Below are 129,555 nucleotides of genomic sequence, written 5' to 3' on the forward strand. Positions count from 1 at the left end.
TGCAGCGGATTGGTGTTGCCAAATATCAATAATTTGCTTATTCTTGGTAATGTTTGTAATTAAGGTCGTAGTGTAGCTTTAGCGTCAAAATACATTATTATTGTACACGTTATTATCGCATGAGGGGGGGGGGGCGATGAAAATTATGTGAAATTTGGGTCGCAAATACTAAAAGGTTGAGAAACGTTGTTATAATTTATCAAGTCGGTCCAAAGGTAATAATATAAAATTTATTAAACCGAATAAAATATATAAATATAAATTTTGTAATCACGTGTAACACCCCAAAGTGGTGGGAAAGCTATTCTGTAATAATTGAAATAAATATGTGTGCCGTAAAACCGCTAATACACGAGGTAAGTAAATTATATTAACTTAGCGTATGTAGAACACAATAGAAATTTATTAAAACCATATCAAACTCGTTTGCGCCACCTGCAGGTTTAAAAAAAAATTATTTACTTTAAAATTAGTAAAAATATGTAACTTTTTAATCGTAACATGTAGTGAAAATGAACCAACATCACAGACGACTATAAGTAATGATTAACATAATATGCGAGTACTGATTGAATCGGCCACCAAGTAACGTTCACGTGACTTAAGGGAACTTTAGAATATAAAAACATATGCATATAAAATCTATAAATAACAATCGTGTTAAACCAAATAATAATACTCATATAAATTAAACAAACATGAAATATACGTAAGTTGAAAAGAAGTTAGAGATAATGTAACTTGGTTAGAAATTAATTAATAATTGAGAAAACAGTAATAATAATAACAATAATGTTCGTTCGGGAAAATCTTGCTAGACCTTTCATTAATAACTGGTGAATAGTTGTAATCTACACTACAAGTGTTACAACTAAAACCGTGACTTTTTTTTATTCTATAAAATAAGATAAATTAAATTAAAGCAAGAGATTAATATTAAAAGTTAAAAAACACGACTGCCAAAAAAAAGAAATTGCTCTTTAATTTAAGATAAATACTGATATAGGAATTTAAGAGCGTGCGGGCGACAATTTTGTAGATTGTATTTATAATTCTGTGAGGGAGATTATGCTTCTTTCTGTTTAGCCTCCGGAACCAACGTGAGGTAATTCTTCAGAGGATGAATGAGGATGATATATATGATTGTAAATGATGTGTAGTTTTATACAGTCTCAGGTCGACCGTTCGTGAGAAGTGTGGTTAAAAATTTTTTTCAGATTTTTAAAATTTATTTAAACATATATATATATATATATATATATATATATATTATACACACACATACATACCCAGTGATTCAAAAACTATTTAACAAGGATAAAAGTTTATTAAAATTTATTGAGATAACTTACAGATTCGGCTGAGGTCTCATTTCAGAGAAAAATAAATCAAGTTGTCACATAACATAAACTTTGATTCGACATAGCTTCCATTTGTAATGCCATATACATCCTACCTGAAGTCAATTTCATTCCGCACTGTAGCCAGGAAGTCGGTTACCTCTGCAGCTGCGGCGTTAATTAGAAGTCTTGATCAACAGTTAAATGGGGTGCATAAACCCGATCTTTAATGAAACCCCACGAGAAAAAAAAATCGAGCGTGTTGTCAGATCTGTGAGGCGAGGTAGCCGTGCAACTGCACCTGTACGACCGACCCACGGACCTGGGAATCACGTATCAAGAAATCATGTATCGTCTAATTGAGAAATTAGAAAATTTAAAGCACGTCCAGATAAACGATACCATTTACGGTTTTCTCCTGGAAGGATGGGCCAAATAGTCTTAGTTTGCTTAGGGCACAAAAACCATTGACCTTAGGGTTATCACGAATGTGCTACAAACTTTTAAGAGGGTTTTCGCTACCCCATATTCGGCAGTTAAAGATGCCGTGAAACGTTGATTCATCACTAAAAATTACATCGTCTAAAACCGTATCGTTGTCTACAATTCCAGTAACGATTTCCAAACAAAACTGCAGCTGAGGAAATTTTCCGTCAATCGTGTTTTGTTTGATGGCTTCAAAGCGCAATCGGTTAAGTAATACGCGCCAAACTGTGGTTTGTGGAATGCCAGTCTCACGTAACCCAAGTCGAATTGATTTCTTCGGACTATGTGCAAAGCTTTTTCTATGTTGTTCCATAACAGCTTCAGGGACCCGTGGGCGTCCTGATAGTTTTGTAACGGAACAAACTTGTCTCAAAGAAGATTTGGTGCCAAGAGTAATAAATTGTAAGCCGACTAGGAGGCTCTCTACCGTACTCACCGGAAATTACGTTGAGCTGTAGTTGCGACTGGAAATCGTGAAACCAAATCGTACAGCGAGCCGCAGTAAATGTATCAGTTTTGAAAAACATTGGTGACAGCGCTGGTAGCCGAATTCGGTACTAATAACCTACGTGAATCAAAACTTGATATGTTTTGCTATGAAATGAGATCTCAACCGAATCTCTAAGTTATATAAATAAAGGTCTACGTTCTTTAAAGTTGCGAAGTCCTTTTTGAATCACCCGGTACATTTTGTCGATTGATTAATCGAATCTTTTTTATTCATTTATTTTCATCGCATAAGACAATTTAGTCAGCGACTGAACGCTAAATATTATTAAAATAAATTAAGAAATTAGTAAAATAAAAAAAAAGCATTTAAATATTTTATTTTATCTTTTCATCATAGTATGTGCAAGAGCAAAAAAAAATGTATATATATTTATATATAAATATAAAAACACACCCAGAATTCCGAGGAATTGTTAGTCAATTTAAAGAGACTGATTAAGGAGATCAAAATAAACAAGAAAATTCGTATAAAAGTTTAAATAAATTACAAATATTATACACTTTTGTGCCGGTTTTTTCTGTACCTTAGAGCCGAACTTGTTTTAATATAAATAAGGTGATTTATAAGGAATTATTCACTCCTATTCTTCCACCGTATTTTTTGTTCAGATGATCTTAACGATGCCCTCGTGCCGCATTCTTCTGATGTTCAGTATAGTCCAAATGATATTCTATGGAGGTATACGTGCCGAATTCTCTCCGGCACGCTTCAATACCATTCAGAAAACGATCGCCACAAATACAGAGTGTTCTGCGGAACCCTCCTCCTTCCTGTAATAATTACATTCCACGGAGGTTTCAACCCGACAATGCTCACAGATATGCCTTAAAAACACCCGTGACCGGTAAAGAATCGGGGTCAGTTAGTACCCCGATTCACTTTGTTTACAAATTTTCTTATTTCGTTGCGTTAAAGTTGGTACTTTCTTTAACAATTTCAACTACAAATCCGCTATTTATTAATAGATTACAAATAAGGTATCCTTTTATTCAAAATAAAAGACTTAAACGTTTTATTTTATTATTCGTTACAATTAATATTTACAGAGTTATTAACGATTAAAAATATTGAAACGGCTACCATCATTGAAAGTCTGTCCCTGGTTAATTAATTAATTTTCTTACCTGGCTGTTGGCTTTACTGGAGCGAATTTAGTTCTCTGCTTCTTTTCCAAGGGCTCATTACTTTGGTGGTTTTTGTCCCACCGGCCCTAGCAGGAAGACCACAAATTACATAATAAAATCATAATGCAACTACAGTATATCCAACAGATTACATTATTTTTCAATAAAACAGTGAAAAGCCAGAAATAAAACTAGAACATTACTAATTTTCTTAATTGTTATCTGAATGCGTTAACTTAACTGAGGCCCAATGTTCTTTTAAAAGGATATGATTTTATAAGCACTTATATAACTGGAACCTATTGGACTTTTAAAGGAACATACGTTTTTAACCTCAAATAACACATGATATGAAGACACGATTAGTCGGATGCATTCGCATATTAATGAAAATGTTAGGTTGAAAATAATTTAACCGTCGTTGAAGAACACAGTCTTTCTAAGTAGCAGGACGCCATCTTAATTGTTTTTTATTAGCAACACTGTGATTGCATAAAAGACTATCTAGTAGCCACTCCACTCATCAAAACCATTGTGAAGAACACCGTTGCCATCTACACATCAAAGTATTTACTACTTCAAAAGGAAAGAATGTTTAAAATATTAGTTCTTTTAAAAGTACAGTAGGTCTTAATGACTACAATAACATATCGATTTTTAGGACTCGATACAGTAAATATATCAGTACTTTTAAAAGGACTATAGGTCTCAGGAGGATAATGTACATTACATTTGTACAGTGCTGAATTATGAAATTTTTGCTGAAGTTACACGAATGATGTAACTCGAGTGAAAGTATTGTCTGACAAATAATTTCGGTTGTAATGAATAACTTAGGTCTTAAATAAGGTGTATTCCAAATTTCATCGAATGCAGAGGTGAGTTCATAGCTCTGTATAGCTACCGTAAGTATCGATCCTTTGTTCTAGTTAGGTAAATGATCAATGTTGACGCAGTTGTACCGTGGTAGTGCTACATCCAGTTCCAGCACTGAAATTGTACTAACAACGGTTAGTATATAAAGACTATTTTGTTTCTTCTGGATGTGAGTGGCCATCTTACTGGAGTTTTCTGGATGTTAAGTTTAAATTATGATTCTATCTCAGACGTTTTCGGTCCTACATCTGGCAAGGCCTATGTAATAGCAATTGTGTGATTACTGATGTTGATTCACGAGTACGTAGTTTTTGTCTACATTTTTACGTTAGCCTACTCAGTGTCATCTCTTATGATGTTATATCTTAAACTTATCTATCTTGAATTCCTGAGTGAAGTTTCATGTTGTTTGCCGCATATTAGTTACATATATTTTTAACTGTCTTAATTTCATCATTAAGGTTGAAAATTTCGTAATTCAATAGTGCACAAGAACTATTTACATTATTTTCGGAACAAATATTTCGATTAAGTTTGTTAAGACTAAATTTGGTTATGTAAGTTTAACCTAACAAAAGTTATGAAATGTTTGGTGAGAGTACTGTGTAACAAACGAGTGACGTAATTCGTGTGAAAGCCATTTCCGACCGAAAAATTTCAATTGTAACAAATAACCTAAGTCGTAAATAAGGTGTAGTCTAAATTTCATCAAAACGGGAAGTGTGTCCCTAATTGTAAACAATTATCTTTTAGAGTTAATTACCAACTGCATTTTAACGGGTTTACATACCAGTGTGTACCAATATCATCATTTCAGTAGAAAAGGCAACTGGTAATCACCTTACTTGCCGCTTTTCTTAATAACCATTGTATAGGATGGATTTTATTCATAATCATGGCTGTGTTATTTTTAGTAGGAATTGCCATGTCACTTACAACCATTATGGTTATGGTATTTAATAAACATAATACAAAATATATAATCTGCTATTTTATATTGAAATTTAATGTGTATTTTTAATTTGTAGAATGGTTAAATTGTATCTATGAAATCCCACCAAAAATTGTTTAAAAAAAAAATCACTTCTTTGTTGTTCAGTTTGTGATATATATATATAAAATACGTGTGTATGTGTGACTGTATGTATTTTTAAAAAATCTGATTATCAATTGTTGTATGTCATATTTATTTTTAATAACTTGCAGAGTGCACAGATTATTGGTAGCAGTGACATTAGTTTTGGCGATGAGGAATCTGAAAACAACCGGTTTCCAAAAGCAAACAAAATAAAACACCTAAAAAAGTTAGGAGGATTTCATACAGTTGGTCTTAGTTTACCTATAATTAAAAGTATTCAGAAGAAAGGCTACACAAAACACCTACACCTATTCAAAGAAAGGTATATATTTAAATGTTGAATGGTGAATCTGAATTTGTATGCATGCGAGTTGAGCAAAGGATCTTTTCCATTCTGTTTCCACATCTTTATTTATAACATTACAACAGGGTATCACTTTACTCCTTGAGGATGTGAGTACATACGATCAAGAAAGATGATTGTTATTATGCAAAGTGAATTTGTTTGAGATATGTGTACAATATTTTGCATGTTGAAAATTTCATTAAAATTTGAAGAAAAATATAAAATTTACCTAAGAAACTTAAAGAAAACAGGCTTACCATTTTTTTAAAATTCTAAATTAATTTGTAAAGATATCAAATCATTTTGATATATAACAATATTTTTGCCAACAACAGGTGTATCACCGACAGTTTTATTCATCTTATGCGACATTAGATGTCAGCTTTTAATGCGATGGTTTGCAGAGGAAATTGGCTGCCACTAGTTGTCTGTTGTCTGGAGGCTTATCGCAGAGACTTTTTATTAAAGATATAGTTGAATTTGACGGTTTTACTGGAAAGACATTGACAGGGGTTTTTATATTTTTGGACTTAGTTGTTAAAAATTGCTTTCTTCTCGCATTCTCAAACGGTTAAGCAAATTTTTACAGCGAAAGATAACTGAAAAGTTTCTTCTTTTATTTCTTTATTGAGTAAACCAAGCTGACAATACACTAAGAGTGTAGCACCAGCTACTTTTTTCTTATGTATTTTGTACACATACTGAACAGAGCTAAAGAGAATTAAGAAATTTTTTTTTTTTTATTTACAAAAAATAAAAAAATTATAATTTACCAATTCCTCGACAGAGTAATATTTTTACTGTAAAAGGAAACTGTTTAATTGTATTTTAAATAAGTCGGTGGGATGATGTGCTAAACGGTTTAGAAATTTATCGAAAGTAGCAATAAAAAGATTATAAGGCTCTTTCTTACAAATAAAAATTTTTGTGTTGAATTAACATGAAAGTAGTTTTGATATCTGGTTTGACAGAGACGATACTTATTTGATTGATTATTAGATATTAATAAAAATATTTAAATAAATAATTCACAACTCTGACTGTTTATAATTTTACGAATAATCTTTTTATTTTGATGAGTATTTAAAAATACATTACATTTGAGAAATATATTGTAACCTCCGATAACTGTACCCTTTGACAGTTAACTGATACACAAAGGAGTCAGACATCAACGCTAACCGTATTTCGGTTGTTGGCGATCGCGTCGGTAACTTTGACGAATGCTTTTTCGAGCGCCGTATCTGATTCTTTCTCGTCGTTTAACGCTACAAAATATTACATCTACCTAGTTGTTTTGACGTATTATATTCCTTTTACATATTAAATCTGTAGGTTCCAGTGAAACATAGAAATTAGTTCTTAAGTGTTCAGGAGACAAAACATTTTAAATAAAGTGAAATTAGGAATTCAAAAAAAATTCCGACTTCCAGTCCGATCCGGTAGACAGAACGACTACAGCACAGTACATTGAAGTAAGATAAATAACCCGTAATGAGAGCTGAGCTTTATCGGTTAACCTGAATAACAAAAATATTAACGATACGACTGGAAATCTGGTATAGAAATTGTTGAAATGACGTTCTCGTCTGAACGGTTTTTTGACTTGAGAAAAATATTCGTTTACGTCGTAACGTAGAAATATTATTTTTTCAGTAACATTTTGACGGTCAGTACGAAACTCGTGTGCATCGGCAAATACATTAAACAAGCAAATAATAATCTTAAAATTGACATCTCGATGTTCCAATACGTGTACTGCAAATAAAAAGATAACAGAATTGGAACGGCGATTATTAGCAAAACGATATTAAAATATTTGTCGGGTTTTTTTCAATTTTCAAAAAAATGTTATTAATATTTTTTAAATGACGGAACAGCGTTATCTGTCGTAAAATTATATTCAAAGATAAAAAATACACGACGGTATTTGTAAGTTTAGAATCAAGCTTATAAATGATAAATTTATTTACGCTCCGAAAGTAAAGCGGATAGTACGAGTAGAAAAAGGTTACGCCTAAAATTATATACGAATACCCAAGTTCATCACTTTTCCGGTCGTATATTAAGCGTCCAAATTCAGCACATTTTTCTTTTAACGGAAACAAACCGGTAGTTCTAAAAGCATTTAATACTATTCGAATTGTAAAGAGATGAATACGAATCCATCGTTTCCTATTTTATTGGAGAAACAGTTCAGAATTCGTCGTATGGACTGTATTCTGCAAATTTAATCGATAAGAACTGAACTAACACTTGCCAAATAATAATATTAAGTAAAAAAATATGAAAATTTAACTGCATACATGTACAATAAAAAATATATCAGGATTCTAACGGCAACAATAACTTCATTAAATACATTAAATTGTAACGTAAAACCTTTTGTTAATAAAAGTAAATATGTACCGCTATGTAGTCGAATACATTTATACGTTTTTAGCAGCAATTTTATCTAGTATCGAACATTTTATATAATAAAAAATGATTACAAATATAAGAATAAAGAAACCATCTTAGATTACCGCAGAAATGAAATCTAGAAAAATCAATTTAAAACGATTAAACAAATTGTTTTTAAAAAACAATTTAAAAAGTAGAAAGAAGATTATATGTTTATCGTATTAAAGTGGTGTAATACACCTCAATTTGTGACCGATTATTTTACGAAACAAATAAAAACATATATCTAAATATATGAAAAAATAAAATGAAATGGTTTAATAATAAATATCTATTTATGTGTTTGAAGCAAAAATATACACCGAATAAAGCGTTTGGCCAAAAGACAAAGGCAGTGGGTTTATTTCTAGACGATTTCCATTCCCAATATATAGTTCATATTATGTTTAGCCTTTTTATCGTTTAACACAGATAAAAATTCATAATTATTTCCGGTTAAAATCGATCAAACATGTGAAAGTCTCCTCATATAACTTTACTATTAATAAAAACTACGATGATTTTTCTTTTATCACCGCAACGTGCAGTTCTGGTACGGATAATTCCACAAAATTAAGCAGAGAATTTAATTCAGTTGTGTTATTTTTTTCAAAACATAAACGTTAATTTTATTTACACTTTCAACAACGTTGCAGATATTTGCAACGTTGTTGAAAATCCTTTAAAATTTAAAATCCTCTTTGTCTCTTAAATGTTTTAATCCTATTTTTATAAATAGTGCGTTCCACTGTACGATATAATTTAATAATTTCAGATATTCGTTTGTTACTTCTATCAAATCCTTTAATAGTTGTCCAGATTTCTTTCCTGGCTTTTGTATCGCATAATAATTTAGTTTTATACATGTGTACGTAGATATTCAAATACGCCTTAATTTTAATCATCTCCCTTTCAATGTGTTCCTTTATAAATATCAATGTGCTACCGCTATAAATAATGTTTAATTTTATAATATTGTCCCGTGTTTGCGTATAACTACAATTTATTTACTCTAACCTTTTACTTATAAAATAATTAAATTACTCGTATAAATCGCCAAAAAATTTCGATTCTACTATGAATTCTACAATAGCTTTTATAAAATTAAATATATATTACAGAACAGATTAATGTTATTAATATTATTAACAGATTAACAAAATCAATAAGTAACGCAAGTTTGATTTATTTTTAATATTTACAAAAGAAAGTCGCTTACAATTTTATCTCCTGTTCACACCATCCCCACTGAAACATCCTCTATTACATATTTCCTAGAAGAACACTGTCCCAAAACGCAATATTCTTGGGACGCATTCTTTGCTCGTACTTTTTATTATTATCAGAAACACCCTTCAAATAATACCGCACATTGTTTCCAAGTTCGCCAATCCTAGGTAGTATTTAATCCTCAGGACTTAGGGGTTGATCTGTAGTAATTCAGCAGCCGATCTACCCGATTATTCGTGTGTTTCGATGGTTTCTTTTGTCCGAATCTTTACATTGTTTCCTCCAGTAACTCCAGTAAGTAAAAATCCAAGTAAAGATAAGTGTTGTGTTGTGTAATAAAGTAAAAGAAAAGGAATGCGATTTAACGTAATGTAATGTAAATGTAAATAGATGAAGAAAGAAGCATTTGGAAGAATGTAGTTAAAAGAAGAGACAGACTTATAGGCCACATACTAAGGCATCCTGGAATAGTCGCTTTAATATTGGAAGGAAAACATTGTGTAGGCAGGCCACGTTTGGAATATGTAAAACAAATTGTTAAGGATGTAGGATGTAGAGGGTATACTGAAATGAAACGACTAGCACTAGATAGCGAATCTTGGAGAGCTGCATCAAAGTAGTCAAATGACTGAAGACAAAAAAAAAATGTAAATGTAAAGAAATAAAGAATAAACGCCGGATAGGTAACCTCCTACTCATCACATTCTATTGTTTCAGTCCTGATTGAGGTACTACATACAGAACAGCAGAAACTATACAGACAAGGAAAACTTTTCGGCCTCACGGTCCTCCGCAAACCCTTCCTAGATACAGTGTATCTATGAGAAAATTTCACTGGTATTTTCTTTTCTGTTGAAGTTCAAACATTTGCGATCGCTTCCACCTTCTGATACGCGAACAGATTTAATATTAGTGTTCAGTCCTACCCGCAATTCTATATCCTTTCAGCGGAGAAGAAAATGAAGACTCCCGGAAGACAGAAGTGAGAAACGGAGAAGAATCCAGCCACCATCCGACGGAGAAAACGAAGAGGCCTGCACTCTCAATCGTGATATTCTTCAAAGGGCTCACATGTCTTTATAAGTTACGGTCGTAAATATTTACAACCGACAAACAAGGAGACACGGCAAAAAAGTAAAAATGATATCCCGTGATTTCCAACTCGGCCAATTCCCGACTCGGCTGATGTAACAATATAAAGAAGACAATGATAAAGAAAAAAAAAGAAGAAATCCAAAACCTAGATACATTATCCTTCCTTCATCCTACAATTATTAGTCAGGCAACCACATAGTCACCACATGCGACTCCCTCTGCGAAGGGAGTGGATTACACCCTCCAAAAATTACTACCAAAACTAAACTTATTCATTTTAAATGGAAGTCATTAGTTAACATGTATAATGTTTCTTTAAGAGAATTTGGATTCCTAGTTCTCATTAACGAACCTATCGTTTCTTGTAAACCTCTTAATACTACTCTTAAAGGTAATTTTTTTTTTTACATATTTACGTAAAACATTCGCAATTACTGATTCTCTCTTCGTAAAATAAGCCTTTGAAAATTTATTAATTTTTTAAACTTTTCATAGAAACTGAATTGCGTTTCATTTGACTCTTGTTTTAATTCTGCCGTTTCCGAATTTAAAGTAAAACAAGTCTCGCTTATCTAAATAAACCTTTAACAGTACCTACCGCTGACCAATTTATAATTATCTGAACCGATTACTAATTCTAACGCCGGTGACTTTAACTTAGATAATATAGTCGGAAATAAATATCCATTTTGGAAATCGTCCGGTAATGAATCTATTCAGTGATGTAGGATCACCTGAAAAGTCAGGGTTCATGTTTAATTATAATTAAGAGTTTATTTTGAAAAAATAGTTAAAAATTCTCTCAAAATTAAAAATAAATACAAAAAATAAACAAAATTAAAAACTCTGCTTATAATTATAATTTCACTATTTTATTCATCATGCGTTGACTTAAATGTGGGTCGTTGCCTTTGATAAGTGGACCGTTGACTTCGTTGTTTGGATCGGGTCGACCGGATTCGTATACCCTAACTGCTATGGACCGGTTACAACTTGTAGAGCGATGTCCTTTCACTTCCGTTGCTGGATGGCTTGTTTCGATGATTTTTTTTGTATTCAATCATTTGACTGGTTTGATGCAGCTCTCTAACTTTAGCTCTCTAAACTCTAGTCCAGGATGCTTTTCTATTGCCAGTCGTTTCATTTCGGTATACCCCCTACATCCTGAATCCCTAACAATTTCTTTTATATAATTCAAAGGTCGCCTACCTGCACAATTTTTCCCATTTACTTGTACTTCCAATATCAAATCGACAATTCCAGGATGCCTTAAGATGTGGCCTATAAGTCTTCTTTTTTCTATATTTTTTCAAACGCGCCTTTCTTTACCAATTTTCCGCAATATCTCTTCATTTGTCACTAGATTCACCCATCTGATTTTTTAAATTCCCCTATAGAACCTAATTTCACTAGCTTCTAATCTTTTCGTCACAGGTACTCCGATCGCCAAATTTCACTTCTACAAAGCAATAAAGCTACGCTCCAAACATATACATTTAAAAATGCTTTCCTGATGATTAAATTAAATATTGATGTAAGGAAAATATATTTTTACTGAAAGCTTGTTTCGCCTATGCTATTCGGCATTTTATATCGCTTCTGTTTTATCCATTTTTAGTCATTCTACTTCCCAAATAACAAAATTCTTCTACCTCCATAGTCTTTTCTCGTCCTATTTTTATATTCAGCGGTCTATCTTCTTTACTTCTATTACATTTCATTACTTTCGATTTATTCTTCTTTATTTACACGCGTTAGTTCTTGCATAGGACTTCATCCCTGCCATTCTTTGTTTCCTCTAAAACCTTTTTACTCTCGCCTAGAATTACTACATCATCAGAAAATCGTAGCATCTTTACCTTTTCACCTTGCATTATTACTCCGGGCCTAAACTTTTCATTAACGACATTAAGTGCTAGTTTTATGTAAAGATTAACAAGTAACGGGGATAGGAAACATCCTTGTCTGACGCCCTTTGTTATTACTGCTACTAATAAATAAATATATTAAAAAAAAAAGAGGGGAAGTCAGATTCAAACCGATGTGCCTTCCCCTTGTAAAATGCAAATATTTCATTAATTAAAATTCTATTTGGCTATAACTCTGGAACCGATGCGATTAAATACCGCATATGATATATCGTTGAAAAGCTTTCAATGGGGGGGTTTATTACTACAATTAAGGAAAAGTCCAAAATCCAATTTTTTTTTTGTATTTTGGGCTCTTTTGATCTAGTAGATTGCAATCAAAAGGGGAGTTGCACAACCAGATGAACAGTCTTGAATCCAAAATTTGAATATTTTACGGCTAATCGTTTTTCAGCTATGCGAGATACATACATGTACGTACGTACGTACGTTACAACGAAACTAGTCAAAATGGATTCAAGGATGGTCAAAATGGATATTTCCGTTGAAATCTGAAAAACGGAATTTTTCGCGATTAAAATATTTCCTTTACTTCGTACAAGGAAGTAAAAATAGGTAAATAATTTATAAAATAAAATAGTTAAATTAATAATACGAGGTGTGTGAGAAAATTAATGATTATCTGGAGCTCTTTCTAACTAGAATAAAATATTTACGATCGTAAAACAAATATAAGTTTAAATTATTAATGTATATCAAAAGATGTAATATTTAAAAAAAATTATTACAAGGCAAAGCACATGTGCTTTACTGATATTCAATACGGCAAGAAGGATATCCATAGTACATCAGGCTTTGAGAATAAATGAATGAATTTACAAACAAAAACAATAGCTTCTGGAAAAATGAGTGCTAATATACTTTAACGAATTAGAATTTCAATTTCAAAAAATGAAGGCGATTTTCAGTTTTACAAGTGACATGTCTAGTCTGTACATACGTATATATTTATATCAAATATAAATATCGATAATACTCGATAAAATATTCGATGTACTATGTATATCGAATATTTATAATAAGTATAAATATTCGTATATTTTCAGAAATACACAAATTAACATTTATTGTGTCTCCTGAGCGAAATTTGGGAATAAAAATATGAATAATAAGAATGTATCAAAAATATCGAATAAAAATAACAGAATTTATTCACAGAGACAATTAAAAATGGGAAAATTAAATGGGAATATTACACTGGAAATGTGTTTTGAATATACTTGCTTTTAGCTAATACGGATCGTTCAAGACTCCGTCTGCTGTTTTTAGGCATTATTTCAATTATACTAATATATTTGAAGCTATCTAGTATTTTCTTTTTTTCTATTCTTAAAACTACCTACAGCGGTATCGAATTTTAAGGAGGTGTTAGAAGGCCAGCTACTGAATTCAGATTCATTACAAGACTATTAATTTTTCAGTATCTTTTAACAAGTGGATTACATTTGCCGGTAGGGTACGTTTAATGGCGGTAAGTGGAATTGTTGGTTTAGTTACGGTACACGCAAATTTAACATACCTTACACCTGTTTATACGCTCATCTTAATTTATTCGTTAGCTACATTCAACAAAACATACATTATTTGGAACTTTTATTATCGTTATCCCTATTAAATAATAAAATTTTCTCTTAATTTTATGAAATATTTCAAAGTTTCCTGGGTAAGAAACATTTATATAAATTTTAATCCTTACATACGGTTAATAAATATAAAAATACTTATTTCGTGATATTTCTATACCTAGAACTATTGTTAGTATTCGCCAATATTTTAACACACAAAATTAATTATAAATGTCAACGTTCTTATCCTTATCAACGTTCTAGAACAATAATTTGGAAAAATTTAGGTATAAATATTAGCTTGCACTTACTTTACTTACTTTTTCGTGTCCGAGTGATGAGACATTAAAACGTTTGCGACCAGTATTGTGCCACTGAAACACCAGAAGCATTTCCTTGCCACAGATCTCCTAGTGTGCATTTGGTTGGGCAGAGGGTGCATTTTAGGAGATGTTCAGAGTCCTGAATCTCACCGCACTCGCAGTTCAGGTCGTTAGGCTCTATTTGACGCCATCTAGCACGGTTAACTCTGGTTGGTGCAACCCCAGTTCGAAGCCGGTTTAAAGTCACCCACGTTTTCTATTAAAACAGTTGCTTGCTTATTAAAATATGAAATATTAATTTATCGTTTACGTCTGAGTTAGTAAGGTTTCTTTAAGATCAATCGTTTTTTATGTATTTTATTACGTGCGTATTTGTGTCTGCAAGCGCACACGTGCGAGTCTATTATGAATTTCTTATTGTTAATTAAAGTTGCTTTTAATAAAGTACTTTCAAAAATAGAATACAGTTTTGTTTTTTTGTTTTTTACATATAATTAAGTTTTGTTTTAATTTCAATGTGCAAAACGTTATTAATTTATTGCTTTTTGACAGGGAGAAGAGAAGCTAGTACTCCCTCTCGTAATAATGGGAGGGCTGTTAGTAGCAGGAGGCGTAGTCAGTCTTTTATTACCAGAAACATTACATCATTTCCGCAAACATTAGAGGATGGTGAAAACATCGGGCAAGAATTGATGTCATGTTGCCTTTCTAGGTAACCGACTATTTAAACTATTCCTATTAAAGGTTTCATAATTTTATAATTTTAAATTAAAGTTATTAAACTTTAATATTAAAATTGTAAAAACTTATCGCACTTAATGAATTTTATTTTTTTGAATTTACATATATTACTTGTTTTTATAAAAGTAGGTGAAAATGAACGAAAGTCTTTCTATATGTTTTTATCTTAAGTAATAAATTTATTTTAATACCCATTGACCAATTTTCTGTGATAACTGATTATCTATGTTAAGTATTTGAAGTCTATCGATGAAGATATTTTTAAAAACATTCATCGCTACTGGAAAACAAATATAAATTAATTTAACAAGTACACTTCTAATTTACGATTCTTTTCGAAACTCGTTATCGTGGGCATTTTTGTACGAACGATGTTTCATATAAATCATAACTGTTTAAAGACGGTTAGGTTATGATATAGATTAAATACCGTTTATTCTAGAGTATATACTGCACGATCTTAAAAATATTTAATTAAACCGTTTAAAAAATGTTCTGTTATATACTCTTCAAATAAAAAAAATTGAATAAACTTTTTACTTTTATTAAGCTTTTATATCTAAATTTTTCAAAAACAACAGTTCGTTTTTACGACAGAAGCTTATTATTGTTAGCATTCCTAATTATGTGAGACTAGGTGATCAGAGAAATACTAGAGCATCCTTATTTTTAAGGACCACTTTGTTGATATTGTTACTGCATTGGAGACCTTAACTGAAGAGGGAAATTCAGCAATAAGAAAATACGGTTATCAAATGCATGTACCTGTGGCAGATCTTCATTTATTGCGTCAGAAGCATTAATTGTTAAGTATTCCACTAGACTGGAAGTCATAGCAGATGCACTTCACTTAAAGACATTTGACACAGTCAAAGCCAACCAAACTATTCTTGAAATGTTGCAAGTTCATCGGAAAGATGCGGAAAATGTCACGATTGCCATTTTAAAAGAAGCAGCCAACATTGCAATGCATTTAAATGTTGGTTTAACCACCACTCGTATTGCCGTTCAGATTCAGGCAGTCAGATTTTCAGCATTTTCTTTGATAAATTTCTATCAGAGTAACATGAGATGTGTTTCATTGGAGGAATGGAGTGAACGTACTTCATCTTGTGCCCCTTTCTACAATTTAGAAGGAAGGCATTGAAGTAGAAAGGGAATTGTGGTTCAAAATGTGGATTGACGTATAGGAAGCAACAGACATAACTGGGGTTTTAAAAAGGAAAAAATCGTTCTTCCTGACTGTTAGAAAGTCTCTGCTGATATTGCTTTCACAGCCCTGCACAAGTACAATCGAGTGTTCATTTAGTACTTTTTGCCAATTAAAATACAGCTAAGAAGCACCATGGTGCTTCTTACACAGGTGAAATGGGTTAGCTATGTTATGCATTCAGTGATAATGGGCTTTCACTAACAAGGACCAATTAATTAAAGGTAGTTAGAAAATTTGCATCTAATCCTTGCAAACGAAAAGAAAATTAATTTTTTTAATAATAAATAAATATTTTATTCTTCCTTTTGTTATTGTGTATTATTACATAGCATTCCACCCTCAAGAACTACCCTTCTACCATGAAAGAGATAAGTTAAATTCAGAAAGTTGTTCCCCTTCTGTTTTGAGCTCGATACGCTCCTGATAAAATTCATATCATACCAATCCTGTATAAACTTATCATTCAAAATGACTATTTTCCACTCAGATACATTCTTATTCACACCAATTAAAAACTCTATTACTCCTGTCTTAATCCCATTTTCTAATAGAGAACACAGCTTTTCCTGTTTACCTATCTTACTTTGAGAATGTCAATTAAATTTCAGAAATATAGGTGTATTTTGTTCCTTAGTTGGTAAGGCACTGCAGCATTTAAGCCTAATCAATAGATAATCAGAAAAAATTTTTGTTCGGACATGCAAATAATATATTCCAATAACTGCAATGATATAAATATATATAACTTAGCAAAAACAATTCAACTGTTATTTTATTTGTCCATATTCCCCTCTGTACTAATATCTCAAAGACAAAAGTACAAAAACCGTTTACCACCAAGAGTGTAGAATTTGATAATGCTTCTTACCTTATGCTTATTATTTTTTTTCTAATACTGCTTTCAAGGTTTTCCCTCATCATTTGCTAAACTTTTTCTTCCATTTCACACCTTAATTCAAACCATTAAAATTATAATACATAAAAATATGTAGTCATAGATATTAAAAAAATATAAAATTAACAATTAGTTTATTATGTGGCTAGCCGCACATACAGTACTGCACTGAAGTTATTTGAATTTATTTAAATTATTTAAATGTGCTGCTATCTAAGGCGGTTTTTTTAAGAAAGTCATTATCAAATTCTGTCTCGACATTAATCAAATTAAATTTTTGTCTAAACTTGTATATTAAATATTTTTCCAAAATATTTAATGTTTATTGGTTGTGGTTATGGTGATTGAATGTTTATTCATTAGTAAATGGTTTGCAAGATTGGAGAACCCTAACTTGTTGTTTTTATAAGATCTAAAATGTTTTGCAAACCTTGCCCTAAATGATCTACTAGTATCCCAATACAAATTTTGTTACAATCTTTTTTTTTGTCTTCAGTCATTTGACTGGTTTGATGCAGCTCTCCAAGATTCCCTTTCTAGTGCTAGTCGTTTCATTTCAGTATACCCTCTACATCCTTCATCCCTAACAATTTGTTTTACATATTCCAAACGTGGCCTGCCTACACAATTTTTTCCTTCTACCTGTCCTTCCAATATTAAAGCGACTATTCCAGGATGCCTTAGTATGTGGCCTATAAGTCTGTCTCTTCTTTTAACTATATTTTTCCAAATGCTTCTTTCTTCATCTATTTGCCGCAATACCTCTTCATTTGTCACTTTATCCACCCATCTGATTTTTAACGTTCTCCTATAGCACCACATTTCAAAAGCTTCTAATCTTTTCTTCTCAGATATTCCGATCGTCCAAGTTTAACTTCCATATAAAGCAACACTCCAAACATATACTTTCAAAAATCTTTTCCTGACATTTAAATTAATTTTTAATGTAAACAAATTATATTTCTTACTGAAGGCTCGTTTCACTTGTGCTATTCGGCATTTTATATCGCTCCTGCTTCGTCCATCTTTAGTAATTCTACTTCCCAAATAACAAAATTCTTCTACCTCCATAATCTTTTCTTCTCCTATTTTCACATTCAGTGGTCCATCTTTGTTATTTCTACTACATTTAATTACTTTTGTTTTGTTCTTGTTTATTTTCATGCGATAATTCTTGCGTACGACTTCATCTATGCCGTTCATTGTTTCTTCTAAATCCTTTTTACTCTCGGCTAGAACTACTATATCATCAGCAAATCGTAGCATCTTTATCTTTTCACCTTGTACTGTTACTTCGAATCTAAATTGTTCTTTAACATCATTAACTGCTAGTTCCATGTAAAGATTAAAAAGGGCGCTTGTAAAGATTAAAAAGATCATAATGGGCGCTTGTAGGCATATAGACGTTAACAATCGTTGTCGGTTTAGGTTTTGATTTTATCCTTATTACAATGATTCTATCGCTATGCGTTTTGAAATACTCTACTCTCTTCCCTATCTTCTTGTTCATTATGAAACCTACTCCTGCCTGCCCATTATTTGAAGCTGAGTTAATTATTCTATAATCATCTGACCAAAAGTCGCCTTCCTCTTCCTACCGAACCTCACTAATTCCTACTACATCCACATTTATCCTATCCATTTCCCTTTTTAAATTTTCTAGCCTACCAACCTTTTTTAAACTTCTAACATTCCACGCTCCGACTCGTAGAATGTTATTTTTTAATTTTCTGGTGACCCCTTTCTTAGTAGTCCCCACCCAGAGATCCGAACGGGGGACTAGTTTACCTCCGGAATATTTTACCAAGAAAGGTGCCTCCATCATTGCTATTTGAAATTGCAGAGAGCTACATTTTCTTGGAAAAAAAGCAGCTGTAGTTTTCCATTGCTTTCAGCTGCGCAGTACTCAGAGGACTGAGTGATGTTGATATGGCTGTTTAAGTCATTCTGACTCACGCCCCTAACAACTACTGAAAGAGCTGCTGCCCTCTTTCAGGAATCATTCCTTAGTCTGGCTCTCAACAGATACCTCTCCGATATGGTTGCACCTTCGGTCCAGCTACTCTGTATCCCTGAGCACTCAAGCCCCCTCACCAACGGCAAGGTCTCATGATTCATAGAGGAGGTGTTACAATCATTGCATGTTATTTTATAGATACCACACAAATTATTAGGATCATTATCATCATTATGTATTTAAAAAATTTTTATTATATGATTGTATGGTCTATAAGCTATTTTATATTTTTTATCATTGTAGACATTAGCCAAGTTTTCAATAATGTTGTTAATATAGGAATATTTTATACAAATATTTTCAACACTTTCATTATTATGGGTATCAATGTTGTTTCATTATTAGATTTTAATTTCTGCTTTTTTATAAATACTATCAATTAATGTCATGTTACATCCATTTTTACTGCAATTTGTTTTATAATATCTATTTCTAAATCTAGATTTTCTTTAATATTCTGTATAATGTATTGCTCTACTTAACATGTTTGTAAATGTATTAATTTTGTGTGTCCAAGGATGATTCGAACTTCTGTTAATAATTTTGTTAGTTGTTGATTTCCTATATACAGATATTATAATTATATTACATTTACTAATTTCTATATCAACACCAAAAAATTTATTTTTCTGTATTTGTATTTGTGTATTAATAATTTTAATTATTAATCAAGTTTTTTTTTAAAATTGCTAACTGTTCATTATTTATATAACAGGTTCATTGACTACTAAAATATCATCAACATAACAAACCCATTATTGATTTCTATGAATATGAGTAATCCCACATACTATTCTATTCTCAAAGTCCTGTAAATATATTTCTGCCATAACAGCCGATAATGGAAACCCCATGGGTAAAGTTTTTTTATCTTGCATGTAAAATTTGTTTTTAAACTCAAAATAATTTTGTTGACATATATTGCTGATGATAATTTTAATATCGTCTATAAACTTCGGGCCTTCATTATTAATTTTAATCTTCTATTAATTTTTTTGATCTATAGGGATGCTAGGGCACACGTCATAACTTATCATTTTCGTATGTTCATTTACTGTTAACATTTACTAGTTAATTTGTTAACTAAATTGTACCAATTTTTTATAATATACTTATTAGGTATAATGATTTTAGGTCTGAGTATTTCATCTATTATTTTAGTAATAAAGTAACAAGGAGTGAATTTGAAATTAATTAATGGTCATACTGAGTTATCTTTTTTATGTAAGACCAGTAAGTTTGGGGGCAAATGGTCTAAATGTATACAATTTAGTGTGATACCTCATAGTATAGAAAGTAATCTCCATTTATTCATGATTTATTACAATGCAAAACCTTAATTTATTAATGTATATTTTACCTACTCTAAACACCCTGTAAAAAGTATCCATCATTTGCTCTACCAATGTACAAAGGGTAGACAATCCTTATTGCTGGTATAAATTTACACTATATGTTAAAAAAAATCTCTTATCTTCTGGAAGTAGATTTCTTAAAAATCATGAATTTCAAATAACATAAAAATGTCATACTTCTTCAAAAAAACTGAACTTTATTTAAACAATTCTTTATACCAGATATATTATAAGCTAAATTAGAAAAATAAGTAAGTGACGTGTTACAGGTGTATTTGTGTTCAACTGACTTAATTGAAGACCTGAAACTATTTCTTGGAAAAATAATTCAGATCTGGATCCAGCTTTGGTAAATCAGTTTTTATCCTATTTTCTCTTATAATCATTTTCATCTTCTCCGATTTATTTTCAGTAGCTTCTTCCTTTTAAATTTTATCATAACACTCAAAAATGCCATCTACTACATTCAAAGCGTGTAAACTTTTGTCTAACTTTTGAGCTCTTTACTTTTTCTGATTTGTCATTATGTTTTATGATGGGCAAAATCCTACTATAACACTGGAGAACAAAAAATAATTTTTGTTTGTCTCAGGAAGAAAAATATGTGATTCTGATAGTATTTTTTCTTCTGAATTCAAATATGATATCGGATTTCCCCATCAGGCAAGGTTTCTGAGAGACAGGCATTTATAATTTCAAACATTTTAATATATTCTGCATTCTTAAGTACACAGTATTCAAATATCTGTCTCACCTAGAAAGTAAGAAATTATGATTTTCTGCTACATTTCGCCTGAGGAGCATCCCTCTTGATGGTCCAACAATAATCGGCCAGCATATTAGGATTCCATTTGCCTTGATACCTCTTTTCCATAGCTGAAATCTGCTGATCAAAGTGTTCCCCTTGCTCACTGTTCACTGCGCAAAAATTTTCTGAGAAGAAATCTAGGTGTGGGTGCAGGAAGTGTACTTTTAAGGACATATTGCAACTCAAATTATTTTTTTAAGATGTTATAAGATCGTTGAGAATATCACAGTAATTTTCTACCTTTCGATTTCCAAAAAAAACTCGAGTAACATTTTTGAATGTTACCAAGCTGCTTTCTCCAGTGAATTCAATAGTTCCTCAAACTTTTCATCATGTATTAGAGGTTGTATTTGTGGACCCACAAATATTCCTTCTTTAATTTTTGCATCATCATTTTAGGAGACTTCTGTTTTAAGTACATGAAACCAGGAGTATTGTCCATCGCCTTGACAATATTTTTCATTAATCCTTTGATATGTAATGGAGGTAAATACACATTTTTACGATTACTGTTGAAAAAATGAAAAATGTTTTACATTTTTCTGTTTAGGAATGAGTGATTTGCGTTTAAGCCATTCTTTTCTAATGAAATGGTATGCAGAACCACAGCTTTTACACTAACTTTAGAGGAATCAATGAACAAGCGTTATTCTATTGGGTTATGATCATTACAAAGTGTCTTCATAAGAGAAGAAACGTCATAACAAAACACTAAGACATTTTCTTCAGAAAAATAGTCTTTAAATTCAGAATGATGATTATGATAAATAAATATCTTTGTATTCTTTAGAAGAAGATTCCATTCTATTAGCTGGTAAGAAAGCATTTCAGACTGTTTTTTTGGATAACTTTAAATCTCATATGAGATCGTTAAGATTTTCTTGAGTCAGTAAATGAGGCTCAGATGAAGTGCTTTGTTCAAACTTTATATCACCAGAATCTGCTTCTTTTTCTTCTCACTTCCATCAGACTCTGAGATCTGTTCATCTAATGTCACATGTTCTGGAGGCTTTGGTATGGGCAATTCTTTGCAGTGTGGAACTGGTCTCATTGCAGATTACAAGTTAGGGTACACCACTGTATGTTTTGATTTTGACATAATCCCTTTAATGTTACACAGAAATAACAGTCAGAAGAGTGATCTTGGGTTCCCTCCAAATCATAAGCATAGCAAATGACATGTGGTGTGTGCCATTGTTCCATGCAGTGAGAAGCCTAGAACACGATAAACAACAGTTATGTGGGGCCTAGGCTCTTGTTTGGTCTTCGACTTTACTCCATTAGTAAAAAAATGTTATGAACTTTATTTTGGGTGTAGTGAGGTTTCAGCTTTGGGACCTAAGCATCACTTCACCACATACATAACAAAAATTGTAGGATGATTTAAACAAACTCAAGGCATTTTGTAACTAATGACTAATTAAAAGAAATAAAGTTGTAAATATGTAATACACAATAATTCAGTCACACAAAGCAGTCACAATCGCATGTTTATTGGTTCACTATTATCTCACAACTGGGACTGTTCTAATGAATGTGTGCTACACTAGATCATGTTTGTACATGTCTATACATATCTGAACCTGCACAAAAGTAGCAATGCTACCCTTTGAGTTAGCTCATTTGATTCCATCATATTTACAATGCTCTAGGAAATTTTACTTGACAATGGACAAATGGAAAAAACATTTCAAATTTGTTATTTAAAATAACAACAAAACTGTGGGTGATGGAGAAATTCTGAATACATATTTGAAAACAGGATAAAAAATTGCATTAAGTACACCTATTGGTACTTGTGAGACAAAAAATCATGTTGATCAGTGTAATCAGCCATACTCTACCAGATCGGGGAACCATAATCGCCTTACAAAGTTCATACCTGCATTTCCAACATCAGTAGGCATACTATCACAACAGAATTCAATAATTTTACTCATTAATTTATCACAGCTTTCTTCTTTCTTTTTGCTAACATAGAATAACACATTATTTTGTAGTTGTGGATTGTCACAAGTTGTTTACAGTCTTCCTTAAGTTATTATTTTCTTTCAATAAAACCTCTATTTTTCAATTCTGATCATCAGTAAGTGCTTACAAATTCAAATTATTAATTTTCCTCATAACATCTTCTGAATCAGTTCTATTCATTCTTTAGCTATTCGAGAAAAGGTAACAAAAAGTAATGTTAAGTCATGGTAATAATATAATAATTAAAATAGTAGAATATATACTGAATTTATAAAATAATTTTAAAGTGACAAGAATTATTGTATGCATAGAATGAGTAAATGATTGAATATGAAATAATACTTTCACTTATTAGTGCAATTGTGGAACCCAATATTACAAATATGTTGATAAATTAGAACTGGAATAAAATGATGCAGAAACAAAAGGAAAAGTAGGAAAAATATTTCAGATCTGGATCTGGCTTGTGTAAATCAGTTTTTTATTCTGCTTTCTCTTAAAATAATTTCATCTTCTCAGATTTGTTCTGAATTTATAAAAAGGATAAAACAACGTGGACAAGGGTTACATGGGTTATAGAGATATGGTCAAACAATCAATTTGACACTATGAAAGTTCAAATTGCCAGTTTAAACATTTTCATAAGCTTTAATTTTTTAAATCTAGTCTTTTGAAAGTAATCTAACAAATAAAAAACTACTTACAATTTCCAAACATTGTGTATATTGACTGCAAAATATATGGAATCATATAAACAAAAGTAATTAAACCAAAACAGATTTAGTCTACTTTATGTAAGTTCACAATTTATCTTAAAAGTAGCTCCTCACCTAAAGTCTTTCACTGCCTTTCCATATGACGACAGTTCTACCACAACTAACTCTTAATTTATAAATAGACATCAGATGTTGAGGCATGGTATGCTTCTAAAGATTATGTAATGAGATTCAAGCTTTGTTGAATCACAGTGTATTAATTGATTGAAGTTTTCCTTAAATGTAATAATTAGGCTAAACCATGAAGTTCTTTTAGTTTGGTCTAATACTTTAAAGGATTTGCTGATGAATCTCATACCTATGCAGGTATGGCCTTATTGTGCTAGAATTTGATGTTTGTTCATACTGTGCTGTAGAGTATTTGCTTCATTTGAAGAAATGTAGCAAATACTTCCATGATGTATACATCATCATGGAAGGAAACAGGCTTCATCATCTGTTAATGATAAGGCTTGGTTTGCTTGACATTTCTTCCATCACCACCCCATTTGGTTGCCCTAAAGCATAAGACCAAATGTCTGTGACACAAATGGCTACTAAGCCACCAAACAGTTTAGCAACCAGTGCCCTAAATAGCTCCTAGAGCTTACCTAACAGCGTGAGTGAACTAAGTGTGGTTCCAAACACCACCGGCTAACGTGTCCCAGTCGCTCTTGTGGTAAGGCTTGGTGGCAATAGCTGTATATCTGACAGATTTTGTGCAAGTTCTACAATTAAACAACTAGATTGTTACATTAAGTCATTTTCAGTAGCATATTTGTGGGAGTACTATATTGCACAATGAAAAAAAAATTCTATTCTGATTGGTACATAACAGAACATTTTGTAGAACTTATCATGAATGGGTAGGGGTGTATTATTCTAAAAATTAAAAAAATACGAAAACTGCCCAAGTTTTTGCTTGGATGGATCAAGAAAGTAGCCATGACAAAATTTTATCAGACAAGTGTCATAAAATGTACAATTAATCATAAAATAAAAAGTACATGGGATTAAAGCCGATATATTAGTAATTAAAGATATTATAAAAACATGAAGTAACAAAAAAGTAAATGTGTAAAGAAACGAAATAAATAACTTCTACAGCATTAAATGAAAATTATTTAAATATATAATTAGGCACGATTAAAGAGAATATTCTTCTTTTTATTTTTATTTTTTTTACAATATTACTTAAAAACTTAACAGAATAATAATATTGCTTCTCTGTTAAAGAAAATCTTTTTAATTTTATTTTAGGTAAATTGGTGGGCAGATCTTTTAAATGGTTCAGATATTTATTTAAACGGTAACAGAAATGAGGTCCTTTCTTATAAGTCAAAGTATTGTGTTGGCTTATACAAAAGCAGGTGTTTAGTTTGAAAAAAGGGATTATTATTAATTTTTAATTACAAGAGATTATTAATTTTAGCTTATGCTTGTGCATTTATAAATATGAACACATGGTAACAAAAATAAGGAAATAATTCAAATTTTACTTTTTTAATCAATGCAGAAAGCTATTAAAGTGGTATATGAACATTTGTCATTGTAATCATGATCATACTTTCTAATTTAAAAAACTTTGCTTTACTTAATTACTAATATTTCTGTTAGTTTTATTTTTATTTACAACTTTTTTTTTTCATTTTCTATTACTAACGTGGACAATGCAATCTGTTTTAACTTACGAACAATAAGCAACATAGCCCATTGAGATGAGAAGGATGCATACATGTGAAATGAGGTGTTGTGTTGTACAGAATCAAGACAACCATTCCTTAGATGGGGTAATCTGAATCTCAATCAACTAAGTACATGATACTGTCTAGTATTCAAATCTGTATAAAATTCTTTATTTACTATGATTAATAATTTAAAAGTATTTTTAATCTTTAACCAATTAAATTTAACTTCAGTTCAAATTTATTAATTTATATTTTACACAAGGTTAATTATTATTTGATTACTATCATTCTTTGGAATAGAATTTATATCAATATATATAAATTGTTGATCCAGATGAACAAAAAAAAACACAGTGAAGTTTCACTCATGTTACTCTCTTAGTGATAGTATTGACTGTAATTACAGCCCCAAAAACTGATTTTTAAAACTCCATGAGATGAGATTCATCTTCAAACCATTACTAGACTGAAGTGTAAATTTCAATTTGATAGTTTTAGTAGTATAATTTGTTAGCTTACATTTTGTTAGCTTTGTTGCTCTTTATTTTTTTTTTATTTTTTTAGCAACTTGAACTTACCCAAGCATAAAAGGTACATGATATTGATGAAGTGATAAGAAGAAATGGCAAATCTTTGCAAGGAATCAGACCATAGATTAGCTAATCTAAAGTCTTCCTTGATATGATGTAGTCAACTGAAGGCTTGTGTAGTCAGTAAATTTAAATTTTGGTGGAAAAGATACATAGATTAGGTTTGGTTTAAACAAATTAATACAAAATTCTGCTAAAAATTAAATTTTCATTGAATACCAAAATTGTAATAATTAATTAACTACTGATGTAGCAGTTTGGATTTGATTACATAATTAAAATATTATTTATTTTTATACATCTAGTTAACTTTAAATATATTAAATATGTTAAAAATATTTGAGATTTGATTATTGTTATTAGACTCATTGGAGGGATTTGTATTTTTACAGTGATACATTCTTCTTACTTTCTCCAAATCACCTTCAGTAACACCTTCTCTCTGTCCCATGTCTGTATTTTTTGGATCTTTCTGAAAAAAAATTGGTACAATTAAACAAGTGATTATCAGAATAACAGTATGTGATTGCTTGGTGTAGTGGTTAGCATATATTTGATGCAATGGTGTAATGGCATGCCACGTAGTGGTATATGGTGAGACCTTTGCCAAGAATCAAATCCAAGATGATCTTATATTTGATTTGCGGCAAGCGTTTAAATTATTTTCACCTCAGTTGAACCATTTCATCTTTCTCATTAAAATGTACATGACATGTCCAAGATTGTAATATTAATTGTTAATATGATTGGAAAAATGCACTCAACAAGGTTTTGTTTATTTTGTGAAGTTGTGTGATATTAAATATTCATATCCTCGGTAATTAAACTACAACTTATCAAGTTAATAAACTTTATTTATTGCTATACAATTTCCTTTTATTAATTGCATTTTATAGATGGAAGTCATTTTTATTACCTGCATGTAGCATCTTCTAACTTTTTCAGCATTAAGTGGCAGTATTAAAAGTGCAAATACATAAACTGTTCTCATATGTAAAATAAATAAATCACATGTTGTAAATATCTTAATTGTTTAAGAAATTTATATCTTGTCTGAGATAATCAAAAACACATTTATTTTTATGACCTCCTGGAACATTAAAATCTTAAAACTTTAACAAGTAGCCCACCGCTTTTCTTCCGAACTGGGGGAAAGTTACATTGACGTCACCTTGGTGGCAGGCGATCTGTTTAGGTGTAGAAGTAGTTGGACTGTCTGGCCCAAGACCAGTGTGAGTGATCATGAGACGCTTACGAAGCCGGTCTAAGAGCTCCAGATTCGGGTCGCTATAACGTAAGGGGCCAGGCCCCTTACGTATAAGGGGCCCGTTATAACGTATAAGGACAGGCTCTGGCGCGAGTGTGCGGCTGCCTTACAGGAGTTGCAATGGCACATGGAGCATAGGGAGGAGGTGGAATTGATGGCTGAACATCTCGGCCGGGCCATTAAGACTATTTGCGATATGGTCCTACGGTGGCTTAGGCCAATGAATGGATCCTTAGGTAGTAGCCAGTTCGCTGATCTGCGAGTGCCTGGAGCCGTCATTACCTCCACTTCCGGGGAGCCGTCTGTTAGACGTAGGCGGAAATCCGGGAAAAGTGGTAGTCCTTTGACCTTAGCGTGCTGCGCGCAAGAGTTAGGTCTGCTAGGAGAAGATACCAGCGTCGCCCCCTATCGGAGATTATCGTTGACGACGTGCGCACTGAGGGTCTACGGATCTACCAGCGCACCTGTAAAGAGTATGTTCATGCTATCAAGTAAGCAAAACTTAAATTTTGGCAAGACTCTATGCGTGAGTTGCAACGCAGCCCCTGGCAGCTCACTAAGTTGTTACCGGCCATGTTACCGCTCCTACCTTCAAATAACGAAAATGGAAACAGATAAAAAACCATACGGCGTTGAACTACACCGTATCATGGTGGAGCGCTTCCCCTGGTGGAGTTGCAGGGTAAGGCGGTCCAAAACATTCTTGACCAACGCAGGTCCCTCTTTGTATCGCACAGGTGCCTGCGGATATTGTCACGACGATCAGGTTGGAGGTTTTGAGAGAGCTCGGTTTGCTGTCTCCAGCCCATCTTCTGATGTGGCACGGTGGATGAAGCACCCATTCCTCACAATCCTATGGCTGATCTGTTTGCTGAGAATTCGCTGTACTACGGTGGAATGGATCCGACATTGAGAACGTTGATTCCTAGGTTATGGGAGAGAAGTGGCACGAAAATATTAATCGATCACGTCAATCAGCTTTTAGGTAAAAAAGTTTCACACGTGACAACAATCCAGGACCTTCATAAGTTGGTTTACGTCGGTGCTTTAACGGTGGCAGTCGCTAATAGCCAACGAGTTAGAGGGGCTATGAGGCGAGAACAAGCTACGAAGGGAGATTGGTCGTCTGACCACATTTATAACAGCCCAGGATCCCAGCCGCAAGGTGCGAGCTGCTGCGGAGACCACTGTCAGCAGCCACAGTGGCCCGGAAAACAACTCGGTTATCGAAGTACTGGACTTACTGAAACAACGCCTCGCGGTGCTATCCTGTAGGATGCGCCGTTACAAGATAATCAATATGCGGTGTGAACAGAACCATTTGTTCACAACCAACCAACGTGAGTTCTATAAGAGGCTGCAAACACCAGCTGTGCAGTGGCTCCAGGTCTCGGCAACGCTGAAGTTTTAGATTACTGGACTACAATCTGATCGAGCTCGTTACAGCATTGTGATGGAGCTGAGTGGATCCATGATGAGAAGAGGGAGTGGATAGGGTGCCATCTATGGCACCCCAAAGTTACTACCATGTAGTAACTTTGGATGATATGATTGGGTCTGTTACTTGAACGCACAAGTGGAAGGCACCCGGATCGACAGAATGCAGAATTTTTGGTTCAAGCGCTTCTCAGCTGTACATAAGCAACTTCCTGAGTTTTACTCAGCGTTGTTGCGGGATGCGAGTCTTATGTGGTGATTTTTCACCTAGGGAGTGACCTACCTAATTTGCAAGACTGTTCCAGCTGCGGCCTATCCTGCAAATTACCGACCTATTACTTGCCTCCCAACAATTTATAACATTTTTACATCTATCTTGTATGAAAAAATAATTGACCATCTAGAGAGCGGTGCCAAATTATTGCAGAAGAGCAGAAGGGTTGTCGAAAGATAAGCAGAAGTTGCAAGGAGCCCTTGATCGTCCGGTTCCTGTGATTGTGTTGACCGCCCCTAATAAGGAACACGCGACCATTGGTGAGGTTGTGATTCAGCAAGGCATATTTCAGGATGATGCTCTTTGTGCGCTCTAGTTTTGTATGGCGCTGAACCCTCTGTCCAATATCCTAAAATCGACCAATGAGGGGTTTGGAATTGGCCAATACTCTTATAGCCAACTTGTGTACATGAATGATATAAAACTTCTTTCTGACACCAAGAAGGGTGTCCAGTGGCTTGTTAGGTTGGTTGAGAAATTCAGTGTCGACATACGTATGAAGTTTGGTTTAGAAAAGTGTAGAGTTAATGCCATGAGAAAAGGAGTTTGGTCGCGAATGGATGATTGTAGTGTGCAACGTAGGGAAATCTACCGGTATCTTGGCTTCATTCAGGATGTGTGAATCTGCCACAAAGCTAGCCTCATCTAGCCACATCTAGCCTCATCTGCCACATCTAGCCTCAAAGCTCGTGTGGGTGCTGTCATGACCGGAGACAATAAAGTGAAGAGCATTAATACCTACGCTGTACCGCTGGTTGCCTACAGTTTTGGAGTTCTGAGATGGACAAGAACGGAGCATGATGGGCCTAATCGACTTCTTAGAAGTGAGTTCATTGGGCTCCGAGCGCATCACCCGCGCAGTCTTACAGCTCGCTTCCATCTGTCCAAAAGCATAGGTGGAAAGGGGTGTCTGCAGAACTGCAGAACCTCAGAAACTACTTTCAAGAGCTAAGCGAATCCAGCGTGTTTCATTGGGAGGTGGTGAAAAGAGATGAAGGTCTAAGCCCCACACCACCTTAGCGACAATGGCTATGCCCTCCTGAACGAGGTTCCTGATGAAAGACAGAAGATGGATGCATGGCGCGCGGGTGAGTTTCATAGGAGATTTGCAGCCTCCGTGCTGGATGAGGGGATTGACTTTGCTGCCTCCTTTGCGTGGCTGAAGAAAGCTAGATTGTTTGCTGAGACAGAGGGATTTAGTTTGCAATCCAGGATTTAGTCACCACGCTCAATTATCAGAAACACATAGTCAAGGACCCTGCGATGGTCGTGGATAATTTCCGTGTGTGTCGGACTACACGATTCTGTGGAGCACATGATTATTGGCTGCAAGATTCTGGCCCCAAAAGAATACACGTCCCGACACAATAACGTGGCTCGCATTCTCCATCAGAGCCTAGCCCTGGACCTGGGACTTCTTGATATGTCTGTCGCTTACTACAGGTATGTTCCTCAGTCCGTGTTAGAAAATTACTGTTATAGGATTTATTACGATCGCGCGGTCCTCACAGATAAGCCAGTAGCCCGCAATCGTCCAGATATTGTTGTGATTAAAAAACAGGAAAACATCACCTGGATCATCGATGTGACGATACCACTGGCCGCTAACATCCAGAAGAAATATGCAGAGAAGCTGTCGAAGTACAGGGAATTGGCGGATCAGGTCAGGGAGATCTGGACCCAGCGAGAGGTTATAATAGTGCCCATCGTCATCGGCGCCCATGGAGAAATTCTGCACTCGCTTCACAAGTCACTCAGAGCCACTGGCGTTCAACCTCACCTCTTCCTGCCGATGCAGAATTTATGAACATACTAGACACGTGCGCATTGATGGGGAAGTATATATCCTCTGGACTTGGTGGATAATGAACCTGAAGCACTGGCATATGCCAAGATGCGGTTGCCACAGAACAACATGTATGATATGATTTTACAATAGTTTAACCCCTTGCCTTGCCTCCTTGTGGCCGGCGGGTCGATTAACCGGTAACTATTATCGTGATTATTATTTTTATTAAAGTACAAAGACCATTAACGGAGAGGGCAAGACAATCGACCGCTCCACAAACTCTAGCTGTAAGTGCATCCAGCATGACTGACTATTTTTTTACTTTTTACTTCTATCCACATAATTTTCAGGATATTTTCAAGCACAAGAATGAAATTGAAGAATATTTAAAATGATTTCTGTAAGAAAAATTTTAAAAATATCAGACAAATTGGAAATTTAACCTCTCACATGTTGAAGGAACTTTTTTTTTTTAATTTGGGATTACCATATTGAATATAGCAGAAAATAAGTGTTAATGTGTTGCAAATACAGTGTGTACAAAGAAGAATATCGGGATTTTAAAACTATTTAATTTCTCTTAACTTGAACATACAGTAATGAAATACAAATAAAATGAAAGAATAATTCTTATGAGTATTCAACTTGAGCATTTTTTGTCATTCAACTCATATTGAATTGATAGAAAATCCCAAACTTTAACTCGCATGGAATAATGGAAGTGACAGCTGTTTCAACTCTGTCTCAAATTCAGAGTTCAGTAGGTAGTGCAAGCACACACACACACACACACACACACACACACACACACACACACACACACAAGATCCTCTATAAAACCTCAGAGGGAAAAACCACATGGGAGTCAAATTGGGTGACCTTGAAGATCACCACAAACAAACTCTGTCATCAGGTCCATTGCCAAATGATCCAGCAGTAGGGGAAATGTCCACTCAACTGATCCTGTACAAAGTTATGCCAGTAAGAAGGTACAAAACAAAATTCTCTGGTCCATCTTGAAGTCTAAGAAAGAGCCATGTATGCAGCATATTCAAATAAGTAGTAATTCCTGTCGTGCTCGCTTCAGCGAAAAAGAACTACTCGTAAACTTGCCATCAGAATATCACACAAAAAATTCTATTTTGGACAGTTCCTTTCATATTGTATGAGTTCATAAGGATTTTCTGACTCTCAGATAAAAACAATATGTGCATTAACCTTTTTTATAAGATGAAATGTTGAAGATGATGTTGTCACCTTCATATTGCAATGTTTCGATTGCTAGGTTGGCAGGCTCCAAAGCCTGTAACAGCTGTAAACAATATGAACGCTTATGTAATTATTTTCTTAAAGCATTCCACACTGGCATTACTGCAATTGCTAATTCATGGCTGGCCTTTCCAACAGACTTTTTAGGATTATGAAGAAAGACTGCTTGACATATTCAACATTTTCTTTAAACACTCTTGGTTATACTGTACTCTTCCTCCTACACACATGGCAAGTTGTTTCAAAATGATTATGCTATCAATGAATATTATTACCAGTTGGAGGATCACCGTTAAAATTTGTACATTATGCATGTTGAACTGTAACTACAGAATTACATTTAGCTAACTGAAGACTTTCTGTTCAGGAGTTGCTGTCTTTTGTAGTGGCGCTGTCAAGCTGAAAGGTAGGGAATCAAACTACAGCTATGTATGCAACTTAAACTAAAAAACTAAAAATAACCCTCTTTTTGGGCCGTATATCCAGTTTTACAAAGTGGATTTTAAGAAATTTGTTAGACTTGATGAAGGTAATTTCAATGCTTATGGTAGTTATTATTTTTAAAATGATTAGTAGATAGCTCTTCATTGTTTTCTAAGAAACCTATGTACCATGATATATGTACCAATAACAGAGATTTCTGATAGGAATTGAATGTATCAATCAGTAATTTGGAGTTCAAAGTGCTTGAAAGTAGATTCAGGAATAACACTGTTGTAGGCACAAGAGGGAGGATGATTGTTTATTTTTTAGTGGTACAAAATCACTCTTAATTTTATCAGCAAGAAAGATTATTTGTCATTTTTCTCATGCACGTATTATTAATAATATCCTGAAATAAATGTAATTTTTTTAACTTCACTGATCAGTATGATATGTGAAAACACTCCTTTTTTTAAATTAAGACAACTCACTTTTAAAATGTGTGGAATTGGTTTTCCAGAAGAGCTATTCTGATCTATTTACATATTTGCTTTATCAATGGAGTTGAAGATGAGTAATATTACAGTATAATAAAGTTATATTATTCTTACTTTTGATATAATTGTTGGTTGACCATTTTTTGAGAATGCTATGTTTGGGTAGTGCATAATGCTATAAAGGTTGTATGGAACATTATAAGTTGTTGTATAACCAGGCGGTGCTTTTGAAAAATCAAAATAGTGGTCTGTAACAAAAAAAAACAAATTAGTAAACAATCATCACTAATCAATTTTAAAACAGATTAAAATAGATTTACTGTAATAAATAAAATGCTTGTTATAAATTAAAAAAATAATTTTATCATAATATAATGCCATAAGTTTGATAAACGTTTTGCTAATATCAAGAATCAGTAGTAAGGGTAATCTTTGAGAAAAAGAAACCAGTTTAAAACATAAAGAAACAATAGAATGTGAAAAACCAACATTACTTTTTCTTGAATTATTTCAATTTGCATCTTATCTGAAGTGACTATTTCTTTTCAGTTGAAGAGGAAAATGGCCATAGAGAGAAAGTAACAAATTTGTAGTTAACATTAATGATATTGATTTGGTTTTTAGTGGATGGATGTAAGACAGTCAGATTAATTAAAAAATACAGGATAATGTGGATATAACATTAGTTACAGAAAATAAATTAATTATCAGAATTTTATTGTAAAATTAATTTTTATGTTATCATAAAGATGCACAAAAAGATGCAATTAGCTGAAAAATAGCAAAATTGTTTAAAATTCACTTTATCACATTTTTATTATGATATATTCAGTGCAATTTTACAATATCAAACTCATACAGAAGCTGTTATTCAGCTTCTTGATTACCTATTACAATTCTTTTCAGAGAGCCAGTTATTCTTCAGAAATTCCAAAATCTGCTCAGAATATAACTAAAGGATGTATATGAACTGAATATTGTTTGCTCACTGAGAAGGTTGTTTATGTTATTTATCATTTGATAAAATTATTAAAGAATAAATTATTATTATTATTATTATTAATTATTTAATAATAATATTATTATTAAATAATAATTTAATTATTATTTTGTATATTATATTTAATGTGCTGTTAGTTCTAACGGAACATTAAATATAGCATACAAAAAATATAGTATACAAATTACGCACTATTCAGTTTTCACTGAATCATTTTCTTAATTTAGAATGTAAACCATGAGGTAGAACTCAATTCATAAATATTCAATTATCTAAAGAGATGAAAGCTATTCAATTGGAACACTTTTGAAAGCAAAATAGATAAATTATGTTTATTTATAAATGAATCCCATGAACAACTAATTGGTATAGCCAATTTTTGGATTCTGAAGATTAATACAGTCTAACATACTGATAAACAAAAACTATATTTACCAATGGTTCTTATAGCAACAAATGATTAAATAATCATTTAATCTAATAATCTATTAAATATCTATTCAATCTAATAATCTGGGCATAAATTTCAATCTAATAGGCCAGGTTCAGTGTCTTGCAAAGAACATAGAACTAAGCTAAAAAATCAGAAGTATAGGCATGTAGAGTTGATTTGAATAGGATAAGACCTACACATCTGAAAATGGAATGTAGTCCAATATAATAATTTTTTTTTATTCATTATAATTTTCTATACATATGATTTTTCTTAAAAATTTACATAAAATTATCAGTAACTTAAAATAAAAGTTACATTTAAAAAGAAAGTGATATCATTTCTGATTTTAAATTCAACATTACATACTATAAAGCTTAATCTTTTAACCCAAAAATTAAACTAATTTGATATATATATGTTACACACAAAATTTATTACTAAAACAGACTCTGAATAAATAAAATTACCTTCTTCTACATTATCCCACACAATTTCAACATATTCATCACGATCAGCTCTTGCCTGTTCATGGAATAAACCAATGACATGTAACAATTCATGCTGTATAGTACCAGAATATAGTAAACACTCTGGTGCCTGCAAATTTACCAGCATAGGTGAATATTGTGGCCTATGACCTATAAGTGCAAAACATCCTCTACCAGCCATTTTGTTGATTAATATGTACACTTCTTCATCACATTGACGTTTTCGAAATTTTATACAAGTTTTTGACTCAATTAAATCCATACTTCTGATAACTTTTTCTTTTTCTGTTTCAGCTGTAACATTACATTAATAATATATAAACAAAGTTATATTTTCAAGAGTATTGATTTCAGTTTTCAGTTCCTAGCAAGCACCACAGATGCACATTCACCTACTGTTTAATTCCCTTTATTATTTCATCATTAAAATTTAACTAGAAGTAAAGTAAACAATAAACACATTATAAAAGTATTTGATCTTCGTGGCACGAGTGGTAGCATCTTGGCCTTTCATCTGGAGGTCACGCCACAAATCATTCATCTCATCCTCTGAAGCATTAAAATTAATACCACCATATAATATTTATACAAAATAGACATAAAAAATATGTTGGTTGCCTTACTGTGCTCTTGGAAATTTTACTGTGTTGTCACATCAGAAGTTTTCAAAATTTAATTAGAAAAACTGAAATTGGTTTGCTTGGTATTTCTCCTGCACCACCCTATTCGGTCACCCTAAAGCATAAGATATTTGTGTGCCACAAACGGCTACTGAGCCTCGAAATAGTTTAGCGACCAGTTCCTAACTAGCTCCTAGAGCTAACCTAAAAGTGTAATATCACACACAACTTGCTTGCATGTCCCACTGCCCACTTGCCATATATCACTAAAATGGGTAAACTACTAAAACATAAGACTATCAATAATAAATTTATCTCATCAATGACAGCAATTTGCTGCCACGTCTAGGCCACTGAATACCAGCAAATACCTGTCCACCATTAAAGCGCTTGGAGCCTTAATCTGGCGGGTAGCCAGCCATATCTTGGTTAGCTTCCTACAACAGCGCAGTAGGAGTCTTTTCCCTTAGGCAAACTACTGATGTCAGTTGAAAAAAGCAACAGCATCAAGGAACTCCCACATGGCCCGACAATGCAGCTCTCGCCACATTGACTTGCCGCTTGTGAGTGGCCAATTTTCCCATTCACCACTAAGTTCCAGGGTGGCCTGAGTTCTGGCCCCCACAAGAGCTGGGCAGTCAAACATCATGTGTTTGTTCAACTGCACCTCCTCTCAGACACACAGCTCATCAGCTGCTAGGCGAAACCAAAACAAATATTGGTTTAAATTTACATGGTTGGGAAGGACTCAGGCTCCCGTTGCCCTTAAAAACAAGAGGCATACCATCACACCAGATCCTGTTTAAATCTATATAAGTACTTTCCCTTAGTTGTGGCATGCCATTCTGGCTGCCATGCTTCCATCACGAGGCTGTAAAGCCTCCTCTGCAGGTGGGAGATAGGCAACTGTTCGAAATGTAGAACCAGTGCATTGAGAACACCGTACTGCTCTGGTACAGGTCCGGCTCGAAACCGCATCCCAAATACCTCGGCCCCCTGCCTCTTTGCAATTTCCACATGGCCGCCTGAACTTTCACCACTAAATCGATTGGAAGATCCTTTCCCCAATAGAGTGGTAGCCTCGTGGGAGGTTGTTTTAAAAACACCAGTGCATACAATTAAGGTTCTGCGCTGGGCACTCCTTAAATTTTGAATTAGTGTTCGATATCTTTCCGACCTATGCGCCCTAACGGATCGCCGCGTAAGAGGTCATACTTTCGAAGACACCTCGGTACACCATGTACAAATGACGGCCTGACAGTCCGTAATCCTTTCGAGCAATACTTTTGTGCATCACAGAGACGGCATCTGCCGCTACTTGCCTAATGTGGTTACTAAACAGCAACTTCTCATCAAACAAAACACCTAGGTACTTATGAACTCGAACTCAGCTGATTACACAGCCTTTATACTTAATACGGGGGTTACGACTGTATGATAATTTGTCTGCAACCTTGAGAAGCATAAACAACTTCGTCTTGGGCACAGAAATCCTTAAATTTTGAACGTCCATCCAGCCCTCTGCGGATCACAAAGCCGCCTGCGCTCGGTCTTCTAGCTGTGATCGTGAGATATCACGAACTAACAAGAGTCAGTCCTCGGCGAAAGCCGTGGCCGTGACCCCTTCCGGCAATGTCAGTTGCAAAAATCCATGTAATACCAGGTACCACAGCCAGGGGCCGAGAACGGAGCCCTGCAGGCTTCCCCTGATGACGGACTTTTCCACAACTAGCATCCTTAAACAGAGCGTGCGATCAAACAAGTAATTACGTACTACGGCCTGAAGGGCTACGGGAACATTGCGGCGTTCCAACTCATAGAGAACAGAACTCCAATATAAGGAAGAAAAAGCTGCCAATATGTTAATAAAAATTGCGAAAACATATTCAGTCGTCGCTTTCCACCTCGGCAAGAACATTTAAGATGCAATCCTGGGTGCCACCCCTTTTATGAAACCATACTGGCCTCGATTTAGAAAATCGTTCATATCGATGTTTTCCCAGAGCCGTACCACAACCAGCCTCTCAAGCAACTTTCCGGTTACCGGCAAGAAGGTGATGGGTCGATAAGTGCTGACCTCACTCGTATCCTTTCCTGATTTTATGAGCACCCTCACCAATGCCACCTTCCAACAAGTCGGAAAGGAACCCCAGTTTAGGAACCCCAAGAACAGCCTGCCAAACGGTTTTCTTATGACAGGCAGCAGTCAATCCCCGGTGCCTTTCTCAGTGCCATTCCAGGAACCAATCGGTCTATATCTTCGGGTTCCACAGCCCGTACACCAGGGAATGTGTCTCGCCCACCCTGACGCCGACTTCTACTTCACCGTCCGGAGCAACTGGAAACAGAGTATCCAGGAAAGCCTGATGTCGCCACAGATGTTAATGTGTGGTCCCGACCACCAAATCCGCATCGAATACTGGACAGCAAGTGCAACGGTTTTGGCCGATAACATGACTTCGCGAGCTGTCAGGGATTGCACTTCAACTCACGCATGGAGTCTTGCCAAACTCAAGGTTTGGCAAGACTCCTTACGGACGTAAGGAGGACGTAACGTACTCATTACGGGTGCGCCGGACCCTCAGCGCGCACGTCATCAAAGGTAATCCCCGGGGGGCGACGCTGGTATCTGCTCCTAAGAGACCTAACTCTTGCGCGTAGCACGCTAAGGTCAGAGGACTACCACATTTTCCCTGATTTCCGCCTGCGTTTAACAGACGGCTTCCCGGAAGCAGCGGTCATGACGGCTTAAGGCACTCTCTGGTCAGCGGACTGGCCACTACCTAATGGTCCATCCATTGGCCGATGCCGCCGTAGGACCCTATCGCAGCGAGTCTTGATGGCACGGCCGAGATGTTCAGCCATCAATTCCACCTCTTCCCTGTGCTCAATGTGCCATTCCAACCCCTGTAATGCAGTCGCACACTCGCGCCGTAGCCTGTGGTGATCCTGGCCCCTTAGGTTATAGAGACCCGAATCTGGAGCTCTAGACCGCCACCGTAGGTTATAAGTCATCATAAGTCTCATAGGTTATAAGTCTATGATATATGTACTATGTCTATGATAGTATGTACTCGTACTGGCCTTGGGTCAGACAGTCCAACTACTTGTACACCTATTCAGATCGTCCGTCACCAAGGTGTCGTCGATGTAACTGTCCCCCAGTTCGGAAGAGAAAATCAGCGTTTGTTCTGGACTCATTAAGCATGTAGAAGTTCCTGGCTTCAACGAACTGTGCGAGACTCGCGCCTCTGGGTTCAGTGAGTGGTGAACTCCAGGCGGAAGACTTGGTGTTAGCGTCCAGAGCAACCAGCACTCTGATACCCGGGAGATCATCCAGAATCCGCCTCAACTTTGGCAACAAGTCATCGATACTCCATCCAAGCTAGAAGTATTCCGACACCAGTACGACATCAAACGTAAACCTCGTGACTCGTACAAAGGTGAACCGCTCGTCAACTACTAAGGTGAACTGGGGCATCCAGAAGATACCCAACGAAACCGAGCCGACCACGATCGCAGAGAGCGGCCGTCCCCCACGTGATTGAATAACATCAACCACGTTGAAGCCGATCATCCTATCCCCGACCGTGTACGGCTCCTGGACCAAGAGGACCTCGAGGTCGTACTCTTTATGGCTTCATTGGTGGCTGCCCAGGAATGATGCAGGTTTAACTGCCCCATACGAAAGCGTTCAACAAGGTGACCATCCTCGAAAGCTTCCCCCAATTCAGGCGTCGCCGTACGCCGTATTGTTCACGATCTTTGCCTGGGCTATATCATGCGATCTGGACTGTTTGCCGCCGACCCGGTGTCCGGCATCAAAGCCTTTCACAAAGGCACAAGAAGCTCACTTTGCAGGCGCGGTCTTATTAGAGCAGTTAACTGCACTGTACCCATCAAGGGGACAATGACCACATATCTCCGACTGTGCTCTGCAGCAGAGAGAGAAGTGTGCTCAATGCCTTGACATTTGAAGCACCGGGGTACTTCTGTATGGTCGACAACCCTGCAAGAGGCCCACGCAAGGAACAGCCGACCACCGGCCACCAAGACCTACCGGATATCTTAGGCAAGCTCTCAATTATCCAGTAGATCTTTGGGGTCTCTTTCCGCCCCAACTGCCGGACCACCCTGGTCCCCTTGAGGAAGTCCTCGACAGCTATATCCAACACAGGAGTTTGGCTGTGTATAACCCTGAGGATTTCGGGCTCCTCTATCCTCGTTGCTCTTGACTAATCGTAGACCAATATTAACGGCTTCCTCTCGCCCTGCAACTGAGCCTTCAGCCCGTTCTTCCTAAGAACGTCGGTCTCCAGCAGTTGCTTCGTCTGCTGCTCATTAACAACCTCCAAGATGACTACATGGTCCCTTGTTTTGTGACCGGGAAATCTGGGACCTTTCCTTCCGCGGATTCAAAACCTTCTTCAGGGTCAGCTCCGTCATCGCAGACGAAGCCGCCGGACTAGGTGTCATAGGGAGGGACCACCTTGAGAGTGGCCCGCTTAAGTTTGATAACCGACGCCTTAACTGACGGTGGGGAACTAACCCACTTATGCCCCAGCACGGCTGTTACCGCAGCGAAGGAGACGGGGTTTTTTACTCCATTCCACCCGTTTCAGAGAAGTGTAGATATCGCTAAGGAACCTCCCCGTTTCCGGTTTGAAGTTCTTAACTCCTTCCACCACCTGATCCACCTTGCCCTACAGTTGAGAAACGACTGAATCAAGGCTCGGTTTGTGCCCTGGAGGTTTTCGTTTTTCAACGCCAGTTCAGCAACCATCAAGTAATATTTAGAAAGGTACGAGTCGAACAGCTGTCTAAACTCGACCGAAATTTTTGACTCCTTTTAGAAAAACTGAAAATAAAACACTGAATGATGAATTGTTTTAATGATCATTTTTTTTAAAAGATCACTCAAAATATTGAACTGTATTTAATATATAAAATTCATCTCATTGTTTGCAGAGTTAAGTGAGTTGCACAAAAATCTTTTACTAACAGAAATAACTTAAAGATTTTTACTGTAATAGTATTTAGTTGGTAGCTTCACTGCTGTTCAGTTTTCTGTGGCTCTGCATGATGTAGGTTCAAATTCTCAAAGGCCTAATTACTTTTAACTGTATTTTAATGAAACTGTTAGTAATATATAAATATATATATATATCTCAGGAATGGTCAGTCTGAAACTGGAAAAACACAATAGCTGCATACATTATAATTAGACAGACGGTTTATTGTTAGACATTATAATCTTGAGATAAACTAATTGATGAAAACATTTATAGGTAAGAGAAATTAGTATTAATTTTGGGCTTACTCCTTTTTGTTAATTCAATTTATTTAATTTAAATTACACTCATAGGCAAAAAATAATTGTTTAATGTTTCTCTAAGTGCGATAACATTTCTTAAATTGCTTTTCTGCGTACATTACAGATCTGTAAATACAATTTTTCAATCACCCTTAGTTTAAATAAATTACGCTTCAAAAAAAAATTAAGGAAAAATATAATTAAAATCTGTAAAATTTATAATTTTGCATATCTGTGTTAGAATGATTTCGCTGTGTTTTTCTTTTATAAATAGCTTCAGGCACATCCCGAATTAATGACCAACAGTAATCGGCAAGCATGTTTCGACAAGCATCGAAATTTCTCGATGGAAACGTTCACCGTGTTCGTCACTTACGTTTCCGAGGTTGTCCGGGAAAAAATCCAGATGTGAGTGGAGGAAATGTATTTTCAAAGACATATTACATCTCATAGTTCTGTATGAAGTAAGAAGTTTATTAACAATATCGTGGTAATTGTCGGATTTTTGTTTGCCGAGAAAAGTTTTGCAAACGTCTTTAAATGAAGCCCAAGCTGGACTTCTACATTTTTTAACATCGAGTTAAATACATCATTTTTGACCAACGCTCTTATTTGATGACCAACAAATATTCCTTCTTTAATTTTTCCTTCACTTACATTCGGAAATTTCTGTCTGATGTACAAAAATCCGGGACTATCATTCTTCATTGCTTTTTCATTCTTAGTCCTAGCTTGATATGGAGAGGGGAGTAAAAATAGTTTTTTGGGCTCAACTATAAGGGCTATTTTTCCCATTTGAAGTTAAGTTGTCTCGTTTCTCAAACTCCTTGGCAATGTAATATTTATCCTTACCTCGGCTGTCCCATTCGCAAAGAAAACACATGTACTTAGTATAGCTAAACTGCATGCCTAACAAAATAGCTATCAAATCCCCACATATATTCTGGCTATGTTGTTTTATAATTTATTTTTTCAAAAACATCTTTCATCGCATCGTATGTCTCTTTAAAATTAATACCATAAGAGATTGGTATCGAAGGATATTTGTTACCGTTATGTATTAAACGGACGAATCTATGAAAAGGCGCCAGTCCTCAGGTTTATGAACTTTTCCTAAGTGCAACATAAGCTCATCAATATTTGTGCAACAAACTAAATTATTTTCATCAATAAAATACTGAGAAAGTTCTTTTTGTTGGCTTCGAAAGCCCGAATTTTTGTATTTCTTTGAAGTAAATTCCAACATTGCAGTCTTGATCCTAACAGTTTAGCTTGATTTTTTGATAAATTTAAATCCCTAACCAAGTCATTTAATTCACCTTATAAGGTGTGGCTTATTGGAAGATAATTTAAAATCAAAATCATTGTCTTCTGTAGTACTATTGCCTGATTCTTCATCGCTGCTTTCGAAACACACTTTCACAGGTGGTTCAGGAACTGGAATAATTTCACTGTGAGGTACAGGCCTGATTACAGATTGCAATGAAATATTTTACAGTATGTTTAGATTTTTTAGAAATTCTAGACACACTATTTAAACAAAAGTAAAAATCTGTTACATGATCCTTTGGTTCACGCCAAACCATAGGTACACTAAATCGCAAAGCCTTCTGTGTACCTTTCAGCCATACTCTTAAATATACAGAACAATTAGTGCATACCCGTCCTATCCTGATCACAAATTTTACAGTGCAAGTACAAATGATATGCTTTTTTAATTAAAGGTATAATGTTTTTTCTATTTGATTTTACAGTAAACTCTCCACACACATAACAAAATCATCCAACAACAAAATACATCTACATCATTTACACAATTTCGAGGGATTATGTCACTGCACTGTTAACAAACTTAAAACAGCAATAAGACTGAACGAAAAAAATTTTTCCTAATCTAGTGCTCAATACAAACAACACAGCTGTGTTTTAAGCTAAATGTTTTGGCCTGCACAGACATGATTACTCTTGTTCATGAAGGCTCACTCTTCAGTGTTAGATATGATGGCATAACATGTGACTACAAAATGATTTCTTTGTCTTGTATTTCTTATTTATAGCTTAAAAATTATGTTAACAAAGTTAAACAATAAAAAATGATCTAACAAAATACAATATAGGATACAAATACAATATAAAATGCTAACTATAGGTTGAAAAATGAAAAAAATCCTTTAACATTTAAACATTTTTTAAAAAGTGGTGGGTGATAGATTCTGTATTCATATTCGTTTTCAGCATCAAAAACAGATTAAAATCATGTATCTCATGTTAGGAAACAAAAATTATATTATCATTGTTATTAAAACAAGATTTTTATTTAAGACAAATATCTCATGAAAGAAAAAAGTATGAAAAAAAGAATGCTTTGTATGCGGACTCATGATTTCTACATGTAATGTAATCTCAATGATTTTTAGCACCTATCTATCTACACCTTAAGCTTTTAACGAAACTTATATAAAACTAGAGTCCCCGTTGCAGTTTCACCCATGTTATATTATATACACCAAAAATCAGATTGATTTCTTTATTTGTTTCAGAGAAATTAAAAAAATAGCACAATTTAAAAAAAAATCAAATTCCATTTTATCCCTTAAAGTCGGAATTTCAAAAATCTAGTAATTTTTTAGATATTACTTATTAAGGTTTTTAGAAATTCTCATGAAGATTATACATACAAAAAAATGATGCTGGTATCTTCATTTGTGATTATTAAAGAAATAGCAAATTTCATTGTTACTCCATTCTACACTTTTAAATTTGGAATTTCAAAAAATCCTTTCAAAATGTGCAGTTACACCTGTAAGAACATGTATACAAATTTTCATCAATTTATCTTCAGTAGTTTTTGCTTGGCGTTTAATTAATCACTCACAGATATGTTGTCTTCAATTTCAATAAGACTTCTACTGAAAAATATCTCTACTTAAATATATCTTGGGAGCTGCTCGCTGTAAAAAAGGAGCATGAGAACTTAGCGGCTCGCCACCGAGTGGCCCGAATGAGAAGTGCAGCACCGTAACTGATTCATTATTTACTCGTTTTTAATAAATAATGTTTCATTTTCAGACATCATTTCTGAATAACCGTGATCTGCTAGATTGAAAATGTACATGATGCATGCAAAACTTAGCCCTCAACCTACTAACACCCTGTTTGAATTTTGAAACCGGAAGATTATTTACAGATATATTATATGAGAACCCCATTGCACCTTTGCACCTCTCAGAACAGCATCCCTGGGGCAACCCGTTTTTTACCAGTAGATGGTGGTAATTGAGTTGTCAATTCAGTAATATTTACTTTACATGTAGACTGTTGGGTTTTAAAAAACATTTTTGATTTTTTTTCCATTTATCGTTATAAATTTGAAATTTTAAAAAGTGTTTTTAAAGTGTAATTGTGTTTTTATTGTATATATTCAAGAATATCAATGAGTAATTTAATTTTAAGGTTAACTTATCGGGTAGATATTAATTTTAATTAGTTTTTTTTTTTTACAATATTTCTGTATAATTTTTGTCACATTTATTACTTTATAAAATTTTTAGGATACCACACACATACAAGGAGCTAGTACCACTAGCATCAGAAAATACTACTTCAATATCTCGACAAGCAGTTAGAGTGAAATAGATATTAGGTGACTAAGTGGCAAACAACTAAAGCATCTTCTTGACAGTGATGATATCTCTTACTTTATCAGATGAATCTTGAATTCTTAGAAATGATGATGAGGAAGCAGTCAATGACCCACAATAACACCTAACTCCCTCAGCTCCTATTCCTTCCACTTCTACACAACAAAGGATTACGTTATCGAAACACAATTCACTAAAAGTGGCACAAAAACTAAACTCAATTTAATATACGACAAAAAAACAGTAACTTTTGAAAAATGCAACAAAAACATTTATTAATAGAAACTTAACCAGTGCCGCAACAAGGTTATGAAGTGCCTGTGGCAAGTGTCTAACTTGCATCTCCCCATAACCCAATAATGACAAAAAAAATAAATATTTTAATGTAACAAGTTAAATTTTATTAAATGCAATATATTTAATATTATTAATCCCATCAAAATGAGTTGCCTGTATGTAAAATAATGTATTTATCAAGGTATTTGTATGAATAAATAATCTATAACATAAATAAGAACAAATTTTTATTTATAGTCTATGACTGGAAAACAAAAGTAATACACAAAACATAGGTATATGTTAAAATAATATAATAAAAACATAAAACAGTTCAGCAAATTGTTAAAGTAATTTTTCTCGCTTTTTCATTTGCAAATGCATCGATTATATAGCAATTCAATTTTTTGGCAACATCTTTTTCAATTGTAGACATGTTTGTTAATTGCTCTTGTCCAATAGAAGAACGAAGGTATGATTTTACAATTCTTAATTTGCTAAACGAACGTTCGCAGTTACAGGCAATATTATGAAAATCCTTAATATGTCTAGATTTATATACGTGCTTTGTAATGAGAGTTCATAATTTTTTAACAAGATTTGAAAAGCGTTCATATCCCCTAAATTTTCAAAAACTTCCACGGCTTGATATTTGAAACTCAATTTCACATACAAATTCTGTTGCATCTAAGTCGCTATTTCAATGCTAGGTTTGCTAGCTTTGTTGCACATCGTTTAAGATCATCTAGCAACATGATTTTTAAAGAGTGTCCATTTAAAAAAATTGTTGGTGACCTCATGCAAAACAGTAAATCTATCATTGAGTTGTATCAGTATTATATCTAAAACTTCATATTTCTTTTTCTAGTAATGCACTTTCATTCATGTTAAACAAATTATTAGTAGCTTTCTCACCATACATTTTCTATTTAGTGCCGTGTCTTTTTTGAACTGTAAGTTTCAATATTTGTTGTTTCGGCTAAACGTTTTGCTGAATTGTGTGTGAAGCGAATCGAAAAAGAATTTCGGTACTGTTTAATTTCCTTTTTTAGAGCATTTATTATTTTGGCAGCATTTTCGTCTGTGGTTTTTCTTTCTTGTAAACGAAAATTTAGTTATTTATATAATTATTTATGTATATACACAAATTTATATTTTTTTCCAGTATGTTCTATTCCACAAAAGAGAGAAAGTATATAAAAAAATTATGACAAAGCAATAGCACAGTTGATCTAATGAACGAGTAACGAGTAAGAAAGAGAGGGAGTGTGATGTGTGCACCACATTACGTCTCTGTCTAATTGGTCAGGAGATAAAAAAACGGCCACAACTGCCATTGGTTGCCTTGAAGTGTGTGACATTGCAGTATCCTGCTGAAACCAGTCGTTGCGCTGGTGTGGGAAATTGTTCAAAATTTGTGTGGGAATGCATGTGTAACAAAAGACTGCTCCATGTGAACATACTGATCCGCAGTGACAGTCATTGTGATCCACTTCTCATTTTTGAAAAAGTTGGTCTGACGATTCCACGAGACAAAACTACACACGATACTGTTATGCGATTGCGTAAAGGGCTTCATGAATTTCATTGGGGTTGCTGTCTGCACAGTAACAATAGTTTTGCTTCATGTAACCTGTGAGATGGAAATGTGCCTCCTCTAACATCCACAGCTTGTCGTGAAATTCGTTGTCCTCATTAATAGTTACCAAAATTTTTTGACAAATCAATACGGAACTGGTGATTGTTCTCCATTTCTTGCACGATACATTTTTATGGTGAAAGCATGCTGTTGACCGTTCCAGTGCTCCATGATGACTGAGTGGCAAGATTGTCTCTGCATAAAGCAGTGCTGCCAACTGTACATGGTTGCCAATACACATTTCAAAGTTCCTGTCTTTTTTTTTGTCCCTTGTGTACAACCAAATACTAATGTACCTGGGTTAAAAATTTTACCTAGTGGAAGAGACCCTAATCAATACATTGTCTTGCACTTGCATATGAAATAACTGATTAATGTTGATGTTGACAAACAAGTGCTCTTTTAATATATATTACTTCATCTCTTTTATTCCTTTATTATTTATATATATGAATATTATTTTTATTTTATAACATTTATTATATTTGTTTAGACACATCATTTATTCAACATTTCTTTTATTACTTCAACATCACGTATAAGCCAAAATTAAAAAACGGAAACCCTTAATAAATGAGGAATTTTTAATATTTGTAGGAATGTACTTCCATCAGTTCAAATGCCAGATCTTTCTGATTATTGACATACTGGCACTTTCATTTTTTTGAAAATGTAAGAAGTGAGACAGGTTTGCTGCAATATTACAATCAATACATTATGCTAAAACTCCTAGACCAGATGAACCAATACCAACATACAGACAATACAGTGTAATAACAATTACTAGACCTTTTCCATAAAACAATAGACAAAACAATTATTCCTACACAGAATTTATGCATTGACAAGTCAATTGATGATTTTAACTCGCCACAGATGCTTACAAAGAAGCTACATGAGAATATGAAAATGGAAATTTGTAGTATATGAAAAACCCCATGCCTGACGGATTCAAATTCAAGACCTCCAGATGAAGGACTAAGATGCTACCATTCTATCATGGAGATTAGAAAATTTTCCTCTTATTAAAGGTGAGCGACATCAATATAAAATGAAAATGAATATGCTTGCAGAACCTTCTGTTTAAGTTTTAAGGTATGCTTTATATATTAGAGCTATTCTAACCAAACAGAAAGTGTGTGCAGTACATCAAGCTCACGGAGGAATAACTGAACAATGGTCATTGCATTTTTACTTTATTAAATATTTCTAACCCTTGATTCATATATATATTATGTAAATAGTTACATTTAAAATTTACATTTAAATATTGAGATTAATGAATTTATTATGAATATTCTAATTTTTATTATATTACATACAATATATTTACAGATTTATTTACATAGAAATATTATTTCAGACTTTTTTTTTATTGAAATAATTATGACATTTAGAAACTAGTTTTTATAACATACATATAAATATGTTACATTTAATATGGATTACCGCCAGTCATTAGCTAAGATTATGAACACTCTTGACTACAAATCATCACAAAAGTCCATTATTAAAACATACAAAAACATTTTTTTATAAAAAAGGTTTTTATTTTAATTATTTCAAGTATCTGTTAACTGAATAATATATAACATAAAAAAGATGACATGGTAAATGTATTTTTTTATTTTTTTTTGGCAGATTTTGAATGCGTTAAGCATTTTCTTGATTTATTAAACAATTAATTTACAATATATAAATTTTTATAAAATAAACTGTATCTATACTTGAGTTAATGAATTCTTTAAAAAAATATTTTTATTACTCTAAGTAACAATTTTAAATAAGAAGAATTTCAGATCAATAATCTTTTGTGGACGAGTTATGGCTTCTGATGTCATCATGCAGAGTTTTCAATTTTTTCAAATGAAAGTTTTTTCATTTTTTTCAGATGTAAAGCAAATACATGAAGGTGCAAGAAAAAAATATTTAAAAGACCATCTACTTTTAAGAAATCCCATTTTTAGGAAATCCCATTACTTTTAAGAGTTGCTTTTTAAATTTTGGAGGTCAGACCCCTTTCATTATGCCCCCTTAGCTATGCCACTATTTTAAGGTCTCATTCATTCACTGGTTAGGCTCAAGTAGTGTTGCCAACATGCCATTAAACTCAATAGAACTATTTAAAGTAATAAATTACTCAGTTTCACATTAATGGAACTTTATATAAAATGATATAAATTCTGCCAGTTTTATGATTTTTTGTCATAAAATCTTAGCAAAAATAGAAATCATTTAAAATAAATAAGTCATATCAGATCTCATTTCTCTACAATTTTAATGCATTTATATGAGTTTCTCCTTTCATGCCAATAAAACACTACTATCAGTGGAAAAATTTCTGACCTTGACATATCCTTAACATCATTCTCTCTCCCTCTTTCTCTGTTTAATTTACAATAATTTTTTTTCTAATACAGATATCAATTACTATATTACATCTCAATCCGTTACAATAACTATCTACCATTTCAGTAATTATAATTTGATTAGACTGATAAACTTCTATAATTATTATAACTTCTTATACAGAGTGTCAAAACTATGGAATTCTTCAACCACTTTAAAACCATTCTAGATAGAATACTGTAACTTTCAGGATAAGGTTCAGGATCCTTTCAGGATCAACTATTTACCTTTTGACAAAAAATAGAATTTCAATATTTCTTGTGAGGGGTGGGCCTAGAGATAGTAACTCAAATATTTTAAGTGATAACACCATTTGCATGATGCATCATTTTAAAGGTCAAAGACAAGAAGAATGATATAAATAAAAAACTGGTTGATGTCTAACCAAAATAGCAGTGGAATAAATTTGAATTTTGAAAAATTACATTGAACATTTAAGTAAATGTTACCCCAAATAAATAAATTTATAAAAATTTGATTAAATGAATGTTATTGAATAAATTTATTTAAAAACAAATATTTATTAAGCAAGGTGTTTGCTTATTTAATCACATTTCTTTTTAATAAATGTTCGAAATGCCCTCCTTCTGTTGTTTGACAGTGTGCCAGTCGGTAATGATACTGCATTTCTAAATGATTCCCTCTAGTGATATTTTGTGTTAATTATAAAATTTTATTTTGTAAATCATCGATATATTGGGCTTATTGTGATAAACGATACTTTATAAGTGGTCTTGTAGAAAGTAATCCAATGGTGACTAGTCAGGTGATCTTGCTGGCCATTCTATTTGACTCCTCGGCAAATCAATCTTCCAGGAAAAATTCATTTAAACTTCACGTATCTGAACAATGAAATGAGGTGAGGCATCCCAACCCCCATAGAGGATGAAACCTGCCTTGTGACAATTCTGGTTGCCACACCACCCCCTCATTCCTAACTCTGATAATGAGACGAGGTAGCACCATTTTGTTGGAACCAAATGTTTTAGAAGTTGGGGCCAACAACATTTTGAATGTTTGGAATGATATGGTTGAGAAGTAGACTCATATTTCATTGCGTTAATTTTCCATCAATATATATAGGCCCTATTAATCATTCAACAACAATAACTACCTATATGTTTACTTTGACTGGATTCTATTATGTGCCTCATAATATCAGTGTCGATTAAAATCAGTCCAATATCAACAATTATAGCGACTTACATTGCCATTTAAACAAATTTAAATTTATGGCTTCTACTAAAAACTAAGTTGTTTAATAAATTAGGATCTGCACAAATATTGTTCATCATAATTTTTGTAGAACTCAAGTCTTAGATGTTATGTTCTTGTGCTGTCGTTTGAGTTGAGCAATGATGATTCTGAATAAATTCTTGCATAATCTCTAACAACTTGTTATTATTTGTTGCAGATTTAAGCCTCTCTGGTCTTCCCTGTTATTAATGTTCCCTGTTTCCTCAAATCATTTGATGGTTTTTGACACTGTACCTTTTGAAGTAGGGTTACGATTATTAAATATTGCATTGAACAATTCACAAAGTTCATCATACGACGTAACTATCACCAAAGCTCCCATCACTAAAAGTGTGACCCTCTCCTGTTCACTAAGTGACACTAGAAAAGAAAGGTGGGGCTATGCAACCTGCCGCGAAAATGTTACATGGTTAGTGTTACATGGTTTATGTTTCATTACACATGATTTTGTTAAATGTTTTTGCCAACTGTAACTAAATGTTCATGAATTTAGCGTATTAACAACAACAAACTTTTACAACAAACAGCTTCAAAACCTTTAACATTTTTAGCTGTTTCTTGAGTTGTGATTTTTTAAACAGCTAAATGTTTTAAAACCCCATTGTTTCTGTTTTTATTCCCAAAACACAAATATAATTTTCCTCTTATTAAAGGTGAGCGACATCAATATAAAATGAAAATGAATATGCTTGCAGAACCTTCTGTTTAAGTTTTAAGGTATGCTTTATATATTAGAGCTATTCTAACCAAACAGAAAGTGTGTGCAGTACATCACGCTCACGGAGGGATAACTGAACAATGGTCATTGCATTTTTACTTTATTAAATATTTCTAACCCTTGATTCATATATATATATTATGTAAATAGTTACATTTAAAATTTACATTTAAATATTGAGATTAATGAATTTATTATGAATATTCTAATTTTTATTATATTACATACAATATATTTACAGATTTATTTACATAGAAATATTATTTCAGACTTTTTTTTTATTGAAATAATTATGACATTTAGAAACTAGTTTTTATAACATACATATAAATATGTTACATTTAATATGGATTACAATAGTTTTCCGCCAGTCATTAGCTAAGATTATGAACACTCTTGACTACAAATCATCACAAAAGTCCATTATTAAAACATACAAAAACATTTTTTTATAAAGTAATTATAAATTATTGGTTTAATGAAACTATCACATTATAAAATTAACATTTAAAAAACCTGTCATGACAGTCTTTAAATAATTTTTAGCTTATTTTCATAAATTTCATTAAATGTTTCACTTTGCATTCATATTTTTTATTAATTTAAGTTTAACTGCAATGCAGTAAATGCATTACACAATTTTTTTTTATTAATATTTAATAATTTAATTTTTTTTAAAGAATATTCTGCTACAATAGTCATTTTTTTATTAATAGAGTGGTGGTTAAGCAACTGGCTTAATTGCATCTTGGATTACTTTAGTAATATTTTATAATTATAATTGAAGTTATTTTACTTAAATAAATTTTATTAGTAAAAGAAAAAAGCAAATACTATAACTTTTTTTCAGTTTTAAGTAATCAATACTGAAATAGTGCAATTTATTCATAATAATGAAAGTTTACATTAATCATTCACCATAAAAGAAACATGTTCATTCAGATCTAATATAAGTGAAGAGTAGCTGACTCTGAACTCAATCGAACAAAATAACCTGAACTTAGTGCTCAGTGGGGAACAAAGTAGTGTTGAACAGCTAAGTAGCCTGCAGATGGAGCCACAAGTACTTCTTTAAGAACTAAGCTAAAGTTACTTGAATATCTTTTAAATGGATATGTAAAATCCAACCACAAAATTATTTATTTGGGAGTAATTTTTTTACTGTGATAGGTATTGATTTTTATTCGAATATGAAGAGACCTGATAATGGTATTTTTTTAAAATAAAATTAATGGTGTCACTAATGTATATTTCATGGCAGGAAATTCATTTGTATTATTTAATTACAATATAAAAACTAATAAAATGAAAAGGAAATTAAAATTAGCTTTAAAAACAAATTCACTTAGATAATGTCATTAAAAAAAAGATTATTTTTAAAGTTTGAAATGGATTGTATAAACTTGACAGTTTTTGAGATAAAATAGTATGTAGCTAATTATAGGTTGTAAATTAAGTTATGCATTACAAAAGGTTGAGTTATTTACACTCTTTTTGTTTGTTAATTTTTAATATTACACTAAAAATGTATTCATTAATTCTTTTTTTATATATTTTTCCCAAGTAGAGTAAGTGATCAATTTTAGTAGTAAATTAAAATGTTTACTATTTTACTGGTAATTCAGTATTAAAAACTTTTCTAGAAATTCTAATCGATGATATCTATCTATATGAATGAAAATATATTTTTTAATACATAAATTAATTTTATTTTAACCTAGAGTGGCACTACAACCTACTCAGTTAATGAATGAATCTTGCAAATTTCAAGGTGGTTAAATGTGATTGAAACTAAATTAGAAACATATTCTGGTGAAGCTCTATTTGTCCTTCCCTGTATTTCTCATTAACCCAAACAATATATACCAAAACAAGTGTATATATCACTGATTTATATATTATTTTGATGTTAGGAGTACTATAATATTACAAATTACTAATAGTTTTACTGTATCTCTCTAAGAGATGCTGTTTTTATTCATTGTAATTGTAGTGACTAGTAAGATAGTATTACTTTACTATATTCGTCTTTGACTGATAACATAATTCCAGCACAAAAATGGAATGTAGATGAAAAATAATTTAATAAATATACATGTAATTCTGCCGTAAGTTACTGAAAATGTTTAGGTCTTAACTTATTTGGGTATGAAAATATAAAAAATAAAGTAATTGAAGCCATGTAATAATTTTTTTTATGCAGAAAAGTTACTTTCTTAGAAATGGTTTTGACTTGAGAAATACGGGGGAAGAGAAACAGAGCTTCACCAAAGATGTGTTTTAATTGTTTCCATCACACTTAACCACCTTGAAAGCTGTAAGATCCAGTCATTAACTAGGTAGGTTGCAACAATAAAGTAAATTGTTCCACACAGAAAAATATTCAGCATATTTTATCTCCATTGTATTTTTATTTCACGTACGTCTTATTTTTTCTTGTGGCATATTTACTGTTGATTTTTACGTAAATTAGATCAAAATTAAATATTTTATTTTTTCCGCAATAAGATAATTTTTTAATTTTTCTGTAATTTTTGTTAACTTTTTACAAATATTTGAAAAAGTGTTGCCTGTTACGACAATTATTTTAATTGTATTTCACATGGATTTTTCACTTTTTATAAAATTATAAATTTAGCCAAGCAATTCTGTTTGTGTTATTGTAGTTATGCATTGTTTTACTTTTGAGGCTAAAAAAGAGCCATTTTTTACTGGCTGTAAATTAAAAAAAAATAACCTTTCTAATGATTAGATATAAATTTTTTTCAATGTTTTTATCAGAATAAAACTTAAAAAAGTTTACAGAAAAACCTGCTGCAATGTTTTGTACATACATTAGCTAAAACAAAATCAACTGAAAGAATAAAAGAAAAAGTTATCCATATTGTGAAGTGTAAACTCATACATTGAAATCTTTTATAAATAGTATAAATGCAAAACACTTCTTTATTTCTGCAGTGACTGAATTTTAACTTTGTCATACAACTAGTATATGAATGAATGGTAGTTTTACAAAAATGTTTTAGTAAAGTTGATTTTAACCAATGTCTTATCTCTAGCCAATTTATTTATCTGATCAAATTTTATGAAAATGAAAACAGTAACAATAGCTGCAAAGAAAGGAAGGATTGGTTTTAATAATGTGATTATACAATTTCAAATTAGATGAGATATAAAAATATTAATCATAATGGCTTATGAAAAAAGCTATTACTGGATGATGAGTTTTGACTGTAGTAAAGTATTCTTTTAATACTATGCATATCAGTATATATTATACAATATAGCAATTGTTACACTGGTGAAATGTTTTTAGTATAATATCAGGATATAATAATTCTAGAAGTTGAATTGTTGATTCTAGTTACGTTTATTTAATATCAGTTTACTTCCTGTTTGATTAGCATGAATAAATATCCATAACAATGTTATGCATGGTTTAATACATTTTGTAAAACTGAAGTGTTCATTTAATGTATGATTACGTAATAATACACAATGATTTAATTACCAATTTATTAGTTATTTTTATTAATTTTCATTAAATCAAGATGGTTCACTTTTTTCAATTTATCTAATTGCGTTATTAATCAATTCTTATCATGCAAGACGAAGAATAATTCAATAACTGCAGATTTACACATGACGAAAACTTCCTGTATACTAGGATAAATTTTTGGAAAACTGTCAAAAATTCTGTTTTGAATATACATATTTGCTGATGGGGTACATGCAAGTTGAATAATTACAAAAAAATGACTGAATAAGTATAACTGATAAATATGAGGGATGAACAAGTTAGATTTCAATTCCAGCTGTGAAATTTCTAACTAATGGAGATAAATATAAACACAAGATAGACATAAATATAGATATAAAATAGAAATAATGGCAGAAAACTGTACTGTAAGCATAGGTACCATTAAATTATTGAAGAAAAATTTAAGCAATTTAAAAGAAGTAAGATGGATTCAAAGACAGTTTAATGATGTAGGAAATTCAAACAACTTTTTCACAAAGAAGATGAAATTTTGGAAAGAATATTGACTTGTGATGGACTATAACTGTGATGGCAAAGCATAGCATCCCAGTTCTCCAACCTGGAAAAAATTCAAGACCCTGTAAACTAGTATTAGTGATGCTTTTAAGGTAGCATACTATCAGAAAGGCAGCCAAAAACACAGAAATAAAAGTAAAACATGTGATTCTGAAAAAAGGAGTGCTTCTACAAAATAATGCTCATATGCATGCATACTGCACAATTAACATTTGCCGAACCTTTCAGCTTATATTGTGAATTAATCATAAAAAAAATTAACTATTAAAAATGGAGGTACAATCAGCCTCATAAAGACTTATCCACATCAGACTTCTTTAGGTTTAAAGAGTTAAGTTTTACAAGCATTATAAATATGCAAAATTAGCTTAGAATTCAAGGCAAGAAGTTCCTGAAAGCATAAAAAATTGAATCAATGAAAGAAGCATGTAACTGAATCTGAGATTAATAAAGATTATTTAAGTTTATTTATTGAGTAAACAATAAAGAGCAGTTTTTGTATCAACCTATTTAATTAAAAAATGAATAAAAATTTTTAAAAAATACAAATAAATTTAATTTTATACTTCAATGATTTTCATGTAAATCATATATTTTATAAGTTTTTGAATTTTGAATATTAGTACTGCAAATCATGGAGACTAATTAGAAAATTGATGAACAAAGACTGTTCAGAAAGTAACCAGAATTTTTTAATTGCATGCACTGAATTTTGACAATTGAGAGATGATCTCTTCTATTGTTGGCAATAACTGTCAGTGATGGTGTTAATTTTCAATCAGCTACATGCTTAGTTTGTGTTTGGTAAACGAAAAAGCAAGACAACTTTACTGTGTTTGGGGACTTCGTGCTAAAATTCAGATCAGAGAATTTGTCTGAAATTTTGTGTTAAAGAATTAAGTGCAGCAAAGCATTTAAAATGTTTAAAAAGTGTTTGACGATGATGCTATGTATTTCACAACCGGTGGTATAAATGCTTTTAGGAAGGCTGAGAAGACAGACATCTCAGGTGACTATAAGGTCTGAGCATCCTAGCACATCAATTATTGAAATTTTGAAAAGTTAAAAGATTGTGCTTGGTAGTCACAGAATCACCATTAGTTAAGTTGCTGAAAGTAGGAATTTCATAAAGTTCATGCAAAGCAATTATTATTAACGTTTTGAACATAACATAGGTGGCAGCCAAATTTGTTCTTTAACTACTAAATTTTCAATGAAAAAAGCATCGCATAAGCATCGTTTAACAAATGCTTACTGAGTCACTCTGACCCAGACTTGCTCGACTTGATTCATCATAACTAGTGACGAAACATGGTGTAAGGAATCAAGACCAAAAAAAGCACATCAACTCTGGTCAAATGTGAAGGTCCTTTTGATCAGACTTTTTGATAATGGAATTCACAAATTCCTACCACAGGACATACAGACAAGGAGTACTAGCTAGACATTTTATGAAAATGTCTAGGGTATTCTCTAGACATAATTCATCCTATTCTCTAGACATGACTCCCTGTGTCTTTAAAAAATACTTTAAAATTAAACTCTTTACGGCAACTAAACAAATATGGCACTGAAAGGAGATCAGTTTTGTTATTCATTCAGTTTATACATAAGTATATACATATTGATTTTAGTTATCTCTTCAATAAAAACTACTTACATCCAGAAACAGGATAGGGATTTATTTGTTCATCAATGAAAAAGATGAATTTTCTGTATCATCATTAATGTCAGAATCTTCACTAGAAAAAAATGTAGCAAGATTTTTATAAAGTTTTTTTAACTGAACTTTTGTTTCATCATTTAATGAAGGCATATGTTCTCGTTGGAAACCAGGAGTTGGTAAAATAGTAGCTATTCTTCCATCTTGCAGAGGCACTGATACAGTAGCAACGTCTTCTCTTGGTACTGAAGATAACATAAGTGGACTTCCAGACATAGATACTGCTTGCTCCCCAATTCTTGCATGCCTTATCACTGTTAAAGGTTTATTCATATTAACTTTGGGAGTAATAGTAGTGATTGGAGTTGAAGATATTAAACTGACTGGTGTCTGCAAGAAACAGAAAAAAAAATCACAAAAAATAAACATAGATAATTCATTGTCTGTAAAATCAAAACACAACAAAAATCAGTAATAAATAAATTTAAAAAATGCTCACAATTGTTTACAAAAATTATCAATGAAGAATTAATGTGCATTTTGATTGTTAAAAATTCACCAGCAGAGATGCATTAATGTATTTAATAATACACAGGAAAAAACTACCTCACTGTTTATTCCAAATCAAACAAAGCAAATGAAAAGTCACTGCCTACACATAGTACATAATTCAATAGCTATTATATTTTACTTTATTTTCTTACTGAAAGTAAATTGTTGGTTATTGCCTATATAAAAACAGCAACTATTACGTATTTACTTAGCACAACTTCCATGAATTATTACCTCATTGTTTTTTTTCTAACAATTCCACATAAAATCAGGAAATTGTTTGTAATAAGAAAAGCTGGGTATTGGGCATTACAGTAATTAACATTGTTCATTACCTGAACCTTCTCATTGGATGATATCCAGTCCATCACATGATCTAAATCCATTAAGTCATTTTGTTGAATTCTCATAAAAATTATCAAAATCTAAGACTCGAGAAGGATTGTCTTTCTTTTAAACATTTTTTATTTCCAGAAGTTTATCACAGTTATAGTGATCCTTTCTTTTCAATGAATGTATTAAAAAACATATTGAACCACAAAAATATAGGGTAATTAACATAATTTTTTTCAAATCAGCTGGCAATTTTGATAAACAGTAGTTCTCAAAGAAGCCACTCAACCATTGCATTAACCTAGGCTAGCTGAACTCCCTTGAACTACTGATCTTCAGAAATGTCAGAGTAGAATATGAAACTGTCTTTTCTTAATTGTATCCCGCAACTATAAACCTCTTCAGTTTAATGAGGAAACTTTCCAGTTTTACTCTTTCCCTAAGCAATAAGTTTTAATTTTATATTAACTATTTATAATTTATACAAACTATTCATTCTCTGAAAATTCTCATTTTACTACTTAATCACTGGTTTTTGGCAAAAGTGATCAGTTGTAACTAAAACCAGCATTTTAACAAATGCTTCCCCACTTTCAAGGAATAAGCAGAAATAAAACTGCTTCACAGAAACACACACACAATATACATATATATTTGTTGAAATTTGTGAACCACCCATGCTAAACCCAGTGAGGATAAGGACACATACAAGGTGTGTACAACTTAGTTGTACAAGTGTATAACTTAGTTCTCCAGAGACTTTCATAACCTACTCTACTTATGAAAATAATGCAAAAAGTTGTAAAGCTGTATGTCCTAAAATGCTTCGTTTGCTAGTTATGTAGTGAAAAACTTTGCTTGAATTTCAGTTATCCCAGTGAAATGCGGTAGTACTTAAATTTTTAGTACTTTAATTAAAAAGCAATATTACTGATTTCTAAAATAGGAAACCCGTACCTGTAGTATGAAAAAATCTGGGGTGAAAACCAATAAATTGGGGTAAAAAAAACCTGTTTTTTTATGTTTGATGTGCAATTGTAATGAATTTAATTCTGAACAAAAGATAAAATTAATAAAACAAGTAAAAGTTTAAAAAATCGAATTTTATCTAGTAACAGTAGACTAGAACAAAGTGCTCTATACGAGGTCTCTTCAAAAATAACCAAACTTTTTTAATTACGTGCTAACGGAGATATGTAGTGGCGTGCGGTTGACAGCATTGTGTTGCGCATAACCTCCTCTGTAACAAATGTTCTTGGATTGTAGATATCTCGTTCAGTTTTCGTGTTATTGTTATTTGAGTGCAACGTGTTTAAGTATTACTAACGATTTTTGTAATGTGCGTTTTTCGAGAGCAACGATACAACATAAAATTTTGTGTGAAACTGGGGAAAACATTCACAGAAACTTTTCAAGCTTTGAAACAAGCTTATGTGTCATGAATAATTAAGGTTATGGCCAATGATGCTCTGGGTCGTATGCAGTGCTGCGAATGGTTTCCACTATTCAAGAGTGGTCATCAATCAATTGAAGATGATCCTCGACCAAGAAGGCCTTTGACTTCAACTGATGACACCCGCGTTCAAAAAATCAACGATCTGGGGCGTGCAAATCGCCGACTAACTGTCAGAGAACTTGCAGAAAGGGCTTAGCATCTCAATTAGATCATGCCATGACATTTTGACAAACTTTTAGCATGCATGGAGTTGCAGCAAAGTTTTGATGACTCTGTCATCCTAGTTTGATGACCGAACAGCTGAAATTGCCGGCAACTTCTTGATCAAGCCGATGACGATTAAACATTCATGCAAAGGATCCGTATCAGGAGACGAAAGCTGGGTTTACGTCTACATCAAAGACAAAAGTTCAATCATCAAAAAATCGCTATTAACACTTTAAACATGTTGGCACTCAGATAACAGTAAGACGAAAATGTGGTTACAGAGGAGGTTATGCGGAACACAACCGCACGTTACTGAATATCTCCGTTGGCGCAAACGTAATTAAAAACGTTTGGTTATTTTTTGAACAGACCTCCAAGTACCACTTTATATAAATGTTCAAAAATGAGTTTGCTATTTTCAACACATTTTTTGGCACGCTTCTGTTGCTCTTTTTAGTTCTTCAGGGCTGTCTTTAAATTGCTCAGCCGCATCCATTATGCGGACAATTCCTCACGAGAATGTATTTTTGTTTTGTATTCAGTATTTTTCATTCCCCAGACGCAAAAATCTAAAGATCAGGCGATCTTGGTGGCCAGGAATGAGATACTCCACGACCGATTCATTTCTCAGTGAAACTATTAATTAAGTGACTGGAAACGGCACAAGAGAAGTGGGGAGACACGGAATGTGCTAGAAGTATACATTGCGTCTCAATGCTTGAGTAGCATCTTTTAACAGATGCGGCAATTCTTCTTGAGTAAAGTACATGTAGACTACAGCATTTAAGCGGCCAGGTAACAGTTCAAACAGTTGCTTGTAAAGAAGACCGCACCATAAATTGACGCTAAATCGGTGTTGAAAACTGCCTTCCACAGTTTCATGAGGATTTATTTCTGCTCATGCCCATTGAGTGAAATTTGCCTCGTCTGTAAACAAAACAAAATTGTAGAGTTGTCAATTTGTGTTCCACCAGATACAAAACTGGTGGAACACAGTAGAAGTTGAATTAGCTATTTATGATAAGGATAAATCTTGTTTTAAGTGTCCTCCAAACTATAGAATGCGAAACTCCGATTCGCTTAGAAAGACATGTACTAACGCCTTGAGTGAGCTGAAATGCATGGAAAATAATTTTGTCAATAACAGCATCGTGTTAAGACAGATCGTTCAGCTACAGCATTACCGTTACACATACCCAAAATGAATACCATAATAGCCTATTCCTCTGTTGTAAATAGTTACGGCATTACTTCAATGGCAAACCGATTACGTTAAACAAAAAAGTTCTCAGAAAACCTTCACTAACGACCAAACAGTTCACATTACCCGATATACTTAATGTACCTTACAGAATGATTAAACACTAATACAGTACTGCGTATTGTTGGTCAGCTGTTATTTTATTGCCAATGTTGAATAGTAATTTTTGAAATAATTTATTATATTTGTCATTAATAAAAAATGTATTATCTAAGTAATTGTTATTTTACAATTATTATGTAATTTCCAGTTAAAAATAATTTTTAACCATAAATTTTATTTAAAAAATTCTTCATATCACCAAAAAAATTTGGTTTTTGTTTACATAACAGGTTGACTGCCATATAAAATCAGATGACTTTTTTCATCGCTGTGAGACCTAATTATAGGTCTCATATTGTCACAGGCTGACTGCCATACCTAAAACAGGGTTAATCATTGGCACTGCTAAATTTTTTTATTCTTTTGTTTTTGGATAAAATAAGCAAATTATACATAAAATTATATTAAAAAAACGCAAACTTCAAAATAAAGGAAAAAATAATTGATACCCAAATTTAGGTCTCATGGCAAATTAGAAAAATAAGGCTGAATATAAAACTGTCCTGTGTATCATTGTAACAAGTTTAATTAGATAAAATGATAAAAATGTAACTAAGAATGTATCTCCTTACCTTGTTTGGGTCTGATAGGTTTTTTTTTCAAATTAACTATTTACAAAAAACATTTACTGTTTACAAACAATGCATTCATTTACACTTAACAGTATGTACACTCCATACACATATGAAAACCACAACTTACACACATAGTATTAACTTTTTTTTGAGTTTTTTTTTGAGCGAGATTTCTTCCAAGAGTGATAACTTTGTTTTTATAACATGGCTTGCATCTTCCATTTTTTGTTTTTGTAAGCACATGAGACTGACTAACTGTTTCAATGATTGCAGGCACAAACAATGCTTTTACAAGTTCCTCTTTAAATGTAGTGATGTTCATTTTACTACCTGTCACTGTATTATAAATACTTACAGCATTTACCACTGAAGTTGTCAGAAGCAAATCAAAAATCACTTTTCTGTACCATTTAATGGACCTCCTTAAAGGATTGGAGTAAGATCCCAATTGATCAGACATTTTTTTTTTGTCTTCAGTCATTTGACTGGTTTGATGCAGCTCTCCAAGATTCCCTATCTAGTGCTAGTCGTTTCATTTCAGTATACTCTCTACATCCTACATCCCTAACAATTTGTTTTACATATTCCAAACGTGGCCTGCCTACACAATTTTTTCCTTCTACCTGTCCTTCCAAAATTAAAGCGACTATTCCAGGATGCCTTAGTATGTGGCCTATAAGTCTGTCTCTTCTTTTAACTATATTTTTCCAAATGCTTCTTTCTTCATCTTTTTGCCGCAATACCTCCTCATTTGTCACTTTATCCACCCATCTGATTTTTAACATTCTCCTATAGCACCACATTTCAAAAGCTTCTAACCTTTTCTTCTCAGATACTCAGATTGTCCAAGTTTCACTTCCATATAAAGCGACACTCCAAACATACACTTTCAAAAATCTTTTCCTGACATTTAAATTAATTTTTGATGTAAACAACTTATATTTCTTACTGAAGGCTCGTTTAGCTTGTGCTATTCGGCATTTTATATCGCTCCTGCTTCGTCCATCTTTAGTAATTCTACTTCCCAAATAACAAAATTCTTCTACCTCCATAATCTTTTCTCCTCCTATTTTCACATTCAGTGGTCCATCTTTGTTATTTCTACTACATTTCATTACTTTTGTTTTGTTCTTGTTTATTTTCATGCGATAGTTCTTGCGTAAGACTTCATCTAATCCGTTCATTGTTTCTTCTAAATCCTTTTTATTCTCGGCTAGAATTACTATATCATCAGCAAATCGTAGCATCTTTATCTTTTCACCTTGTACTGTTACTCCGAATCTAAATTGTTCTTTAACATCATTAACTGCTAGTTCCATGTAAAGATTAAAAAGTAACGGAGATAGAGAACATCCTTGTCGGACTCCCTTTCTTATTATGGCTTCTTTCTTATGTTCTTCAATTGCTACTGTTGCTGTTTGGTTCCTGTACATGTTAGCAATTGTTCTTCTATCTCTGTATTTGAACCCTAATTTTTTTAAAATGCTGAACATTTTATTCCAGTCTACGTTATCGAATGCCTTTTCTAGGTCTATAAACGCCAAGTATGTTGGTTTGTTTTTCTTTAATCTTCCTTCTACTATTAATCTGAGGCCTAAAATTGCTTCCCTTGTCCCTATACTTTTCCTGAAACCAAATTGGTCTTCTCCTAACACTTCCTCCACTCTCCTCTCAATTCTTCTGTATAGAATTCTAGTTCTGATCAGACAAATCTATGTATTATTTTCCCCGGTTATAATCCACTACTACTGCAGGTTTCAAAACTTCAGTTTTGCGATTAGTCACTACCAATTTGTTTGTATGTTTTGTAGTAACCATTAAAATGTCTCTCTTGTCTTTCCACTTAAGTACAACTACACCATTATTGTTTTTACTAGCAACACATTCTCCTCGATGAAGTTTCTTATTGATTACTTCAGGTGGATTAAATTTCCTATTTCTTCAAAGTGTGCCAACCAGATGTGTTCCATTGTCTAATAATTTCTCAGCAAGCTGAACACTGGAATAAAAATTGTCTGTAGATAATGTTCGACCACAATTCAGGTATGGTTTTGCTAACTCCATGACAATATTTTCTGACATAAGCCCTTCTTTTACTCCTCTCTCTTTACCACAGTATACTTTATAAGACAGAGTATAAAAGTCTTTCACGCATAATTTAAATATTTTGATACCGTACTTGTCTTTTACCCTTAATGTACTGACGGAAAAAAATTCTTCCTAAAAAAGGAACAATACTTTCATCTATACACATATCTTGTTCAGGCTCCACAACCATTTTAAAATTATAAACAACTTCATCTATAATTCCTTGTATTTTGTGTAGCCTGTCATCACGTGCTGCATTTTCATTATTTGCGCAATGAAAGAAGCTCAGCAGTAATTCGAAGCGGTTTCTGCTCATTTGTTTACAAATTACTGAAATATATAAATCATCTGTCCGCCAATAATGAGCTATAGTAGCCATTGGATTCAACCCCATGTAAAGCACTATACCTAAAAATTGTTTCATTTCTACAACATCAGTTTCTTTCCACTTTCTTATTCTTGCATTAGGTGAAATGAACTCGCGGGACTGGGATCTGCTGAGCAGCATATCTATTAGTTTCGGTTACTAATTTTAATAAGATATTATCAGTCACAAATAATTTCCAAAAGTCAAAGGGTGTGCATGAGACATGGTTTCAATAATATCCATATTAACGCCTAAATTTAGGTTATCTGGATTAAAAGGTATTTGAACAAGCATATTTTCTTCTCCTACAGGCCCCCATGAACACTTACCATCCACTTTTAGTGATGTAGTAGGTACATCACTGACAGTAGGTACATCACTGACAGTAGGCACATCAACTCCAATGTTTACATCAACCGGTTGGAAAATATCTTTATTAACCACATCACTCACTACAGGTAAATCTAATATGATCTCACTACCAATACCTAAATCTAATTTTGAATTACCAATATAAACATTTTGAAACTCTATCTTCATCAACAGCCTCTTCATTGTTAGTTTCCTCTTCATCATCAGAACTTACTAAATCATCTTCCAATGTGAAATCTGGATCATACTGATTATCATCAAATAAACTTTCTTCATCACTAAAAGGTGATGTAGGCATTTCTAGCAACTCGGCAATATGATTGTCTTCCATTTTCTTATTTTGATATAAAAAAATACTACAAAAAAGATCGTATACCAAACAAAAACAACTTTTTTCAAACCAAAACAGAACCACATAACCTCAACAATTCAAAACTAGGGAATACACAATGACTTGATTTCTTCGTCACAAAGAGATACAAAATCGAATACCACAAACTTGTCAGTACTGTAAAATATGTACGTTTAAAAAATCTTGAGCAACATAATAATAAAATATTGTAATTCAATAAATATTTATGGTACATAAATAATACACACCATAATAATCTCTGAAGTTTTTCTTTTAAAAAATATTATTTTCCGAGAAAACAATCTGACCTAGATTTAGGTCTCATTACATTAAGAAATGAATACAGTGAGACCTGATTATAGGTCTCATGGCCTCAGGACACAACAACGTGAGACGTGTAGATAATTTGATTCTAAGAAAATTGATGTAAATACAGCCAATAAAAACTTTTAAAAATCTTTTTTTTTATTGAACCAAAATAAGAAAAATAGAAAGAAAATTTTTTTTAAAATCATGTAGACAACATAACTGTGATCCAAATGGGATGGAACTAAAGAATAATAAAAATGCAACATATATGATCAATCAACTCCCTAATTTGTAACGCAAATCTAAAAATTTAATGTCAGGAGAGAACAATTTTCTCTCTGTTGAGAAAGACTTTTTGAATAAAAAAAGTCTCATAGGTGAGAAAAGACTACACATTTTTTGTTTTCTCAGGCAATAAAGTGAAGCCGGTAACCTTGGATCAAGCTTCAAAGGAAGATGTAGTCTCTCAGCTGTGGCTGTTAAATAGGTCTGATATATACAGCAAAGTCATCAACAAATAAAGAACAAGAAATAAGTAACTTTGCATATTTGGTAATTTGTTGATGGCTATAGCAAACAAAATGGCTCTTAATATATTTCCTTGAGGCACTTCATTCTCCTAAGCGATGCTACTTGACATATAATCTCCAAAATGAACACTGAATTAGATTAGTTATTTAAGGAAACCCCTAATAATGAAGCATATTGCCCTTGACTCCCCATTCTTTAAGGGTGTTTAGAATACGACTACATCACCCAGCTGCGTCATATGCCTTCCTGATGTCAAAGAAGATTGTGACAAGGCATTGGCACAAAAATCTTGATAGCCGTTTCCAGTGATACTAGATGATTGATGAAACCACATTAAGTCCTAAGTGTCCTAAGTGGAAACCACATTACTCTGTAGATATAAGCGCATGTTTCTCTAAATTACCATGTAAGCCTACAGTTCACCATTCCCTCCATCAGTTTGCACAAAATGCTCATCAAGGAGATAGGACAGTAGCCAGAGGGCATGTTTTGTCTTTCAGGTTTAAGTACTGGTACGACAAATGGCTTCCGACCAGACAGGTGGGAAGACTTGTGCAGAGATTGATCCATTATAAATACAAAATAGGTATTTTAGTGCAAAATTGGAAAAAAATGTGAGAGCATACAGAGATGAATGATGTCAGGTCCAGGGGATGTGTCATGGAGTTTTTGCATGATATGTATATAATTGTATGTATGTAAGAACATATACACATATATATATTGTATGTAAAGGGAGCTTTTAACTCACCAATTGAACCACCAATGTTAGGTAGTATTTCAATCTGCACCTTATATCTGCATCTCATTAATATTATGAAGTGAGGGACACTGATGAAAATGATTTGGCAGGTTAGTTGCTACTACAGAAGATGACATAAGTTTTCTATCATGAATGAAGTCCCAGAACAGACTGTTTCTGTGATCTACAAATTGCAAGAATGTTTCTCCCCACAGGAGACTTGGGAGTAGTTTGTAGATGATGTCTACGTAATTCATCTGAGACTTTTTCCTAGTGTCTAAGAATACCGAATGTCATACTGCTCTAGCCTTATGACAAATTCAGATGTTCATTTGTAGGTCTGTGGTTAAATTTACATAGTGGCTGCCATAGTTTCCTAATTCCATTTTAGCAATCATCATTTTATCAAGGAATGGAGGGATGCCTAGGGTTTCCAGATGTTTGTGGGATGTACCTACTAGCATTATTGAATACAGGGAGGTAAAATAGGTAAGTTGATCCAGGGTGAGTTGATAGGAAGGCTTTATGTTAACCGTTCCAGTTTGCTCTTTTGACAATTCACCTCCATTGCCTTTTGTTCACCACACAGTTGATACAAAAACCAATAATAGTTGGCCTACGAAATTAAATTAGTTTGAGAAACAGACCAATTAAGATAGTACTACACAATAATAACATAAATGTGTATGATCCATCATTCAGCAGACAGAAACCCAAGTCTTGCTACACAATCTCTATATCATATTTCCTTGACAGGAACGATATTTCCCTGAACCCCATGAATTATGGGGAGCATTAAAGTCCCCTAATATTAAGAACAGGGATGGAATTTGTGCAAGGAGATTTGATATTTCTAGAGCTCAATCATTTCAAGGGCGAAAAACGGTTGAACGTTATCATCGCCCGGAAAATAAATAAATAGATAAAAAAATAAATAAATAAAAATAATTTTAGGTTTTTAGATAAAATTAAAACTTAAAACTACTATCACAGAAACAAAATCCGGAATGGGTGTAAAAGGCCCATTCTCGGATAACAAAAACACTAATATGTAACTTAAAACTCTGTTAAAAACTATCACATTAAAAATAAATAAAACTTAAAACTATGTTAAAAACTATCACATTAAAAATAAACAAAAATTAAAACTAAAAAAGGAGATAAAACTTAAAACTAATATCACAAAAATCTTATAACTAATATCACAGACGAATTTAAAAAACATACAAAAAAAACAAAAAAATCCGATAGGGAGTGTAAAAGGCTCCCTACTCGGATAACAAAAACAATACATAGGACAATACATACAATTATGAAAGAACACATACTTATTAAATTTTTTGCATTAACCCTATACTATGTAAAAATATAAACATCCGGTTTAAAACCTCCTTATCGTCACGCAAGATACCACGGATGTTACCAGGTAATTTAAATTTACGACGCAATGCCGCATAACATATGCAGTCCACGAGTATGTGGCGCACAGTCATGCGGCAGTTGCATCTTGCGCATAGAGGTGGTTGTCCTCTTGTAAACAGGTACTCGTGTGTGACTCTCGTGTGTCCTATCCGCAATCGACAGAGAACTACTTCCTCACGCCGGGGTTTTCTGTATGAGGAGTTCCATGGTAACACAGAATCTTTAATCTGACTGAGTTTATTATCGACAGTAGCTGTCCAATCACCTTGCCACCTTGTTCTTAATAATTGTTTTACATAGTTAATGAAATCAGAAGTAGCAACTCGGGTGGTGAAAGGAGGCTGGTTACATGCTTCTTTGGCAGCGGAATCTGCATGTTCATTACCTGGAATCCCTACATGGCTAGGGACCCAGCAAAAACTTAATTCTGTGTTGCGATTATTCAACTCAGCGATTGCGTTGTAAATTTCAATGACGATAGGATGTTTGGAATAAAAGTTCTTTAAGGCTTGGAGAGCACTACACGAGTCACTGCAAATAAGAATTTTTCTATATTTAGGGTTAATGATGTTTAGAGCCTTATTTATAGCATATAGTTCAGCGGTAAACACGTAATACTGGGGAGACCAAACATATAAGTTCTCTCATTGACAACAAAAGCACACCCAACCGTATCGTTTTGTTTCGATCCATCAGTGTATACAACCGCGTCTGGTTTCGTCTTGGAGAGAACACACTGAAACATCTGCTGAAAGACGATAGATGGTGTTGATTGTTTATTACATGTAGTCAGGTCAAAATTAAAATTTATAAGGCTTATTCTCCATGGAGGATATGAGCAAGGGTACATAGGAAAGAATGACGGTGTGTCAACATTTATATGCTGCAGCAGACGCCAGGTACGGACACCTACAGGTGCAGTACGACGTGGATGATCCTCATACTTTTCTAGATTAGGATTTTTAAAGACTGACTCAAGAGCCGGGTGATTTGGCTGTCCTCTGAGACGAGCAAAATACGATAATAAAAGCTGGTCTCGTCTATCCCAAAGTGATGGTTCACCACAGTCTACAAGTAAGCTTGCGACAGGACTTGATCTAAACGCGCCTGTGGCAAGCCTAAGGAAAGCATGATGTACACTATCCAGCATTTTAAGCACGGTTTGACGAGCTGATGAGTAGGCCACACAACCGTAATCTAAACGGGAGCGAACAAAGGAATAGTAAAAACGTATCATACATGATCTATCGGCTCCCCAGTTGGTGTTAGTAAGGACTCGCATCATATCTAAAATTTTGGAACATTTTGTTTTCAATTCTTTTAAATGTTTGACCCAAGTAAGACGACTATCAAAAATTAAACCTAAAAACTTAACGTAATTAGAGATAGTAATAGTCTCACCGTTCAGAAAAATTTGCGGAATAGAAGGGTTTCGTAGCCGAGAAAAAACTACACATTTTGTTTTTTCGGATGAAAATGTGAAACCAGTAATCCTGGACCAAGCTTCAAGGTGATATATAGTGTTCTGCAGTAGTCTCTCTGCTGTAGGTGCCGAACGGCTTGCAATGTAGATAGCAAAGTCGTCAGCAAATAGAGAGCATGAGACAGGAGCCTGAACACATTTGGTAATATCATTTATGGCTACAGAAAATAAGGTGGCACTTAATACACTACCTTGGGGCACTCCATTCTCCAAGATGACACTATCTGAGAGCGAATCATCTACACGAACACGAGCCGTTCGGTGATTTAAGAATCCCCGGATAAATGCAAGCATATTGCCCTTGATTCCCCATTTTTGGAGAGTGTTAAGAATACCACATCGCCAGGCTGTGTCATACGCCTTTTTTATATCAAAGAAGATGGCGACGAGGTGTTGCCGATTGAGGAAAGCGTTTTGTATGGCTGTTTCTAGTGACACTAAATGGTCAATAGAAGATCGTCCTTGTCGAAAACCACACTGTTCTGGAGATAGAAAGCCATGTTTCTCCAAGTACCATGTAAGTCTGCGGTTTACCATTCTCTCCATTATTTTACACAAAACGCTTGTTAATGAAATAGGGCGATAGCTTGAGGGGTTCGTCTGGTCTTTACCAGGTTTTGGTACTGGTATAATAAATGCTTCTGACCAGCCGGGTGGGAAGACTTGTTCGGAGAATAAACCGTTGAAAATATTCAAAAGTTGTTGTAGTGCCGAATTAGGAAGGTGTGAAAGCATGGAAAGGCGAATGTTGTCCGGTCCAGGGGAAGTGTCCCGTGAATTTTTAAGTGCATGTAACAATTCTTTAAATACGAATGGAGTGTTTAATTCACCAACCGAATCACCAATGTTTAACGACAACACCTCCATTTGTATCTTGTACCGTTGAAAATCGTAATTATATGATGAGGTGAGAGACACCGAGCGGAAAGATTTTGCTAGACTATTTGCCACTTCCGAGGATGATGAAAGGAGTTCTCCTTCATCAATAAGACCAAGAATAGATTGTTTCGGTGATCCGAAGATTGCACGAATTTTCTTCCATACAGTAGACGTGGAAGTAGTGCGCGAGATAGTGCTCACGTATTTCGTCCATGAATTCCTCTTAGCGTCCAAGAATACTCGACGGCACACCGCTCTAGCCCTGCGGTATAAATTTAGATGTTCTGTTGTGGGCCTACGATTAAATTTACGTAGTGCCTGCCGTCGATTCCTAATAGCAATTTTGCATTCATCGTTCCACCATGGAACGAAAGGACGTCTAGGATTACCCGATGTTTGTGGGATATATCTGTTGGCATTCTTAAGTATCATGGACGTAAAAGAAGAATATTGGTCGAGGATGTTCGCTCCATCGTCATACTGAGATTGGAATGCTTTACAGTATCCGTTCCAATCTGCCTTTTCAACAATCCATCTCCGTGGCATTCTTTTAATCTCGCAGTCTACACCGAAACTAATAATAATTGGTCTATGATCACTGCCGTGATAGTCATCACAAATCGACCAATTAAAATGAGGGAGTACATTCGGTGAGCATATGGAAAGATCAAGGTTAGATACAGCACCAGTTGATAAGGACATAAATGTGTGTGATCCATTATTCAGTAGGCAAAGGTCAAAATCTTGTCTCAATCTGTTTATCATATTTCCTCGAGTGGAGCAGAAGGTTGAGCCCCAGGAAATATGATGGGCATTGAAGTCTCCTACTATTAACGATGGAGATGGTATTTGTGTAAGGAGATTTGAGACGTCTAAAGCATTGAACACAGTGTTCGGTGAGAGATACAGATTGCAGATATGCAATTTGAAGGGAATAGTGACCTTTACTGCAATAGCAGGAATGACAGTGGTTAGTTGAATTCTTGTAGCTGACACCCCATTCTTCATGAAAATCGCTACTCCACCACTCTCCCTACTGTCTACTAGGCAGTCGTATCTCTCGCAGAAGTATCCTCTAAATGTAATTCGGTCATGTTGTAGGAGGTGAGTTTCCTGGAAACACATGATTAGTGGATAGAGCTCAATCATGGTGAGAGTTGCAGATTGCAGATTACAGATATGTAATTTGAAGGGTACAGAGATTTTTATGGTGACAACAAGGATGAGGTTAACTAATGGTATCCCTGTAGCTGACACCTCATCTTGGATGACGATAGCAACTCACTACTTTTTCTACAGTCTATGAAACAGTTTATCTCTCAGAGACATAACCCCAGATTATTACTTCATCTTGCCATAACATTTATTATGCGTTGCTTGGAAGCACATTATTCAAGGTTTTCATGCATCAATATTTTAACATCTTCAATGTGGGACTGAAGACCTCAAATGTTCCACTGGACAATGTACAAGTTGTACAAGTACAAGTTGTATGAAAGCTATCAAGCATTGTAACTATTAGAATAAAATTATTAAGTAATCTGGTTTTTCTTAGAATTTCTCATTTTAATAAAATCAAATACTGCAGGATTAGGCATTCCTCAACCACATCTTCCAGCATGTAAGATAAAGGGAAAGATTTTGAAAAATGGGAAGTTGCGCATGACCCGGAAGGGGTATTTGTGTGAGCATCCTTAACAAGGAGCTTATTAGATGGCTTACTGCCAGTTGAATTTACATCTGCCCATAAAGGCAAAATTTTTGGGAGGAACTTTTGGAGTGATCCTACTACTAACTGTGGTTTCATTAATTGCAACCACTAACTTCTTGTTCATTTTAGTTAGCTCTGAAATAATGACTTAGCAAAGCAACTTGATCAGATAACAACTGAACAAGCGTTTTTTAACTCGCTGCAGGATCCGAAATATTGATTACTTGCATTTGTAGGGGGTTGCTTTGATGTAATGGTAGCAAAAGAGATGCCTGGTTTAACCAGGTTCCAGGAGTTCAGAGCCTTTTTATATTATTTTTGTATGGCTGGAATAGATAACTTCTGCTTTGTACAAATCTTGAGAATTGACTCTTCCTTAAAAGTTGGGAAATCTCATGAGCAAATTGAATGTGATCCACCACAATTAGTACATTTTCCTCCTGGTAGACATCGAGCACATATTGCAGTTTTTGAGTAAAATGTAGTGTGGCCACAATCACCTTGGATTGGGGATAAATGGATGAATGATACTCAGTGAAGTAATCTTTTATTTTCTCTGGTGGTACAGGAAGGTTGAATGTTAATATAAGGAAAGGAGTAGGTTCTCAATTCCACTTCACTGTTTGCTTCACCTCAATAACACCTTGGGAACAAAGTTCATTGGCAATTTCAGTAATGTCGCTCTACAGAAGGTCCTGACAAAAAATTACTCTTTGGCTGTTATTCAAAGTTTTGTGGCATACTGCCCTTATGTTTATACTGTCCATATTTGTGAGATGTATAAGAAAGAGATCAACTCTGCTTGTAACTAAACGTCTCTATCAATATTGATCCATCTCTTAATTTCATGGCATTCTTTGGTGAACCAACTACTACTTTAAAACTTCATCAGGAAAGGTGAGACCTTAAGGGAGTCCTCTTCCTGTTTGTTTTGGAGAACTAAATATTTGATATTTCTATATTGATGGGACTATTTAAAGTATTATATGCAATACAGTTTTTAGCCTAGTCAAACAAAACTGAGCGGTCTTTTCACATGACAATTTTTGGTGGTTTTTTCAGATGTATCACCAACTATCATAGGTATTATTTTAGAACTGGTCATTTTGGTTCCACAAGTACCAGGGAAAGATAGGACCATGCAATTCAGATTCAGAGCCCATGCATACAGAGGTTAGAACTAAATACAACTGGATTCCCAAGGTGCCCAGAGGGGCATTGTTCAGGATTCACTATGTAGAGTCATCCACCCATTGGCACAATAGTTCCTACCATTGGGTATAGTTGCAATTTGTAACACATCACAAGGGCTGTTATAGTAGAGCAATAATAAGGATATAAGGTTAAGAGAAAAGGAAAGAAAGGTAAGGAGCTGTCTTTTCTGATTGATAGTAGACACCATGGGCCTATGTTCTTCCCATTGCTCATTTGAGTTGACCCCCGAACCTTCAAGAAATATTTTTACAACAGACACTTTTTCATAAGTTTATTAATTTTTATGTATATATAATTTTTTACCAATTATTTGTTAAGTTTTAGTTTAATTTTATTTTCATTTTTTTTAGATTTTCTTTTTTTTGCGTTCTACACATTAGTTACATCAGTTTTATAGCTTTTCTATTCAAATAATTTTACTGTATATTCTAACAAACTACAATCTTCTTTTCCTAGCTATCTTTTTCCATAACAAAATATATCAGTAATAGATAGATTGTGTCTTTAAAAGCAGTTGTTCTAATTTTACCTTATCTACTGGTTGTGAAAAGTGTCAATATTTCTCTTATTATAGGGCAGAATGTGAACCAAACAAGTAAATGCTGTCAAAGCCAAGAATATTTCAACTAACACTGTTAGCCAAAAAAAAGGATTTACGCCAGCATCAGGTTCAAGCTGTGATTGCAGTGGAGGAGGATGGAAATTATTTTACAGAAATCCAAAATATAGAACTTGCCAGTGAAGTTGAATGACAGCCTGAATTAATATTTTCAATCATTTCATGCGTATTACAAATTTTAAAAGGGAAGAATGGATGATGAGAGTATTGCCTAGAGTTAATATTTATCAGCAAGAAATATTGTTCTGAAAATGAACTACTTCAATTATAATTAGTAACATTTTGACAACTAAAACTAGATGTAAACAAATTAAGTCATTAAATCTGTTAGGGTTAGAAGTAATGTGATTATTTTAGTGGAATGGTATGTAAAAATTAAATGAAGATAACAGATCATTTATATTATTCCTATCGTATAAAAAAGAGTTTGACAACTATAAGATGAAACCATTAATAGTGTCGCTGGTAATTCCACTGAGAAAAGAACTGTACAATATTTTAAAAAGATCTCAAAACGCAAACTACAAATGACTTAAAATATTTTTTTAAATATTTAATCAAGAAGTTGGCACTTAGAGAGATCATCATGAACAAAATGTGAGTAAATTCAGCTTTTAAATTCATCCAAATAAATATTGTTAGGTAGTATAATAATTTATACTCACTCTGGTAACTAGTTTGCTTCGTTTCTTTTTATCTTTCTGCAAAACATCCGGTACTTAAAAAAAAATAAATTTAAAATTAGTGCAAACAAAATCAAATTAAAATTAGTTAAAAAAAAATAAATTTAAAATTAGTACAAACAAAATTATACTTCCTAAGCACTGATTGTATAAACAATAACTTTAAACTTTCTATAAAAAATATTTTATTGATTTACAAGTTTTATACACATATATTAAAAAAATTTATTTATTAAATTCAAAAAACCATTCATTTTCTTCTCTGAAATTTTCTTCAAGACTTCTGCTGATATCAGAAATTAGGAATCATAATGATTATATAAATAGAGTACGATGACTCATTCACATTTAATTTTCTCGTTTTGGAAAGAAAATTTTAGCAAATACTAATAATCAAACACTAACTTTGTTCCTTCTTACATATTAACAATGTTTTTTGCATAATTTTTGGAACCAAAAAGTGGTATGTGCATATCCAATCATACTAAATCTGATTTTCTACTGTGTACATTTCAGTAAATCACACAATCATGATATTTTAACCCATTTGAATTACCTAGTGGCAACCAATCCTAGTCTCCTTATGACTCCACACATTGTCACAATTAATGAAACACTAGGAAGCTATGACTAATGGAGTAAAGAACCTAGCCTACATGGAGAATTTCATAATTGACCAAGAAATCCTGGAGTAGATATGGCAAATGGGTGGGAGCATTATTAAGATGCAACTGTCACATAATTCCCACAGACCTGGCCTCTTCTACTAAACTGCACCTGAAGATTATGCAGAACTTCAAGACTGTATTGTTTAATGAGTTTGACATGCTTGACATTGACATTAATAAAATTCCAAATAATGCAACAGCCAGCTTCACTTTTACTTTGCTCCTAAATTGCTCTCTTGAGCTTTGGGGACATGACTTCTACTGAGATGAGAGAAACCTCATCTCATCTGGGTCAAACCTGTACACCTAAGATTATCACCATTTATCTCTGTCTTAAGGAACCTTAGGATCACCTTTAGTGTATTCCAACATGTTCTGTAAAATATCAAAGCAAATCTCTTTCTGTTCAAGAGAAAGCAGCATTGGCACAAATTTTGTGACCACTCTGTGCATGCCTAAATTATCCATTAAAGTAAAGTACACGGCAGCAATCCAAATTCTAATCATCTGAATTTTAGTGGGTAGACAACCTATGATATGCTGGTCACTCTTAATCGGACATGCTGATGTTCAGCTATTTTGAACATCAGCATGCAAAATCCATAAAATACAAGTGGTATTTATCATTATGAGTGACAACCACAGTCTGTTCAACATTGGGATTGACTATATAATAAACATTTCTGTAAGAGAAAGTAACTTCAAATAGTGCTACAGGTGCTTTAGAGGTGTAATAGCCATAAGAAAGATTGGGACAGATAATATAAAACCACATTAACAATCCTCTTCCTCTTGTACTACATAATGTATCACATATACACTGCTTCAGCTTATTAGGGAGTGTAGATTTTTATAATTTTTAATTGCAAGACAACAAATAAAATATTCATGTTAACTTATTCATGTTTTAAAGTTAAGTAAAAAAAAGTTTCAATTAATAATTTACTGTCAGTATACTGTAAAAATCACTGTGTCAATATTGACTGTTAAAGACTACTCAACTTGTTAAAGACTAAACAACATGATAATAACAAAAAATGCAATTATAACATAATGGAATGAAGATTTTCAATTACTTAATATTTTATGAAGAAATTATTTTAGATGAATGGTGTAATTATGAAAGTTTTGAGAAATTATAATTTTATCTCAAGTTAAAATATTTTAAAACTTAACGCCTTAAAAGAGAATTATTATATTTATTATTTCATCTGTGTTTATAGACTAACTTTTAGTTGATTAAATTAAAAAAAAAAAACTGATGAATATGGTTAAGTTTATTAATACAATTTAATTATTGCTAATTATTGTGGTTAACCAGTTGTGAAACAAATAACTGCATTCAGTATTTTAAATTATGATTATAAATTATTTAAGTAAATCTTGGAGTGCCACTTTGTAGCCTGGATTGATAAATGATCATTAGAACTTATCTTCATCACATTACCTTGAATCCAACTAACTCCTTTGATAGTCCTTGACATTCCAGGCTGATAAAGGGATAATTTTTCAGGCCCTAAAATTAAGATATTTAAATTAAATAAATAATAAAGCAATGTGTTTACCATAAACACTCCTAAGATTCTTTTAATTTTTTAATAAATAAAAAATTTATCATTTATTGATTAAAGATGATAGTCTCCAATGCAGGTTTTCTTATGGAATCACTTCCATTTATTAATTTAATTTTCCATTTTTATCGTGTAAATACTTAAGTTTGAAAATAAAATAACTATTATTTTTATATTCTCATTCAACTGTGTTTCACTTTATCCTGATTCCAGCTATTACACACCAACCAACAATTTAGAAAGTTAGAATAACTGAGTACATAAAGGGGCAATTACATTACTACATCTGTTACTACAAGAATCATATCACTAACATTTCTAGTAGAAATCAATTGTACTAGACAAAATTGTTTTACAGGTTGTGCAATTTTCAAACAATTCAACTGACAGTTCAAAATTACAATTGTTGAAATCATAATTTTTTCTTGGGTTTACAACAGTGATAACATTTTTAAGAAAACAGGGGAAACAGCTACCAAAACATTTAAAATTGCATATGGCAAAGAACTTTTATTGATTATAATTGTGTGCGAGTTGCATAGATACTGGGATACCATCAGTAAAAGACAATGAACCACAGGGGTCTTCCTTCAACATTTCAAACATAGAGTTTAGATATTAGAAGAAATAGAATGGTTTAACAAACATTATGAAAGATCTTAGTAGAAGAAAGTGGTCAAAAATATATTACACTGTCTGCTGAATTCATCAAAATGGTTGACGGGAACAGAAATCTTCTAAAAGTATATTGCAATATGTAATATAAAAGCTGGTGCTTCTTCTACAGTCAAAAACAAAACAAAGTGGAACGTCGTTAAGTTTGAAGAAACAAAGTTCAGGAAGGCAGACTGCAAAATTCACAAGTGAAAACTATGCTGAAAGCATTTTTTAGATTCCTTAAGTACTGTTCATCATGAATTTGTGCTAAAAAATCAAACAGTAAAGAGTAAATTTTTAAGCAATGATGATGCTATTGACTCTGGGAATCAGACCTGAGTTTGTTGAAAATTAAATCTGCTTTCTTCCACATGACAATATATAAATAAGAGATTTTAATCATATGAGTGGATTAATGGTGCCTCACTTTTAGCATAACTAGGAATTTCTGCATTATCTCATCCTCCTACTTGCAAGATTCCCATTTGATTGTCAAACCAACATTTTCTTATTTTCTAAAATAAATATGAGAGGTTTTTTGTTGTAATCTTGGGATGAGATTCAAGGATGTCCAATGGTCCAGAAAAAAATTTAACAAAAGATGACTCCAAAGGAAATGTTTTCTCAGTAACTAACTTCATTGTATGACAATGTAAATACTGTGTAAAATTAGAAACAGGTCAGAGGCACACTGAATGAAGGTACAAGTAAGCCAAAAGTAACTTGCTCACTATTTTTTTTATAAAATATTACAAAAATTAACTCAAAACTGATTTTTTTTATCTTTAAATTAAATTTCAGTCAAAATATGACGATAAATTAAGGTTTTTAAAATAATATCTTTCAAATGCTGACCTCTTAAGTGTTCACAAATCTGGGGTCTCTTTTTAACACACATTTTGCGTAGTTAAAACCAATGTTTCTTCTTTCTTCTGGTATTGCCGTTATTTTGGCATGAATGTTACTTTTTAGTACATCTACTAAATTTTGTGGCTTATCGAGAAACGTTTTCTTTAAAATAGCCCCAAGGAAAAAATCAGGAGCCATCAAATCCAGTAACCTTGGAGACCAAGGTCACTTGGATTAGGTCAAAATTTGGACTTTTTTTATTTATTATATGTTTTATCATAAGTCTGTTGTGTGTCTATCTATTTTAGCTGTGTTTTATATGTGCTGAATAGTTTATCAAGCAATATACAATTTTCGGCATCTTTCAATTGGATCGTTACAGAAGTACCAAGCCTCTTCTCACATTTTATAATAAGCAAAATTCAATTTTTTTCTTTACTTAATTTGACAATTTTTTTGTTAACTACCAATTTATTCTATATCATCTATGTACGTATTAAACAAGTTAATTAAAAAAAATATTGATGGAATACCATTTTAACCATTTTGTAAATCACACATAAAAAATACAAATGATTTCATTAAAAACCATGGAGGCAATTCTGTTATGTTACAGTACTTACAATAAAATTACCTACTTTTATAAAGGTAAATAAGCCTAATCTATAATAATCTATATTTATTAAATATTTTATGGTTATTTCATATTATAAGATGGATTGTTACATACTACACAATTTGAAAATTACATCATATATTGCTATTTTGGTTTTGAAAGAAAAATAAAATTGTGTAAAGTTAAATTTCATAACATATAAAATATATGTTACATTATTTAGTAACATACCTTGCTTGCTCTTAATGGTTGAGTATTTATCTTCAAATGTGTAGCAAATTTTACTTTGGGATATCAATATCAAATAACTCTTCTATGTAATATTTTGTTACTCTTTCAATTGGACTCATTTTAGGAATACTAAGGCTCTACCACACCACACATTTTATATACACACACAGAAGTTTTATCAGTAAATAGTTTTTAAGTAAATATTTTATTCTTCCTAACAAAAGTTTATATACTATACAATCTTTTTTTTCCTGTTTAGCCTCTGGTAACTACCGTTTAGATAATACTTCAGAGGATGAATGAGGATGATATGTATAAGTGTGAATGAAGTGTAGTCTTGTACATTCTCAGTTCGACCATACCCGAGATGTGTGGTTAATTGAAACCCAACCACCAAAGAATATCGGTATCCACGATCTGGTATTCAAATCCGTGTAAAAATAGCTGGCTTTACTAGGACTTGAACGCTGGAACTCTCGACTTCCAGCGTTATCAGCTGATTTGGGAAGATGCGTTCACCACTAGACCAACCCGGTGGGTGTATACTTTATAATCTGCTTTACACCAACTGTACTCTACAGGAATTTAGTTGACATGCAGGTTGCACCAGAGGGAGCAGACTACAAGTAAATGCAAAAAATAAAAGATATGCATTATTATACAGGCTAACTAGATGCAAATTGAACTGTACAGGAAAAAATAAGATTGAGGTAAGTGATAGAAAAAGATGTACTCATTCATGAGACTTTTAAAAATCGATGGTTTGCAATAATAGGAGTTCCACGAATATAATATCCAAATAGAAAATAGTCAAGATTATTTGTAACTATTTCTGTAAAAATTACATTAATAAACATACTAAATAAAAATATACTTTCAATGCTTACTGTACTGTACACAGTTGTTCTCAACTGGACATACTGTCATTGTTTTCACGAACAGATATCTTCTTCTTTTTGTTTTTGAACAAGTATACTAATTTTTATTAATCATATTCCCACTGGTATTCCAATTTTCAATAAGGATGATATACAATGTGTCATCAATAACAAATATTTAATATATTCCAAACAGGCTAATAAAGCAATACCACAGTAAACTTTGATATTTCAACTGACTATTAATTAAAATCACTACATTTAACCCATTCACTTACTAATTTTATCCATGAAACAATTTTTTAACTTCTTTTACAGAATGAATAAAATTAAAAAAAATTTAGTTAAAAAATTATTATCTTTTGTTCAATAGCTTTATTAATTTATTAATTTTAAGTCAAATTATTTGTCAATTGAACTTTCCAATTCTGAATTGGAAAGTTCAATTTCTTTGCATAATAAATCATTTTCAATAGCTTCATAAAATAAAATGTATTTTGATGGATAAATGAAATAAATTCAATATGTAGATAAAAACATACAAAGCACCAGGAAGCAAACAGTAGAACATTTGAAAAATATTAATTTCTGTGATGATCTATAATATAATATAATAATGCGTAATCATCTACTCACAGAATAAAGATTATTTATTTATTTGTTTAGTAACTAGCTGAAATGTGCTATTATAAGCAGGCTAGACAAACACTTAAAGTATCTTTTTAATTTAAATCAACAGGCAAATAAAATATTATAATGTTTAAGGAATTAGATAAATATTATTCATATTTCATAATTAGAAATTAAACTACTTTCAAAGAATGGCAAGAGATCATTTACACTGTTTATCTGTCTCACAGGGAACATGTGGGATATCTGAAATTTTAATTATCAGTGTAAAATGCATCGCAAGCAGAATCCAACAAAGCAGATGCAGGCATTTCAGCAGTAAGACTCATCAAAGAAATGGAGAGACGAGTGAAATTACTATGAGCCACACTTGGACAACCAAAGTAACCAAATTTTTTAAATATTTCACTACTTCATGTATAATAAATTCATTTAAAATAAATAACCTTACCATCAAGTTTCTTCAATTCTGAAGTTGAATTCGTTTTATTAGATGGAATAGAAATTCCATCTATGGAATTTTCTTTTTCAACATTTTCAATTTCATCGACAGCATACTACAGGATAAAAAATCACTAATATTAATATTAATCACTAATATTATTCCATATTAGATTACCAGAACAAACAAAGATTGCATTAAATAAAAATACTTGAACTGAAAGTGAAGCAAAAGTCTTTTGCAAAATTTTCTGATATGAAAATGACAGTGAATATGTAGTTAAATATTTAACCTTAAACACAACTTTCTTTACAAGAGTAAACTACTTTTTCTATGAATGCAGCTTATTGCCACTTTTTTGGCAATATAAAAAAACCTGGTCTTATGAATGTTTCTGATGCAGCCCCCACAGATGCATACATGGTAAATAAGCTGTCATAATTTTCAGCTCTCATCTAGATAAACCTAACAATTAGAATAACTCTCTTCTAAAGCATTTATATGTATAAAATATTAAAATAATTGCGATCCCAGTACCAGTTATTGTTACATTAAACTGTAAGAGCAATCAATCAAACTTTAAATACAGAGTTACAATTAAAATACTAAATTATATCATTCACAGAGATAGATATATTAATTTCAAAACATGTAAAATTAAAACTTATTCTTAGAAAATGTTAGTTTTTAATGTTATGTAGTTTATGAACTAAAAAGATTATATATAAAATTAATTCCATATGTAAAATAATTTATAAATAAATGATATTTGGTTTCATTAAAAATAGAAATTCGTAGTCCAAGACTATCAAATCTGAATATTACTAAAGACAAATGAAACTTATTACATCAAGACATATCTCCATGCCAGATATGTTAACTCACACAGCATGACTTGTTAAACAGTTACCTTGTAGAACCATGTAAGACTTCTGGCTAAAGCCATAATACTAAACAAAATTTGTTTTTAGTCAATTCTAAAGACACTTATAGATTGGTAAAACTGGAATAAGTTATATAGACCCTAGGATAAGCAATTCTTTTTTTTCTTTGATAAAATATTTTTTTATAGTTATTTATTTTCATGTAAATTTGAAAATAAATAAATATAAAAAAATATTTTATCAAAGAAAAAAAGACATGTATGAAACAGTTCTTAACAAATTATCTTTTTATGGATATTTATATTGATTTTAATAACTTTGTATAATGCATAACTGAAGGTACACAATACGAGGTAAAAAAAAGAAAACTTACCTTTTCTCTATATACTTTAAATGACTTCAAAGGTTTATATAGAAAACTCGAAGAAATTGTAAGTTTTTTCATAGCAAATTCTGTCTCAAATGACTCAATATCATCAATGAAAATTTTTTCAAATCTCTTAATATTTTCATCTTCTGCAATCATAGGCAAAATCATTCATAATCATAACTATTGTCTACACAAACATAATTATAAAAATTTTCAGGCAATTATAAGACAAAAAAATTCAAATATTTATCATTAGCCGTTAAAAAAAAACAAATCACGCAAACATATTATATATATCTATATATATATATATATATATATATATATATATATATGTTTGTATACTAGGGTGATTCAAAAAGGACTTTCTGACCACTTTACTAATACAATTTAATATTAAGTGAAATACAAAACACCTAAACACAGTAAATAGATAGTTAGACTTACCATATTAATTCTAAGAATCAACTGTCGTGAAATCCTGCATCTTCAGTTATTAAATTCTATTATGTAATAATATTATTTAATAACAACTGAAGATTAGGGATTCCATGAAAATCAATTCTTGTTAATTCTAAGTTTAACTTATCTATTTACTGTGATAAATCAGTTCTTGAGACACTTCTGTGTTGTTTCTATTCGTCTGACAACAATTTCGGAATGAATTTCACATATATTCAAGTCATGTTCAAATCTTCAGTTAGAATTTACTGAACCGCGTAGAAACTTAAATTCAGTTCAGCCATCTCAAATTGTGTAAGGCTATGGTCAGAGCGCACTAAATCTTGAAATTCACAATGTTAGTTTTTGAAGTGGAAGGGTGGCCAGACCAGGGATCATCTCCAGCTGATTCACAGCCATCTTTGTATCTGTTAAACCAGATAAATACAACATATGACCAGCTTAGACTCATCCCAAAAAGCTTTTTTAATTGTTCATAAATTCTACAAAGCTGATTTCCCAGTTTTCAAGCAAAATGTAACACACTCATTCTGTTTTTTCAACCATTTTGAAAAATCAATAACCCACCACAAACTGAAAACACATTTTCACTCACCAGGATATCACTCTATAGTGAACAAAGATATTGTGGTGATCTTTTCATGACATTTCAAGGACAAAAAACAAGCTTCCCCTTACACACCACAGGTAAACCCAGCAGCCCCTCCTACTGAGCAGTGGCAGCACTTCTTAAAAAATGTCCAATCACACCTCATGTGCTACAGATATTATAACACCTTAAATTTGTCATATTTGTGTCTTGCTCTAGCTACTAGGACTGTAGCAGCAACAAGAAGGAAAACAAATGTAATGCAGCAAATACTTTAAAATCATGAAGAAATAAACTGAAAAGTCAATTCAGTATCTCGCTTAAAAGAATTTACAAACAGACCAATCATGCATTTGGTGTTTTCTAGACATTTGATAATTTTAAGAATTTGGTAATGAAGCAGAAGTAGACAAGTCCTTGAGTAAAAACAAAAGATGCCCTCTAGGGTATTTTAGTACTTATTAAGAAGACTGATGCCACCTATATTTTTTTACTATTAATAATAATGCTAACATTTAACCAATCAACAGAAAAACTAAGTTTTCATTTACTTATGTGAAATGTAATAGCAGTGTGTTCAACTTGATGCAATTCATGAAATTTCATATCTATTGCCATGGCCAATAGATATGAAATAGATCTATACTTGAATAGATTAGATTTTTATCGAATGGATGCTTATCATAAATAACATAGACCATATCAATTCATAGAAGTAAAATTTCAGGTGATAAAATGTTCCATGATGAACCTTATTTCACTATTTCAGAAATTCCTACAACTGCCCAAATCTACTTCCATTCGTGGGTTAATGATGTTTTAGCAGTGGTTCACTTTGAAATGATGAAAGCTCTTTTGTTAAAGATCTTGTCAAATATGTACATTATATTTCACTTTGATATTATACCATATTGGTGCTCACTATAACATCATTCTAATGACAAAATTCTATGATGCAGGAAACTGATCACAATGATTTCATTAGCTGGAAGGTAAAAAATATTCATAATGGCAAAAATAAACACAATCTCCTTACTGGACAGTTCAATTATGAGTGTTTGCTCGCAGTAAAAAATGGAGTTATCTATAATGTAAGGTAAAATTTGAAACGTTCATTATATAACAACATATTCATCATACCACAGAGTTTCAATTAATTACAGTAGCAACTAAATTGTAAAAAAAACCAGCATGGCAGCAATCTTCTGAAGTAAATGTAATTTACAAGTTAACTTGTTAGTGCAACTAACTTATAACTGTAATAAACTAACATTGCTAGATGGCGGGTTTTTTTTAATTTATTTAAAAATAATAAAATAAATGCTAATAATTAATAATACATATTCTGTCATTTTACACAATCTGCTCATAACAAAGACTGAATGAAGATTACTTTAATATTATAAAAAAAGATAGCATTTAATAAATTCTACATAGTTACATACAATAAACAGCAGCATATTTACTTAAATTTGAACAAAATTCAAACACATAAACATTAAGTGAGTTAAATAATTGTACACCAGTTGTAATTTTAGTTTCCCTAGAGCAAATGTTTTAACTGAGTTCCACTGGTGGGTATACATTGTCTTATTTTTTTAAATTGCTGATTTAGCTCTGATATAGTCTTTCTCAATTCTCTATACATTATTACAAAGTATGGATCTCAGAGTAAAATCAATTGGGACTTCAAACAACATTCTATCTACATAAAAATATGATATTCACTTACCAAAAATTTTTGAGTATTAATAGGAATTAAAATTAAATAAAATTTAAAATTATATGTTCATAACAGTTGATTGTCGACAGCTAAAATAAGTCAACGTTAAAAGAAAAATGTTTTGTCAGTAAGATGTTTACTGTTATGCAGTATAAATTGAATCAGTTAGCCAACCCCATGATTAGTAGTTTAGTTATTGTGTAATTTGCTTGAATAAAATATCATTATCAAATCTGATTTTATCTATTTTATTTTCATTTTAATTCCAATTTATAAAAAATTTATATGCACAGCTATAAAATTCATAATTAATCAGTAATCCCTGATGATGAAGGAATAATCATAAGTGTTTGGATAGTCAATACTCACAACTGTTAGTAAGTGGATACTCTATTGTTATATAACTTGTATAATAACAACGGTGCCAGATGTTACGCAAATTGAACCTAAAATTCTATCTGATAAAATGCATTTTGATAAAAACTATCACACAGGTATAAAAGACTAAAAAACCGACAATGGCTGCCATTTTGGATTTTGTAAATGTTACAACTGTAAAAAAAATGTGTTTACATTATAATATTACAAAGAGTGATTCTATATTCATTTTTATTGCATATAAACATTTATAGGTGGTACCTCTTAATCATTATTAATCATCACAAACTACAGAAATTTTGACAACAAATGAAGTCTTAATTTACTTGAGAAATTTGTATAAACAATAAATCCAATCATACCCTAATACAATAAATATACTAGAAATAACTGATCAGTATTCAAAGTCATTACATAAACAAAACTCCTGCAGCAGCAGTCATTTGTCATAAGAAACATTTATAACAGTGATGTCACATTCATACAAGCAGTATATTAAATGATTGGCTTTTTGAAGTTATAAGACAACATTTAAATATTGTGAAATTATAAATAATGCAATACAATGAAAGCAATTAATCCAGATGTAAAGAGATACAAAATATCTCAACATAAAGGATAAAAATCAATAATATACACATAACACGATTCAGGTGTCATCTGAATCTTAGTTCATACATGCACCTAAACTAAGAATAGTTAAAACTGGTATTATTTTTAATAATTTCACTGTATGTCAATTTTTATTATATTAAACACAAATATGCCTGTATGCTTTGTTTGAGTTTTAGAATATTAAATGCAATTCATAATAAATTGATTTTTATACAACAGTTAATTAATAAACATACTGAAATCCACCATCAATCCACAAAATAAATCAAATGTATGCTACAAATGCAAAGCAAACGATAGCTTAACAAAGCTTTTATTCTAGACACACAGTATCCATACAGTACATATGATGTTTTACAGCAAGTAGTTGAACTTTTTCACACTGCTTTAAACCAAAGTTTCAAAAAGGATATAATAATCTACCACAAGAACTACGCTATGATTGCATAATGAGTATATTACAAATAACTAAATTCATATTAGAAGAAAGCCAACACAAACACAATCACAATCACAATCACAATAGTGAATAGATCTCAAATACAGATCTAAATCTAAAAATTCAGATCTGATGTGATCACACACATTTTACTTTTAATGTTCAATTTTTTTTTATAGTAATAAAACTTAACTCCATTCATTTCTCTACTTGTTTATTCCCATTCTATATTAATATGGTCCTAAAATATACAGTACTAGTTCATACAGTAGTAATCGTTTCCAGAAAATGCATTATCCATGATATAATACATTCCAGTTTGCAAAAACCAACACTTAATTACTTTTTTCTCAAAAATAACTAAACTTATCAAAGTGAACTCACTGTTCATATTCTGATTAATACTACAAAAGGCTAATTATACTACTCTCACCTTCCTTTAAAAAATGCTTAAGTTGTTTCCTTTTATTTTTGCCTGTAGGAGTAGATATTGCATTGACATCTAAAAAGTTGCTGTTTATTGGAGATGATGCTATACTTGATATTCGAGCAAGCGCCTGGTCAACCGAAGCAGTACGTCTAACTGATGTCTTTTTTCTTTTTGATCTTACCATAATTCATCTCTTAAGAAAATAAAATAATAATAGAAACAAATAATGTGTAAGATTTTCATTAAATCATTAGAAAATAAAAATTATAGGTGGTAATATCTGTCAGATATTACGTCTGCAGCAAAATCCTGGGATGATAAATCTAACTTAAAAAATAATTAAATTATATATTTATAATTCCCAGTCAAAAGCCTGATTTGCATCTCACCTCACCTACCATTAATTGTTATTATAACTTATGTAGAGTTAAGGAGTCATATAATGTTGTAATGTTATAAATCATATATATCATTTAATTGGGACCTTCAGAAAAATTTAAATCAGTACGTAGAAAAAAGCATTAAGAAAAACACATTGTCTAAAAATAAAGTTGGCAATGTGGTTTCATAAATTTAAATGGCTGTAATAAACTCTGCATGATTTAGAGGAACTACACAGTTTGTCTGATTTTCATAAAAATTTAACAACACCATGTTATTAAGTGAAGATGACACACACAGAGTGAGAAAAGCATCTTTTTTTGGAAGTCAAAAACATTGATATACAAAAATATTGATCTATTATATTACTTTCACTTAATAGTATGTAATAAAATTGCCAAAAAAGTAAAAATGAAGTATATAAACATTGTTTATGGGAATAGTCTATTTATTACAAATGAAAACATTTCTATTACACCTTACAAAATCCTCCACTAATATGATATTTCTCATTCATTTAGATTAGTGTTCAAGAATGTATCATTATTTTAAATAATTTTCTTTTATTTCAGTTTTTAGTAATTTTCTTTTTTTGGAGTTACGACAGCCACTTTTTTCAATTTTTCTTCCAAATCAGGGGTGTATTTGGAGGTATTTGCAGAGAAATTATAAACACATCTAACCAAACCTAAACTACGCTTGCTAAGCTATTTTTTTATTTCTGCTCGTCGATTTTATTCAAACATGGGCCTTCCAAATGTACTTGAGAGATATCCAGTATAAGCATTCATAATTATAAATATAATTTAACAAAACTTAACCTACGCTCACTTCGTTCGCTAACCTTGACTAGCGAGTGGAGCGAGCGTAAATTAAGTTTGGTTAGATTGTATTTATTATTTCTCTGCAAATATCTTCAAATAACCACTGATTTGCAAGAAAAAATTGAAAGACCATTGCTGTCAGATTCCAAAAATGTACCCAATTTTTTCGAAACAAAAACTATTAAACCCTTTGGTGAACAACTTTTATTAACTGAATTAGTATTATTAATTAGCATTCGCTTTATTTCAGTTTATAATTTATACCAAAAGTTGAATAACGACATTTGATGGGAGGAAGGCAATTTGATAAGCTGAACATAGTGGTACGAGTAGTCATTTAACATTACAGTGAAGTCAAAATTTAAATGATAATTACAAAGTATAAAGTACGCTGACTTAATTTTTCACTGCAACCGTTGCACAAGGAACTCAACAATAGGTTTAAGGGCTCAATCTTTGGGCCAGTTGAGACAGAAGTTAAGTTCTGAAAGTTAATCACCTCTGAAAATTAGATATTTTGTACAACAGTTCTTATAGATTAGTCAAAAAGTATATAAATTTATTATACGGTGAAAACAATTCTTTTTTTCTTTTGGTTGATTAATTCACCGTATATACTGGAATGGCTTATACGTGGGAATACTAAGTGAAAATTTTGTAGCATATGAAAAACACTACACCTGACCAAGCTTTGAACACAGAACCTTCTGGATGAAAGGCACGAAATGATAGTAAATAAAATACTGGAGTACACAGCCACCATTTACCATAAATTAGACATCAACATTAAAAATGTCACAATTAACTTGCTTTATGTACGATGAGATGTTACAATCTACTGAACATAACCCAAAATTTTACGAATTTAATACTAATATAAACAGAAAGAAATAAGATAAAACAACAAAGATATGAGTTATCAATTAGGGTACTACAGCACAGTCAAATACGATAAACGAATAACAAATTGCTCAATGCAAAGGAAAAATGTAATTTCAGATTTAATGAAACAAAACTAAACATGCAAAAAATTCTTCCCAACCTAACCTATAAGATATAGAGGAATGTTTGATTTGCAGTTTTACTAACTAGTTCTACAATTTAACTAATAAATTTTCATAAGCTATAATTTAATTACCAGACCACAGATATATCAAATATAAAGCTTCTCACGTTATTAATCGCAACTTTTTCTATATTTTATAGTATGGAATAGTATATTCCTCATTATATAATATTCCGTATTACAGTATATTAATTTGTTTTCCATATTATATAGTAAAAAATCATTCACAGATAATGCCGAATATTTAAAAATTCATACCTTACTTATTAGTAAAAACAAAACTTCAATGTTCAAATACTTTTTTAATTTGATATAAATTTACGATTAAATTAAGGTTAGGAAATACGAACGCTCTTATTTTATACGGATAAAATCTTTGTAAGTTCATTGTGTGGTGCGGTGAATTTGAATTAACCAATTAAATAACGAAATATATTGTTTTTTTAAACAGGGTTTGTTCTACTTACATAATATTTAAATTTTTATTTTATAATAATCCGAGAAGCTTTCAAAATTTAATTCTTTGAATGAATTTTCCATTCTTTTAAGTTCATAAAATTATCAAGAAAAAGTTTTATTCCTAATATTATTGTTCACTAGTTGTTTACTTACTTAAAACTTTGTGTAATATTAAAGGTCTTATTTAGTAATATTATAATTGTTGACTAGTTGTTTACTAAATGTTTTCTTATTATTCAGTAGTTGAACAGGTTGCAACTTACACATTAGAAAAAGATTTTTAAAAAAAATTTAAATAACTCCCCACAAAAAACCTTATTAAAAAACGTGAAATAATTAAATAACTGTATTTTTATCTTATAATCTTTTGACATTGTGATAATGTTTTTAAGACAATAGAATTTAAAATTTTTATTAACCGTCGTGCGCAACTATGATGAAAGAGTTAAAATTTCGTATTGAAAAATATATCTACTGCAGCGCTCTCTGGTGGCCTATAACCGTAAACTAATCTAAGAACTTGCTCTGAGTTGATACCTATGTAACGCAAAAAACCGCATCGAAATCGGTCCAGTAATGTTTTAGGAAAATGGTAACATACGCTCGAGCGCACGCACACACAAATACTCCCCGCCACACACACCACACACACACACACACACACACACATCAAAACCTCTTATCCTAAACGCATGTAGGTACCGTCTCCGTTCAGTGGTGGGTAAAAATAAAATTTTGTTACTATTCACCCCTTCAAAATGTCAAGTATTTTTTGTTGTTTTCTCTCCATTGATCGAGAAGAATGTTAACATCAAAAGAACCAGTATAACAAAAATATCGATTTGCCGGTAATTTAATTTTTGTTTAATCTAATTTTACAAAACTATTTAGGTTTCTAAAGTTATCACTATTGTGTAGTTGTATGGCGAAATATTGTGGTTGTTTTATTAAACAGTAATATTAGCATACCTGAAGAAAAGGCTCACATTTTGACAAAAAGTTAACAGCTGAGTATAAATTTCATCAAATCTATTGAATTCTAAACATAAACACAAAACCATTCTTAAACGATCCTGACCTATGGCACCCAGATGTGGGGAACAGCAAAATCCAACACGTAAACATATGTACGAGTATATACAACGTTTTCAATCCAAGTTTTACGTTACAAATTTACCTTGGTACATTACAAATAATACATCCAGACCGCAACATACCTGTAGTTGACAGATAAAATTTCAGCGTTTTCTTCAAAGAATCATTCAAGATTCAACAATTATACAAATATTATGGTAAAATTTTCAGCTGTTTCAAATCGATTGTAACCTGTTCTTACCAAATAATTTTAACTACGTAGAAAATTATTTGGTAATTCGACAGAGCCGAGAAATAGAAATAATCTAATTGAGAAACCATAGCTCGAAATTTTGTTATATTTCAGATATGAAGTTTTTAATGTGCATTTTAAATTCGGTAAAAGTAAAGGGGAATTCGATTTGGATGTGTTTGAAATAAAGATTTCAAATGACGTGTGGCATTACGGAAAACTAAAATATGCTGAAACAAAGAGGTTAGCAAAGGAATATAACAAGTTGGGAGCAGCAGCCGTGACAGAACCTGCCCCACTGGCAGAACACTATGAATGAATTTACTGGATGTTAATTTAGAAATTAAATTAAATATCTGAAATTACGGATGCATTTGTAATAAATATTTTTCCAGTCATACTATTACTTTCTACTTTCACTATTTCTAGAAGTAACACAATGTTTTTCCTGGAACATCTAATTTACGAGGTTATTAAAAAATCTTGTAGTCTATTAAATTTGGTACTTATGATCTCTTGAATGAAGTCATGATACAATACCTTTTCTTGTTGATCCAATTGCAGTTGTTCATACAAAAAATTCAAAAAGAAAGCAAACTGTGTTTACGAAAATTGAAAGCAACATTTTCATGACGTTAGTATTTTTAAAGAATCATGGTGGTAAAACAATCTGTATATTTTAAACAACTGTATATTTAAAATAATTGTCAAAAACCTTGACAGAGTCCCCCAGCCCAAACCACTGGGCCGATTTCGCTAACTTTTAAGTGAAAGCTTATGACTCCTAAATATGTCATAAATAGTCGGCTTTCCCATTCACCCACCATTTTTGAGAGATATCGCAAAAACACTACTTCACTGTACATTTACTTCATTTTTAAAACTGACCATATCAATAATTATTTTCAATAGTGAATTGAATTTTTTTTTTGGCAAAAATTGCTTTCGCGTTTATCATCGCTTGGGTCAAAAACAAACAAAAAAACCCTTTTCGGATATTAAAATATTAATAAAATAAGTTAAAACCAAGATGAAAACTAAGGTAGTAATAAGATTAAAACTTAATAGAAGAAATTAAAACTATATAGAAAGTATATTGATACTTCTTAGGAGAAACAATAACCGGTCACATTCTTATCATTTCCTAGGATGTGCCAATGTCCCTCGGTAATTTCAATTTGCGATGTAAGACAGCATAACACATGGAGTCCATAAGAATGTGGTGCACAGTTTAGCGGCAGTCGCATCGTGTGCATAGTGGTACATTTTCTGACAACATCAGGTATCCGTGAGTAGCTCTGGTATGTCCCAATAGCAATCGGCACAGGACCACTCCTTCTCGGCGAATTTTTCTGCATTAAGAGTCGCATGGTAACACCGTATCTTTGATGTGTCAAGAGTTTATTATCGGCTATAGCAGCCCGGTCACCTTGTCATTTTCTTCGAAGTATTGTATGTTTAATGGAATTAATAAAATCGGTATTTGTAACTCTATTGTGATGAAAGACGGTTGGTTGGCTACACGCATCTTTGCAGTGGAATCCGCACGTTCGTTACCCAGGATTCCCACATGGTTAAAGATCCAACAGAAATTCACTTGTGTGCTGTGAAGATTCAATTCAATTTTGGAGACGACTGGAGGTCTAGAATACAAATTTTCTAAAGCTTGGGGAGCACTACACGAATCGCTAGAGTGAATTGAAAAAAAAACCAAATCTTAAATGAATGTTTGTTTGTCCCGTATGCGTTCCTATACCATTCATCCGATTGCGATGAAACTTTCGTGTTGTGCACACGCCCGTGAAGGTTTCTGAATTAATTTGGACCTGCTACCTGGCACAGAGGGTCGAAACATTTCAAAAAATTGTATTTTAGTCTGATTTTTTTTGTATTTCTTTTCTTTTTCCTGTTTAGCTTCCGGTAATTACCTTTCAGATAATATTTCAGAGGATGAATGAGGATGATATGTATGAGTGCAAATGAAGTTTAGTCTTGTACAGTCTCAGTTCGACCATTCCTGAGATGTGTGGTTAATTGAAATCCAACCACCAAAGAACACCGGTATCCACGATCTAGTATTCAAATCCGTGTAAAAATAACTGACTTTACTAGGACTTGAACGCTGGAACTCTCGACTTCCAAATCAGCTGATTTCGGGAGACGCGTTCACCACTAGACCAAGCCGGTGGGTTATTTTGGTCTGATTTGGCTCATATTCAGAATATATATTAGTTACATAAAAGTAAATTTTTGCGAAAAAAAGGAAGAAGGGAACAAGGAAAAGTTGTAAGAGGGGAAGGGGTGAAGATTGGAAGAGGTAAAGAGGGAAAAAAGGAAAGGTTAAATCTATATATATATATATATATATACATATAGCAATAGCGAAGCACTGCCGGGACAGCTAGTTAAAAAATAAAAACTAAATATAAAATTAAAAGACCAATAAAATTTTAATTTATAAAAAAATAAAGATTGCATCACCTTCATTCCATCAGTACTGCAGTGAGGGTGGGATTTACAGTATTACATCATAATTTTGTAACCAGTCAGGAGCAGGCATACCCAATCAAAATGCTCGTTATAGAAGCTTAAAGCTGTGTTTTAGTATGTACTTGCCCTTTGAACAGTTAACATGGCGTCTCAAAAATATTGTAAAATACTTATAGTAGGTGTGGAAACTATTTATTTAGAGCAATCGCATATTTATTTATGTGAAACCTTTTATACAGAAATTCATGATGTACAATAAACTCAATGGGGTTTATCTAAAGATTTTATTGTTGGGATGTCAGTTATTCTAGACTATTAGAAGCCATGCAGATTATAAGCATTTAATGATGAATGGAGATGGAGTGCATGCTGGTCATGCAGAACTACACAGTATACGGGAGTTGTACACTTCATATTTATTCAAAATTCATAAGAAGATTTAAGAGTAATCTTATATGGCAGTGGAAGTAGTGTTCATCATTTGCTCCACGGTGGCACTGTAGATAATGTACATTATGATGGAATTGCCAACATAATGCACATTGTCTACATAGCCGCTGTGGAGTTTCTATGATGTAAAATATAGAATTTCCATCCTCACGTACAGTTTATAAAAAAAGGAAAACAAAGTAACTTTGACTGGCAGAAGATAAGCTTCAGCCAATAAAAAACAGTGTGAAAATATGAGAAGTTGGGCTATGAAACCATTTCCCAGCGAGCTAGAAATCCAAATTTTCAGTCTGACCATGTTAGAATTTACTCTCCTGGTACTTGTCACACATTTGCCAACACTGCTCTGCCATATATTTCAAGTAGTAAAAATACTACTGATAGGTATGCTCTTTCTGTTCAGATGGGAAAGTCAAGTTGCCTCAAACAAGTTATTTGTAGGCAATGATGAAAAGTCTAAAAATTTTAGACTTTAAAATTGCAACATTGTGCTGCCTTTAATTTATAAGGCAGCACAACGTTACAATTTCATTGATACCATTCAGTGCAAATATTTCTTTGCCTCATGGTTATGGTCCATACTGCTTCAAAGTTCATGGGATTGGTTTGCTTGGCATTCTCCCGCCACCATCCCATTCGGTCACTTTAAAGCATATGACCAAATGTCTGTGCCACAAACAGCTACTGAGCCTCGAAACAGTTTAGCGACCAGTATCCTAAATAGCTCCTAGAGCTTACCTAACAGCGTGAGCAGACTAAGTGTGGTGCCATACACACCACCGGCTTACGTGTCCCAACCTGTCACTTGTCATATATTTGCTAAAATGGGTAGACGCACCCCGTCAACTACTAAAAATATATTATGACATCCATAAATTAAAATTCATCTTGTCTGGACAGCTATTTGCTGTCATGCCTAGGTCGCTGAATGCCAGAAAGTTGCTGGTCGTTGAATGCCAGAATGCCCAGAAAGTATTTAAGCGCTTGGAGCCTTAATATGCTGGTGGTCAGCTATATATATATATATATATATATATATATCTAGGTTAGCTTCCCACAGCAGTGCGGTGGGAGTTTTTTTCCCTTAGGTAAACTACTGATGTCGATTGAGCAAAGCAACCGCATCAAAGAACTCCCACACAGTCCGACAATGTGATTCTCGCCACATTGATTCACCGCTTGTGAGTGACCAATTTACCCCTTGACATCTAAACTTCCAGGATTCTGTCCCCCCCCCCCGAAGAGCAGGGCAGTCAAACATCAGGTTTTCATTTGACAGGACTTCCCCACGGACGCACAGCTGATCAGCTGCCAGGCGGAACCGAAACAGATATTGGTTTAAATTTACATGGTTGGTGAGCACTTGGGCACCCGTTGCCCTTTAAAATGAGCTTGAGGCATACCATTCCCCCAGGTCCTGTATAAATTTTGTACAAGGATCTTCCCTTAGTTGTGGTGTGCCATTCCAGCTGCCATACATCCATCACGAGGCTCTGCAACTACTTTCGCAGGCGGGAGATGGGCAACTGAACAAAATTTAGATCCGGTGCATTGTAATCGTCGTTCTGTTCCGGTACTGGCCCGGCTCGAAACTGCATCCCAAATACCTCGGCTTCCTGACCTCTTCGCAATTTTCACATGGATACCTGAACTTTCACCACAAAATCTATTGGGAGAGCCTATCCCAATACGGTGGTAGCCTTGTAGGAGGTTGTTTTAAAAACACCATTGCATACAATTAAGGCTCTGCGCTGGGCACTCCTTAAATTTTGAAATAGTGCTCTATTCATATCCAACCTATGCGCCCAAACGGGCGCCGCATTAAGTAGTACATGTAGTTAAGTTGGTACACCACGTACATTTGACGGCCCGAAAACCCATAATCTTTCCGAGCAATCCTCCTAAGTTTGTGCATCACTAAGACGACATCCACTGCTACTTGCTTAGTGTGGTTGCTAAAAAGCAACTTCTCATCAAACAGAACACGTAGGTACTTATGAACTCTAACTTGGCTGATTACACAGCCTTTATACTTTATACTATGTGGGGGTTACGATTGTAAGATAATTTGTCTGCACCCTTGAGAAGTATGTACTTTGTCTTAGGCACAGAAATCCTTAAATTTTGCACGTCAATCCAACCCTCTGCGGTTGACAAAGCCGCCTGCAGTCGATCTTCAAGCTGCCGTCGAACTAATAGGAGACAGTCATCAGTGAAAGCTGATAACATCTTGTGGTTTCATTTAAATATTACTAAAATTCCAAAACTCACTGACCCACCACATTTTCTGTCAGCTGCCATTGTTATGGAGTCACATACCCTTGTTATGTCAACATGTCTACATGTAAACGTGCAGTGATTGAATTTTAATAGAGGAAGAAATTAGTGCTAGTGAGATTCATTGACATCTAAAAATCATTTATGGTGATGAAACTGTTGATTTAAGTACTCCGTAGTGGACAACAGAATTTTATGCATCAGAAGCTGGTAAAGCGAATATTGAGGATGAATTATTACTTGACCAGTTTCTGTGACTTATGAGAAACACCAAAAGAAGATGGATGAATTTTATCAAAATGACTGTTGCATTATACATACTGTCACCCAGTTGAAGAGCTATTAAGACATTTTTTTGCACAACTCTATAAATTCTGTTCTTGATGATGTTCATCATCACAGATTTGTTCATTGTTCACAACATATTCTTTATTGTTGTTTGTTCTTTTCTGAAAAGAAACAATGAACAAAACCAGAAAAAAAGGTATGTAGTGAACATCTTCTGAAATGTTATGACAAGGGAGATGACTTCCTTTTCAATATTGTGCCAGGAGGCAAAACTTGGGTGCATCATTATGACCCAGAAGAAAAATTGCAAAATAAGGAACATTGCCACTAAATAAAAAATTCAGGTAAATTTGTTCGCAACAAGTAATACCTAACAGTGGTCCTGGAGGTTAAAAAAAATAAATAAAAAAGTTCTAAATACAATCCTCTGTAAAAAAATTCTCTTGACAGTGTTCTGAAATTTCAAACAAGGGTACAAAAACAAGGTACTTGGAAGTTGGGTTGACTGAAAGTTCTGTGTGATACATAGAGACATTAACATGCCTTATAAGATATATGTGCCATGTTTGACAATCCACAGATAATTATACAACATGATAATATTTGGCATTATGTGCTGACAGTTTTGTGGGCTTGAAATTTAAACTTATTCCACACCCTCTGTACTCACCAATTTTTGCATTCCTTCCAAGCAATTTCTTCCTTTCCTTCAGTTTTCCTTTTAAATTAAAGCGGTAGCTGAAATATAATGCACAGTCAATCATAATTTGTAAATGAAAAGGGTAGTTAAATAAAATAAATACTGCATAAAAGTACAGTCTTTTTACTACAGAAACTTAATCTATTTTTCCACTTAGTTACCATTTATAGCTAAACATCTCTCTCAGGGGGTGAATCAGATTTTTCATTTACAACCACAATGCATTGTTTAGTTCATCATTTACATGAAATGAATTCCCTTAATTACAGAAAGTGAAAATTGCAAGGTTTAGCTATTTAATATTCATAATATTGAATCTATTTTTAGACTAGTAGAAATGAGTACCAGATGATGACTGCCAATCCTTGGTGAGGAGGTGGTTCAAAGAGGAGAAAATAATACAAGTTATAAATTAATAAATACAGGTAATAAACAATACAAGTTCGTAAAAAATATTATATTTCATTCTTCAGTAAAGGTTTGTTCAAATCACAAAAAATTTATTAATATATAAATAACAAATTGTATTAAGAAAAACATTTACAACTATTTATTATTAGCTAAATTGAGTTAATTAAAGTATAAATTTCACAATTCATTATAATCTCAATTTTTTTGAACTGTATTGTTTTACATTCTTTTTTCATTTCAACCATTTTTCATCAGTTATGTAATTCCTGTCAACAAAAAGAATTTTATTACTTAGCAGATGTAATGAATCAATAATAATTTAATAAATCTTTAAATCATAAACAATTAATTTATACTCCAGTATAATAAAAATATTCAAAGTTTACATGGTATCTTATTTGTTAATATTATCATCTTTAAAATTTACCAATTTTAGAATTTAAGATTATGTGGAAAATATATTATATAATATAAATATAATATATATTTTAAGAGATTCTTGTATTTTTCATTTGAAAATTTATTACTTGATTTGATAATTTTATTGGTCATTCATTATCATCAAGGCAAATGGGTCTCTGCTTTTGAATGCATTTTCCATTTATTATTTAAAATTAATATATTTTTCTAAAATTCAAATTAATATAATTGTTTTAAGAGCTCTTAATACTGGTGTATCTCTAATTATACTCTTAAAATTTAACATTTAAAAGTTATTAGAGGAGAATAGATCCAAAAACTTACCTTGTGGTGAGGAGGATTGTCACAATGAATTAGTGCACAAAATAAGAAAAAATGTTTCACTTGTGGAGGACCAAATATTGAATTATAATTGTATATTTATAAAATAAATATAAGTAATAAAACTGAGACTATGCTATTCTGTTTTACTGTAAGTATTTAAGTTTCCTTAGATAGAATAGATGAAAAACAATCTTTGCAGTATTTTTATTTGGTAGAATTATGTACAGAGATTTATGTAGTATTTCTGTGATTTATAAAAAACATCCAATCAGTGGAGTTTTTTTATTTATTAAAATTGTAGATTTTATCTTCAAAAAACTTACATGCTTACTTACATGGGCAGATTTAACAAGTCATTCAACAGGTCCTTACTGACAGAATTATTTTTATTTGCATCTAAAAAAAGAATTTCTGTTTTTTATTTTATCTTTTTTATGGTTGTTATACTCCAGAAACTGTGATGATAACATGGTAGGGATTAATTAAAATCCAATTTTCAGGACTTGTACCTAAAGACTATTCTGTGCTGTTTTAAAAGATTATGACAAATTGTAAGTTTTATCTTAGCAACAAAATAAGAAAATTTTTAATATTCAAACTGCTTTTAGATTAAACTTATTTTGTTTCAGATAGTTTAAATCTTGATTGAGGTAATTAATAATAATTTTACTTCAATTTAAATAAGAAATTGTATCCTAAAATAATATGTATGGAAAAATATTTTCCATACATCTTGTTATTTTCACTCCATATACTCTCATCAGTCATTTTTTTTACTTAATTACACTCAAGTTTTTTTAAATTAAAATTTCCTAATTCTACTTTAATATACTACTGTAACCAACTATGATGCAGATGGGAGAATTTCTTTTACAATAATTAATTAATTATCTTCTACTATATAAAAGCAGTTACACATTAGGCATATTTTATAAAATATGCAAGAATACATCAAATATACATTATACATTCTGTTGCAGTCTTTCTTACATGTGTCACACAAGTGAAGTTCCTGAGATAAAAGAAGTATAATATTTATTAAACCTCCAAATCTCTGTGATAACACTGTCACTTGTATGGCTATATATCATCACTGGCATTTTGTTGGGTTTAACCTAATGATGTGCAACATTGAAATACATTAGTTGGCACAATGAAAAAGGCAACAGGAATCCACTTAATCTTTCACTTGGCATGTACTTGCCCATGGTATACTCTTGAGCACCGATAACCATTTTCAGGATTATCTTGTTTCATATCAAGTCACCTACAACTGTTACAGGACCTAGAAAACAAGTACTGTTTTACTAAAATTATTTTCATCATCTTAACAAAAAAGCCTAATGGAGACCACTTGGTTGTTCATTGTCCTGTACAGCTTTCATTGTTTTTTTCTGGTTTACTCTTTCTTAATTTGTCAAATTTTCCTTTTTTTTATAGATGAGTCTGAGAAATGTTATTTATTCATCCCCATAAATAGGGGGGGTGTCAGACTCACACGGGTTCGGCTAGATGTTATTATTAAGAGCCTATGTGTACCCACACCCAACCGACTAAAACTCCTATCTCACTGTTTCTCCTCCTCTGGAGTTGTTCCTGCAGTTTAAGCATTGCATGGGCCCAGGAGGTGCCTTTAGAGTCCAGGGGTCCAATGGTTCAGAGTCCCCGTGCTTCATCCCTGTCACCCATCTGCACAAGTGCAGACGTACGATGGCTCCACAGGGGACTGTCCTTCCCCCCTTCACCTTCAAGTCACTTTCTTCGCCTGAGTCTCAGGTCTTTTGTATGGAACTCTGATTGCTGGGCGATCTTCAGTCCTCTTACCGATCTGGGTCCTAAATCAGGCTGTATCCCATTCTCTAGTTTCTCTTGCTTTAGTTTTCAGGATAATTGTTGCTGACCACATCCCACCGCTGGCATTGGTAGATTGTGTGCTCAACGGCATCTTCAAGATCGCAGTACCTGCATAGAGGAGATGCTCTCCTGCCAAATTGATGCAGGTAGGCTTAAAAATCGCCATATCAACAAAGGAGCTGCGTTATATAGAAACCTACCTCACCCAGTCCTCTCTGCACCCATACATCTATTCTCGGAATTAATTTACCCGTCCGTAGACCAGTAAGTGAGGTTTTCCAGGTCCCTTGCCAGAAGAAGTAAGTCCTTAGCCTCGGTCTTAGTCATACCAAGATAAACCCGCCGAAGCATCAATGCAAGCGGCCGCACCAAGGAAATCCCGGAGATGACCTCAATAGCGTTTCACAAAATGCTATTTTGAACATTCACGGACGCAATGTTCAACGCAGCATGTCTTTGAAGCGATGATATTTTATCTACATTCCTTTTCTTTTCAAGAGCCTCTCCCACGCAAGGATGGCATGAAATATGATAGAAGAAGAACCGTCACAATTATACGTTGTCTAGAAGCACGAGGACCTCTGTGGTTACGCATAAGCTTACCGAGATTATCAACAGCTGTCTGATTATTAACGTGCCAAGGTCTGCTGAAGGTGGACATTGTCGTTTCGTCTCCTCTCCAACCGCACCCCGACGTGGGAATACTGGTCCCAGCAACATTAATTTGCATTTCTCGCAGTCTTCTTCTCCCGACCAACGCTACTGCAGAGGTTTTATTAGGTGCTAAGTGTAAACCTCTCGCCTCAAGCCAACAACTTATTCGTCGGACCTTATTATTGGCTACCTCCTCTACTTCTGCTTAAGTGTGTCCGGCCACGAGGAGGGGCAAATCATCTGCATATGTAACAAGTTCAACGTCCCCATCAAACTCAAGTCTCAAAAGCCCATCAAAAGCGAGGTCCCACAGGAGTGGGCTGAGAACCGACTCCTGATTTGACGTTAATAGTGACCAAATTCTAAAACCAACTAACCATCTTCTGTGGAGGTTTTAAGCCTTCTGAAATGTAGGTAGCTGTTAATTATGCTAAGGAGACACCCACTTATATTCTTCTCTCTCAGCACATCAATAATAGTCGGCCACTGGAGACTACCAAAGGCGTTCCTGACGTCTAGGAGGACCACTAACGGGATCCTCCGACAACGTCCAGTGCCGCTACTTCGATCTCTAGCACATTCAGTTAAGCGTTTCAACGCGTCAATTGTGGACTTCCACCTAACAAAGCCATATTGATCAGGGTACTGTCCACCCTTCGCTTCCACCTCGCACCAAAGCCAGTAAGGGATAAGTCTTTCCAACAGCTTGCCCAGGGTGCTGAGCAAGCATATCGGATTATATGAGACACCACTCCCAAGCATGTCTTTCTTCTTTGGCACCAGGACCAACCGCGCTTCCTTCCAACAGGAAGGAAAGCGACAGCTCTCCAAAGCTGTATTAGAGGCGTCCAGTACGACCCAAGGATGTCTTGTCACCATTAATTTAACGAGAGATCCAGGGACCTCGTACAACCTCGCACTCTTATCTGCACTAATTCTCTTAGCCGCCAGTCTCAGCTCCTCAGTGGAGAATTTTTGCTCATGCTCCAGGGCTATCTCATTCCACGGAGCTTCAACTACTGGGAACAGCTCCTCGACCATCTGAAGTGTTGTCTCTCGAGATAGAGGGGATGGGTGCGCCAAACTTATTCATGACAATTTTTATGCAGCCCCCCCCACGGATTAACGTCCAAATCTGCTACCAGCTCCGCCCAGGCTTTCGCCTTCGCCTCCTGAATGGTCGCACAAAGGGACTTTCTTGCTTATCGGTATGCAACAAGTAACTCGTCTACATCATTGGAAGCTCTCTTCGTTGCTCTCTGAAGTTTCCTTCTAGCAGCAATTGTAGCTGCTCTCCTCATAGCAATCTCATCGGTCTACCAGTGGACTCTTCTCTTTGCCGGCCCTTCAGGTCGTCTGCCTCGACTGTACTCATCACACAATACCTCCATAAGCCCTTCAGATGTGATCGCCCGAGCAGGGTCCAACCGATCAGCCATCTGTCCACAATACGTTTGGCCTGAAGTTCTGAGGGCCGCCACCATTGACTGCGGGTAGAGGTTCCCGACCTTCCACACTCCTCTGTGTACATAATAGCCTAGTGGTCACTTGCCAGCTCTTCCTCACAAATCCGCCAGTCCTTGATCCAATGGGCAATCCCATCAGAGGATGCGGTAACATCCACAACCGACCTCGCCCTCTGCCAACGAAGGTGGGTGGGGTAAAATGTATTCCTCCAAATCTGAGGTCGGATTTGGAGAGGGGTAAAAATTTTGGGGGGTAACATATGCGGCCGGGAATGGATCACGTAGATCCAAGAGGGATTTGGGATTGGGGGTACGGATATGGAATTATAAGGAAATAATTTCCCCAGCCAAATCAGAAACACTGTGGGACTTAGAAAAATTCTGTACTCACCAGGTCAGGAAAAATTTCTTAAACTTGCTTAAATTTTACTATCATTCTAATACTTATGTGAGATTTTTAACAGGACAACAGATGTAAACACTTATTCCCAGTTTAAGTATATCTTAACAATGAGCATATTGATACATTTTCAGTGTGCTAACCAGTGTGACTGCACCATACATTTCTTAATATAAACTCATTACAAATCTACCTTCTGAATATTTAACACCCTTCAACAAGTAAACTGTGGTCTATATTTATTATTTTTTAATTCTGAAATCAAATATTCTAATTCATAAGCTGGGAAAATGGTAATTATTTTTACCACTGTCTCCTTCACTGTACAAACATAGAATAAAAGTTTTCAATGGAGAAATGAGAAAGATAATGTAGAGAAAAATTAATTACTACTATACTATTGATTTTAATGTTATGTTAAGACAATTACTGTGTGTTGCCTTGCATTGAAGGAAAGCCTCTCTGAATTTTTCACACAAAGCAAGGTTATCACTTTTTTCTTCAGCACATTTTAGAAACTGTTTTATCTCCATTGCACATGGATTAGTTGGTTCAAGAGTTGTAGTTCCTGATGAAATTGGTTGATCAGGTGCTTTTTCACTTCGAAATCTATTGAATAGTCCAGTCAACATTTGTCCAACAGAATGACCCTGTTGAAATATATATATTGTAATTTTTTTTCATAGTTAACAGTTCATGTGTAAATATACAAGGAATTGATATTGTGGAGTGTCTTTGGGAAGTTATTTGAGTTACCTTGTGAGGGCTGTTTGGAAAGTTCTTGGCGTGACAAAGAAAACAGTATTTTTTGGAAACTTTTTTTATTTTTCAATGTAGTTACCTTCCAATTCAATACATTTACACTAACGACTTTCCAACATTTTAATACCCTCAGTAACATGACTTTTCCAACTCTGAAAAATAAGCGCTAGTCTCAGCTTTGGCCTTATCTTTGGAGATAAAACTTCATCCAGCAAGCCATTTCTTCAGGTTTGGTAAGAAGAAGTAATCGCTAAGAGCATTTTTTTTTTGACCAGATGTGAATATTTAGCCTAAATATAAACTGATACATAAGGAAACATAACACTCCCAGATGATGATCCTTTGTTTTTCTAGATAATTAAGATCACCACATCTTGAAAATAAAAAAAAAAAACTGTAGTCATGACTTTACCTGCAGAAGGTACTGTTTTTTTTCTTTCAGTGGCATATTTTTACCTGCTCCAATCCACTGTTTGGCTTATTGAACGGTCTCTAGTATGTAATGGTGAATCCATATTTCATTTATTGTTGTAAAACGTGGAAGAAACTCAGCGGAATCGCAATTACATAAGTAAACACCCTCGAGAAGTGTTCAGTTGAATGTGTTTTTGTCAGAGTGGTATAACAAATGCACCCATTGACCGGAAAGCTTTTTCATACAAACAACATTGTGAACACGGTCTACTGAGATTGTCTGCAATGTCAACAAGCTTGTGTATCTTCAGTCAATGATCATTTAACACTGGCATTACGGATTTTTGTGATGATGCCATTGGTGATATCAGCATTCCAGGTGTTCATCATCTTGAATGGATGTATGACCATGTTTAAATTCAGTCGCCCACTTTTTTACAGTCAAAAACAAAGGAGAAGAAGCCTTTAAAATAGAATCTAACTGTTTTTTTTGTTTGTTGGCCGGGGTTAAACCTTCTAAAACAAAGTATTTTATAACTGTTCGAATTTCAATTTATTCATTTCAGAAAATGTCAAAGCTTATTTTCTTTACTCGACAAACAACTAAAGTACGCGTTTTAACCTTTGCAGTATGTCATTAAATCATACATGATAAACTTCATAGTCATCATTTTGTCATACTTTCGTTATCTCTCTGCCAGGCCGAGAACTTTCCTAACGACTTTGGTTATATTGCTTGATAAAATTGCTAAATAAATTAAAATACTTTCATTTTAACTGTAACTCAGCTGGCTGACATTAGCAATTCAAATTGAATTCAGAGGGGTTGAAAATATATCCAGATTTTTTTAGTTTATTATTATTTGATATGCAAGTTTGCAGAGTGAGCAGCATAAAACCGAATCCATAATGAAACCGCTACCCAACACTACTTATGAAAGTCACACACGCAACTAGCACGAGCAGTGGATGTATATGTTACTGCTGTTTGTCAGGTGGTTACATGTCAGTGCAGTATAGGTTTTGATGTAGTACAGTATTGTGAGTGCAGTTGTGTTTGTGTAAAATGCCTTAATCAATCCAGGAAAGGATTGCTTTAGTTGAGGGTCTACATTCAATCTGGATCGTTTGAAGAATCACATCAAGTATTCGTAGAAATTTTCCGAGTGCCTGTATCCCAGCGCAGACAACAATCTGGTGTAAAATACACATCTTGTTGTAAAATTCTTCACGGATTAAAATTGAAACCATACCGCATTACAACTGTGCAATAATTGAAGTATACAGACAATGAGCTGTCAGCACAGGACGGTGGCCTCCTTTTCCTCAGAATTGTCTACTTGCAATTTTCCTTTGGGGCTACTTAAAGGAGAGAGTTTATGCATCTAATCCCTACAATATTGATGAAATTAAGGTAAACATTCAACGAGAAATCGACACAATTGCGTCAGACGACTCTCATTTTGAACTTCTTTTGTAACAATAAGGTAAATAAGCGCAAAATTTAAATTACATTTTATGTTTTGTCTGTATATTCATAAAATATCATTCCAACATAACCTACCGATTCTGCAGCAGTTTCTACGTTGATCAGTTTTATGTTGCTCACTCTGTATAATACAGTATTAATCATAAGTTGGTTGTCTTTTAACAAGAAGTACTAAATAAGACTTAAGTCTTAAGTCTTAATAAGTTCTAAATAAGTTTACTGAATAAGTCTTTTTTAGTTTATGAAATTCATTAATTAGTATATATGCTTAAAGTTGACAAACAATTTAAACAAACTTAGTTTGTAAAGTTAAGTTATATAATAACAAAGCATGATTAAATTTCTATAATACATGCAATAATGAAAACAATCTATATCAGTTCTTGTAAGGTGTTTTTTTTTAATGTGGAGCTGAATAGAAAATTTAATTGCATTTTGGACTGAATGGTAGTATACATTACAAAATGTAATCAACACTTTTAAAACATTAAAAAATTGTCACTACAAACTTTTGAAATTACATGGGAACTAACTGGGAAAATTTTAATCATCATTAACAACAGAATCATTAATTATCTACATTGAAAGGTAGCTGTGTAATCAGTTTTGCAAAGATTTTTTGGAAGCATAATTATTAGATAGTTCTGAAAGTCTATTAAAATTTGTAAATATTTATGAAAATTACGGTTAGAGTACTTATATTATACGGTTCAAAATATATTTTGAACTATTTTTTTTCCATATTTAAGAAAGTGAAGAAAAGATTAGAAGAACATTTCTTCAAATGTCTATTTTAAGTCTGCCGTTTTATAATCTCATGGTTTAGTTATAATTAAATTAGTAATAACACTAATAATATTAGTAATAACACTAATAAACATAATTTTTGTTTCCTAACATTCGATACATGATTTTAATCTGTTTTTTGATGCTGAAAACGAATATGAACTCAGAAGGCTTTCTATCACCCACCATTTTTGAAAATTTATTTAATTTTAATTAAAGAATTTTTTTCATGTTTCAACATATAGTTAGCAATTTAAGCTCCTATATTATATTTTGTTAGCTCATTTTTTTATTGTTTAATTTTGTTAAAGTAATTTGTAAGCTTTCAATAAACAATACTAGACACAAAGAATTAAATCATATCACATGGTTGCATATTATGACATATCTAATACTGGAGTGTGATACTTCATGGATAAGATTAATCATGTCTGTGCAGGTCAAAACATGTAGCTAAAAACACAGCTGTGTTGTTTGTATTGAACACTGGATTTTTGATGAATTAATTTTGTTCAGTTTTATTGCTGTCTTAAGTTTGTTAACAGTGCAATATCATAATGTCTTAATGCATTGAAATTGTGTTAATGATGTGGATGCCTTTTGTTATATATGTGATGAGTTTACCGTAAAATTACATTACACCTTTAATTAAAATGCATATCATATGTACTTTCAGTGTAAAATTGGTGATCACATAAGATGTGGGCTCCTCATATAGTATGCACTAATTTTTCTGTAAATTTAAGAGGATGGTTGAAAGGTACACGGAAGGCCTTACCATTTGATGTACCTATGGTTTGACGAGAACCAAGGGATCATGTAACCGATTGGTTAACTTTTAGAAATTCCTAAAAAATCTTAAAAATTTGTAATTTCTAAAAAATTTAAACATAACATAAAATATCCTTCATTGCAATTTGCAATCAGGCCTGTACCTCACAGTGAAATTATTCCAGTTTCTGAGCAACCTGTGAATGTGTTTCGAAAGCAGCGATGAAGAATCAGGCAATAGTACTACAGAAGACAATGATTTTGATTTTGAATTATCTTCCAATAAGGCACACCTTATAAGGTGAATTAAATGACTTGGTTAGGGATTTAAATTTATCAAAAAATCAAGCTGAACTGTTAGGATCAAGACTGCAAGGTTGGAATTTACTTCAAAGAAATACAAAAATTCGGGCTTTCGAAGCCGACAAAAAGAATTTTCTCAGTATTTCATTGATGAAAATAATTTAGTTTGTTGCACAAATATTGATGAGCTTATGTTGCACTTAGGAAAAGTTCATAAACCTGAGGACTGGCGCCTTTTCATAGATTCGTCCAAGTATAGTTTAATACACAACGATACCAATCCCTTATGGTATTAATTTTAAAGAGACATACGATGCGATGAAAGATGTTTTTGAAAAAATAAGTTATAAAAAAACATAACCGGAATATATGTGGTGATTTGAAAGTTATAGCTATTTTCTTAGGCATGCAGTTAGGGTATACTAAGTACATGTGTTTTCTTTGCGAATGGGACATCCGAGCTAAGGATAAATATTACGTTACCAAGGAGTGGGAGAAACGAGACAACTTAACTTCAAATGGGAAAAATATTATTCATGAGCCCTTATAGTTGAGCCCAAAAAAATATTTTTACCCCCTCTCCATATCAAGCTAGGACTAAGAATGAAAAAGCAATGAAGAATGATAGTCCCGGATTTTTGTACATCAGACAGAAATTTCCGAATGTAAGTGAAGGAAAAATTAAAGAAGGAATATTTGTTGGTCATCAAATAAGAGAGTTGTTCAAAGATGACGTATTTAACTCGATGTTAAATAATGTAGAAAGTGCAGCTTGGACTTCATTTAAAGACGTTTGCAAAACTTTTCTCGGCAAACAAAAATCCGACAATTACCACGATATTGTTAATAAACTTCTTACTTCATACAGAGCTATGAGATGTAATATATCTTTTAAAATACATTTATTCCACTCATTATTTCCACGGACAACCTCGGAGACGTAAGTGACGAACACTGTGATCGTTTCCACCAAGACATTTCGGTGATGGAAAGCCGCTATAAGATTAGCGGCTTTATTTATCTTATAAATAAGATTAGACTATTTATAAAAGAAAAGCATCAACAAAATCATTCTAACAAAGGTGTGGCCATGCAAAATTATAAATTTTACAGATTTTAACTATACTTTCCCTTTATATTTTTTGAAGCGTAATTAAAGTAAGAGTGGTAGAAAAATTGTATTTACAAATCTGTATTTTATGCAAAAAAGGAATTCAGGTAATGGTTATCGCACTTGGAGAAACATTAAAAAAAATTTTTTCTGTTTATTTCTTTGTTTGTTTTAACTAGAATGACCTTTAAGTAAATTTTAGAATATAAATATATACGTAAATATTTCATATGAAATTCAGGCTGAAAGTTTTCTCTCTTCAGAGAAAATTTATTTCTGCAACTTTTCTTCCTGTTACACAGAGCTGTTGAATGTTTTATACCATACACATACACCACACCCCACAAACACTATGCAAATTACAACATATACTCTTACACAACATCTTACTGTTTTTTCACACTTACACTCGGTAGTGTTGCGACACCTTATGAAATGCGATCGTAACACAAAGTAGAAATTATCGTGTTGATGGATGGACGGCTCTTCGTAATAAGGATGAACCTAGTTGTACTCAGCCCTAGTTCCAGTACGCGCGTGCTCTTCTAAAGTAGTCCATTAAATTGCCGGTACTAGTGGTAAAAAAATTCTGTCCCATTTAACAATTGGTCAGTGATTGTTGGTCTACTTGAAGAAACTTCGACAGACCTTGTCATCCGAAGATTTATCTAGTGATAAGGGAACTAGAAAAGTTACGGAGAGTGTTAAATATTCTTGAGGTTTACAACGAGGTAGGTGTATATCTTCGTTAAGTAAGTGCATCATAACAGCTTATGGCTCTACGAAATCTGTGAAAACTTAGGAGTGGCACCCTGTTAATTGAAGTCTGTAATGAAGAGTAATGTTGGAATGTCTTAGTTCGTAAGTATATAGGGACAGACGAAATGATAGTGGAGCCCCACAAGACCTTAAATTTCAGCAAGAGTAATCTTTTCACTGACATTGAGTTACCTGAAATCACAGAAATTCACTACAGTCAGTCACGTCTGTGGAGAGAATTATGAGAAAGGAGAATGGTGTTGATGTGACAGTATCCTGGCTAGTTCAAACCTTTTCTAGTCAGACCATTCCTGACCGAATAAACGTTGGTTACCAAATCTCGGACGCTGCTTCCAATGTTAGGGATTTGGTCACATCAAAATTGGTTGCATAAGGGAAGAAGTTTGTGCGTGTTACAGCCGTACGGGTTATGATGATAGCAGATGCGCTGAAGTAGAAAAATATATAAATTGTAAAGGTCCACACTCGGTAAAGTCTCGAGAATACGCCCTTTATAAGAAATAAAAGGCTATATTGAATACCAATACTGAGCAGAAAGTGTACTTTCCTATGGCTTGTCAGGAAAACAGAAAACCGCTCAGCATGAGGAATCCTGTAAAACCGGGCATTAGTTTTGTCCTGGCTCTCTCAAACAATGTAGAAAAAGAGAATGAATAGGCACAGCGGAAAAACTGACCAAAATGGTAGAAGCTTTATCAGAGCAACTGAAGTCCCTCACATCTGCTATTGCAGCAGCGAATATTGGTTGGATAAAACTTCTGCTAAAAGACTGATAGTGAGTTATCGAAAAGCACTTCAGTACACAACCACATAAAGTTCTCGTTGTACCGATTACGCAGGGAATTACCAAGAAATCCTGGTCTATTAAAACATTATCGCCTGGTTACGGTATTTATGTCCTCTCAGGCTTTCAGTCCCCACTAACATCTTGAGGTCTCTACGGGGATGTAGTAGCGGTTGTAAATACAAAAAAGAAAAATGGATGATCTATTTAATAAATAATTTGCACACAGGGTTTTACATATTTTAAAAAGAGGATTTTTTACAAGTCCAGATATTATTCAGTGAAATGTTTACGGTCTTCATTCTCAGCGTGAGAATATTGAAATTCTACCAAAGGAAGAAAATCCTGTGATACTGTAACTGCAGGAAACTCAACTCCGTCCCCAGGATGAAGAGTCTTTTCACAGCTACGTTTGCGAGAGTAGAGGATGTGAAGGTGTGGCTGTTTCCCTGAAGGAAGTCGAATTATAAACGCGTATTTAGCTGGCTACAAACATCTCTGAATATCTGCAACTAACCTAACTAAGATGAATATCTGCAACTTATACTTTCCCCCAAACTCCGATATCAGCGAGGATGATCTGTTCAGTCTGTTTTCAAAGATTCCTTTCCCCTGCCTAATAAATGGTGATTTCAACGCCCGTCACTCTTCGTGGGGGGTCATCATCATGTTCTTCTTGAGATACTATAGTTGATAGACTGAGACAGAACTTTGATCTCTGCTTATTGAACGTTGCATTGTACCGGTTTGTCAAGTTCATCAGGTAAATTTTCGTGCATCGATCTATCCTTGTTTACAGTATCCCCACTTCCACGTCTAACTGGCGTGTGTCCAAAAATTTCTTTGGAAGAGATCACAAACCAGTTATTATCTCAGTCGGTAATAATGATTTATCTCAGAATCGGCCGATTATATTGGTGGTTGTGAAAGCGAAATGAGTGGTAGCGCGATTTACCAATCGGCCATGTTTACAAACCTGATACTCAATAGTGCAAGTGAATTTAATTTATCCCTCTAACATCTGGAAAGCCAAGGCCACCTGCTGTTTCTTAGCATGAAGGCTGCAAGAGTGGACTAAAGGATCGTTGCAGGGCTTTAGGTAATTTCAATTGAAGCCCTACGACAGAATTGCTCTGCGCCTTCAGGAATGCGAGAGCTGTATGCCGCCGTTTAGTGTTTCGGTGTGCTAAACGGAAATCGTGGCTGAATTACATGGATACCTTTCTCGGACAACGCCATCATCGGCTATATGAAGAAAAGTTCGGGCCATGTGTGAATCATGACATCTCCGCTGCCGACTGGATTGGAAAATAACGGAATCCTCAATTACCACATCAATTATTGCGGCGAACACATTTGGAAATTATTTTATCAGTTTCCCTTACGTCGTCATACTGTCCTGATTTTATGAGGTATAAATTGCAAATAGTGATTTTAAAGATAGAAAGTCACAAGGTGGGTGAAGACACCCACCTTGTGACTTTACCGGTCGCCACACCACCCCTTCCGTTCCAAGCCCTGAGGGGCTTTACCGGAAATCGTCTTTAGACCCTCTAACTGATTACATCTCACAGTCACCAGCCAGGCCTCGGTCGGGATGCCACCGATGTAAATGCCTTGGCAGACATTTGCATCAGTAAAATACATATCGAATTTCGCCTTCACGTAGGCTTGAAACGGACATCTTTACGTCCAACCTAACATGATTCCCTCAAACTAACTAACCGAAACCTTGGAAGCGCGAACCCCGCGCTTAGTAAAAATTTGATAACACCGTTTACGACTTTGAATACCTCATAAAACGAAGAGTTTACAGTTAAATCAGTACAACACTCATACCAATCAAAATTATGTTTTAAGCAACATACAAATTCAGACTTACACCCAATTAAGTCGACCAATTTAGGTCACCTAACAAGGGGAAAACAACCTCAGTCCGCTCCGCGCAGGAGTCGGGGACATCCCAAACCCGTAGGGGAAGACACCCGCCTAGTAACGTTCCGGTCGCCACACCACCCCCCGTTTCTTGCCCTGATGGGCTTTAACGGGAGTCGTCTATCGCCCTCTGACTTTTTACACCTCATAGTAATAAGCCTGGCCTCGTTGTGATGCCACCGATGTAAATGCCTCGGTGGACATTTACATCGGTGGCTCATTAACTCAGCTTTTGCCTTCGCTGTAGGCCTCGTCCGGGCATCTTGAATGTCCTACATAGTATCCCTCTGAACTAGCTAACAGAGTTCGTAGAAGCACGAACCCCGCGCCTAGTTCTTCTTTATTGAGCCAATTCTGTGAATGTCTCGAAATTCAAGGCAAATTTAAACACAACATATCACCAAAAAATGTTGCCAGCAACAACGAAATGTAGTCCTAGTTCCCTTACTGAACTCAGCAGTCGGGGAAAAACCCAGCAACATCACCCGGTCCCATCATGGTGTTTTGCGTGGCATTACAAAGTCACAATCTCGACCACCACCGGCGGAGGGCAGCCACACCCCTGGTCACACGGGTTAACATACCCCGGCGGCGCGGCCAATTCCACCAGCCGAAGTCCCAAAGGGAATCACAAACAATACCAATATAACCGTGCTATGATGCCAATGCGCTTACCTCCAACCAATCCAACACCTAAGCCGGAACCCTAGCCACCCGGGATCCTACCATGATCAAGTACTTCGATTAAACTCCCTCTGCACACCGCAAGGGCGAGAAAAAAAAAACAAACCACTATAGACCACTCCTCGCGGATCATCTAGTTAATACGGAGATCCAGAAAGGAATGTATTCTCTCACGTTCCCTAACATCTCGTGAACGTCCGACCTCGTATCGGGGACAGACTTAGAGAACGTATCATCAGTCCCACAATCGGAGCATTGAGTCGAACCCACCAGACGAAACCTAGCCAAATTCGCCGAAAGGCACCATACCCGGAGGCACCATTCGTCGGATATCAGACAATGGGCTCTTAAGCAACATCACTGCGGTTATCTCTGGACTGACAATCATCTTATGTTGGGAGACTCCACAGCCTGAGTGTTTCACAAGCACTAGCAGCTCGGAACTCTTCCTCGTTACGCGAATCCCCTTTAGTCAATAATAGGGCGTCGTCGCCATAAACGACGACACAACAACCACAAGGCAACTTTAAACGCAACATCGAATCGAATTCTATGATCCAAAGAAGGAGACTCAGAACACTGACCTGTTAACCTCTTACGAACCTACGAGCCGCCGTCACGCAGGGAAACGGTCGATGGCTGAAATAACTTGATCTAGTTCATTTCGTGTAGACTTACGGTTCTGCATCTTAAACATAGCAGAGGGCCACCATAAGTTGTTAAATGCCCTGGCTATGTTCAAAAAAATCCCTAATACATATTTACATGGACCAGAGGAAGCTATATCCATCACCTTTAGTATGGCATCCGCGGTGCTCTTACCCGGTCGGAAACCATACTGGTTGTCCATTAGCAAATGATCAGTGGCCAATCTAACATTAATACGCAAATATAGGAACTTATGAAAAATCTTGCCAATCACGGGCAAGAGCGTTAGTGGACGGTAAGAAGAACTAATAGTAGGATCTTTGTTGCCACCTTTGAACAACAATACCAAGTTTCCACCCTTCCAACACGCCGGAAAATGGCCAGCGAAGAGCAACCTATTATATATTCGAGTTAGAGAACCAAGGACTACTGGAAGCGCACGGACAAGGAGCTCCACTGTGATACAATCATATCCAGGGGCCTTATACCGTAACATACTACAGATCAATTCCACTTCAGTGATCTCAGAAAATTGTATTCGGTCTCGAAAATCGCGAATTTCCGCTTGACACACCGGTGGAATGAAATCTCACCCACCATAGTGTCATCTGGGAGCAAATCATTCAGCAAAATGTTAAGGACACGGTCTTTATCAATTACCTCATCCTCATGGATTGACAAGGCTGACAAGAGGACATCTTTCCTACGCTTATATCCAAGGGCTCTATACACAACGCCCCAAAGGTTTCCATTTCCTTGATCCTGAACGAAGGAACGCCAAGGAATTACGTTTGGAAAACCTAATGCTATGAAAGTACCTAGCCCTCGCTCTGCGGTAATCTGAAGTTAGGGCCGCACGCCATTCGGTATCACCCTCTCGTTGCACAGCCCTTCTGAGTCGGTTCACAGACTGCATCATTGCTGTCAGATTCCGAGGCCACCAACCAGATATATGTTCCTGCGGCTTCAGCCGCCGCCATCACCACAGAAGTGAAATTTTCTGCCAGAACATCTAATGGCAGGCAGTTAAGGTCTTGAGAAAAAATCTCCAGTCTGAACTTCCAACAAAGAGGAGAATTTCGGCCAGTTCGCCCTCCTATGCAGGAAGCGCCCCCGGTAAATAGGAAAGTGTCCAGTGGCCATCGCGCAGCTCATCAGCTATTTCAAAAGTATGAACCGATGATCGCTGGAACAGTCGTCGACTACAGACCAGTCAAAGACCCTGCCAAGGATGTCCCTACCAATGGTGATGTCAATATTTGTACTTGAAAATGTCCTTCGTCCGTTAACCGTACCGACGGTTAACGGTGGCCTAAAGTGGCCAAATGCTTTGAAACATCAAAGACCTCAAAATTGTGCTGCACAATGAAACTGTCAATTACACCACTGCCATGAACAGTGATCCCACTGTGCTAGCAAAGCGACTTCGCATTAACATCGGCAGCAATAAGGATTGAACCACTACCCACAATACGAAGGATCCTATCCCATCTCGCTAGGTATTCCTCAGTGGGATTCCTGTATTGGAAATATGAACTAACAACTGTAAGGTTCTGTCCCCGAATGGCAAGTCTGACCATAACATGATGCGTGTCAGAAACCTGCCGTATAAAAACACTATCAGGCGACTTCCTGCAAAGAATAGCAGATATACAGGTGTGCTCTACACAAAACATTTTCCAGCTGTGAAAGGCTGGCAGATCACCCCTAATTACAACATATGGATGCTGCAGAAGTACAACATCGAGGTTCCATCTCTCTACAATCACCTAATTCAGTCTGGACTACATAAACACCCTGGTCATTTAGTTGATCGAACCTAACCATCTAAGGAATTAAAGGAACAGCGCAATGGCCCTTACGAACAGCCACACTCCTTACTAACAACTGGATTGCTCATGATTCTTGTATAACCACTTACAATTAGCAGAGGCCGGAGCCTTGGACCTATGCGAACAATCAGCATGCTTGTGGCCCTCCTCGCCACAATAGGCACACACAAAGGCAAACTTACAAAATTTAGCCTTGTGACCATATCTGTAGCACTTGAAACATCGTTGGACATCCACGTACACTTTTACTCGGCAGGACCCTAAATCGATAAATAGTCTGCCTGCAGACGTAAATTTTTGAAAGAAACCAGAACTTACCTCAAAGATTCCGTGAAATTTCTGGGTATCACGCCTATCCGTTTTAAAGACCAACCTGCAGTCCCGCCGGAAGGCGGTTTCATCCAAATCAGTGTTCTGCTCCCTAATGAGGAACAAGACATCTTCGTCAGTCAGGTTACGGTCAATATCATAGACTATAATACGGGGCCTACACGTTCTCTTCGGGTCTGCTTTCACATTCAATCGCTTAACTGCCATGGAATCTCTAATTGCCTGAATGGTCTCCGTATCATCCACTACCACAACTAATCCCTTGCCGGTCTCTTTAATGTTCCTGATTTTAAGACCTTTTCGGTCAACCCGAAGGGCAACCTAGAGGTCTTTCTTCAGCTGACTGCTGAACACAGTCGAACCCTCCGCCCTATTAACGCAACCTCAGGTTGAGGACTGGCTTGTTTCATGTCTGCCCCTGACCATCTCAGAATACCTACGCGGTTGCATCGGGCGGGGGCCGGGGCCGGTTTCTGAGCTACAGTTATTTGTTTAGGCCTCGAGGCAAGATTTTCGAAACCTCGACGAGAGCTGTGAAAGCCGCTCAGAAGAATTCGAGTCGAGGCAATAATCTCTTCTTGGTAGCAGCACTAGTATACACTTGGGGTTTGCTAAATAGGAAAATAAACGACCCAGTTCCGCCAAAACATCACGGACCAAAAGCGAAGATCTTCCAGGCCTGCCCCCGGCTTGCAAAAACTCTTCAATAATTGGGTGCATACCCTTCTGGGTGTGGACACCCCTTTATCTACTTCTGAACTATCGTTGTCAGGACCAGTGTTCGAGGAGGTCGAAGGATAAAGCTCCGGCCCCCTCATCTGGCTAGGCTTCTTACCTACCTCACTAAAATCTGTCATGGTCGGAGATGCCCTGACCTAAAATCAAAAATACGAACAAAAAAATATATTTAAAATACATATTTAAAGTAGCTGAAGATAAAATGTCCATAAATGCTGGACATGCTGACAGTTTTATCTAATACTCTCTGGGGAACTAATCGAGTATATATGTTTCGCTTCTACCGAATTCTGGTCCGTTTCCACCTGGAACACGGGTGCCTGGCTTATTCGTCCGTACGAGCTATTCTTAGGGTGCTCTACGTAGTCCATCATTCATTTATCTTGCTATAGGTAAGTTTCGTTCAAGCCCCATTGTAAGTCTCCCAGTTGACAATGGTAAATCATTTCTTTGGTACAGACGAAAGCAAATGATCTGCTCCTATGAAGCTCTCATTAAAGCGCAGCCAAATAATTCGCAAAATATACGAACAAAATGATCGCTGTATTCCTTCTATTTAGAGATATTGGGTACAAGCCCACAAGCGTGACGACTACCCGCAGCGAGCTACGAGCAGCTGCACCTTCTGTACTCCACGTGCAATGTCGGTGCACGGGCACCTTCTGTATTCTCCTGTCACTCTTTGCACCTCTTCGCCACTACTGGATATTAAATGTGTGAAATCAAAGATCAACACACAGTTACAGATTACGGCTCTCGCTCTAAAAGAGCGCGAGCAGGACTAAGGATAAAAGCTCCTTTGCCCGTAACAGGGACTTGCGATCAGGAGTCGTTGCCACTCTTTTCGCCGCGATGCGGCTGGTGCTCAAACAAATCGAGCGCCAAATCCTCCGAATCCCCGCGAAAAGGATATGAATCGTCTTAACAGTAAGGGTGCAAAACCGTGGTAACGGTTCTGAAACAACACACTCGACCACCAGCTCAAAAATAGCACTGAAAAAGACTTTATACAACGCAAACCTCTACTAGTGAAAAGAGACCAGAGGTTCCCTAAACAATGCAACAATCCCCCTTCCCTGAATAATGCAGTCCCCGCCAAGGTAGTTCATCTATAGATCGTATAGTTGGCATGGAATCTGTTATTCAAAACACCTTCCTACTTCACCAACGCCTAATTGTTGTGTTTTTCGACATGCGAAAGCCGTATGACACGGCTTGGAGGAGAGGAATCCTAAATACGAGTTGACTGTATGATTAGAGTGTACAATATTTATCAGGTGTTTCCTCAATAGTCGGTCCTTTCGAGATAAGTTGGAAAGACGGTAAGCAATTATTTAATACTAGAAACGGAATATCACAGAGAAATATCCTAAGATTTACCTTGTTTCCCATAGTCGTAAATACTACAATAAACTGCATGCGAAAAGTCGTAATGTGTTCGTTATTTGTGGATGATTTTTTATTTTACGCTGCATATAGAACTTTAGCTACTACCGAGAGGCTGCCCAAAAATAATTCGTTTATAATCGTGATGTAAAACGACTGGATTCATCTTTTCCCAGGAGAAAACAAATTGCTTTTCCCGCTTCAGGGAGCATGTTGACTCAACTGTTTTTATATGGTGAACCAGTTGAACCAAATACGGAGGTTAGATTTTTAGGATTGTGATTTAATCAACAAATGACGTGGATAACATATTTAAAGTAGCTTAAGATAAAATGTCCAAAAATGCTAGACATGCTGATAATGTTATCTAATACTCTCTGGGGAATTAATAGAGTATGTATGATTCGCTTCTACCGAATTCTGGTCCATTCCCACCTGGACTACGGCTGCCTGGTTAATTCATCCGCACGAACCATCGTCTTAGGATGCTCTATGTAATCAATCATTCATTTATTTTGCTATAGGTAAGTTTCGTTCAAGCCCCAGGTAAGTCTCCTAGTTGACAATGGTAAGCCATTTCTTTGGTATAGACAAAAGCAAATGATCTGCTTCTATGTAGTATTATGTAGCTATGCAGTATTAAACCGCAACCACATGACCTATGACCCGGTCTTCTCCAATCAGCATATTAATAGATATCAGGAAGAGCCGAGAGATCTACTGCCGCTAGGCATCAGAGCTCATCACTTTTTCTAATTTCTAAATGTATAATTACCTACAGTTCTTACTGTTACTCAATGTTATTACCCCCTTGAAGGCCTTCTCTCGTAAATTACTGGTTTAATCTTTTCGGCATCAATACAAGTATACAAATCCGCTTATCTTTCAAGAAAAATTGTATAATATTATAAATATAGCATGATGATGATTTAATTTATACAGAAACTCTTTAAACATGTTAATTCTGTTAGTTGTGCTTTTGTGGTTGGCAATAGAACATACATGTTTGGCCTTCCCAGCATCGTCAGTGTCTTCATCGCAGAGCTGCATGTTATTGAAAAGACCTTAAATATAATTAGACCATCATTTCAACAAGTACTTATCTATTCAGATTCCAGAATGCCTTACAAGCCATTGTGACATGTACATCAGATGGGTATCTGATGTACAGACAATAGGGTTATTGTCTGTAAAATATAGTATATTATTTCTGAAATGACTCAGTGAAATACGAGAGAGCTTCTGCTGTCACTTGATTCCTGCTCATCTATATAGAAGCTACCTTAACCACTTTTTTTTAAGTTTAAAAGGAACTTGAGGAGAGAATTTTGAAGAACTTCTTAATGTTACCATCAAAACAAGAATTGAGATTAGCTAAAATCACAATGATAGGATGTTGATGTTTTGTCAGAGCATTTCACAAACTATCAAATGTTAGACTGATCTGGTCACTGTGACAAACTATAAATGAAACTCACATGTTTTGACAAACAGTAAAAAACGTGGAACCACCTATTATGAAAAAAATAAAAACAATCTGATTGCCTGAAATATTATAATATATAGAAAAGCGGTTGAGTTTGTACTTTTCTTTTTCATTCAAACACAAGAAAAGACAGTTATTTTATGTTACAGAAGAAAACATAAGACTACATTTCTTGTTATTTTGATTGAAGGAACATTTTAAATTACATTGAAATTATTGTTGTTAATGTCGAAACATTACTTGGTATATCAAGGAAAAACATAACACAATATGTGAGGTGAGTAATTCAACATTTAACAATAAAAATATTAGGTTATGCAAAATTATTAGGTTTCATCTACTTACAACTGCAGATCCTAAAGCAACACTTCCAGCTGTTGCTGCCATCTGCTTTAGTATACCAGGTTGTTCCTGGACTTCAACTTGATTTTGCACTGGTGCTGGTTGAGAAGGTGGGACTTCTGCTCTGCAGACATAATAAAATAATATGAACAGTTTATTCAAAAAAGAAATACAAATAACTCGTAGAGACAGTAAAATAAAAAGTGATTACTTTTTCAGTAATGCTTAATTGTTGTGGTTGAAGTCCAGCTGCACCAGATACCATGAATTGGTAAAAATATGCAATCAAACTACCTGATTAAGTATTCTATCTGATCATTAATATCAACTAAGATTACTACAATAAAATTAGAAGCTTTTGAGATACGGGTCCACAGAAATGTACTGAGGAATTCCTGGACTGACTGTAACAAATAATGAACTGTTAAGAAGAAAGAATTTAGATATTATAAAAATAATTAAGAGATGAAAAGTTAAATAACAGACTTATATAGTGGAGCATTTTGAAATCCTTCAGTTAATAGGTTACGGAAAGTGAATGGTAGTTAAAATTGTGTTCTTAAAGATACAAATAGTCCTGGTTGAGATATCTTTAGAATAAAGAATACTATGTTACAAATGTAGAACTATTTTGAGATACAATCATTAAAATTACAGTTGCCATATGAATCACGAAACAAAGAATACCCATGCAACAGTTTCACTCCAATCACAATTAGAAACAAAATTTTTATTCACATTTTTTTATTGTCTGATTACTAAACAATTTTGACAAGACTAGAATCTGTGTTAATATACTTAACACTATACTTACCTAAATTGTTTTAAATATATATTTCATTGACTACATTAATGTGATCAAATTTAAATGTTCTATATTAAATATTTATTTCATAAGAAAATTGTAATTTCCAGCATTTTAAAAAGCTGGAAAACATCTACCACTACTTTAAATAAAGAATTAGTGTCACTTATAAAAATATTGTCAAACAAATAATTCTGTTTTGTAATTTTAAGAATTTATGTTAATAAGTATATTGAAATAATAAGATAAATAAATTGCACATAAAATTAACCATTTCTTAGACGATTTATCTCACTAGACCAATTGTTCAATTTCACTAAGCGAGTAGAAGCTGCACAAGGTTTTACACTAAAAATTTAAATTATGTGTTTTAATTACATTGTATTTATTGAAATATGTAAGACTAGAAAAAAAGATGTACAAGTAAATAACATTAAGAAAAACTTTCTTTCAAAATTGTTAGATATCATACGAGTTTGTGTGATATAATAAAAAAAATAACTGTAAAAATAATGAAAATTACAACAATCACAAATACAGAAAACCCCAGAACAACTGCTCTGGTATTTAAATAACTGCCAGTTAACTAAATTACTTTCAATAAGAGCTAATAAATAGAAGAGTTTAATTCTAAATTATTTGTATTAGAATTTTTTTTAAACCATACCATACCTACATGTAGGTATGTACCTGTATATTTAACATTTTTTTTATATTAGATTAATTTTTATAATATGTTATGTGGTTTATGGTTATTAAAAAGTGGTAGATAAAAAATATCTGTCTTTCATAAGTATGAATACAAAAATAATTTCATTTCCTCAACCAGAAAATCTGAAGGGCACAAACAGTATCAGTAATACCAAGAGCTTAAATTTCATTATTTCCTAAGTATACGATTGCCACTGTAATGTAGTTTAATGAATCCCGTATCATACTAAATAAATAATTTTAAAAAAAACTTTTTTTAATATAATTTAATACTTAATTTATGGGATCAATAAGATTCTATGCTAAAATAGAGTATTTTAAAATATTATTATTCATACATAACGTATTGAACATATTACAATTGAAACGGTTAAGGATTAGATATGCTACTATTCGCGATATTAAATAAAAAATAATAATAGAGAACAAAGCAAACAGTATTTTAAATTATCCTAATAGTAAAGAAATAAAAATATAGTATTTTACTTACTTCGACGATTCTGAACTTCCTTTCCTCGTCATTTTGCAACAAAAAAAGAAAAGAATTACTACTGCAGAAAAAAGAGCGTTCGTTAATTGTGTAGATTCGTAGTTCTTCTAACACTGAACAACTCGCGGAGAGGATAACTTATTCAGTCTACGCGAAATTCTGAAATAAAAATATATATGTGTATACACACATATACACATACGCGAAACAGTTAATTACTCACATGCAAAAACTATTGCGTGATTAACGTTGCCAACATTAAAAGTACGCCGCAGTTATACAACGTTGAAAATTCCTTTATCATCTTTTTTTTTTTAAATATACAAGAATTTTAATCGTACAACCTTCTTAAATGGCCGACGTTTTTCAATTTTATTAGGCCTATTTTTGTGATACCTTAATCATTTTTCATTACCATAAAAAAATACATGTTGAAGAAGAAAATAATGTTTGGTTTGCTCCTTTTTCCTCTTTTTTACTTTCTTTTTAAAGTTCACTGTTACCGTAAATGCTATTTTTATTTTATATTTGTTTGCAATTAAATAATTATATTACCAGTCATCTAATTAATCAAAGTGAATTTTTATTTTAAATGAACTCTAAAATTAATGAAATTTGAATATCCTAATAAAACTTTATCAGACTACTATTAAATGATATTTTTTCTTTATAATCTTTTTCACGAATTTAATTAAAAGTATCTGAAATTTTGTTTATTCTACTTATATACTAAATTTACTCAAATCTGGGAAAGCAGTTAATTTTTTTAAGTTAGAGTTGATGACTTCTTTTTCTTCTCCAAAAAGGATATAAATGAAGGTTACATTAAGAAATAGAATCTTATTGAAAAAAGAGCAAGATATACCGTGAAAAGTTTAATAATTTTCTTAATTTTTAAAAAAGGCTTTCTTTTATGTTTGTTATTTAGTGAAAAAGAAACATTTCGTTACACCTCGCACATGTTACGAAGGCGATTTTTTAACGAGAAGTGAAATGTATAAAATAATAAATGAGGAACTGCTATGCCTAGCTGGGATTTGATATCAGGGGAGGATCTATAAATCAGCATGTAATACTGGTCTTCAACAATTTTGTTATACAGATAATTTTCACCTTTCTTACGTATTTTTTGACCCTGAATTCAAATACGACCTCAAAGTATGGGGTCTTTTCTGTTTTTCTCCCGCAATGGTTTTTTTTTAAGAATAACTATTTAAACTAATTAAGAAATAATAATTGTTATTTTTTAGTAACTTACTTGTATGCTGACATTAAAAGTATAATGAAACCAAACTTAACCTTCGCTCGCCAGTCAAGGTTAGCGAGAGCGTAGGTTAACCACACATCACAGAAATGGTCGATCTGAGACTGTACAAGACTACTTCATTTACACTCATACATATCATTTCATACTTCAAAGGATGACCTTTGAAGTAATCCTGACGGTGGTTACGGAGGCTACAGAAAAAAAGGATTATATATATATATAAAAGTCAATGTTCATATGTGTGTCCGCTAATGAACCGATTTAAGCACGGTTTTTTTTTTGCAAAATGCTCCGCGTTGTCCGGAGAAAGTTTAAAGTTATTGAAATCCTCGATTTGACCAGTAGGAAGAAAGTTTGGAGGTATTTTAACCGACTATTATGTTAAGAGAGTAGTTTGAATTAAACCCGATAGGTAGAGCTGTTGTTTTGACAATTGGATTTATTTACATTGTGACTTTTTTAAAGTTAAAGGTTAAATTTTGTGAGGTTCCGTAATGTTCAGTTTTTTAATGTTTTATCATTATATATATATATATATATATATATATATACTAGCTCTACCTGCCACGCTTCGCTGTGGCACATTGTGGTTGCATGGATGAGAAATGAGAAACAAAACAAAGCATACGTTTCATAGAAGTTTAATTTTGCAATACTTGTGGATATACAATATTTTTTGTTTTTCCACTGTCTGCGTAGATATAAAGGCTATCCGGTTTGCCGACTCGGGAACACGCAACATACAGTTGCCCATGTGAGAAGCAATCCGCATCTAAATCTAAACCACACAATTCTAAAGATTGACCTTGAGCTGTATTGATTGTGATTGCAAATGCCAATCGAATTGGGAATTGTAATCTTTTAAATTAAAATGGTGTATCGGTCGGGATTATGGGTATTCGAGGAATGAGGACATCTTCATCTTTGAAAAATTCCGTTAAAATCGTTGCTTTCACTACGTTATTCATCAATTTCTTAACTGCAAGTCGCATGCCGTTGCAGTGTTTTGGCTGATTAATATTCCGCAACAGGATAATTGTTATTTTTTGATCGAACCGTTGCTAGAATCAATCTAATGAGGAATATGTTTTTCCAGTTCCTCCTGGCGCATCCAAGAAGAAGGTCCCCCCCCAACTCCGTCATTTATCATTTGCATTATGCGATCATAAATGCCTTTCTGTTCACGCGTTAATTTGGAAATGTTTGATTGGACATATGACTGAAGATCACCAATGTTGTAACTCTGTTCACGGCGTAATTCCACATCAAATGAAGCAATCGCAGCTCGGGTGAGTGCTGGCATTCCCAATTGACTAAGAACTTTATTTGCAATAGCTAAGCACTTGTCTTCAATATTTATCAATGCTTCGTTGTAAATGCCTTCTGTAAATTCCATGGTCATATTGGTATTTTCTAGGCGTACTCTATGCAAAATATCCTCAGCCATATGCGATCGATATCTTTCCCATAACTCTGTGGGAGATGAAGGGAAGCAAGCGGTCAATATAATTGCGAAATAATGCGCGAATTTGGTTTGGATGTGCAGTGTTGCACGCGTCATTAATACATATATCCCACTGTTGGTCGTTTTCTAATAAATTCAGAGCTTGGTGAAAGGCACAGCTCAATCACGACACGATCACGCAAAAGTACCTCGATTAAAGTTAATATTTAATTCAGATTGTATAATAATCTGAATCAGATGCAAGGGGATACGTTTTTTTTTTTTTGTTAATAAACAATGTAATTGGGAACAGGTATTGTTTCACATGTGACTGCGGTTGTCGTTAGCTAGTATGGCGAGTGTTCCCCTCGCTTCCGGCTGATGGCGCGGTCACTGGTACACAACTGACCGTTAAAAAAACTGTTTTCTCGCAGTCGCGGATATGTGACTGATGCGAAAAATAGATAAAAACAATCTTTGATGCGGGTTATATATCGTGCTAAAATTTGAGTTCAATCGGTGTAGAACATTTTGAGTTTTTGAAGCGTACATAAACGAACTTAAAATTTTTATATATAAAGATTTATGGTCTGCGAAAAAAGCCCTTAAGTCGTACGAAAAAAAACATCATTTTAAATGCTTAGAAAAGCAGAGTAATGCTTACAAATTACAGAATAATCAAACGGCGTTGATTTCAGATGTTAATAAACTGCTAACGTAAGTAGAAGTTGTGCTGCTTCAGTGTACAACGTGATTCTCGAGTATGAATCTACTAATGAATTACGGTCTCCAAAGAAAACAAAACCCCGCAAGTCAATTGAGAAAAAGGTGAGATTTTGATAAAAAACGAGATTCGTAAAAAAGTTACACGAATTTTAATTATTTAGAAATAGTTTAGCGGTGTATTATGTCCTTTGGAAGAGAATTCGGTTATTGTCTTCGACAACGCTTCTTATCATTAAACGAAAAGAATTCCAGCCGTGTTATAGAAAAACAATGATATCAAAATGTGGCTTAGTTCAAAAGGAATAATTTTTGAAGAGGTTTAAGTTAATCTTCAATCATTGCAAAGGGTTTCGCGTATTAAAAGTAATTATAGTCCGTATAAAATTGGTTTGACACACAACGCCATATTGGTAAGTCGTGTTTTTATTCGGCTCCTAACGAATATGTTTGCCGGCTTCCGTGGCGCGAGTGGTAACGTCTCGGACTTTAATCTGGTGGTTCAGAGTTGGAATCCCGGTCAGGCATGGCATTTTCATACGCTATAAATCATTCATATCATCACCAACTGCGGTTGTCCTTGGTGGCTTTTCTTTTTGTTTTGGTGTTTTTTTAAAATAAAATACAGATGTTTTAGCTGTTAAATATAATTCAAAGAAATTTGTTACTTAATCAGTTGTGATTTTGTTTACATTGGCAACGGCCATACGGGCTCTTTGTGATTGGTCGTTGTGTTTGACAGCGGCCATCTTGCATTGATCTGACTGGTTTTCCTTTGTTTACATTTCCATCTGATATATTAGCCTCTTATTTATTAAAAAACTGTACAAATTAAAAATAGATAGATTTATTAAAAATAGATGAAAACAATCTTTGATGTGGGTTATATATCGTGCTAAATTTTTTTTATCGTGTTTTTTTTTTAATAAAATACATGTGTTTTAGCTGTTAAATATAATTCAAAGAAATTAGGTTGTTGTGTTTGACAGCGGCCATCTTGCATTGATCTGATTGGTTTTCCGTTGTTTACATTTCCAAATTAAAACTAGATAGATAGATTTATTAAAAATAGATGAAAACAATCTTTGATGCGGGTTATATATCGTGCTAAAATTTTAGCTCAATCGGTGCAGAACATTTTGAGTTTTTGAAGCCGTGCACAAACGAACTTAACATTTTTTTATATATATATATATATATATATATATATAGATATATACTCAAATCTAGCCAATAGCGAAGCACTGCCAGGTTAGCTAGTAATTTATAAGCATAATGCTTATATTGGACCTCTCTCAGGTACATTTGGAAGATCCATGTTTGAATAAAATTGACGAGTAGAAATAAAAAAATAGGTTAGCGAGTGTAGGTTAAGTTTGGTTAAATTATATTTATAATTTCTCTGCAAATATCTTCAAATATGAAAGAAAAAATATAATATGTAACGTAAAAACAAAAAAACCCAAAATATGTTCTAAGAGCTTCATTTTTTTTTAATTGTCACACATAAGAAATGAAAATTGCAAAACTCATTTATTTCTCTGTTATGACTGAACACTTGTAAATTTGTTGTGAGTAATGTTTATATTAATAATTAAATATCTGAATTAAATATCTGAATTTATGAAATAAATAATAAAATCTCTGAATAAGATATTCATAAATGACTCAACAGTAGAATAATTAGGAGAAGTGACCAGTGTGACAGATATGGTATTACATCATAGAATGATATCGATACTGTTTCTCTATGAAATATTCCTTCTAGGAAAAATAAATTTATCACAATAATATGTTTTAATTAATAGCCTTTATTAATGACATTATGATAGGAATATTCATTTCAGTTACTATTTTTTATGAAATAACCCAGACCAGTGAATCAATCTTGTTCTGGGTTATAAGCAAAAACCATTGTGAGTGGTCTTTTATTTATTCCGACTTTTTCTGTTCCAATATTGTTAATAACTCATATCAAAATGCCTCATAGTTGTATAAATCATGCTAATTTTTATGTGTACAATGACATAAATCAAATAACTATTACTCCTTTGATTAAAAAATCATATGAAATCTATTTTCGGTGAAAAGTACGAGATCAGGATATATCTTGGGCCCCTCATATCTGCTGGAATTGTTGTGTAACTTTACTAAGCTAATGGCTAAATAGAACGCCACAACATATGAATTTTTCTATTTCTACGGTATTTTTAGGTTGCTTGGCATTTCTCCCGCTACCACTCCATTCGGTCACCCCAAAGCATAAGACCGAATGTCTGTGCACAAACGGCTACTGAGCCTCGAAACAGTTCAGCGATCAGTGTTCTAAATAGCTCCTGGAGCTTACCTAACAGCGTGAGCGGACTAAGCGCGGTGCCATACACCACCGGCTTACATGTCCCAACCGCTCACTTGTTATGTATTTACTAAAATGGGTAGGCGCACCCCGTCAACTACAAAAATATATATGATATCCATAAATTAAAATTTACTTCGATTAGACAGCAATTCGCTGCCATGCCTAGGTCGCTGAATGTCAGCAAGTACCTATCCACCATATTAAAGCGCTTGGAGCCTTAATTGGCTGGTGGTCAGCCATATATCTCTAGGTTAGCTTCCCACAGCAGTGTGTAATCTTTCCCTTAAGTAAACTGTTGATGTCCGTTGAACATAGCAACCGCAACAAGGAACTCCCACACGGTCCGACAATGCGGCTCTCACCACATTGACTCCCCGCTTGTAAGTGGCCAGATTTTCCCCTTGACCTCTAAGTTTTTGATCAAGAAACTCTGGTCTCTGGTCAAGATTTCTGATACCTTAAAAGCAACTTTACCAGGATCAGTGAAGCAAAAATCAAAGAAAGAATATTTGTTGGAGAACAAATATTTTTGGTACAACAAATAGTTTAATATTCATTCTTTAGAATGAATATTTCTTCTCTAATGAAGGATTCTGACTGACAGGAGTTTGAGTAAATCTGGGAAAAAATACTCATTGCATTCACGTTTGGACTTTCTTCCACCTAAGATTGGCGATAAGCACTGTGATGAGCATGGTGAACACTTTCACCATGCTCATCACAGTGCATGGTGATATAATTAACCGTTAAAACCACCACCGTTAAAAATAATAACGGTGGTGATATAATGATGATAAAAACATGGTACCAGAGAAAAGGAAGCCTGAATATGCTTTCTGATTACTGCTGGAGACTGAAATGGAACATCAAAGACTGAATACAGGAGAAAACTAAAGAAAGCAGATATTAGGTAATTTGATTTGCATGACATTTCTTCCGCTACCACCCCATTCGGTCGCCCTAAAGCATAAGACTGAATGTTCGTGCCACAAATGGCTACTGTGCCTCGAATCAGTTTAGTGAGCAGTGTCCTAACTACCTCCTAGAGCTAACCTAATTGCGTGAGCGAACTAAGCATGGTGCAACACACCACTAGCTTCGTGTCCCACGGCTCACTTGTCATATATTCTAAAACGGGTAGGCGCACCCCGTCAACTACTAAAATATATATGACAGAATAAATTAAATTTATCACGTCAAGACAGGAATTCGCTGTCACGCCTAGGTCGCTGAATGCCAGAAAGTCCAATATTAAAGAACTTGGAGCTTTAATTGGTTGATGGCCAGCCATAACTCTCGGGTAGCTTCCCAAAATAGTGAGGTAGGAGTTTTTCCCTTAAATAAACTACTGATGCCGGTTGAACAAAGCAACGGCATCAAGGAACACCCACACGGTCCGACAATGCGGCTCACGCCACATTGACTCGCCGCTTATGAGTGGCCAATTTTCCCCTTGACCTCTAACTTGCAGGGTGGCCTGAGTTATGGCCCCCCTAGAGCTGCGCAGTCGAACATCATATGTTCATTCGATTGGATCTCCCTGCAGACGCACAGCTCATCAACTGCCAGGCGGAAATGAAACAAATAATGGTTAAAGTTCGCGTGGTTGGAGAGCAGCTGGGCACCCATTGCCCTTAAAAACGAAGGAGACGCATACCATCCACCCAAGTCCTCTATAAATCTATATAAGAACCTTCCCATAGTCATGGTGTACCATTCTTGCTGCCATGCATCCATCGCGAGGCTGTAAAGCCTCCTACTCAGGCGGGAGATGACCAACTGAACGAAATTTTGAACCGGTGCATTGTGATCACCGTTCTCCTCCGGTACACGGCCCACCTCGAAACCGCATCCTAAATACCTCGGCCTCCCTGCCTCTTCGCAATTTCCACATGGCCGCCCGAACTTTCACCACTAAATCGATTGGAAGAGCTTTTCCAAATACAGTGGTAGCTTCGTAGGAGGTTGCTTTAAAAACACCAGCGCATTAAGGTTCTGCGCTGGGCAATCCTTTAATTTTTAAGAAGTGCTCTATTCATATGTAACCTATACGCCCAAACGGACGCCATGTAAGAAAACATTCTTTCAAAGACACCTCGGTACACCATGTACAGATGACCGTCCGACAGCCTGTAATCCTTCCGAGCAATCCTACTAAGCTTGTGCATCACGTAGACGGCGGCCGCCACTACTTGCCTAATGTGGTTGCTAAACAGCCACTACTCATCAAACAAAACACCTAGGTACTTATAAACTTTAGTTCGGCTGATTACACAGCCTTTATATTTAATGTGTTGGTTACAACTATAGGATAATTTGTTTGCACCTTTGAGAAGCATAAACTTCGTCTTGCGCACAGAATCTTTAAATTTTGCATGTACATCCAGCCCGCCACAGTCGACAAAGCCGCCTGCGCCCGGTCTAATAACTGCGGTCGTTAATTACCACGAACAGGAGACAGTCATTGGCGAAAGCCTGGGCCGTGACCCCTTCTTGGAATGTCAATCCCAGAAATCCGTCAAAAACCATGTTCCATAGCAGGGGACCGAGAACGGAACCCTGCGGGCTTCCTCTGGTGACGAACTTTTCCACAGCCAAGTGCACATTTCTAAACAGAGTCGTACGGTTAGACAAATAGTCGCGCACTACGAACTGCAGGGCTACAGAAACATTGCGGCGTTCCAACTCATAGAGGACAGAACTCCAACACAAAGAAGGAAATGCTGCCTGTATGTCAATAAAAATTTCCAAAACATATTTACAGTCGGCGCCTTCCACATCGGCAAGAGCATTTAAGATGCAATCTTCGGTTTCAATCCCTTTAATGAAGCCATACTGGCCT

At 33.9% G+C, this 129,555-nt stretch overlaps 3 protein-coding genes across 5 annotated transcripts; all 3 read right to left on the reverse strand.

Annotated features, from left to right (window-relative positions):
- Positions 1–26,060: 26,060 nt before the first annotated feature.
- On the reverse strand, positions 26,061–38,892 carry LOC142317447 (hatching enzyme 1.2-like). Its single transcript, XM_075354014.1, has 4 exons — positions 38,661–38,892; positions 35,237–35,551; positions 33,448–33,581; positions 26,061–26,849 (listed from the first exon to the last, which is right to left on the reverse strand). The coding sequence occupies exons 1-4, from the start codon at positions 38,890–38,892 to the stop codon at positions 26,679–26,681; spliced, it is 852 nt and encodes a 283-aa protein (XP_075210129.1). The 3' UTR covers positions 26,061–26,678.
- Positions 38,893–56,839: 17,947 nt separating this feature from the next.
- Positions 56,840–89,477, reverse strand: borr (borealin-related). Of its 3 annotated transcripts, none has more exons than XM_075354586.1 (6): positions 89,426–89,477; positions 86,546–86,735; positions 81,910–82,052; positions 80,662–80,767; positions 74,093–74,145; positions 56,840–57,241 (listed from the first exon to the last, which is right to left on the reverse strand). In XM_075354586.1, the coding sequence occupies exons 2-6, from the start codon at positions 86,724–86,726 to the stop codon at positions 56,870–56,872; spliced, it is 855 nt and encodes a 284-aa protein (XP_075210701.1). In that variant the 5' UTR covers positions 86,727–86,735; positions 89,426–89,477; the 3' UTR covers positions 56,840–56,869. The 3 variants fall into 3 exon arrangements, with proteins under 3 accessions (XP_075210701.1, XP_075210702.1, XP_075210703.1); XM_075354587.1 differs by lacking the exon at positions 89,426–89,477 and adding an exon at positions 89,072–89,207; XM_075354588.1 differs by lacking the exon at positions 89,426–89,477 and adding an exon at positions 88,515–88,648.
- A 7,878-nt stretch (positions 89,478–97,355) lies between these two features.
- On the reverse strand, positions 97,356–121,150 carry LOC142318064 (coiled-coil-helix-coiled-coil-helix domain-containing protein 2-like). Its single transcript, XM_075354589.1, has 4 exons — positions 120,921–121,150; positions 118,918–119,038; positions 102,764–102,983; positions 97,356–97,481 (listed from the first exon to the last, which is right to left on the reverse strand). The coding sequence occupies exons 1-4, from the start codon at positions 120,950–120,952 to the stop codon at positions 97,471–97,473; spliced, it is 384 nt and encodes a 127-aa protein (XP_075210704.1). The 5' UTR covers positions 120,953–121,150; the 3' UTR covers positions 97,356–97,470.
- Between the last annotated feature and the right edge of the window lie 8,405 nt (positions 121,151–129,555).

Source organism: Lycorma delicatula, chromosome 1 (assembly GCF_047948215.1).
Source record: "Lycorma delicatula isolate Av1 chromosome 1, ASM4794821v1, whole genome shotgun sequence".
In the NCBI taxonomy this organism is placed as follows: domain Eukaryota; kingdom Metazoa; phylum Arthropoda; class Insecta; order Hemiptera; family Fulgoridae; genus Lycorma; species Lycorma delicatula.

Excerpts from the sequence above, each read along its gene's own strand:
- LOC142317447 (XM_075354014.1), bottom strand. The coding sequence starts at position 38,892 with ATGACTTATAACCTACGGTGGCGGTCTAGAGCTCCAGATTCGGGTCTC. Across the intron at positions 33,582-35,236 it reads GTGGGATAATGTAGAAGAAG|ACCACTATTTTGATTTTTCA; the intron begins GTAATTTTATTT and ends TTTTTGTTACAG. Across the intron at positions 26,850-33,447 it reads AACCAACAATTATATCAAAA|AAAGATCCAAAAAATACAGA; the intron begins GTAAGAATAATA and ends ATTTTTTTTCAG.
- borr (XM_075354586.1), bottom strand. The coding sequence starts at position 86,726 with ATGGTAAGATCAAAAAGAAAAAAGACATCAGTTAGACGTACTGCTTCG. Across the intron at positions 82,053-86,545 it reads TAAGCATTTTTTAAAGGAAG|AAGATGAAAATATTAAGAGA; the intron begins GTGAGAGTAGTA and ends CTATGATTGCAG. Across the intron at positions 74,146-80,661 it reads AGAATTGAAGAAACTTGATG|TACCGGATGTTTTGCAGAAA; the intron begins GTAAGGTTATTT and ends TTTTTTTTTAAG.
- LOC142318064 (XM_075354589.1), bottom strand. The coding sequence starts at position 120,952 with ATGACGAGGAAAGGAAGTTCAGAATCGTCGAA. Across the intron at positions 119,039-120,920 it reads GGAAGTTCAGAATCGTCGAA|AGCAGAAGTCCCACCTTCTC; the intron begins GTAAGTAAAATA and ends TTATGTCTGCAG. Across the intron at positions 102,984-118,917 it reads TTGCTTTAGGATCTGCAGTT|GGTCATTCTGTTGGACAAAT; the intron begins GTAAGTAGATGA and ends ATATTTCAACAG.